Source organism: Hylobates moloch, unplaced genomic scaffold (genome assembly GCF_009828535.3).
Source record: "Hylobates moloch isolate HMO894 unplaced genomic scaffold, HMol_V3 SCAFFOLD_10, whole genome shotgun sequence".
NCBI lineage: Eukaryota > Metazoa > Chordata > Mammalia > Primates > Hylobatidae > Hylobates > Hylobates moloch.
Window position 1 is genome coordinate 28,677,353 of NW_026652285.1, and position 133,912 is coordinate 28,811,264.

General features: G+C 51.5%; 5 protein-coding genes and 1 long non-coding RNA gene across 19 annotated transcripts; 4 read left to right on the forward strand and 2 right to left on the reverse strand.

Moving 5' to 3' along the window:
- Positions 1–8,961: 8,961 nt before the first annotated feature.
- Positions 8,962–53,105, forward strand: NMT1 (N-myristoyltransferase 1). Of its 2 annotated transcripts, XM_032163898.2 has the most exons (13): positions 8,965–9,060; positions 9,283–9,460; positions 29,740–29,848; positions 34,298–34,442; positions 41,454–41,572; positions 43,671–43,762; positions 44,607–44,723; positions 45,856–46,026; positions 46,871–46,979; positions 50,093–50,263; positions 50,854–51,021; positions 52,002–52,139; positions 52,748–53,105. In XM_032163898.2, exons 1-13 carry the CDS (start codon positions 9,033–9,035, stop codon positions 52,766–52,768), a joined length of 1,566 nt encoding a protein of 521 aa, XP_032019789.2. In that variant the 5' UTR covers positions 8,965–9,032; the 3' UTR covers positions 52,769–53,105. The 2 variants fall into 2 exon arrangements, with proteins under 2 accessions (XP_032019788.2, XP_032019789.2); XM_032163897.2 differs by lacking the exons at positions 52,002–52,139; positions 52,748–53,105 and having other exon boundaries at positions 8,962–9,060; positions 50,854–51,975.
- A 5,638-nt stretch (positions 53,106–58,743) lies between these two features.
- Positions 58,744–79,272, reverse strand: PLCD3 (phospholipase C delta 3). 3 transcript variants are annotated; one of them, XM_058444690.1, is made up of 16 exons: positions 78,978–79,054; positions 75,942–76,036; positions 68,287–68,448; positions 67,978–68,206; positions 67,419–67,548; positions 65,905–66,133; positions 65,382–65,583; positions 65,084–65,228; positions 63,717–63,869; positions 62,429–62,575; positions 62,180–62,330; positions 61,336–61,452; positions 60,524–60,690; positions 60,205–60,340; positions 59,946–60,095; positions 58,744–59,787 (listed from the first exon to the last, which is right to left on the reverse strand). In XM_058444690.1, exons 3-16 carry the CDS (start codon positions 68,417–68,419, stop codon positions 59,699–59,701), a joined length of 2,178 nt encoding a protein of 725 aa, XP_058300673.1. In that variant the 5' UTR covers positions 68,420–68,448; positions 75,942–76,036; positions 78,978–79,054; the 3' UTR covers positions 58,744–59,698. The 3 variants fall into 3 exon arrangements, with proteins under 3 accessions (XP_058300673.1, XP_032019785.1, XP_032019786.1); XM_032163894.2 differs by lacking the exon at positions 75,942–76,036 and having other exon boundaries at positions 78,978–79,272; XM_032163895.2 differs by lacking the exons at positions 59,946–60,095; positions 75,942–76,036 and having other exon boundaries at positions 78,978–79,272.
- Positions 79,273–79,455: 183 nt separating this feature from the next.
- On the forward strand, positions 79,456–90,909 carry ACBD4 (acyl-CoA binding domain containing 4). 3 transcript variants are annotated; one of them, XM_032163901.2, is made up of 11 exons: positions 79,456–79,969; positions 81,771–82,394; positions 82,549–82,673; positions 82,939–83,059; positions 83,131–83,215; positions 83,458–83,578; positions 83,807–83,893; positions 84,199–84,269; positions 84,352–84,427; positions 85,466–85,605; positions 90,175–90,909. In XM_032163901.2, exons 3-11 carry the CDS (start codon positions 82,586–82,588, stop codon positions 90,301–90,303), a joined length of 918 nt encoding a protein of 305 aa, XP_032019792.1. In that variant the 5' UTR covers positions 79,456–79,969; positions 81,771–82,394; positions 82,549–82,585; the 3' UTR covers positions 90,304–90,909. The 3 variants fall into 3 exon arrangements, with proteins under 3 accessions (XP_032019792.1, XP_058300675.1, XP_058300674.1); XM_058444692.1 differs by lacking the exon at positions 82,549–82,673 and having other exon boundaries at positions 81,771–82,022; positions 82,269–82,394; positions 84,349–84,427; XM_058444691.1 differs by having other exon boundaries at positions 81,771–82,673; positions 84,349–84,427.
- A 4,226-nt stretch (positions 90,910–95,135) lies between these two features.
- On the forward strand, positions 95,136–97,605 carry HEXIM1 (HEXIM P-TEFb complex subunit 1). Its single transcript, XM_032163911.2, has one exon. The coding sequence runs from the start codon at positions 95,849–95,851 to the stop codon at positions 96,926–96,928; it is 1,080 nt and encodes a 359-aa protein (XP_032019802.1). The 5' UTR covers positions 95,136–95,848; the 3' UTR covers positions 96,929–97,605.
- A 10,119-nt stretch (positions 97,606–107,724) lies between these two features.
- On the forward strand, positions 107,725–116,316 carry HEXIM2 (HEXIM P-TEFb complex subunit 2). Of its 9 annotated transcripts, none has more exons than XM_032163912.2 (3): positions 107,725–108,059; positions 109,864–109,975; positions 115,296–116,316. In XM_032163912.2, the coding sequence occupies exons 2-3, from the start codon at positions 109,910–109,912 to the stop codon at positions 116,088–116,090; spliced, it is 861 nt and encodes a 286-aa protein (XP_032019803.1). In that variant the 5' UTR covers positions 107,725–108,059; positions 109,864–109,909; the 3' UTR covers positions 116,091–116,316. The 9 variants fall into 9 exon arrangements, with proteins under 9 accessions (XP_032019803.1, XP_058302135.1, XP_058302136.1 ...); XM_058446152.1 differs by lacking the exon at positions 107,725–108,059 and adding an exon at positions 108,190–108,364 and having other exon boundaries at positions 109,861–109,975; XM_058446153.1 differs by lacking the exon at positions 107,725–108,059 and adding an exon at positions 108,191–108,364.
- Positions 115,483–119,428, reverse strand: LOC116474975 (uncharacterized). Its single transcript, XR_004249783.2, has 3 exons — positions 119,178–119,428; positions 117,268–117,395; positions 115,483–116,611 (listed from the first exon to the last, which is right to left on the reverse strand). It is a non-coding gene; the product is annotated as an uncharacterized LOC116474975 (long non-coding RNA).
- Positions 119,429–133,912: the final 14,484 nt, after the last annotated feature.

The following is a 133,912-nucleotide window of genomic DNA, read 5'->3' on the forward strand; positions in this document are numbered from 1 at the left end:
CCAGGTCCTAAGAACACTTTGTGTGATTATCTCAGCCCGCACAGTCCTCAGGGTGGATCCTATCATCATCCCCATTTTACACAACAGGAAACTATGTTTAGCGGTTAATCCATTTGCCCTCTCATACAAAGTCATGTGATTGCAGAGCCCGCATCCTGTCCATACAAGCCTAGCAAGCCACTCAGCCTCTCATCCTATCTCCTCTCAAAGTGGGGATAATCGCAGCCGTGCAGCGTTGTTGAAAGAATACGTAAAAGCCGGGCACGGTGGCTCACACCTGTAATCTCAGCACTTTGGGATGCCTAAGTGGGAGCATCACTTGAGCCCAGGAGTTTGAGACCAGCCTAAACAAGAGTGAGACTAATCCCGGATCTCTACAAAAACAAACAAACAAATAAACAAACTAGCCAGGCATGGTGACAGTCAGCTACTCGGGAGGCTGAAGCAGGAGGATGGCTTGAGCCCAGGAGGTCAAGGCTGCAGTGAGCCATGATGGTGCCACTGCACTCCAGCCTGGGCAACAAAATGAGACCTTGCTTCAAAAAAAATAAAGCATCTAGGCCGGGTGCTGTGGCTGACGCCTGTAATCCCAGCACTTTGGGAGGTCAAGGCGGGGGGATCACCTGAGGTCAGGAGTTTGAGACCACCTGGCCAACATGGCGAAATCCCATCTTTACTAAAAATACAAAAATTAGCTGGCCATGGTGGCAGGCGCCTGTAATCCCAGCTACACGGGAGGCTGAGGCAGGAGAATTGCTTGAACCCGGGAGGTGGAGGTTGCAGTGAGCCCAAGATCTGGTCACTGCACTCCAGCCTGGGAGACTAGAGCAAGACTCCGTCTCCAGTTAAAAAAAAAAAAAATCAATCTAGTTATCTAGTTATGCCTCACATATAGCAGGAAGTTCTTTTTGTTTTTTTTTTGTTTGGTTGGTTTTGTTTTGTTTTGTTTTTTTGAGACAGAGTTTCGCTCTATTGCCCAGGCTGGGGTGCAGTGGCAGGATCTTGGCTCACTGCAGCCTCTGCCTCCCAGGTTCAGGCGATTCTCCTGCCACAGCTTCCCAAGTATCTGGGACTAGAGGTGTGCGCCACCACACCCAGCTAATTTTTTTTGCATTTGAGATGGAGTTTTGCTCTTGTTGCCCAGGCTGGAGTGCAGTGGCACGATCTCGGCTCACCGCAACCTCTACCTCCCGGGTTCAAGCGATTCTCCTGCCTCAGCCTCCCAAGTAGCTAGGATTACAGGCATGTACCACCACACTCAGCTAATTTTGTATTTTTAGTAGAGATGGGGTTTCACCACGTTGGCCAGGCTGGTCTGGAACTCCTGACCTAGGTGATCCACCCACCTCGGCCTCCCAAAGTGCTAGGATTACAGGTGTCAGCCAGCATGCCCAGCACATCGGGCTAATTTTTGTATTTTTAGTAGAGATGGGGTTTCACCATGTTAGCCAGGCTGGTCTTGAACTCCTGACCTCAGGTGATCCGCCCACCTCGGCCTCCCAAAGTGCTGGGATTACAGACATGAGCCACCGTGCCTCGCCAAGCAGGAAGTTTTTAATTAACACCTACCCTGTCTCCCTTCCCTCTCCTTAAACTGTATTTCTGTTCTCTACTTCCTTTAAGGTAGGAATCTTGTCTATCTACCACTACAATACCCAGTGCCCTGCACAGTAGGGATTCAGTATATTGAGGAATTAAGTAATTTAACATCTTTCTTAGATCACCTGAGTCCCTGAAAGCTTTCTTCCTGACTTCAACAGTCAAGGAGACCTACTACCATCACCCAATACATAGGACTCCACCTTGTGTCCAAAAGGGCCATTTGTTCCAAATACCCTGCCAGTATTTGAATCTCTTCCACTATCTCTGCCATCTATACATGTACATGTCTCATGTTGGGAAACTCACTGCCACTCAAGACAGTTTTTTTTTTTTTTTCGAGACAGAGTCCGGCTCTGTTGCCCAGGCTGGAGTGCAATGGCGGGGTCTCAGCTCGCTGCAATCTCCGCCTCCCGGGTTCAAGCGATTCTCCTGCCTCAGCTTCCCTAGTAGCTGGGATTACAGGTGCCTGCCACCATGCCCGGCTAATTTTTATATTTTTAGTAGAGATGGGGTTTCACCATGCTGGCCATGCTGGTCTCAAACTCCCAACCTCAGGCGATCTGCCTGCCTCAGCCTCCCAAAGTGCTGGGATTACAGGTGTGAGCCACCACACCTGGCCGACAGTTGTTATTGTTTTAAGTCCAGTCTTGGCAGTTAGAAAGTTCTTTCTTAGGCAGTATCTCTCCTAGTTTTAAACCGTGGGGCCATACAGAACAAATCTAATTCTATTTTATAGAGCCAGATTTAATGGCTCAATTCCCTTCCTTGATCAAACAATGTATAGCTAACCTAATCCTGTAGTTCTCACCCTTTTCCCTACTCCTGACACATCCAAGGGATACCCAGACTCCCACCAGTAATCATGGCTGGCCAAGACAGGGATAGGAACAAGCCTGGTCCGTCCCCCCAAATTATCTGGATCTTCCTGGGACACTGTTAGGAAACCCTCCAGATGACCCTACTTTTCTCAGATACTGCCTTACAGTATTATAACTATTCATGTACAAGTGAGAGCCTTGTCTTCCAAGGAGGTATCCTTGTGGTCCAATCTGCCAAAAGTAGCTGCACCTCTGCCCCAGGAAGATCCCATAGGAAAGGGTGAAGGGCTGCTACAGGGCCTTCAACCCAGGTACCTCCTCCAAAATGAAACTTGGGCTTTGGAGTTTCCATGTGATGCCATCAAGGGCTTTTTCTGCTCAAATATATGTCTTTCATGATTCAGGATGGCAATAAGAAACTTTGAGCTGGCTGTAGCTACTTACACAATCTCATTTCATCCTGATAGTGGCCTGCATCTCAGTCACCTCTGTGTCCTTAGCATTTAGCATGATGCCTGGAATACAGTTCTGCTTCTCATTTTGTTTGATGAACAACCCTGAGTCCATTAAAGATGACTCCTTTGGCTCCTAGTTTTAAATTTATTTTCTGTACGTTTATTTATTTATTTTTGAGACAGGGTCTCACTCTGTTACCCAGGTTAGTGCAGTGGCGTGATCTTGGCTCACTGCAACCTCTGCCTCCCAGCCTCAAGTGATCCTCCCATCTCAGCCTCCCACTGAGTAGCTGGAACCACAGGCACACACTCCTCACTTTCGAAGCTCCAGTCCTAAGTCATATCATTCTCATTGCCATACCTCTAAAGCACCCAAGTCTCAGGCACCTGGACTTTCTACCTAGAACATCCACCCCAGTTTGTTTACTGTCCTGATGAACATTCAGCTAAGCCATCATGTCCCCCCAGGATCTCCTGCCCCAGGTTAAGGCTCCTGCCTCTGGACAGCCTGTGCTGTCTTAGGCACTGTGCTAGAACTGTTCTACCCCTGACTCTCCAGTTCCTGCCATAGAGGCTGACAAGTCATCAGTGTTCCCGAGGTTGGAATAAATGAATCACAACCTATCTCATGGCTTCCTAGGTCCACCAGAAGAAAGGTTATCTCTGGCCGGGCACAGTGGCTCACACCTGTACTCCCAGCACTTTGGGAGGCCAAGGTGGGGGATCACCTGAGGTCAGGAGTTTGAGACTAGCCTGGCCAACATGGTGAAACCCCTTCTCTGCTAAAAATACAAAAGATTAGCCAGGCATGGTGGCTCACACCTGTAATCCCAGCTACTCGGGAGGCTGAGGCAGGAGAATCGCTTGAACTCAGGAGGCAGAGGTTGCAGTGAGGAGGGATCGCACCATTGCACTCCAGCCTAGGCAACAAGAGCAAAGCTCCATCTCAAAAAAAAAAAAAAGAAGGTTATCTCTGACATGCTGGAAGTACAGTAAGGGCCTAGATCTGTGATGGACATCACGAAGAAAGTTTTTCTTTGGTTATCATAGTAGTAATGCTGACTTCCTGGGAAGGGAAATAATAATTAAGTGGGTATTAATTCTGTCCTAGACACTTTTAGGGCTCTCTATGCAAGTCTTATTTTACAGATAATGACATTGACGCTCAGAGGTTAAGTGACTTGCCTAAGTTCATTCATTAAGTCAGAGGCAGAGCCAGGATTTAGAACCCAGGGAGTCACACTCTGCCTGCACTCTTTTATATATATATATATATATATATATTTTTTTTTTTTTTTTTGAGACGGAGTCTTTCTCTGTCCCCCAGGCTGGAGTGCAGTGGCGCAATCTCGGCTCACTGCAAGCTCCGCCTCCCGGGTTCACGCCATTCTCCTGCCTCAGCCTCCCGAGTAGCTGGGACTACAGGCGCCCGCCACCATGCCCGGCTAATTTTTTGCATTTTTAGTAGAGACGGGGTTTCACCGTGTTAGCTAGGATGGTCTCGATCTCCTGACCTCGTGATCCACCCGCCTCGGCCTCCCGAAGTGCTGGGATTACAGGCGTGAGCCACCGTGCCCAGCTATATATATTTTTTTCCCAAGACAGAGTCTTGCTCTGTCGCCCAGGTTGGAGTGCAATGGTGCGATCTCAGCTCACTAAAACCTCCGCCTCCCGGGTTCAAGCAATTCTCCCTGCCTCAGCCTCCCGAGTAGCTGGGATTACAGGCGTCCGTACTGTGCCCAGCTAAATCTTGTATTTTTAGTAGAGATGGGGTTTCACCATGTTGGCCAGGCTGGTCTTGAACTCCTGACCTCAGGTGATCTGCCTGCCTTGGCCTCCCAAAGTGCTGGGATTATAGGCATGAGACACCGTGCCTGGCCTTTTTTCCTTTTTTTGAGACTGAGCCTCGCTCTGTCGCCCAGGCTGGAGTGCGGTGGCACGATCTCCGCTCACTGCAAGCTCTGCCTCCCTGGTTTACACCATTCTCCTGCCGCAGCCTCCCAAGTAGCTGGGACTACAGGTGCCCGCCACAATGCCTGGCTAATTTTTTGCATTTTTAGTAGAGACAGGGTTTCACTGTGTTAGCTAGGATGGTCTCGATCTCCTGACCTCATGATCTGCCTGTCTCGGCCTCCCAAAGTGCTGGGATTACAGGCATGAGCCACTGCGCCTGGCCCTTTTTTCCTTTTTATATAGAGACAGGGCCTTGCCATGTTGTCCGGGCTGGAGTGCAGTGGCATGATCCTGGGTTCCAGCGATCCTCCCACCTCAGCCTCCCAAGTAGCTAGGACCACAGGTGCGTGCCACAATGCCACGCTAATTTTTGTCTTTTTGTTTTTTTAGAGACAGGGTCTCTCTCTCTGTTGCCCAGGCGGGTCTCATACTCCTGGGCTCAAGTGATCCACCCATCTCAGCCTCCCCAAGTGTTGGGATTACAGGCATGAGCCACCTCACCCAGCTATATTTCTGCATAACTCCATAAGGCAGAACCGGGCCAGCTTTTCACAAACTAAAATTGTTTCAAAGTGGAAAGCTCTCGGCCGGGCGCAGTGGCTCATGTCTGTAATCCTAGCACTTTGGGAGGCCAAGGCAGGCGGATTGCCTGAGCTCAGGAGTTGGAGACCAGCCTGGGCAACATGGTGAAACCCCGTCTCTACTAAAATACAAAAAATTAGCTGGGCATGGCAGTGTGTGCCTGTAATCCCAGCTACTCGGGAGGTTGAGGCAGGAGAACTGCTTGAATCCGGGAGGCGGAAGTTGCAGTGAGCCGAGATAGTGCCACTGCACTCCAGCCTGGGCGACAGAGTGCGACTCCATCTCAAAAAAAAAAAAAAAGTATTTCAGGCCGGGTGCGGTGTCTCACACCTGTAATCTCAGCACTTTGGGAGGGCAAGGCGGGCGGATCACCTGAGGTCAGGAGTTCGAGACCAGCCTGGCCAACGTGGTGAAACCCTGTCTCTACTAAAAGTACAAAAATTAGCTGGGCGTGGTGGCAGGCACCTGTAATCCCAGCTACTCGGGAGGCTGAGGCAGGATACTCGCTTAAACCTGGAAGGCAGAGGTTGCAGTGAGTCGAGATTGTGCCACTGCACTCCAACCTGGGTGGCAGTGAGATTCTGTCTCACAAAAAAAAAAAAAAAAGCCAGGCATGGTGGCTCACACCTGTAATTCCAGCACTTTGGGAGGCCGAGGTGGGTGGATTACCTGAGGTCAGGAGTTTAAGACCAGCCTGGCCAACATGGTGAAACCCCATCTCTACTATAAGTACAAAAATTAGCCGGGCATGGGGGTGCGCACCTGTAGTCCCAGCTACCGGGGAGGCTGAGGCGGGATGATTGCTTGAATGCAGAAGGCAGAGGTTGCAGCAAGCCGAGACTGCACCACTGCACTCCAGCGTGGGTGACAGAGCGAGACTCAGTCTCAAAAATAATAATAATAAATAAAAATAGCATACACAATACCTTTTTATCTTTTATTATTGTAATCCCAAAGTGCTGGGATTACAGGCATGAGCCACCACGCCCAGGCTACTTTTTATTTTTTTGAGACAGAGTCCCACTTTGTCAATCAGGCTAGAGTGCAGTGGCAGAATCTTGGCTTACTGCAACCTCTGCCTCCCAGGTTCAAAAGATTCGCGCGTCTCAGCCTCCCAAGTAGCTGGGATTACAGGCGCCCACCACTAAGCCCAGCTAATTTTTTTGTATTTTCAGTAGAGACGGGGTTTTGCCACGTTGGCCAGGTTGGTCTCGAACTCCTGACCTCAGGTGATCCACCCACCTCGGCCTCCCAAAGTGCTGGGATTACTGGCGTGAGCCCCGGCACCTGGCCTGGCTTTATTATTATTATTCTTATCTCTGACCCCCGCTTCCCTGCAGCTGCAAATAGGGCAATCGCGTTGAACAGCAGTCTTGGACCCCGGAGAGTTGAGTGTGGTGACAGCTCTCAGACTGAGTGGGCATCTTTGACTGCCTTCCAAAGTCAAATATAAATGACTGGGGATTATCTGCTGCTTTGGATCATAATTACTTATGCTTATGCCATGGATATAAAAACAGAGTTGAGTTGGCTGGGCGCGGTGGCTCATGCCATGGATATAAAAACAGAGTTGAGTTGGCTGGGCGTGGTGGCTCATGCCTGGGTAATCCCAGCACTTTGGGAGGCTGACGCGGGCGGATCACGAGGTCAGGAGATCGAGACCATCCTGGCTAACATGGTGAAACCCCGTCTCTACTAAAAATACAAAAAATTAGCCGGGCGAGGTGGCAGGCGCCTGTAGTCCCAGCTACTTGGGAGGCTGAGGTAGGAGAATGGCGTGAACCCGGGAGGCAGAGCTTGCAGTGAGCTGAGATTGCGCCACTGCACTCCAGCCTGGGCGACAGAGCGAGACTCCGCCTCAAAAAAAAAAAAAAAAGAAAGAAAGAAACAGAGTTGACTATATTTACTTCTGTGTTTTAATTGTGTTTTCTTTCCCTGAGTCACATGGGAACTGTTTCTTCCCGCCCTGCCATTCTTCCCATGTTGAGATCCTTCCCAAAGGCAAAGATCATTTCCCTTTTTGGCCATGGAGTGCTCTGATGGTAAGAATTAGTCCTCTCATCACCCACCACACTCAACCCGAATAGGAAATTTCCACAAATGGGAACCATGTCTTTGGGCACTCAGGTGAGATTACTCAGTCACAAGAGTGAGACTCAGGGACTGAAACATTCAATCAAGGTTAAAAACAGATTAAAATGTGGCAGTTACCTTTTTTCCCCTGACATAGAATACACACATAGAGTCACAGTTACCTTTTAGTAACTGATTTCCTTGAGTGAACAGTGTATCAGAAAATGGGACTTCTATGGTGGCAAAGAATTCAGAGGGCCTAGGGGCACACAGATCCAGATTTGTATACCGAGTTGCCACTTAACTAGCTATGTGACTGTGCAATTTACCAACCTCTCAGGGCCACATTTTTTCATCTGTCAAAAAGGTCAATATGGCCGGGTACGGTGGCTCACACCTCTAATCCCAGCACTTTGGGAGGCCGAAGTAGGCAGATCACGAGGTCTGGAGTTTGAGATTGAAACCCCATCTCTACTAAAAATACAAAAATTAGCCAGGTGTGGTGGCATGCGCCTTTAATCCCAGCTACCCAGGAGGCTGAGGCAAGAGAATCACTTGAACCTGGGAGGCGGAGGTTGCAGTGAGCCGAGACTGCACCACTGCACTCCAGCCTGGGCGTCAGAGCGAGACTCCGCCTCAAAACAAAACAAAACAAAAAGATGAATAATAATAATAGGACCTATATTGTAGACTTGTATTGTAGACTTGTTGAGAGGATTAAATGAGATAATGTACGAAAGGCCTTACTACAGAGTCTGGCACTTATTAAAGAAAGAGTCGATGTGGGCTGGGTGCCGTGGCTCACGTCTGTAATCCCAGCACTTTGTGGGGTTGGGGTAGGAAGATCCCTAGAGGCCAGGAGTTCGAGACCAGCCTGGGCAACAAGGCGAGACCCTCGTCTCTACAAAAAATATAAAAATTAGCCCGGTGTGGTGGCTCACGTCTGTAGTCCTAGGTACTTGGGAGGCTGAGGTGGGAGGATAGCTTGATTGCAGTGAGCCGTGATCTTGAGCCATTGCGCTCTAGCCTGGGCGACAGAGGGCGGCCGTATTTAAAAAAAAAAAAAAAAAGAGTCGTTGTGGAAGATTCTTGTGGGGAATTAAAGGGACCATGTGTGCGCGAAAGAGCTTGGCGAAGATCAGCACCTGGAGGCCAAGATGAGGCGGCGAGCCCTGCCTCCCTAGCAGTGTGGTCTCCTGGCTTAGGGTCAGCGCTTCGCACAAAAAAATCCACTGCCTCTCATGAGACCTCGAACTGCCAATGACCGCCGCGTTGCCCAGACTCCCGAGTGAGGAAGGCGGCCAGGAATCAACTCGGCTTCTTGCAGAAAAGCCCACTCCAAGAAGGCTTGGGGCATTCCGGCTCCAGGCTGGTCGCACACGCGGGCCTCAGGCCCTTTCACTTACTCGGGAAAGGTAACGGTCCTTAACGGCAGCCAATAACGGCTCCCAGCGGCCCAGGCACTGGCAAGGGCAGGCTGAAATCAAACCTTGGATTTGGAACCTCCACGCCTGAAACCCTAAACCAGCATCGAACTACAACTCCCAGCATGCCAGGCGGCCGCCCGGTTCCCAAGGGTCGGTCCCACCAATCTTGCGCCCCTTCTTTCCTCAAAGCGTGGCCGAATGCCTAGACTTCCGGGTATTAGTGGCCCCGCCCCTTAATCCGACTGGAGCCGTCCTCGTGATTCCTGGGTATTGTAGTCAGTTTCCTGGGAAAGAGTCTCTCCTAGTGGCAGCTCCCTTCGCCAGAAAAACTACAAAACCCAGAATGCAGCGCAAATTCCCCTTGTCCAATAGGAACCCCCCATGTAGCGGGGCGCGGAGCCCTGCTCTCGCAACTCAAGATGGCGGACGAGAGTGAGACAGCAGTGAAGCCGCCGGCACCTCCGCTGCCGCAGATGATGGAAGGGAACGGGAACGGCCATGAGCACTGCAGCGATTGCGAGAATGAGGAGGACAACAGCTACAACCGGGGGTAACGAAATCCTCGGAGTCCAATTCCTGTCCAGCCTCCCACAACCTGGGTCTCTGGGGTGCGGGGAAGTCACCGGGAGCTTAGTCTAGCCCCACCCTCATGTTCTTATTGGCGAAGTCACTAGGCTCCTGCCTGGCGATTGGTTACTGCCTTTGTCATTTACCAAGGGTGGGTGCTCTGGATATTAAGGGCTGGAGACGTTCAGTACTTTTATTATATAAAAGTTCTATGCAATGTTCCACTCGTGTGCTTCAGGCCATTCCTGGGAAAAGAGCATGTTGGACGATGGTTTTCGATGGTACAACACAGGACAGTCTAGTAACAGTACAGTTCAAAGGGAACGTTACTTATAGACGTGTTGTTTGAACAACGTGACTAGCAATAAACGAATAATAAAACATTTCGCAGCAGTTCACCCTCAGTGAGGAAACTCATCAGACTATACAAACTGTATATATAATTATATTGTAAAATATCACTGCCAGAGAATCCCAAAATATAAACTCACCTTATAAACCTATGTAATTAACGATATGGTAATGCTTTGATTTACATAGTTTCCATTGCTCCAAATAATCCATAAGTATCCTGAACAATATATTAATATAATTAAGTCTTCGAACATCTTTGCCTTGTTACCTTTGCAGAGCAGCCCCAGGCTTCAAGAAATGAGCGATGTTGTTTCTTGGAGAGTATTTGGAGTCCTCGGGCTCCATACTGCCTATCCTGTACTTTAGGGTCTTGCCATTAGTTACTATTTGTTCCTATGGATGAAGAAACGCACCAGGCATTTGAATGTTGAATTCTTTTTCCAAATTAGTTTTTACTGCTGTAAGCCACAGCTTATTCATCTTTCTTCACATGGTTGGTGCCTGGCACTGGCACTCGCGCTGTCTCTCCCCATCTTCCTGTCTATATTTGTAGATATATTTTTAAACTGAAAGTCGTGAGAGATTTTTGGGTGTATAACTTGCCGAGTCTGAGGCAGTCTGATTCTCATAGCCACCTTGTTATTCGCAGTATTGGTGGTAGTCCAGATATAAAGGTATAAAGACCAAAGGCTGCATAGAAGAGATGGTCCCACAAAATTATAGTACATATTTTTATTGTATCCTTTCTATGTTTAGGTATGCTTAGATACACAAATACTTACCATTGTGTTATAGTTGCCTGCAGTACTCAGTAACATGCAGTAGCCTATTGCTCCTAGGCTACAAACCTGTATAGCATGTTACTGTAATGTACACCATATAGCCTAGGCATTTAGTAGGCTATACCATCTAGGTTTGTGTAAGTACACCCTATGATGTCTGCAAGACAAAAATCAGCTAACCATGCATTTCCCAGCACATACCCCTGACGTTCAGTGAAGCATGACTGTATTTAAGTGGTTTATAATCTGCTTGTGGTAAATCTTAGGTTAAAAGATCTAGCTTTTTTGTTCTTCAGCCAGCATTAAAAATCACAGGAAGGGCCGGGCACGGTGGCTCACGCCTGTAAACCCAGTACTTTGGGAGGCAGATCACGAGGTCAGGAGATCGAGACCATCCTGGCTAACACTGTGAAATCCCGTCTCTACTAAAAATACAAAAAATTTAGCCGGGCGTGGTGGCGGGCGCCTGTAGTCCCAACTACTCCGGAGGCTGAGGCAGGAGAATGGCGTGAACCCAGGAGGCAGAGCTTGCAGTGAGCTGAGATCACGCCACTGCACTCCAGCCTGGGCGACAGAGCGAGACTCCTTCTCAAAAAAAAAAAAAAAAAAAAATCACAGGAAGAATGTAGAGGAATAGGAAGCTTGCCAAATTTAGTTTTTATGACTGTTCTGTTGCTATAACCCACAACAGATCTAATGTAATAAAAGCCTTGTTTTGAAGTTTGATATTCCTAAAAATGGAAGAGCTGAGAAAGAGGAAGTAGGAACCGGAAGAAGGGAAAGTGAAGCTCTCCTGAGTAGAGATCTGAATCACAGATGAGAGTTGGTGAATGTGAAAGTCATTCCAGAAGTGAAAGTGTGGCATTTTCTTTGCTCTTTTTGTAGTTGCTTTTATTTTTGTCTTCTTAACTGTTGTCCTGACCAGTGTCCTTAGGTTTGTGCGCTATAATCTGTGAATCACTTTTCAAAACTGTGTGCCAGAAAGTTATTTTATTGGCCTAGCGTGGTAGCTCACACCTGTAATCCCAGCACTTTGGGAGGCCGAGGCAGGCGGATCACTTGAGGTCAGGAGTTTGAGAACAGCCTGACCAACATGGTGAAACCCCGTCTCCACTAAAAATACAAAATTTAGCTGGGCATGGTGGCGTACGCCTATAGTCCCAGCTACTGCGGAGACTGAGGCAGGAGAATCTCTTGAACCTGGGAGGTGGAGGCTGCAGTGAGTTGAGATTGCGCCACTGCACTCCAACCTGGGCAACAGAGCAAAACCCTGTCTCAATTAGAGGCGAGGTGGGTGGTCCTGCCTGTATTCCATTTGGGCCAAGGAGGCCAGACTGGGGCAGAGATCTGGACCAAATAACAAAAAAAAGCACACAATGGCTCATGCCTGTAATCCCATCACTTTGGGAGGCCGAGTCAGGTGGATCACAAGGTCAAGAGATTGAGACCATCCTGGCCAACATGGTGAAACCCTGTCTCTATTAAAAATAGAAAAATTAGCTGGGCATGGTGGCGCATATCTGTAGTCCCAGCTACTCGGGAGGCTGAGGCAGGAGAATCACTCGAACCCGGGAGGTGGAGGTTGCAGTGAGCTGAGATCGCGCCACTGCACACCAGCTTGGCAACAGAGCGAGACTCCATCTCAAAAAAAAAAAATAAATAAAATTATTTTATTTGTAGTAGAAGTAAGTAATAACCGGCCGGGCGTGGTGGCTCACGCTTGTAGTCCCAGCACTCTGGGAGGCCGAGGCGGGCGGATCACGAGGTCAGGAGATCGAGGCCACGGTGAAACCCCGTCTCTACTAAAAATACAAAAAATTAGCCGGGCATGGTGACGAGTGCCTGTAGTCCCAGCTACTCGGAGAGGCTGAGGCAGGAGAATGGCGTGAACCCGGGAGGCGGAGCTTGCAGTGAGCCGAGATTGCGCCACTGCACTCCAGCCTGGGCGACAGAGCGAGACTCCGTCTCAAAAAAAAAAAAAGAAGTAAGTAATAACCTTAAAAACTTTGACAGTTTGCGGTGGTGTTTCTGTGCATGGTTATGGTCTGGGTGAAAAAATTATGTTTATTAGCATCCCAAATCTAAAGATCTGTGAAAATGAGTTTGGAGGTAGCAGGTGAAAAACTAAGGGCCTAGTCTGGAGGAGAGAGTCTAATTCTGGCACTAAGAATCTGGGGTAGAGTCAACATTTTTCCATGAATTTTAAGAGGAAATGGTTTTGGAGAGAAGCAGCAATGTGGGAAAATGCAGCACGGCATAGTGGAAAAGCATGGACTTTGGAATCATTTAAATCTGATCTCAGGCCAGGCGCGGTGGCTCACGCCTGTAATCCCAGCACTTTGGGAGGCTGAGGTGGGCAGATCGCTTGTGGTCAGGAGTTTGAGACCAGCCTGGCCAGCATAGCGAAACCTCATCTCTACTAAAAATACAAAAATTAGCTGGGTGTGATGGCAGGCGCCTGTAATCTCAGCTACTCGGGAGGCTGAGGGCAGGAGAATCACTTGAAAACAGGAGGCAGAGGTTGCAGTGAGCTGAGATCTCTCCACTGCACTCCAGCCTGGGCAACAGAGCAAGCCTCTGATCTCAAAATCTCATCTCAAAGCTTGGCTCTGACACTTAACAGTCCTGTGACCTTGGGAAAGGTACTTAACTCAGAGTTGTAGGGATTAATGAGATAACATCTGGAATGCACTCCTCTTCCTCCCTCCTCCTTTTTCTTCAGATTGTCCCTAACCTCCCAGATTGCCCCTCTGCTCTTATCACATACTGTATTGTAGCTTTTATTGTAACAGTAGTTATAATAACAATAAATATAACTACATGTTTAGTAATTTTTCTTAATGTGTCAGGTACCTGTCTCATCTGACAGTAAGGTGCATGTAAACAGGATTGTGTCTTCGAAATGCCTAGCACTTAATGGGCATTAATGAGTATTTGCTGTATGAATGAATGGCAGATATTAAAGTGCCTAGCCCAATATTAGTGGAGTTTCATCTCCCCTCACCAAGTGAGAGGATGTCAGATTTTTCTTACATACACATTTTCTCTCCCCGAATAATTCTCATTGTAACCCTTACTACAATTTTTATGAAATACCTACAGAGGCCGGGCGCAGTGGCTCACGCCTGTAATCCCAGCACTTTGGGAGGCCAAGGCAGGCAGGATCACGAGGTCAGGAGATCGAGACCATCCTGGCTGACACAATGAAACCCCATCTCTAATAAAAATACAAAAAATTAGCCGGGCGTGGTGGCACGTGTCTGTAGTCCCAGCTACTCGGGAGGCTGAGGCAGGAGAATGGTGTGACCCTGTGAGGCAGAGCTTGCAGTGAGCCGAGATCACACTACTGGGCACTCCAGCCTGGGCGACAGAGCCAGACTCCGTCTCAAAAAAAAAAAAAGAAATACCTACAGAAACCAGGAAGCTCCAATTTGCTGTGGAGCTTTCCACTGTTGTGTGCTTTCCACTGTGTTTTGCTTGTTGAAATGTTTTTTGTCTTTACTTAGTATTATTTAAAATGTTCTCAAAAATCATGTAAAAATTGACAGAAGTTTTCCTTTCAATGCTAGAGAGTCTAAAATGTGTAATATATAATAAAGGTTAATGTTAGTTCAAGTTAACCCTTATTCTCTTAGGCCTTTTTTTTTTTTTTTTTTTTTTTTTTTTTTTTTTTTTTTTAAAGAGACTGTGTCTCGCTGTGTTGCCCAGGCTAGTCTCAAACTCCTGGGTTCAAGTGATCCTCCTGCCTTAGCCTCCCAAAGTGCTGGGATTGTAAGCATGAGCCACCACACCCAGCCTCCTGGCCCTTTTTTTCAGGAACTAAAGTCATAGTGCTCTGTGCCAATAAAATGAGCTAAATTCATGTACTGGATTCTGTTGCCCAGGCTGGAGTGCTGTGGCACGATCTTGGCTCACTGCAGCCTCTGCCTCCCAGGTTCAAGAATTCTCCTGCCTCAGCCTCCTAAGTAGCTGGGACTACAGGAGCACACTGCCACGCCCAGCTAATTTTTCATATTTTAGTAGAGACGGGGTTTCACCGTGTTGCCCAGGCTGGTCTCGAACTCCTGAGCTCAGGCAATCTGCCTGCCTTGGCCTTCGAAAGTGCTAGGATTACAGGCGTGAGCCACCATGCCCGGCCAGTTGTATTAGTTTCTTATGTCTCTTTGTATATGAGTTTAGTTCTTGACTTTTCTAGTCTTCTGTTTCCTCCGTAATTAAATCAGCATAAACATTTGGTGAATATAAAACTTCATGTGGTTGTGTGTAGTGGCTCATGCCTGTAATCTCAGCACTTTGGGAGGCTGAGGCAGAAAAATCACTTGAGCCCAGGAGTTCGAGACCAGCCTGGGCAACATGGTGAGACCCCATCTCTATAAATACAAAAAACCCCAAACCCTTCATGTATACATATAGGTATACATGCATACCTATGCAATGTGTATGGGTGCATCTCTTCAGTTTTTCTATTTTAAAAATGTTTAATTTAATTTTTAAATTATTATTATTACTTTGGAAACAGGGCCTCGCTCTGTCGTCCAGGCTGTAGTACAGTGGTGTGATCATGGCTTACTGCAGCCTTTGACCTGGGCTCAAGCGATCCTCCCACCTCAGCCTCCCAAGTAGCTAGGACTGTAGACAGGCACCATCATCCCTGGCTAATTTTCTTTTTAAAAAGTTTCTGTAGAGATGGGGATCTCACTATTTAGCCCAGGCTGGTCTCAAACTGCTGGCCTCAAGTGATGCTCCCACCTTGGCCTCCCAAACTGCTGGGATTGTGGGCATAAGCTCCTGCCTCCAGCCAGTTTTGTTTGTTTTTTTACTGCACTGAATTTCCCCCAGTTACGTGCCTAGCATAATTATCTTAAACAATTGAGAGGAGAGTCAGACTAAGATAATCTTTATGCAGCATCCACCTGTAGTTCATGATTCATCTACATGGTTTAATTTGATTTTTTTTTTTTTTTAATGAGAGTCTTTCCAAGAAGTATTGTCAAAGAATAAATCTCATCAGTTGGCAGATTTTAATTTGGGGGTAATAAGTGAAGTTTGTCTGAGTGTTTTGGAATAAAAAAGAACTTTTAGACTATTGTGTTCTAGGAGCCTCGGAATTTATTTTGCAGTGTCTTCAGTATCATTGAGATCCTGGTAAGCATGGGTCAAGAGCCCTCTGACAAGAGGTGTCTCATCTCCATCCTGCTCTCTTACTCCTTGGGACAGGTTAACATGGATTCTTTATAAGTTCACCTCATTTCCTGGTTGTGAGATATTATCCCTTATGAAAACTTAGGAGGAAAGAACAGTCTTTCTGAAAATAAATTCCATAAAGCTAGCCTTACTTGTTTTTGTTTTTCTCTTCAGCTTCTCCAAGAGTCGTTCTTTCCCTGTTTATTTGTTGGCTTATAGCTGCAGCTAGCTCTTGGAAATAAGAAATCTTTTTAGTTCCTTTTTAATTTCTCCCTTCAACTTTTGGTTTTTCAAAACTAGATCAAAGCAGAATGGAAAGAGAAACCTCATCACTGATATCAAATAAGTGTTCTAATTTTATTTCCCAATTAAGTGGCAATTAAAAAGAAACTAATCAAGAGCTGCTTCAAAGAGAAGAGACTGGAAAGCAGAAGAAATGGAAAGTAAATGAGAGCCTATTTCAGGGACTCGCTGCTCATGGCAAAGCAGTTTTGCTGATTTTTCACATTGTTCAACTAATATGCTCACGCTAAAATTCCCCAGCTTTACTAAGTTGGCAGTTAACCATTTCCCTATAGAGCCCATAGATTTATGAGCCATACATTTAGTAACTTCAGGAGGATGCTTCTTTAACTCTTTCTCTTTAGCTTTTTATCTGAAATCTCCACCCTTCAGGCCTCTCTTCCAGTTCCTCAGAGAAGATGTCCTTGTGATTGTTACATTTAAGGGACAAAAATATGGTGTTCTCTATTGAGAGCGCCAAAAATACTAAACTGGAATTCCTCCATAGGCTCAGTATTTGCCTCAAAAATGTCCCAGCACTTTAAGAGGCTGAGGTGGGCAGATCACTTGAGGTCAGGAGTTCAAGACCAGCCGGGCCAACATGGCAAAACCCCATCTCTACTAAAAACACAAAAATTAGCTGGGCGTGCTGGCATGCACCTGTAGTCCTAGCTATATGGGAAGCTGAGACAGGAGAATCACTTGAACCTGGGAGGCAGAGGTTGCAGTGAGCCCAGATGGCGCCGCTGCACTTCATTCTGGGCGACGGAGAGAGCCTCCATCTCAAAAAAATAAACAAAAAAAACAACAACTTTCTAGAGCTGCTCTCTGAGAGACAACTGAGGAGTCACTATGGTTAAGTGTTTAGTAAATGTTACTATTATTACTACGTAGTGGGCATTGTGCTAAGCCCTTTACGTGGATTATATCCTCCATGATTTCACTTACGAAGACTTTAGGGATTTTTTGTTTGTTTCTTTCTTTTTTTGAGACAGAATCTCACTCTGTCGCCCAGGCTAGAGTACAGTGGCACAATGTTAGCTCACTGCAACCTCTGCCTTCCACGTTCAAGCAATTCTTGTGTCTCAACCTCCCAAGTAGCTGGGATCACAGGTGTACACCACCATACCTGGCTAATTTTTGTATTTTTAATAGAGACATGGTTTTGCCATGTTGGTCAGGCTGGTCTCGAACTCCTGGCCTCAAGCAATCCACCTGCCTTGGCCTCCCAAAGTGCTGGGATTATTACAGGCGTGAGCCACCATGCCTGGACTTTAGTTTCTTGTTTTTTGGGGTTTTTTTGAGACAGTCTCACTCTGTCGCCCAGGTTGGAGTGCAGTGGCGTGATCTCAGCTCACTGCAACCTCTGCCACCCAGATTCAAGCGACTCTCCTGCGTCAGCCTCCTAAGTAGCTGGGATTACAGGTGCCTGCCACCGTGCCTAGCTAACGTTTGTAGTTTTAGTAGAGACGGGGTTTCACCCTCTTGGCCAGGCTGGTCTTGAACTCCTGACCTCGTGATCCATCTGCCTTGTCCTCCCAAAGTGCTGGGATTACAGGCGTGAGCCACCATGCCTGGCCAGACTTTATTTTTTATTTTTTATATTTATTTATTTATTTATTTATTTTTGAGACAGAGTCTTGCTCTGTTCCCCAGGCTGGAGTGCAGTGGCGTGATCTCGGCTCACCACAATCTCCACCTCCTAGGTTCCAGTGATTCTCCTGCCTCAGCCTCCTAGATAGCTGGGACTACAGGCGCATGCCACCACGCCCAGCTAATTTTTGTATTTTTAGTAGAGACGGGGTTTCACCATCTTGGCCAGGCTGGTCTTGGAACTCCTAATCTCGTGATCTGCCCACCTCAGCCTCCCAAAGTGCTGGGATTACAGGTGTGAGCCACCACCGCGCCCAGCCAGACTTTAGTTTTTATAGTGAGGCTTAAGATTTGCATCTCCACTGGTCTCTTTGACATCTCAGAGGATCCATTCTGAACTTGCTGGATTTCTTTCTCCTGCTGAATTGACTTCTGCATCTTGAATCTGCAGCAGTGTGAATCCTATCTTTGGATCCACTTGACAGCCTACGGACGTTCCCAAACTTGGGAGCCAGTTTGTCTCTCCATGATAGACAAGTATTTTTTTCAGAAGTCATTCTAATCGCACCACTGCACTCCAGCCTGGGCAACAGTGAGACTCCATCTCAAAAAAAAAAAAAGTCATTCTAGTGGGTGAGATTTCTGCCAGCATTGAGCCACTGCTCAACATATTCTTGATAATAGTCTCTGAACAGCATTTGATTTTACCTTGGAGTTGCAAAGTCAAAGTCTAACTCGCCAAAAAAACTCAATGTGGAATTTACACGTTTGTCTCATTCCAGTTTTAAGGAGTTTAGTATACCAGAGCTTTTGTGACCTCTAAAAAGCAGTTATCGTCCATGACAAGAATTGGCTTGTTCACCCTCAGTACTCTGGCTTATTATCCCAGGGAGGGCCGAGGGTGGCAGCAAAAGTGGTCTTTTGTAATCCCTTCTTATAACCTGCTATTCTCTTCACAGACCTCCCAGGGTACCTTTTTTTTTTTTTTTTTTGGTGAGATGGAGTCTCACTCTGTCACCCAGGCTGGAGTGCAATGGCGTAATCTCGGCTCACTGCAACCTCTGCCTCCTGGGTTCAAACGATTCTCCTGCCTCAGCCTCTCGAGTAGCTGGGATTACAGGCACCCGCCACCATGCCCAGCTAATTTTTTTTTTTTTTTTTGAGACGGAGTCTCGGTCTGTCGCCCAGGCTGGAGTGCAGTGGCGCGATCTTGGCTCACTGCAAGCTCCGTCTCCCGGGTTCACGCCATTCTCCTGCCTCAGCCTCCTGAGGCCCACCACCTCGCCTGGCTAATTTTTTATATTTTTAGTAGAGACAGGGTTTCACTGTATTAGCCAGGATGGTCTCGATCTCCTGACCTCGTGATCCGACCGCCTTGGCCTCCCTAAGAGCTGGGATTACAGGCGTGAGCCACCGCACCCGGCCAATTTTTGTATTTTTTAGTAAAGAAGGGTTTCGCTATGTTGGCCGGGCTTGTCTCGAGCTCCAGACCTTAGGTGATCTGCCCGCCTTAGCCTCCCAAAGTGCTGGGATTACAGGCATGAGCCACTGTGCCCAGCCCCAGGGTACTTTGATGGCAGTACTAAAGTGTTTTTATTTTTCCCATCATTTGGGATTCACAAGCAGTTTTTGATATAACTAATTGGTGGGAATGTGCAGGGTTGGGGGTATTGCACTGAGTGATCCTTAGCCGCAGAAGTACAGACACTAGACAGCTGATACTGATTCATGCCATGTCGTTTCCTTCTGGGCATCTTTGCCATTTCATTCACCTCTCTTTTGTCTTTCTGAGTGCTAATAGGATTATTAGTGAACTTACCATACTTCAAGAGTTAATTGATTTGCAAAAGGATTTCCTGATGTCTAAAAGTAGAATCAAAAGGATATTAGAGGTTTGAGTTTAATAAGTTTCTCCGGAAAATTTGATTTTCAACCCAAAAAATTCATTTTTTTTTTTTGAGACAAGGTTTCACTCTGTCACCCAGATCGTAGTGCCGTGGTGCAGTCCTCCTACTTCAGCCTCCCGAGTGACTGGGACTACAGGCTAATTTTTTTGTCTGTGTATGTAGAGACAAGATCTCACTATGTTGCTGGGGCTGGTCTCTAACTCCTGTCTTTTTTTTTTCAGAGGTAGAAAACAAGTGGCGGCTAGTCCAAGTGCAGTGGTGTTTACGACTAATTTGTCATAACCAGTTATAGATCTCTTTGTTCCATTTCCACTCCCACTGCTTCACTTGACTAGCCTTTAAAAAATAAAAGTGAAAAACAAGTGGCCATGAGATCTGAGAGCTACAGTGAAAAAAAAAGTGGCCAAATTTGTGAATTTTATTTCCTGAACTTTTTTTTCTTATGTTGTAAACCTGTGGTCTGTGTTTAAGACATTGAAACCATTAGAAATAGTTACAGTAGAGCTTTTTTGTTTGCGTTTTATTTACTTATTAGAGATGGGGTCTCACTTTGTCACCCAGGATGGAGTACAGTGGCTATTCACAAGCGTGGTCGTGGTGCACTACATCATCAGACTCCTGGGCTCAAGAGATCCTCTCGCCTCAGCTTCCTGAGTAGCTGGGACTACAAATTCACACCACCACACCTGGCTGGACCTGTTTTAACTTTTCAAGGAGTAGGACAGAGCCTAAGGAGAGAGAAGACAATGAATAAGAAAATTAGGGCTGGATGTGGTAGCTCACATCTGTGATCCCAGCATTTTGGGAAGCTGAGGCAGGTGGATAGCTTGAGTCCAGGAATTCAAGACCAGTCTGGGCAACATATAGAAACTCTGTCTCTACAAAGCATATAAAAATTAGCCAGGTATGGTGGTGTACGCCTGTAGTCCCAGCTACTCAGGAGGCTGAGGTGAGATGATCACTTGAACCTGGGAGGTTGAGGCTGCAGTGAGCCATGATTGTGCCACTGCACTCCAGCCTGGGTAACAGAGTAAGAACCTGTCTTAAAAAAAAAAAACTCAGTATTTTTTTATTTGAGATGGAGTCTCACTCAGGCTGGAGTGCAGTGGCGCAATCTCGGCCCACCGCAACCTCTGCCTCCCAGGTTCAAGTGATTCTCCTGCCTCAGCCTCCCAAGTAGCTGGGATTACAGGCATGTACCACCACCACACCTGGCTAATTTTTCTATTTTTTTAGTAGAGATGGGGTTTTGCCATGTTGACCAGGCTGATCTCAAACTCCTGACCTCAGGTGATCCACCCACTTTGGCCTCCCAAAGTGCTGGGATTACAGGTGTGAGCCACCGCACTCGGCCTATCTTTTTTTTTTTTTTTTTTTTTGAGACGGAGTCTCGCTCTGTTGCCCAGGCTGGAGTGCAGTGGCGCGATCTCGGCTAACTGCAAGCTCCGCCTCCTGGGTTCACGCCGTTCTCCTGCCTCAGCCTCCCGAGTAGCTGGGACTACAGGCGCCCGCCATGACGCCTGGCTAATTTTTTGTATTTTCAGTACAGACGGGGTTTCACTGTGTTAGCCAGGATGGTCTCGATCTCCTGACCTCATGATCCACCCACCTCGGCCTCCCAAAGTGCTGGGATTACAGGCGTGAGCCACTGCGCCCGGCCTATTTTTTTTAATAAAAAAAAAAGAAAGTTGATAATTTCAAATCCCAATCAGTAGCTCAAGAGCACAGCATTTCCATTGCTCTCATAGAATATTAACACAGCTGTCCTGTGCAAACAGTACTGAAGATGTTTTGCTGACCCTCTTTTGGGCTCTAGCTTTTCAAGATCTTATTTTAGTCTATTATGCCTGTAAAGCATCAGTCAAGCATATAATTGTTGAACTGTTAACTGTGTGCTCAGCACAACTAGAGGTGCTGTGAGAAACAGCTGTATAAGATGTAGTCTGGCCGGGCGCGGTGGCTCACGCCTGTAATCCCAACACTGTAGGAGGCTGAGGCGGATCACTTGAGGCCAGGAGTTCGAGACCAGCCTGGCCAACATGGTGAAACCCTGTCTCTACTAAAAATACAAAAATTAGCCGGATATGGTGGCACATGCCTGAAATCCCAGCTTCTCAGGAATCTGAGGAAGAGACTCGCTTGAACCCAGGAGGCGGAGGTTGCAGTGAGCCAAGATCACGCCACTGCACTCCAGCCTGGGCAACAGAGCAAGACTCTGTCTCAAAAAAAAAAAAAAAAAAAAAAGATGTAGTCCCTATTCTTAGGAAATTTTTAATGTCATTGGCAAGCCAAGAAAGCAATATATTATTATATATAAAGTGTTTTAGGAGATTATAGTTTTAAAACAGGCAGACATCACAGAACTAGAATAGTCAGAGCTGACTTTCTGGATAAAACATGACTCACTTTCCTCATTACCTCTAATGCTTGCTCCTCTCAAACACTAAAGCTGTGTTCTATAGCCCAGTGTGAGGAAACAATATTCTCTTGGCTTTGGAGGATTCTCAAATCAATTCTTATAGGGAACGAAGCCATAGCCTTTGGGAGGAAATGGCCCCAAGCCAAGTCTTTAGAGATTGATGGCTCCTCCCTAGATGCTAGTTGGTTGGTTGATAACCAGTTTGCCTCACATCTCTGGGCCTTAGTTTCCTCATCTGTAAACAACAAGTTAAGCCAGATGGTTCTGAGATTCCAGTGTTGGAGGCTCAGCTTCCCCTCCCCTATGATAGAGCTTTTTCTTCCCAGGCATGCAGTTTTGAGCGGATTGCATCATCCAGTAAGACTGAGAGGAGGCCTACATATGGACCCTCGCTGCTCCTGTTGTCTAGAAGTTCCTCTTCTCCTGCCGTTCATCTGCCAGCTTGCCCTTACCTCCCACCCGCTCACAGACCCAGCACTGCGTTCTATTTCTAGAAATAAGTACTGAAGTTCGTTTTCCATCTCCTCCCCGAGGTCTGAATTTATAGAAGAGCATCCTTAGGATGTCTTACATCTTTGAACTTGGAACATTTTGGTCTTCGTTAAAAGATGACATTTCTTTTTTTTTTTTTTTTGAGACAGAGTCTCGCTCAGTCGCCCAGGCTGGAGTGCAGTGGCTGGATCTCTGCTCACTGTAAGCTCCGCCTCCTGTGTTCACGCCATTCTCCTGCCTCAGCCTCCTGAGTAGCTGGGACTACAGGCGCCCACCACCACATCCAGCTAATTTTTTTGTATTGTTTTTTAGTAGAGACGGGGTTTCACCGTGTTAGCCAGGATGGTCGCGATCTCCTGACCTCGTGATCCACCCACCTCGGCCTCCCAAAGTGCTGGTATTACAGGCCTGAGCCACCGCGCCCAGCCAAGATGACGTTTCTTGATTGCTTTTCTGCTCTGTTCCTGGATCTTTTATTCTAATTCACCCTGTATTTGCTAGGTTGGTCATTGATGACTTGAGTTGATCAACTTTAGAATGTAAGTCTCACAATTTTTGTATGAACTGCCATCTCCCTTCTCAGGGAGGAGGCACTTCTGTCGCTGCACCAAGGCAAACTTTACTTAATTCTCTACTTTTTATTTTGGAACCAAGTGAAACAAGTTGGACTTTGGTTTGCTGTATTCTAAGATTCTGGTTCTGGCCAATCTCAGTTTGAAATAAGGTGACTGGCAGCTTAGATCTCTGAGAGATTTCTGTTTCAGTGTGCCGAATCACAGCATGCCCTAGGATTCCCACCCAGTGGGTGTGGACTTCAAATCCCTTTAAAAAGGATGCCAGCCAGGCACGGTGGCTCATTCCCGTAATCTCAGCACTTTGGGAGGCCAAGGCAGGAGGATTGCTTGAGCCCAGGAGTTTGACCCCAGCCTGAAATTCGCCAGGCATGGTGGTGCACACCTGTAGCCCCAATTACTCAGGATGCTGAAGTAGGAGGATTGCTTGAGCCAGGAGTTGGAGGCAGGAGTTGGAGGCTGCAGTGAGCCATGATCGTGCCACTGCACTCCTGCCTGGGTGACAGAGCAAGACCCTGTCTCAAAAATGAACAAACAGCCAGGTGCGGTGGCTCATGCCTGTAATCCTAGCACGTTGGGAGGCTGAGGTGAGTGGATCACTTGGGGTCAGGAGTCCAAGACCAGACTGGCCAACATGGTGAAACCCCGTCTCTACTAAAAATATAAAAATTAGCTGGGCCTGATGGTGGGTGCCTATAATCCCAGCTACTCAGGAGGCCGAGGTGTGAGAATTTGCTTGAACCTGGGAGGCGGAGGTTGCAGTGAGCTGAGATCACACCACTGCACTAGAGCCTGGGCAACAGAGCGAGACTCTGCCTTAAAAAAAAAAAAAAAAAGGCTGGGCACGGTGGCTCACGCCTGTAATCCCAGCACTTTGGGAGGCCGAGGCTGGCAGATCATGAAGTCAGGAGTTCGAGACCAGCCTGGCCAACATGGTGAAACCCCGTCTCTACTAAAAGTATGAAAAATTAGCTGGGCATGGTGGTGCGTGCCTGTAGTCCCAGCTACTCGGGAGGCTGAGGCAGGAGAATCGCTGAACCCAGGAGGCGGAGGTTGCAGTGAGCTGAGAACACGCCACTGCACTCCAGGCTGGCAACAGAGCAAGACTCCGTCTCAAAAAAAAAAAAAAAAGCCAGGCGCAGCGGCTCACGCCTGTAATTCTAGCACTTTGGGCGGCCGAGGCAGGCAGATCACCTGAAGTCAGGAGTTCAAGACCAGCCTGACCAACATGGTGAGACCCCCATCTCTACTAAAAATACAAAAATTAGCTGGGCATGGTGGTATGTGCCTGTATTCCCAGCTACCCAGGAGGCTGAGGCAGAAGGATCACTGGAACCTGCGATGAGGAGGCTGCAGTGAGCCGAGATTGTGCCATTGCCCTCCAGCCTGGGCAACAGAGCGAGACTCCATCTCAAAAACAAAAAACATGAATCAAGAAACAAACAAAAAATGATGCCAGATTCCTGGAGAAGGATTAGCGTGGCTTCTGTGGGGTCCTCTGGTTTTGTTTTCCCTTAGTCCAAATTGAGGCCGTTCTTCTGTGAAGTGGCGTTAGCTTGCTAGGATGCTTTTTGAAGTTCTATTCTCAAGGCCTCTGAGCTTGGTTCCCTGTGAATAATTAAAATTATTATAATTACCATGAAAGCTAACTGTAGTGGGCTCCTTGGAAGTCTGGTTTTGCTGAATTGGTTGTCTTCTGTTTGGGGGTGTTGACTGTAAGACTGTGTACTCATAATGTGTCCTCACGGATGGGGCTCAATACTTGGTAGCTCAGTGAAAATGACTCATTAAAGAAAAAAAAAAAAAAAGCAGCCGGGCATGGTGGCTCATGCCTGTAATCCTAGCACTTTGGGAGGCTGAGGCAGGTGAATCACCTGAGGTCAGGAGTTTGAGACCAGACTGACCAACATGGTGAAACCCTGTCTCTACTAAAAATACAAAAATTAGCTGGGCGTGGTGGCACATGGTTGTAATCCCAACTACTTGGGAGGCTGAGGCAGGGGAATCCCTTGAACCTGGGAGGCGGAGGCTGCAGTGAGCTGAGATTGTGCCATTGCATTCCAGCAAAAAAAAGTGCACTCCAGCAAAAAAAAGTGCCATTGCACTCCAAAAAAAATAAATAAATAACTTCTCTGTGTTATTCAGCCATGTGCTTGATGTACAAGTTGAAACAGGATTTTTGCTCAGTAACTGGCTGCTTGTACAAATTCAAGCCAATATAAAGAAAATGAAATTTGCTCTCTGATTTTAGTTTCGGTCTTGGAGATTTCTAGACACTTGTATTGGCAATGCATAAAGCAGAACAAGAGTTCAGCCCAAGATCCTTCCACAAAAATTGGGTTCATGAGGTGATAGCTACATGGAAGTATCTCCACTAAATAGCAAGAACAAAGGCAGGAAGGTAGTTTTTACAGTGATTTTGCATATTTGTAAAGACTTAAAGTTGGAAGAAGTAATTATTTTCCCCATGTGAAATTATGTTTAGTAAGTATCCAGTTGGTTAATCTACAGCAGTTCTTCACCTTACCTTTTTGATTCTTTCTTTTGTAGAATTATAAAAAGTTATTCTTACGGTAATTTATATTCTAGGACCAGATAATTTGTTCCATAAGCTGTTATGAATAAGAACTTATATTATAAATTGTATCCAACAATGAAACACTGCTTTGTCTCCTAATATCAGCCAGGTTTTGTTTGTTTGTTTTTTGAGATGGAGTTTTACTCTTTTTGCCCATGCTGTAGTACAGTGGTGCAATCTTGGCTCACCACAATCTTCACCTCCCAGGTTCAAGTGATTCTCCTGCCTCAGCCTCCCGAGTAGCTGGGATTACAGGCATGTGCCACCACGCCCGGCTAATTTTGTATTTTTAGTAGAGACGGGGTTTCTCCTTGTTGGTCAGGCTGGTCTCGAACTGCCGACCTGAGGTGATCCGCCTGCCTCAGCCTCCCAAAGTGCTGGGATTACAAGCGTGAGCCACCGCACCCGGCCTATGAGCCAGTTTTTAAATCTTATAATGCTTCACATAATCCTGAGACTGAAGTGAAAATATCTGGAGTAGGAAAACCACAGAGTTGTCCTAGGCTGCAGATGGTCCTGTGTGTAATAACAAAATTGAGTTATTAAGAAGAAGAAGTTATCTTTAGGCCATAAATGACTTTATGGTTTCTGTTCTTTGCCATGGCCTTGGGGGTTTTGCTGAGCATCTGGTTTTAAGGAAGTTACCTTATTTCCCCTTTGAATGTTCTCGGTCTTCCCTCCATGTTAATGCCTTCTGGGTCTCATTAATGTCATACCAAGTAGGTGTACTTGCATATAGACTTCATGACCTTATGCTTGGACTAAAGGAAGTTCCAGACTTAACTGGATCTCTCCCTGTCACAGTCTTTCTGCATCAGGGGCATTGAGAGGCCCGGCCAGATAGAAGCTGTGGGAGGCAAGAGTGGACAGCGTAAGTGGGAACTGAGGGTGATGGGCCTAGGGAAAAATTGGGCTTGATACCTTCCAAGTTAAGAAGCTGCTGTCACTCCAGGATTTCAAGCATGGGGGGGACACATGGAAAGCCATTTTCACAGAGGTGAGTCCCACAGCTATATAGAGTTCAGGTGATGGAGAAAGATTGTGAAGGCAGAGAGATCCAGAAAAGGCTGGAGGTAACTTAAGTCCAAGGGTAAGTTCATGAAGTCTGGATGTGAGCATTCCTCCCAGGAACAGGAAGAGATAGGAGAATCTGAAGACATTCTATGAAGAGAATTGGCAGCATGTGATTTCAGATCACTTTCTCCCTGTGTGTGTATATATATATATATATACACACACACACACAGTATCTGTCTGTGAGATAATAGTAATATTCATAATAACTCCAAGGCATTTTGAGACCCTGAAGTCTTTCTGAATTATAAATTGTATTTAACATAATGTTAATGGAAAATTGTATTTTATATTGTTTTAATTCTTGGGGTTTTTGGTGTTTTTTTTTTGTTTTTTTTTTTTTTTGAGACAGTGTCTGGTTGTATTGCCCAGGCTGGAGTATAGTTGTGCGATTTTAGCTCACTCCAGCCTCCTCCTCCCAGGCTTCAAGCCAGCCTCTCAACTCAGCCTCCCAAGTAGTTGGGACTACAAGTGTGCACCACCACACCTGGCTAATTTTTGGAATTGTGGTAGAGACGGGGTTTTGCCATGTTGCCCAGGCTGGTCTCAAACTCCTGAGCATATTTTTAGTAGAGGCAAGGTTTCGCCATGTTGCCCAGGCTGGTCTCAAACTCCTGAGCTCAAGTGATCCACCTGCCTCAGCCTCCCAAAGTATTGGGATTACAGGCATGACCCACCATGCCGGACCTTACAGTTATTTGAAAATCGGTTATCTAGAATATACAGTTAAAATTATCCCTGCGTTTAGCTGATCCTACAGATTAGGATTCACTGTACTCAGGTTGGACTCCTAATTTTGACTTTTCTTTTTTTCTTTTCTTTTTTTTTTCCCCAAGATGGAGTCTTGCTCTGTCGCCCAGAGCTGGAGTGCAATGGCACAATATTGGCTCACTGCAACCACCGCCTCCCAGGTTCAAGCAATTCTCCTGCCTCAGCCTCCCAAGTAGCTGGGATTACAGGCGCGTGCCTCCACGCCTGGCTAATTTTGTATTTTTAGTAGAGACGGGGTTTCACCATGTGGGTCAGGCTGGTCTTGAACTCCTGACCTCATGATCTGCCCACCGCGGCTTCCCAAAGTGCTGGGATTACAGGAATAAGCCACCGCGCCCAGCCAATTTTGACTTTTCAATGTGGCTAAGAGGCCGAGCATGGTGGCTCACCCCTGTAATCCCAGCACTTTGGGAGTTCAAGGCAGGAGGATCACTCAAACCTAGAGAGTTTACCAGCCTGGGTAACAAAGGGAGACCCCTGTCTCTATTTTTTAATTTAATAAAACATTAATGAGGCTAAGAAACTTTTTGCTTCATTCATTGGGTGTGTCATGTAGGGTAAAGCAGCACAAGGAAGTCCCTTGATCACGTGCACACATGCACACGTGCATACACACAGAAATGTTTCTTTTTTTTTTGATACCGAGTCTCGCTCTGTCGCCCAGGCTGGAGTGCAGTGATGCGATCTCGGCTCACTGCAAGCTCCGCCTCCTGGGTTCACACCATTCTCCTGCCTCAGCCTCCCAATTAGCTGGGACTACAGGCGCCCGCCACCACGCCTGGCTAATTTTTTAATAGAGACGGGGTTTCACCATTTTAGCCAGAATGGTCTCAATCTCCTGACCTCGTGATCTGCCCACCTTGGCCTCCCAAAGTGCTGGGATTACAGGTGTGAGCCACTGCGCCCGGCCACATGTTTCTTGTAATCTCTCCATGGCAGGAGTAACTGGGTGCTATTGTTGTTTTAATTTCCCAAGATTCCTAATGCTGGGTTTTGCCAGTGGTGATCCCTCAGTCTGAGCTTGCCAACAGTTGTCCTCAATACTGCAGACCTGATTTAGGCATTTCTTTTTTTTCCTTTTTTTTTGAGACGGAATTTCGCTCTTGTTTCCCAGGCTGGAGTGCAGTGGCGTGATCTCAGCTCACAGCAACCTCCGCTTTCCGGGTTCAAGTGATTCTCCTGCCTTAGCCTCCCGAGTAGCTGGGATTACAGGCATGTGCCACCATGCCTGGCTTATTTTGTACTTTTAATAGAGACAGGCTTTCTCCATGTTGGTCAGGCTGGTCTCGAACTCTGGACCTTAGGTGATCTGCCTGCCTCGGCCTCCCAAAGTGCTGAGATTACAGGTGTGAGCCACCGCGCCCAGCCTTTTCCTGTTTTTTTTTTTTTTTTTTTGGAGACAGAGTCTTGCTCTGTCACCCAGGCTGAAGTGCAGTGGCACGATCTTGGCTCACTGCAAGCTCCACCTCCCGGGTTCACACAATGCTCCTGCCTCAGCCTCCCGAGTAGCTGGGACTACAGGCGCCTGCCACCATGCCCGGCTAATTTTTTGTATTTTTAGTAGAGACAGGGTTTCACCATGTTAGCCAGGATGGTCTTGATCTGCTGACCTCGTGATCCGCCCACCTCGGCCTCCCAAAGTGCTGGGATTACAGGTGTGAGCTACCGCGCCTGGCCGATTTAGGCATTTCTCGTGATTGACCATTTTGGACACAGATTGCGGCAATGTTAATGTGCCTTTTTCCTCATCCCTCACTCCCTTTTCGTACTGTCTTGTGCTCCAGATCCAGCTGGGGAAAATCATGAAACCTAATACATTTGGGAGGTGAAGGAAGGAAGGGCAAAGCATTCCAGAAAGCCCACCACTGCCTTTTGGCTGTCATCCTTTTACATTCAGAGTTCAAGGAAGTATTGTGGTATGAATGCCTTGTTTACAATTATCATTCGTGTTTGGTGCCATTACCCTGGCAGTCTAAAGAAAATAAGCAACATAAAAGCAAGAACGGAAAAGGCCCTTTCACACAAATAGGACGTCCCTTGCCCAGCACTCCCTCCCTGAAAGCTGAGGGGGCGCGAGTCAGGAGGAGTGCTGGTGTCCTCCAAATGCCCTTTCTGGACCTGGGTTCTTCAGCCTGATTCTGAAGCCAACAGGCTTGATTAAGAAAGGTCTGGCTCCACAGAAAGTTCTTTGTCAGGGGTAGCACAAAACAGATTTTTTTTTAAACCTTGCATTAGTATTTACTTTTTGTTACAGTGGTTTGAGTCCAGCCAATGACACTGGAGCCAAAAAGAAGAAAAAGAAACAAAAGAAGAAGAAAGAAAAAGGCAGTGAGACAGATTCAGCCCAGGATCAGCCTGTGAAGGTAACAAGGAGGTTCTGTTTTTTGTGACTGAGTCACTTTTTCACGAGAGAGTTTTGAGGTGAATGTATAGGAGCAACTTGGATTGACGTTCTCCACTGGTATTACTTCAAGATGGAAGAGTTGGATCCCAGTGCTGTCCTCTGCTGCCCTAGACCTAGGTGATGAAACTGCTCTCAGTACCCTAAAAGATACAGCAGGTCAGACACTGACTCCCAAGCATGGTGCCCATCAGAATGGACAGGTGCATACTGCATGTGCTGCTGTGCCAGTGCCCTGGGGAGCTACGTGTGACAGCCCCTGGCGCCTAGAGCAGTGGTTCTCTGTCTTAAGTCCCCACTGCTCTGACAATGAAAGGCCTCCCCCTTTCTTTTTGAGACAGAGTCTTACTCTGTTGCCCAGGCTAGAGTGCAGTACATGATTATAGCTCACTGCAGCCTCCACTCCTGGGCTCAAGTGATCCTCCCGCCTCAGCCTCCCAAGTAGCTGGGATTGCAGGTGCATGCCACCACACCTGTCCAATTTTTTTTTTTTTTAAATTTTTTGTAAAGATGGAGTCTCACTATGTTACCCAAGCTGGGTCTTGAACTCCTGGGCTCAAGCAATCCTCCTGCCCTAGCCTCCCAAAGTGCTGGGATTACAAGCGTGAGCCACTGCGTTCAGCCAAAGACCTCTTCTTAAGACCTTTACATATTTGCAAACATTCTCTTAAGGCCATAGTCATTATAATGAAAGCCATGAGTCCCACAGAGTCTTTCTGAGTTCTACTCCATGAGAACCACTGGCCTAAGGCTTACAACCCGAGAGTGATGCACTGGCATGAAACCCAGAGATATGGGTAAGGATTGTTTTGTTTCTTAAATAAAACAACATTACAAAATAAAACAATTGCAGGTAAATGTTGTCTTCTTCAAAGTAGGCTGACAGGGGCAGGGGGACAACTCAAACATATTCATAATTCACCTTTTAAAACTGCCTCTGAGACCAGGCGCGGTGGCTCATGCCTGTAATCCCAGCACTTTGGGAGGCCAAGGTGGGTGGATCACCTGAGGTCAGGAGTTCAAGACCACCCTGGCCAACATGGTAAAACCCTGTCTCTACTAAAAATATAAAAATTTAGCTGGGCATGGTGGCAGGCGCCTGTAATCCCAGCTACTCGGGAGGCCAAGGCAGGAGAATCGCTTGAACCCAGGAGGCAGAGGTTGAAGTGAGCTGAGATCACGCCACTGCACTCCAGCCTGGGCAACAGAGTGAGACTCTGTCTCAAAAAATAAAAATTAAGCGGCCAGGCATGGTGGCTCACGCTTGTAATCTCAGCACTTTGGGAGGCCAAGGCGGGTGGATCACGAGGTCAGGAATTTGAGACAAACCTGGCCAACGTGGTGAAACCCCGCCTCTACTAAAGATACAAAAAAAAAATTAGCTGGGCGTGGTGGCAAGCACCTATAATCTCAGCTACTCAGGAGGCTGAGACAGGAGAATCACTTGAACCCAGGAGGCGGAGGTTGCAGTGAGCTGAGATCGCGCCATTGCACTTCAGCCTGGGCGACAGGGCAAGACTCTGTCTCAAAAAAAAAAAATTTGTTTTTAAATTTTAAAAAAAAGAACAGCCTCTGAAACAGTTTATAAGCCTTGCAAAAATCCATACTCATTCCAATATACCCACACTTTGCTTTATGCCTCAAATGTTATGCCTCAACTTGAATCTACTACCTTATTGAGATATGACTTCAACTAATTTTTTAGTATTTCCAATATAAAACCCACTATGAAAAAAATACCATTATTATTTAATACCATGTTGCACTTCATTTAAATTAGCTCCAAACCATCACCATCCCTACAAGGTAGGTGGGAGTCTTCCCTTTTTATTTATTTAATTTATTTTTGAGACTCTGTCATTCAGGTTGGAGTGCAGAAGTACGAACATGGCTGACCGCAGCCTCAACCTCCTGGGCTCAAGCAATCTTCCTACCTCAGCCTCCTGAGTAGCCAGGACTACAGGTGTGCACCACAACACCCGGCTAATTTTTTTATTATCTGTAAACACGGGGTCTCCCTACATTACTCAGGTTGATCTCTAACTCAGGCTCAAGAGATCTGCCTGCCATGGCCTCCTAAATTGCTGAGATTACAGGAGTGAGCCATCACACGTGGCCGAGAATTTATTTAATAAACTGCAAGGGGAAGAAAATTAAAATGCCACCTCCGAGGCCTAAGCAATATGGACATATTGGTTCATATTCTTTCTTTCCTTTATAATCTAAGTGAAAAATAGAAAATATTAGAAGAAAAATATTAGAAGAAAATGTATGTATTTTTATTAACCTAAGTCTGACATAGGACCAAGAAGCCATAAAACAGAAATTGACAAATTTAAAACTTTGTAGAAGTCGAAAGATAAACAACAATCTGGGAAAATATTTGCAACATATGTATTAGTTTAAAATAATTGAATGAATAGGCAGTTCAGAAAGAAAAAATGTTTAATCAGTGAATAATGAGATAGTTAAAGTCATAATGGAAGAAATGACCATTAAAGCGGTAATTTTTTCTCTTAGATTGGCATAGATTAAGGCTTGGTAAATTTTTTTTTTTTTTTTTTTGTGAGACGGAGTCTCGCTCTGTAGCCCAGGCTAGAGTGCAGTGGCACAATCTCGGCTCACTGCCAGCTCCACCTCCCGGGTTCGTGCCATTCTCCTGCCTCAGCCTCCCGAGTAGCTCGGTCTACAGGTGCCCGAGACCATGCCAGCTAATTTTTTGTGTTTTTAGTAAAGACAGGGTTTCACCGTGTTAATCAGGATGGTCTCGATCTCCTGACCTTGTGATCCACCCACCTCTACCTCCCAAAGTGCTGGGATTACAGGCGTGAGCCACCGTGCCTGGCCACTTTTTTTTTCTTTTTAAATAGGAACAGGGGTCTCACCATGTTTCCCAGGCTGGACTTGAACTCCTGGGCTTAAGCAGTCCTCCCACCTCAGCCTCCCAAAGTGCTGGGATTACAGGTGTGAGCCACCAAGCTCAGCTGAGGCTTGGTAAATCTAATGGTGAGGGTCTGGAGCTACTCTCATACACTGTTCATTGGATTACTGATAGTCTCTTTTTAGAGAGCAAATTGATGATAAATAATTTCAAAAGTGCATACCTTTTGACCTAGCAAGCCTCTTTCTTAACTTCATCCTACAGAAATATATATCCCAGTGGGTAAAAATAGATGTATAAGAAAATTTATGCTGGGTGTGGTGGCCTGTAATCCCAGCATTTTGGGAGGCCGAGGTGGGCAGTTGGCTTGAGCCCAGGAGTTCGAGGCCAGCCCAGGCAACATAGTGAGACCCCGTCTCAACAAAAAAACAAACAAAAAAATTATCTGGGCCTGGTGGCACATGCCTATAGTCCCAGCTACTCAAGAGGCTGAGGTGGGAGAATCCCTTCAGCCCATGAGGTTGAAGCCGCAGTGAGCCATGATTGTGCCACTGCACTCCAGCCTGGGCAACAGAGCGAGAACCTGTCTCAAAAAAAAAAAAAAAAGAAATTCACTGCAACATTGTTGTATTACTGAAGAACAAAATCACCAAAATGCCCATGAGTATGGTCCATACATACAGTGGACTTAGTTGGTAGAATGGGTAGGTCCATGTGTTTTCACCTGGAAAGGTCTCTAAGACAGTCTTTAAAGAGCAGTTTGTACGATAATATTATATGATCGAATTTTAGTTTTTGAAAAGTGTGTGTGTGCATTTGGAACTTGCATGCAAAAAAGTCTGGAATTACGTTTGCCTCTTCTCACCTTCCCAAGTGAAGACTATTGATGACAAGGATTATACTTGGGGGATGGGATTGTTGGGTGTTTACTTTCTATGTGTCCTACACATTTCTGCATTGTTTGAAATTTACATTGAGCATGTATTACTTTTGCCATCAAACAACATAAGACTAATAAGGGGAGAAACCCTGCGGGCAGCACCCGCCCATCATATAGCTCATTGTCAACCACTTTTTCTCCGGTTGTAATGACCTCTGGCATTACGACAGAGGAACCAAACCCCTTCTTTGAGTTGTACCCCTTAACTCTTTTTTTTTTTTTTTGAGACGGAGTCTAGCTTTGTTGCCCAGGCTGGAGTGCAATGGCGCCATCTCGGTTCACTGCATCCTCCGCCTCCCAGGTTCAAGTGATTCTCCTGCCTCAGCCTCCCAAAATAGCTGGGATTACAGGTGCCCACCACCACGCCTGGCTAATTTTTGTATTTTTAATAAAGACAGGGTTTCACCATGTTGGTCAGGTGGGTCTCGAACTCCTAACCTCAAGTGATCCGCCCACCTTGGCCTCCCAAAGTGCTGGGATTACAGGCATGAGCCACTGCACCCAGCTCCCCTTAACTCTTGAACTCATAATTAATCAAAAGTCTTACTAACATAATGGGCCTTTTCTCTCCCCAACTTTGTCTTGTCCAGATGAACTCTTTGCCAGCAGAGAGGATCCAGGAAATACAGAAGGCCATTGAGCTGTTCTCAGTGGGTCAGGGACCTGCCAAAACCATGGAGGAGGCTAGCAAGCGAAGCTACCAGTTCTGGGATACGCAGCCCGTCCCCAAGCTGGGTATGTATATGCTTGCTTTCTTTGCCAGGTCAGGGGCGAGGGATCTGCCTCAGCTGTGCCTTCATGAGGGTTTCATGCTGAATTACTGTAGGGAGGACAGTAGAGTCCTGGAGTTCCTTGGTAGTTGTTTTCAGAGGGTGGTTTTTAAAAATGCGGCATAAAGACTATCATTCAGAGACCTTACCATTTTATAGCAGCACACCTTGAGAACAAATAATGATTCTTGCCAACAGCAGTGGCTCACACCTATAATCTCAGCACTTTGGGAGGCCGAGGCGGGAGGATTGTTTGAGCCCAAAAGTTTGAGACCAGCCTGGGCAACATAGTGAGACCTTGTTTCCACAAAAACTAAAAAAAAAAAATAATAAATTAAAAAAAAAAAAAATAACCAGGCATAGTGACATGCACCTGTAGTCCCAGCTACTCAGGAGGCTGAGGTGGGAAGATCACCTGAACCTGGGAGGTCAAGGCGGCAATGAGCTGAGATCACGCCACTGCACTCCAGCCTGTGCGACAGGAGTGAGACCCCCAACTCAGAAAACAAACCAAAAAATCAAAAAAAAAACAAAACCAAAACTATTGGCACATGAAGAGTGGGAATGTCTGCCCAGAGGTCTTTTTTCCACTTAGGTTTATAGAGAGTTTGTCTTGTTTGTCTGGGCACATGTTTATTCCTGGAATGGGCAAAGTCCCCAGCCTCTTCCCCTTTGTCTCCTAGCCAATGCATGCTTACTAAATGCAAAGTGGTTTGAGATTTTGCTTAGCAGTGATGGTTCAACAACAGGAATACCATATATAGATTTCATTAGCACCCCTTAAAAAAGCTATAATGAACTGCTAAAGGGGTGGAATAGGCAGAATGTCTAAAAGGATTCTGGAAGGGACTGGATCCTGTTAGACGTGCCTGCCAAGACTGAGCCAAGCCAACCTTGATGGCTAACTTCAGGACTCAGCTGACAAAGTTTCTGAAGTGGTTGTATCATGATTGTGGACCCACTGGTGGCCTAGTTCCTGTTTTCTTTGTGACTGGGAAAGTAAGTATGTTGAATGACTTTCAGCTTGTCCACATTACTGCTCCCCTCCCGAAACACAATGAGACTTCACTAGTATGTTCAGTGCAGAGGAGGAGGGTGGGGCAGGGCCAGACAGGGTAGGGCCAAAGACTGGTGAGGGGAGGAAGGCAGCTGTGCCCAAGGAGATTTGTCTGCTGCAGAGGTTGGGAGCAGCTACTCCATGAAGCCTGCAGACCTGCACGATGGGCATTGCCTAATTGCTAGTAGAAATGCAGTTTGTCAGGCCCCACCCCGAAGCTGCAGAATCAGAACTGCCAGAGGATTGCTGTCCACTTTGAAAGTCTGAGAAGCTCTGCTCTAGAGTGGATGCAGTTCTTAGAGCTTGGTCACAATAGAAGCAAGCTGAGGAGGTGCATCCCCGCAGGTGAGGGAGAGCAGAGCACTGCCCAGGTGGACAAGAGGGGTGCTGATTCCCCCATCACCGTGTGTGTTTGGCTGCCCTCATCGGCCAGGTCCCAGGCCCACTGGCTAAGCCCTCCAGCAAGGCTTTGGGCCACAGGCTGGGGTCCCAGTGACCAGTTTCTCGCTGAGGAGCAGGAAGGATGCAGAGAGCCACACATCTCACTTCTGAATGAAATCCCTGATGAGGTGTTGTGTGGTGGCTGCCATATATCTTGGCTCTGTTTTCAGATGGCATTTTGGAGTTTTGGTTTGATTTTATTTTTCCTGAGGAATTTGCAAATGAGTAACCTTGCTACATTCTTCACAAATAGCAAAGAGGCAGATTGAGGCCAGGCGTGGTAGCTCACGCCTGTAATCGCAGCACTTTGGGAGGCCGAGGCGGGCGGATCACCTGAGGTCAGGAGTTCGAGACCAGCCTGGCCAACATGGTAAAACCTCGTCTCTACTAAAAATACAAAAACTAACTGGGTGTGGTGGCACGGGCCTGTGATCCCAGCTACTTGAGAGTCTGAGGTGGGAGAATCGCTTGAACCTGGGAGACGGAGGTTGCAGTGAGCTGAGCTCGCACCACTGCACTCCAGCCTGGGCAGCAGAGCAAGAATGCGTCTCAAAAATAAATTAAAAAAAAAAAAAAAAAGAGGCAGCTGGGATTAATTTGCTTCTGTTCCTCTTCAGCCCAGCAATACTTTGTTTTCCTTTCACCTGTAAATGTAGAAAGTGCTTCAGTTTAGTTCTCATAAAGCTCAAGAGAAAACCACACAGTTGCTCATACGGGCCCTGACACTTTGAGGAAGGAGGAACAAGGTCTGGTTTTATTTCTTCTGGCTTTGCCTTCTGTGCAGTGCATGGTGTTGGACTCTATGGAAGAGCGGTCACCCTGAGCATCTGACTAGTCTGCCTTTGAGGTCCAGGGTCAGTCAAGCCCCAGTTACATTCCTTTGTTTGTGTCAGCCTGTAGAAAGTGCCACCTTGGCAGGCGTGTTAGCCTGCATGGCTGAGGCGTCACCCTAGTTCTGAGTTTTCTCAGGGGTGGTGGTACCTACAGCTTCTTGCCCTAATTTTTTTTCCACTTAATTGGAGGACTAATGATTATAAATCTCGTGCATATTAGCTGCACTGTGTTTTTACAGTACCCTCCACCTTCTTGGGAGAGTTTTAATTAGATGGTATTCCACTAAAGAAACCTACAAGTCTCTCTTATTCATTTATTCATTTATTTATTTATTTATTTATGAGATAGAGTCTCACTCTGTCACCCAGGCTGGAGTGCAGTGGCGTGATCTCGGCTCACTGCAACCTCTGCAGGTTCAAGCAATTCTCTGCCTCAGCCTCCCGAGTAGCTGGGATTACAGGCGCCCGCCACCACGCCCGGCTAATTTTTGTATTTTTAGTAGAGATGGGGTTTCACCATCTTGGCCAGGCTGGTCTTGAACTCCTGACCTCGTGATCCACCTGCCTCGGCCTCCCAAAATGCTAAGATTACAGGCATGAGCCACCACGCCTGGCCCTCTCTTTTATTTTCATGAGACAGGATCTCGCTCTGTTGCCCAGGCTGGAGTGCAGTGGCATGATCATGGCTCACTGCAGCCTTGATCTCCTGAGCTCAAGCAATCCTCCCACCTTAGCCTCCTGAGTAGCTGGGACTACAGGTGCCTGCCACCATGCCTGGCTAATTTTTAAATTTTTTGTGGAGACATGGTTTCACTATGTTGCCCAGGCTGGTCTCAAACTCCTAAGCTCAAGCTGTCCTCCTGTCTTAGCCTCCCAAAGTGCTGGTATTATAGGCGTGAGCCACTGCACCTGACTGAGACCTGCAATTCTTTAGAAGCTTAAAATTATCCTAGGTTTACCATGGAAAGGCCTTCTTAGGCCAGGTGTGGTGGCTCAATGCCTGTAATCCCAGCACTTTGGGAGGCCAAGGCAGGAGGATTGCTTGAGCCCAGCAGCTGAAGACCAGCCTGGACAACAGGGAAAGACCTCGTCTCTACAAAAAAATTTAAAAATTAGCCAAACATGGTAGCACATGCCTGCGGTCCCAGTTTCTCAGGAGACTGAGGTGGGAGGATCGTTTGAGTCCTGGAGGTCGAGGCTGTAGTGAGCCATGATCATGCCACTGCACTCTAGCCTGGGTGACAGAGCGAGTCCCTGTCTCAAAGATTAAAAAAAAAATAAATAAAAATGAAAGGCCTTCTTAGCAGAAGCGTTTTAGTCTGTATATACTGTAAGAGCCACAGATGAACTTTTGATCCCCCACTTCAGATCATGTCATTCTTCTTTTTAAAGTCACCCCTTTCCCACTCATGTCAATGGAAGCAGTATCCTTTTCTGTCTTTGGTCAGTGGAATGCAGTGTGGCCACTCTGTTTTAAAAAGTAACTATCAAAGGGAGGATGTGCACTCACCTGGTTTCCATGGGTCCCAGAGAGAAGCTTCCCCTCTCTTTCCTCTCCCTGGCCTTTGTTTGGTTTAATGTTTCCCACATCTCAGACATTCCCATTTCCCCGAAGTCCTTCACAGTTGCACCGCATTGCTTAGTTTTGGGTCTTTGATGTTTGATGTCACGGAAAGAATTTTGAGGGAAGAGTGTGCAGAAAGAAACCCATTGAAAGCTCAGGGTTTTCTTTAAACTTCCAGATTCTTTTAAAGCAAGTTCGAAGTGTCATCCTTAGTCATTTATTGGTTCATGTTGGCCTTGAGAGAATCGGCTGCATTCTTGCTGTGCTCTGCAGAGCAGCCTTCCACCCCTGCTCAGCAGGAGGTACTCAAAGGCCATTGTAAGGGAGAAGGCAGGCTGCTCCCCACAGAGCAGGACAAGCAGAGGCCATGATGCTGGCACCAGATCGAGGACAGCACAGGAGCCTTGGGCTGCTTCTTGGCATTGAGGGCACTCCACAGTGGGAGTCTAGTAAAAGTGGCTGCTCCCTTCTCAGTGTTTCCTGTAGCTCTACTTTTTCACACCCACCCTGCCCCATATAGTCCACCTGCAGCCTGGCTGATTCCTAATTATCCTTGAGGTCTTGTCTTTAGATATTTCCTCTGAGAGGTCTTTCCTCACACACACACACACACACACACACACACACACACACGCGCACACACACACGTCCCATAGCACCCTGTACTTCATTCTTACTGGCCCTCGCCATGCCGGGTGGCACATGCCTCCTTGCTCGTCTCTTTGGTGTCCATGATGGTAGGGACCTGTGTCTGTTTCATTCGCCAGCCCCTGCCACAGAACTGGCACATTCTAGTATTCAGTGAACACTTGGTGAAGGAGTGAGTGAATGGAAGTGCCTGTTGCATGTAGGACCTAGTAGCCAGCCTAAATGAGAAGATTTAGCCTTGAGGTTATTTTAGTACAGTAGGGAAGACCATCAGTATTCTTGGCCATGGAAATAATTTAGGGGGAAAAAAAGAAGGTTCTGAAGTGTATAGGAAAAGGTATAAATTCAATACAAGTTGGGAAATTAGCACCTAGATAAGACTAGAGGGTCTGGCCCTCAGCTTTGTAGGCTCAAAAATGTTTTTTTAATATACATAGCTGTCAGCTGGAAGCGGATTGACTTAAACAAATTCACAAGAGCTACTTAATGAATAATCAAATGGTGGGTTTTGGCTGGGCGCCGTGGCTCATGCTATAATCCCAGCATTTTGGGAGGCCAAGGCAGGAGGATCACTTGAGTCTAGGAGCTCGAGACTAGCCTGGGCAACAGTGAGACCTCAACTCTACGAAAAATAAAATTAGCCAGGCGTAGTGGCACATGCTTGTAGTCCCAACCACTCAAGAGGCTGAGATGGGAGGATCGTTTGGGCCTAGGAGGTTGAGGCTGTAGTGAACCAAGGTTACGCCACTGCATTCCAGTCTGGGCAACAGAGCAAGACCCCATCTCACCAGTCATGAGTTTCCTAACTAGGGAAGAAAAATATGACCTCTCTCCTAAGCAAACCTGTTGGGAAGCCTGATTACCAACAGAGCAGGCTGCTTCCCTGCTGTGTGTCCCTGCACTTTCCGGATCCTGACCCACAGCACGTGGATAATGACTCATTTATTTACTATTTCCTCAGAAGATGGTATGTTTCATGAGGACAGGGACTTGGTCCTTTTTCCTGCTGTACACTAGGGGCTGGCATGGTCACTGAGTCACTGGTACATAGTTGGTGCTCAGTAATGTGTCTGATGGAAGAGGGTGAGATGATCAGTGCCAGCGGTGGTGTCGTGTGCTGCAGCCTGATGCAGCCCTTTCCACCACACTTGCCCCACAGATTATCATTCTGGGAAGGTCTAGAGCTTCCTGTTACATGTTAGAATGAAATGTTTGGACTTTGGGAGGCCGAGGCAGGTGGATCACTTGAGGCCAGGGGTTTGAAACCAGCCTGGCCAACATGGTGAAACTCCATCTCTACTAAAAAAAAAAAAAACACCAAAATTAACCGGTGTGATGGCAGACACCTGTAATTCCAGCCACTTGGGAGGCTGAGGCAGGAGAATCGCTTGAACTGGAGAGGTGAAGCTTGCAGTGAGCCAAGATCGCACCACTGTACTCCAACCTGGGTGACAGAATGAGACTCTGTCTCAAAAGAAAAGAAAAAGAAAATATTTGGGATCAGGAGTCTGAAAGTCAGTAAAAGCATGAATTGAGTGTCTAGTCTATACAGAGCCCTTTGCTAGGAACACTGTTACTGGGTTGGTCCCTTTTGAAGACTCCATTTTCCAAAATGCACTAAACATTGCATTCTTCCCAATGTAAACATGAGTGAGCCCGTTGTAGAACTGAAATCATCCCAAGGGCCAGAATTCAGTGGTGAATCTCTCAGCATTTATGAGTCCGATTGAGCTCTGGATAGGAATGAGGGCTGTGTCTTTGGAGCACTCCCCACACGCTCCCACAGAGGAGGGGCCTATCCTGCTCAGGGAGGGGATGTTGTGTCAGGGTGACTTCCCGGCAGCACTGTGTAGAGTTGGTGATTCAGCCCAAAGGCACTTGCAGGACTCTAAACACTGAGGGCCTGAGTTGGCAGTAGCAGTTAACTGGCTCACGCTGCTGAAAGCCAAGGCTGGCAGGGCCACGATTGAGCCTGGCGCCTAGAAGCCATCATCTGGTTCAGAAATGGGCCCAGTACATTGTTGTTGCTGTTGACACAAAAGCAGGCTTGTTGTGACTCCTTACAAACCCATCCAGACTGACGGGCCTGGGCCAGGGCCCTGACAGCACTCTTTACACCAACCAGGAGGCAGGAAGCCAAATTACTAAAGATAAATGTTTGTCATTCAGTGACCCAAGGGAGATTTAAATGGATTTCCAAAACACGAACCACCTTGGATCCCAGTGATTGTCCTGAGGTTTTGCCATGAATTGGCCCTCAGTTAGGGGCTAAGGGTAGCTGGAAAGATGGTTTGCAGTTGCCAAGCACAGAAAGTTCTTCAGATGGAGGGCTCCTAGGGACAGGAGGAATTTGCTCTGGTTGAGTTTTGAGCTGAGCCCTTTACTGCCCCGAGGGGGCAAAGGGTGAGGCTCACAGCTGTGCTCTTCTTTCAGGCGAAGTGGTGAACACCCATGGCCCCGTGGAGCCTGACAAGGACAATATCCGCCAGGAGCCCTACACCCTGCCCCAGGGCTTCACCTGGGATGCTTTGGACCTGGGCGATCGTGGTGTGGTGAGTGGGCCCTCAGAAGGTTACACCTGCGGGTAGGAGCCACTTTCACAGTAAGCCCTGCAGTCTCACCGAGACCACGGCTACTCGAGCCCTAGAGAGCTGAGCCAAGGAGGTCTGAACAAACTCCCGTCTGTAACTTCCTGGGGCATGGCCAAGACTCCACATAAATAGCTCTTAGCTTTTCTGGCAGGTTGAAAGTTAACGTCTATAGCTCCCCAACGTGGATACCTGTTTTTCATTTATTCTTTTTTGTTCATTCATTTATTTCCTTATTTTCTTTCTAGTCTGTCTCCTGACTGGAGCAGCTGGGGCTGCTAAATGAGGCCCTGTCCTCTGCTTTCCACCCCGGCCACCCAGAGCCCCTTGTTTGGACCTGAGGGATTTATTTCCCTTATAAAGGATGATGAAAATGTCGCTGGGCGCGGTGGCTCACGCCTGTAATCCCACCATTTTGGGAGGCCGAGGCAGGCGGATCATGAGGTCAGGAGTTCGAGACCAGTCTGACCAACATAATAAAACCCCATCTCTACTAAAAATACAAAAAATTAGCCAGGTGTGGTGGTGTACGCCTGTATCCCAGCTGCTCGGGAAGCTGAGGCAGGAGAATCTCGTGAACCTGGGAGGAGGATGTTGCAGTGAACTGAGATCGCACCATTGCACTCCAGCCCAGGTGACAGTGCGAGACTCTTTGTCTCAAAAAAAAAAAAAATGTCAACAGAATTTTTTTTTTTTTTTTTTTTTTTGAGACGGAGTCTGGTTCTGTTGCCCAGGCTGGAGTGCAGTGGCGCCATCTTGGCTCACCCCAACCTCCACCTTCCAGGTTCAAGCGATTCTCCTGCCACAGGCTCCCGAGTAGCTGAGATTACAACTATCTGTCACCACGCATGGATAATTTTTGTGTTTTTAGTAGAGATGGGGTTTCACTATGTTGGCCAGTCTGGTCTCGAACTCCTGACCTCGTGATCCACCCGTCTCGGCCTCCCAAAGTGCTGGTATTACAGGCATGAGCCACTGCACCCACCCTTTTTTTTTTTGAGATGGAGTCTTTCTGTCGCTCAGGCTGGAGTGCAATGGCACGATCTTGGCTCACTGCAACCTCCACCTCCTGTGTTCAAGCAATTCTCCTGTCTTAGCCTCCCCAGTGGCTGGGATTACAGGCGTCTGCCACCACGCCCGGCTAATTTTTTTATTTTTTAGTAGAGATGGGGTTTAACCACATTGGCCAGGCTGGTCTTGAACTTCTGACCTCAGGTGATCCGCCCACCTCAGCCTCCCAAAGTGCTGGGATTGCAGGCTTGAGCCACCACACCTGGCCAACAGAATTTTTTAATACCAAAGTTGGGCCAGCAGATGGAGATAGCTGAGAAGGCAGAAAAAGGCCTTTGTGGCTGGGTGTGGTGGCTCACACCTGTAATCCCAACAATTTGGGAGTCTAAGGTGGGAAGATCGCTTGAGCCCAGGAGTTCAAAATCAGTCAGCCTGGTCAATATAGTGAGACTGTCCCGCTACAAAAGAAAAAAATTTAATAATTAGCCGGACATGGTAGTATGCCCCAGTAGTCTCAGCTACCTGGGAGGCTGAAGTAGGAGGATCGCTTGAACCCAAGGAGTTGGAGACTGCAGCGAGCCATGATCACACCAGTGCACTCCAGCCTGGGTAACAGAGTGAGATTCTATCTTGAAAAGAAAGGGAAAAAGGCCTTTGTTTGGGCCAGATGGTAAAAAATCAGACAAGGTGGGAAATAGCAGTGACTCTCCGTGGAGTAATTCCTTGACTAGCTTCGAGAGTCATCCCTCCACAGCACTTCACAGAAGTTGAGACCAGTGGCTCTCCATTGTTGATGGCGCAGAATGATGAAGTGGTTGGTTAGTTAGGTGGCATTCTCGGTCTGCCACTCTACCACGTGATGGCTCCGTTTTCTACTGTAACTAGGGTGTTTGCTCCAAGAGTCCATGCCAGGGGGCAGAAGGATTTGTGAGGCTCCACGTCATTTTTGGTAGTTTGCTTCATCCTTCTGAAAAGCCTAGAGCCCCAGGGTATTGGAGTTGGTCTCCTACCTGGCAGAATACCTCCAAGTAAGCTGCTTATTTCTTTACAGCTAAAAGAACTATACACCCTCCTGAATGAGAACTATGTGGAAGATGATGACAACATGTTCCGATTTGATTATTCCCCAGAGTTTCTTTTGTGGTAAGTTGTAGGGGCTTTCTTGAGGTTCTTGAGGGCAAGCCGTAGAGCAGAACCACCAGAGGGCACCAGAGTTTTCATCCCTGCCAGGGGCCAACCTTTGAATGGCAAATTAGTGTGTCATTTTTGAGTTCCTGCATCTGAAGGAGACTTGCTTTCATTGGCGCTTAGCATTGCAACCTTGTTTAAGACAATTGACTAGGTGAGGGAGACCTTCGTAGAGCTGGTACCTAGGGAAGAGGTATTCATTGTCTGGTGACTTTATATAAGAAAGGAAGGGGCATGAGACCTACTAAGATTGAAAGAAAAGAAGGCACATTTTCTATCTAGTTCCTGAGCATGCTCAATTGTATAGCCTTGCCTGGCTGAGCCATGCACCTGCCAAGGCCAGGTTTAATATCCAGGAAGAGAGAGGCATGGGCCGAAATGGAGAGGGACTACCTGAAAGGGAAGGAAGAATTTGTACCAGAAGGAGGGAGACGGGAGACCAGAGCTCCAGGGTTGCCACAATCAGCTCTCAACCGTGGGACCCACTGGCCTCCGAACCAAAGATGCCAGTCCCTTGGTTCAAGCTGTCAAAATGAACACAGAGAAATTAGATCAGGCATGAAATCCTCAGTATGATAACCTTGGGTTGGATGAGTAACTAGGCCAAGTGGGATGAGCAGCCAGAAATGGTGATGGCTCGATTCTGTGTGTCCAGGAGGGCTTGGCCCTAAAGAGAATTCAGCTGTTAACCCCCAGGGAGGTGGTAGCACCAGGTCCGAACCAAATTGGGCTGCGGAGCCCAAACAGCTTGTCTAGCCTGCCGGCAAGCAGCACAACTACCCCAGCCTCTCTTTTCCAGGGCTCTCCGGCCACCCGGCTGGCTCCCCCAGTGGCACTGCGGGGTTCGAGTGGTCTCAAGTCGGAAATTGGTTGGGTTCATTAGCGCCATCCCAGCAAACATCCATATCTATGACACGTAAGCACCTGCACCTACCCCCACCCCCAACAACACCGCCATCCTGCTTGGTCTGGGAGGGAGGAGAAAAAGGCTGCACAACGTGCCCCATGAAAGGAAGAGGGAAGGTCTCAGGAAGGGAGGATGCCCAGGTGCGGGGACTGCAAGTTCATCCTAGGAACCACCTGTTCTGCTCAGAGTCCCAGCTGGCTCCCTTGTCTGTGGCCCGGGTTGGAAGGAGCCCACCCTGAGGCCTGGTGTGCCTGCTCAGCAGAGGCTTGTTTTTGTTTTTGCTTATTATTTTTTAAATTTTATAGAGGCAAGGTCTTGCTGTGTTGCCCACGCTGGTCTCAAACTCCTGAGCTCAAGTGATCCACTCACTTCTGCCTCCCAAGAGTGTTGGGATTATAGGCGTGAGCCACTGTGCCTGGCCAGAGGCCTTTTTTAGTCTCACTCTGTTGCCCAGGCTGGAGTGCAGTGGTGTGATCTTGGTTCACTGCAAGCTCCACCTCCAGGGTTCAAATGATTCTCCTGCCTCAGCCTCCCAAGTAGCTGGGATTACAGGCACACGCCACCACACCCGCTAATCAGAGGCTCATTTTTGAACGCTGTACCAGTCACACATGGAAGCACTTGAACAGCAGCAGAAATGGGCCAGAGCCAGTGTGACCCAGATTCAGATAGTCCTTGGGGCCTGTGATCTCTGCTCTTCATTTTCCCTGGAAGTGTTCAAACTATCTGCCTGCCACAGTCTTCAGGGCTTATCAGCTGTGTTCTTGAGGGAATCAGAATGCTTGAAACCCTAGAATTGCCTTGACCTGCCCCGTGGGTTCCCTGTGCTGCTTCCCTGCATGCTGAAGGTGGGATTCCCCAGTCGACTCCTAGGGACTCATCAGGGAGATGCTGGTGGTACCTTCGAATAAAGGCGTTTGCTTGAGTCCCACCTTCCTTTGGAAATAGATTCTGTTGAAGTGAGGCAGGCTCCTGGCCTGGTGGAGTGTGGTGGGGAGTCCCAGTACTGAGTGCAGGTGGCAGCTAAAAGTACACCTGTGCTGCAGACCTGGTCCTTCTAGATGTGGCTGCACGTACTTGATGGGATCACCATTCCCTTCCCTGTTAAAAACCTTGTCACCTGGATTTTTCCCCCTCTTAGAGAGAAGAAGATGGTAGAGATCAACTTCCTGTGTGTCCACAAGAAGTTGCGTTCCAAGAGGGTAGCTCCAGTCCTGATCCGAGAGATCACCAGGCGGGTTCACCTGGAGGGCATCTTCCAAGCAGTTTACACTGCCGGGGTGGTACTACCAAAGCCCGTTGGCACCTGCAGGTAAAACTGTCTTCCTGTAAGTCCCCAAAAATACGGGTGTCTGCACTGTAGTTGAGGAGCATGTGCCACTGTGAGTCACAGCTCTGCCCTTAGCATCCCACCTCTGGAGTATCTGGTAAGGCGGGCACTTGGTGCCTGCAGAAGCCAGATGGGGAGCATGGAGAGGGTGGGAGGGTTGTAGGGATGGCAGACTGGCAAGTCCCTGCCTTGTCAGGAGGGCTCTTGGTGTCTGCTGGCTGCTGCCATTTGGAGATAGTGGGGGGCGGTACTGGTGGTTTGTTTTTGTTTTTAGGGATGAGCCCAAATCTGGATTTTTATGGGAAATGTCCTGAAGTTTTAAATGGTTGGCTCAAATTGTTTTGAATATTGTGTGCACCAAATAGAGCAAGTCAGCTATGTGATCTAAGGGCAGCCTCTGCCTTAGAAAGTTGTTTAAAACAATTGAATAATCTCTCCCTAGAGAACTTTAAAAGTAAAAACACCAGGTGTGAAAGCAAAAGAGGAGGAGGGAGGAGGGTGAGTGCCTCTGCCATCATCTTCTGGGCTTGACTACAGTCCTTTTCCGTTGACTTGAGTGAGGATTGCTCTCCCCAGACAACCGCTGTAGCAAAGGAATAGTTTTTGAAATTGAGCAAGAAAAATAGGGAGAAAGAAAATCCGGGAGGAGCTTTGGCAGCACTCACTAGGGGAAGGGGGAGGCTGGAGAGCAGGGTGACAACACTGACTCTGGAGGCACCTGATGTGTCTCTCACGCCACCTGCTGGCCAGCTGGGGTCTCCCTGCCATTGTCCTTGTAATAGGGATTGGCCAGAACCCTGAGGACAGGACATTTGTGTCCCCACAGGTATTGGCATCGGTCCCTAAACCCACGGAAGCTGATTGAAGTGAAGTTCTCCCACCTGAGCAGAAATATGACCATGCAGCGCACCATGAAGCTCTACCGACTGCCAGAGGCCAGTGGTGCCCCGGGTGGTGGGCAGGGGGCAGAGAGAGGGCAAGGAGAGCCTGGCTATCAGCAGGAGAGAAGGGCTCTGGGTGGAGAGGGAGCTTTCTCCTACCGGAAAAGTGAACTAGCCCATAGTCTTCAGATTTCCTGGACTTTCTATTTCTGTTATCTGAAGCAGGATTTTATTTTAGTTTAACTTTCTCAGTTCCTCTGAGTCTGTGCCTGGACTAGCTTCTCTGCCATCTGTTGAAAGGCTCAGAGAACACCTATTCTCTGTAATTTTAGCCTAAGTAAAGCATAAATAGAATGATGAATCCACTTAGTGAACCTTCATACATATGGCAGCGCGTTCCAAAGCCCAGTGCAGATGCACTAGAGGGTCTGTGACGCCCCTCTGCTGGGTCAGGTAAAGGGTGACCTGAGCTTGTGAGGGAAGCCCCGATTTCTTTTTTTTTTTTTTTTTTTTTTTTTTTTTTTTTTTTTTTTTTTTGAGACGGAGTCTCGCTCTGTCGCCCAGGCTGGAGCGCAGTGGCGCGATCTCGGCTCACTGCAAGCTCCGCCTTCCGGGTTCACGCCATTCTCCTGCCTCAGCCTCTCCGAGTAGCTGGGACTACAGGCGCCCGCCACCACGCCCGGCTAATTTTTTTGTATTTTTAGTAGAGACGGGGTTTCACCGTGGTCTCAATCTCCCCTCGTGATCCGCCTGCTTCGGCCTCCCAAAGTGCTGGGATTACAAGCGTGAGCCACCGCGCCCGGCCGGAAGCCCCGATTTCTAATCCCAATTTCCCCACCCGGATTTGGCTGAAGGACTGGGCAACCTTAAAGCGAGCTGCTTTTCTGTTCTGGGTCTCAGTTTTCCTAGTTTCCCAAAGAAACAAATGCTCCAACTGTGGCTGGCTTCAGGTAGGGATTCTTTTTTTTTTTTTTTGAGACAGGATCTCATTCTGTTGCCCAGGCTGGAGTGCAGTGGCACAGTCACAGCTCACTGCAGCCTCGACCTCCCAGACTCAAGTGATTCTCCCACCTCAGCCTCCCAAGTAGCTGGGACTACAGGCATGTGCGGCCATGCCCGGCCAATTTTTGTTTTTATAGAAACGGGGTTTTGCTGCCAGGCACAGTGGCTCGCACCTGTAATCTCAGCACTTTGGGAGGCCGAGGCGGGCGGATCACGAGGTCAGGAGATCGAGACCATCCTGGCTAACATGGTGAAACCCCGTCTCTACTAAAATTAGCTGGGCATGGTGGTGGGCGCTTGTAGTCCCAGCTACTTGGGAGGCTGAGGCAGGAGAATGGCGTGAACCTGGGAGGCGGAGCTTGCAGTGAGCTGAGATTGCGCCACTGCACTCCAGCCTAGGCGACAGAGCGAGACTCCATCTCAAAAAAAAAAAGAAACAGGATTTTGCCATGTTGCCCAGGCTCGTCTGAATTCCTGGGCTCAAGTGATCCACACACCTCAGCCCCTCAAAATGCTGGGATTATAGGTGTGAACCACCGCGCCCATCCCAGTAGGGATTCTTAAAATCCCTTCTCAGGCCTGGCGGTGGCTCACGCCTGTAATCCCAGCACTTTGGCAGGCCTAGGCGGGCGGATCACAAGGTCAAGAGACTGAGACCATCTTGCCAACACGGTGAAACCTCGTCTACTAAAAACACACAAACTAGCTGGGCGTGGTACGTGCCTGTAATCCCAGCTAGTTGGGAAGCTGAGGCAGGAGAATCGCTTGAACCTGGGAGGCAGAGGTTGCAGTGAGCCGAGATCGCGCCATTGGACTCCAGCCTGGCGACAGAGCAAGACTCCATCTCAAAAAAAAAAAAAAGGAAAGAAAAAATCTCTTCTCTTTCCTCGGAGTGCTTCCTGTTGGCCATCAGTCCACACAGTTACTGCGTTCCCGCTGACATGAGGCTGCCTGCCTGGACTCCTCAGCCTCTAAACAGGATTGATCACTCTAAAATCAGGCTAATCCACCAAGTGATTGGGGTCATTAGTGTCCCATCTTGAGAGACTGCTGCAGTACCGTTAGACACTGCCAAAAGCACAGGCTTGGGGGACTGTGGTATGTGTCTTCTCCCTTCTGTTCTCATGACAGATCTGCCCTGCATTCTAGACCGGTGGGCAGGCAGGCAGAGAGCATTCTTACAGTGCTGCAGCAGCCAGAAGAATGTCTCACCCATGTCTGGGTGGAAACCCCTGCATGGCTGTTTGCAGTCCAGGATTTGAGGTATCATTGTGGGAGCTGCCATGTAGAATGAGGTCATTGAGCATTCCCCTAGAGAGACGAGGATTTAGCAAGGAATTTTAGAGGCTGGAGGGTCTAGAACTGAAGTTTTAAAAGCAATTCCTGCACTGGGAAGCATTGTGTCAGGCACTGACTGAGGCCTGTAAACTGTGACACCACCTTGTTTGCAGATTGCCCCAAGCCCACCTTTGTGTATCTGAGCCTCTGGGGATGTTCTACCAGCCCCGGTATTTGCTCCACAGGATCACATGGTTTCATTCCACTGAAGCATTTTTCTAGCAAAAAGCAGCTGCCGGGTGGGACGCTGACTGGGGATAAAATCCTGGGAGTATGCTGCTTTTCTTCTGAATTTAACCCGCAGCCGTGTCTCTCTGGGAAGTAATGGTGTAATGGTGTCTGGGTGGGCAGACCCTGGCTGGGCCCTGGGGTCTGTCTGTGAAGTGCTCTAAGTCTAGCAGAGAAAGAGCAGTGAGTGTGGGATGGCATCAGTCACAGTTCAGTGAGAAGCCTGTGAGGACTGCTGGGCTGCGCGGGCAGAAGGCACAGCTAGAAAGGCCAACCTGGCCCAAGGGTAGAAAGTCTTGTGCTCTGGGGTGGGGAGTTTGAAACACGGGTGGAGCATGAAGGGTTGTGTTTTCTTAGGGAGTTAGCCTGGGGCCCTGTGGATGCTTGATTGATGTAGCAGCCTGAGTCCGCCTGGACTAGGAGGGAAAGGGCCAGAAGACATGGAAGAGGCAGGCCCTGTGCCAGAGGAGATATGCATGGGGGTGCAGGGAGCCGCCGAATGACCAGGGATTCTCTCTTGAGGGCCTGATCTATCCTTGCCATGGATAGATCCAGGGTGACCAGCTCATCTCACTCCATCTCTTCTGTCTTGCTTCCAGACTCCCAAGACAGCTGGGCTGCGACCGATGGAAACAAAGGACATTCCAGTAGTGCACCAGCTCCTCAGCAGGTACTTGAAGCAATTTCACCTTACGCCCGTCATGAGCCAGGAGGAGGTGGAGCACTGGTTTTACCCCCAGGAGAATATCATCGACACTTTCGTGGTGGAGGTGAGTCGGGGAGTGGTGTTCCAGGCCTCTAACGCGTTCCCAGAGAGGCACCCCCCTGAGTGGCCGGGTTCCCAGGGCTCGAGTGTTGGCACCCTAGACTTCCTTGACCGTCTGTGTTTGGTTCTCCCTAAAAACAGGGAGTTGGTGCTTGAATTTGCTGAAAAGATACCTCTGGATCTGGCTTGAGCCCTTCTCCCCCTCTGCCCCACTTTGATAACACAAAATAGAGAGAACTGAGCCCCGCTTAATCCTTCAGGAAAGCCTGCAATTCCCTGCCTGTCCCAGCTTAACCCAGTGCTGACCAGACATAGGAGACACAGTCTGGGGGGATGTGAGCTGCAAGAAGAGGTCCCTGGCGGTGCCCATGCTGGGAAAGAGGTCTGGCAGGTTCAGCCCACGATCACAGCTCTGTCCTCAAGTGCCCTGAGCCAATGTCCCTCCTCCTCCCCACGTGTCCTGTTGCAGTTTCCACCCGTTTATCTAGAGGGGCAGAGCTGCCTGAAGGCGGAGTGAGAGAAAACATTTCGTTCGCGGGCCGCAGTGCCACTGTGCATGCTTGACACTGCCTCTTTTTATTGCCTTCCCTTCAGAACGCAAACGGAGAGGTAACAGATTTCCTGAGCTTTTATACGCTGCCCTCCACCATCATGAACCATCCAACCCACAAGAGTCTCAAAGCTGCTTATTCTTTCTACAATGTTCACACCCAGACCCCTCTTCTAGACCTCATGAGTGACGCCCTTGTCCTCGCCAAAATGGTGAGGAGCAGACCAGGGGGTCTCTGGGGATGTGCGGGGAAGGGGCAGTGGAGCCATGGTGAGCACAGCTCCCGGGACACAGCCTCCCATGGGCTGGAGTCTCTGAGTCCTCCTCACCTCCTGTTCTGCTTAGGTAGGGTTCCCACAGTTTTTAGCCAGAAACTCAAAACTCGGAGGGAGCAAGGAGCATCCGAAGTAAAGGCATTGAACTCCTCCTGATTCATTTCAGTGAGTTTCGTTCTCACAGGAGGCACCACCAAGGAGCCTGAATAGCCAGGCCTTCCCTGGGAGGACAGGGGTTCTCCTCACAGCTTTCCCAGCGTGGGAAAGGGGTGATTGCTGTCAGTCGTGGTGAGTCATTGGAGTGTCCAACTGCCAGCAGCGGGTGGCGAGCCCGTCCATCAATGCTTTGCTGTGGGTTCTGGTGACCTGTGCCCAGCCCAGCCTGCTATGGGCAATCTGGTCCCTGCCCTGTGAGAGCTTCTGCTCCAGTTGGTGAGGTTTAGGAAGCATCTTCATAGTCTCCAAGCGACACAGCAGGTGTCATACAACGTGAGGTGCACTGAGGGCCTGAGAGTTGGGGCATCCATGGAGTAAGGAAGCAACACAAACCCCACGCAGCTGACCAGAGCCAGCTTCTCAGAGGAAGGGGCTCAGGGTTTGGACTCCAGAGAGGACTGTGGAAATTACTAGAGTTTCAGGGAGGCATAACCAGGAATAGCAAGAGCCCCGGCCTGGACACTGAGTACATATGTGTACACTCAGAGGGACACTGGGCAGAGGCCAGGCTGGAGGGGGCACTCAGAGTGTCCTGAGAACCACCCGGAGAGCGGGGATTAACGTGGAAGCAGCAGAGCTTCTGAGGGAACCTTGTTCTTGTGGCTGCCCACAGGACAGCTTTGAAATGGCAGCAAAGGGATAGGAAGGAGGCTATCCCCACCTGTCCTCACCTGCTCTTGTTTCTCCCTGCTGCTTTGCAGAAAGGGTTTGATGTGTTCAATGCACTGGATCTCATGGAGAACAAAACCTTCCTGGAGAAGCTTAAGTTTGGCATAGGGGACGGCAACCTGCAGTATTACCTTTACAATTGGAAATGCCCCAGCATGGGGGCAGAGAAGGTAGGCGACGCACAGCCAGAGTCCAGGCCACCCGGCCCAGGGAGTCCATGTCTCCAGCAGAAACCGGGCCATGGGTTGGGGAGACAGCCGCAGTCTGGGTCCTTGTTACCTCGAGTTGAACCTTTGAAAGTGCCCTCCCTCTGCTGGCCAGACCAGCAACTGGTCAGCAACTGGTGTGAGGATGGCACGGGACAGAGCCACACAGGAGCACAAGGTCATCTCCAGTGAGGCCTTCCCACTTGAGGGAACCGTGGAAGTTGAGTTGCCCATGGTTTGCCAGGAGGGTAGGGCTGGGGGAACTCTGAGGAGGTTTCCTCTCCCGAGCTGCTGCCCTCTTCTGGCATGACACTTTCTTAGCCCTTCCTCCCCCAGTGCCACAGGGGACATGGGGGTGAGCTGGAGCGTGGGCCAGTTTTCCCTGGGAGGTCTGATGGACGTGTGAACCCTGGTGTGGAGATTGAGTGTGGGGCCGGCTGGGTGTGAGTCTGCTCCCACAGCACAGGCGGTGGACCCGGGCCCAGTCACTCGGAACTTCGGGGATAGGGGGTGTGGGAGAGTCTTTGGGCCACTGTGGACTCAGCTCTGCCTCTCCCTGTTGGCTCTCCTAGGTTGGACTGGTGCTACAATAACCAGTCACCAGTACAATTCTGGATAAAGCCACTGAAAATTCGAACCAGGAAATGGAACCCCACCACTGTTGGTCCAATTTTCACACACGTGAGAATCCCTGGCAAAGGGAGCAGAACTGAACCGGCTTTACCAAACCGCCAGCGAACTTGACAATGGTATTGCGATGGCGTGGGCTGCGTGACCTCACCTCCGGTCGTGTCTCTGGTCTCCGTGTTTTCCAGTTAATTACATCCTCATGCAGCCATGATCAAGGGAATGTAACTGCTGAAAACTAGCTCGTGATTGGCATATAATGGAGTTAACGGGTGAATAATAAAAGTATATATATATATTATATATATATAAATATTTTAAATATCTTTCATGTTCCAAATGTACAAGGATGTTTGGTCTTTAATGAAAAGCTGAATCCAGATCATTCCTCAGAATAAGGACCCGAGGACAGTGGCAGACAGACACGTTGGCACAGTTCATGGTTTCCTCCAGAGGAGACATTGGCTTATCTTGGGGAAAAAGAGGATCTGGAGAACTTCATCCAGCTCCCCTTCTGAATCAGCTGGGATGACTGGCTTTGAGCAGGAAGGGAAGATGGAACAGGCTCAGATCTCACGGGATGGCACATGGAGCTCTGGGCTGGGGCTGACCCTGGGCAGGGACTTTCCTGCAGGGCCAGACCTGCCTGCATTCTGAGACACAGCAATGGGACGGTCCGCAGAAGCAGACCTCATTGATTGAGTCCCTTCTTCCATCCCCTTGGCCTGCTCCCTGTAGGAAGTCATACTGCCAACTGATTTAAAAGGGCTCCTTAGCCAGTTATTGCCAACCTTATAGGGATGAGTCCCCTGTGAGATTTTGTTTTTCCACTGCCTGGGATGACGCAGTTTGAAGAGGCCATTGGACCTCCTTGTAGCATCAGGGACCTTTGGAGACCATATCAGTGTAAGCCCTGCTTAGCTCATCTTAGAGCAAAGAGCCAGCACTCTGATGTCCCCGGGGTGACTAGGCAGGAGTGGCGTGGGGCCAATACCCAGACACCTTCAGCCACCAGCCCCTGGCCTGTGCCTTCCAACCCATTAGCCATTTCTTGTTTTGCCCCTTTCCAAGATACAGCCTGCAAGTGGTAGCAAGAAGTGATTAGAGGCAGATCTGGACTTGGCAACAGAAGTGGTTTCCCATCTCCATTGTCTGAGTCTGATTTTCGCTGATGCTGTTTTGTGGATTTTTGTGGTAGTGATGGTTGTCAGTGCTGCCAGTTTCCCAAAACGTAATGAAGCCTCTGGTCACATGGCTGTCGATGTAGGCATTCTGGAGTGGTGTTCAGCCAAGTGACCGGGCAAAATTGGGCTGTGGAATTGTCAGGAACTCCCTTCCAGGCTTGGATGTAATTTTTGCTCTAGAGAAGCAAGTGGTGGGGAGGAGGTAGCATGACATGTGGCGTGCGGGGTTTCCTTGCTGCCGTCACCTCTCCGCTCATACAGGAGTGAAGCCTTAGCCAGGAGGCCAGGCTCAGCCCTGTGCCACTCACCGAAGCCACTCTCTGCAGGCCAGCAGGGGCTTGTTGCAGGCTGTGGGTTTTGGTGTGGTTTGTTGGAGGCTAATTCTGCAGAGTTTCCAAAACCAGAAGACATCGTATGCTTGGGATGGGGGCCGTGCCACTCGTGGGAATGCTGCCCGCTCTGCAGACTGCTGCTAGAGCCAGCAACTCCACTAAGGTGGATTTTCATCAGAGGCCTGCAGGGGCCTCCCTTTTCCCGTTGTTCCTGTGCTGCAAATTGCAGGCCCCAGCAATCGTGACTGACGTTTGACTCCTTGACTCCAAGAAACCGAGACCAAAGAAGCTGCTGTTCTTAGCAAGATGTGCACTGCATTCCACAGGTGGGAGGAGTTGGAGAGGCAGGGGCTTGCTTTGCAGCCCCACAGACAACAGTTGCACAGTGCCTCAAGCCCCAGAGTGGCTCACCCTGTCCAGACCTTTGAGGATATCAAAGAACAAAGTGCCCAAGTCTTTCCTACCTTGGGGGAACCTGGAACTTGGAAAGGCTCCCTGTCCTAGTCTTGATCTGTTCTGGGCCAGGTCCCAGCTTGAGCTGCCTCTGAGATTTGGGCTGTGCGGATCTCTGGAGTGAGCTCTGTTTCGGTTGACCCAGGTCATGGAATGGAAACGGTGAGGCCCCAGTGGCTGTTCTGGAAGAAACAGATCTCCTGGCAAAGGCCCCAGCATCTCCCTCACTGAAACCGGGTGCCTGCCTCCTCGGACTCTGCTTTATCTCGCAGTGAGAACCCTGCCCAGGTGTGCAGGGTTTGGCTTGGGGGCTGCTTGCTGCTCGTCTGATTTTTGTTCCAGTAGTCCCTGTGTTCTTCATTCAACCCCTTCTGGGACTTCAGGTCAGAGAGCTCAGAGAGCACCAGCCCGGGGGTCAGGGCCTCCCCACAGGAGCCCTGCAGTGTGGTGGCGCCATGGCTGGCTCAAACCAAGCAAAGGAAGGACCCCGAGGCCTTCACGCTAACCCTCCTCGAGCAACCACTGTTGGAAGGCCTCCCTGGGCCTGGCCCCCACCCGCTGCCACCCAGTCCTCCCAGCTGCCATGTTTCAAAGACGACCTTTACCTCCTGCCTTTGGATTGACTCTGCATTTGACCACGGACTCCAGTCTGTGTGTAGGGAGAGAGCTGAGTAGGAGGCCTCCACTCCGGATCAAGGCCTGTATAGGGCTCGTTTCCCCACACATGCCTATTTCTGAAGAGGCTTCTTATTTGAAGGCCAGCCCACACCCAGCTACTTTAACACCAGGTTTATGGAAAATGTCAGGCCTTCCCCACAACTCCCGTCTAACTGCCGTCGCCCCCCTACTTGCTGGCTCTCAGAAGCCTAGGGGAGTCCCTGTGGTCCTGAATTCTTTCCCCAAAGATGACCAGCATTTAACCAACCTAAGGGCCCAAAGGCCTTGGACAGCTGCATGAAGCTGCGCTCTAGGAGAGGGAGGGGAACCAGATGTTAGGGGAGGGAGCAGGAGTGTCCCTCCCGTCAGTGCCTACCCACCTGTGAGGCAGCCTTCTGACGGCCTGGCCCACCTTCCCCAGAACCAGGGGAGGCCTGAGGCTTGTTTTGCTCTGCTGCAAATGAAGGCAGGCCCGGAAGCCGACTGCACCTAGGGAGGCTGTTTAGGACAATTTCATTCCATTAAATTAAAAAATACTGACTGGCTGGCAGGCAGGTGCCACGTCTGGGAACAGGGACGGGGGAGCTTCACCTTTTTGTCTTGGCTTTTCTTTGGGCTATGGGGGGGCATCCATTTCCAGGGTCAGGGAGGAAATACCAAATGCATTGTTGTTCTGCTCAATACATCTCACTTGTTTCTAATAAAGAAAGCAGCTGAACAAGACCTTCTGTCCTGGTATTCCTGGTCAGCAGGTGGCAGTGGAAGAAATGGAGTGCTGGGGCCTAAGCTGGAGCCAGGACGACAGGGCTCGGCCACAAAGGCCCTCAAGCCCACAGCACCAGGCCAGCTTCCAAAGGCCTTCCTTTAAGGCTGCCCTTCTTCCAGGGCAAACTTGGTGTTGTCAGACCCTTCCCACCTGCCAGAGACATGCTGCTATTGACCCAGGTTTACTCCAAGTTAGAGCAGCAGCTGGGCTCTCAGCCAGCACCTGAGCACCTCAGCACAGGAGCCGGCCCAGGCTTCCCTAGCTGGGCACCGAGCAGCCCCCTTGGTCCAGGTCAGCAGTGGCTCTTCTGGTGGAGGTGCAGGCCCCGTGCCTTTCCACTGTGCCCAGGTGCCACGTCTCTCCTTCTGCACCACTGGCCGGGTGGTTCTTTGAGTCACTAGGGGTGCATTTTAACATGGCAAGTTGCTGGGCCCCAGTAGCTGTGTTAAGACTTCCCATTTCGCCTGTTCTCATCCTCTGGAACTTACCCATTCCCTGACCCCCTGATCCTTTCAGGTCCATAGCTGGTGCCTCCAAGCCCTTTTCCAGGGAAGCTGAGAGGACACAGGACCTGCCTGACCCCTCTAAAGCCCCCCAACCTTCCTGTCCCAAACCAAGTCACTCAGGCTCCTATGGCCCATGCCTTTTTTCCTGCCCTTAGCTTTGGGCTGAGAGAACACAGCCCTATGTGTTGTTTCTACCCATGGGCCTCCGGGGTAAAAGGCTGTGATTTCAGGCTGGGCACAGTGGCTCACGCCTGTAATCCCAGCACTTTGGGAGGCTAAGGCGGGTGGATCACGAGGTCAGGAGATCGAGACCATCCTGGCTAACACGGTGAAACCCCGTCTCTACTAAAAATATAAAAAATTAGCTGGGCATGGTGGTGGGCGCCTGTAGTCCCAGCTACTTGGGAGGCTGAGGCAGGAGAATGGCGTGAACCCGGGAGGCGGAGCTTGCAGTGAGCCAAGGTCTTGCCACTGCACTCCAGCCTAGGCGACAGAGGGAGACTCCGTCTCAAAAAAAAAACCTGTGATTTCTCCCTTGCTTCCGCTTCCCAGTTCACTTCCTTAAAGACTCTTGCCCTTTTGGCTGGGTGCAGTGGCTCACGCCTGTAATCCCAGCACTTTGGGAGGCCAAGGCGGGTGGATCACCTGAGGTCAGGAGTTCGAGACCAGCCTGGCCAACATGGTGAAACCCCGTCTCTACTAAAAATACAAAAATTAGCTGGGTGTGGTGGCAGGCGCCTGTAATCCCAGCTACTCCAGAGGCTGAGGCAAGAGAATCGCTTGAACCCGGGAGGCAGAGGTTGCAGTGAGTCGAGATCACGCCATTGCACTCCATCCTGGGGGACGAGCAAGACTTTGTCTCAAATAAAAAAAAAGACTCTTGCCCTTTCAAGGCATCCTTCTCAGTGTTGGGCCCTCATCCTAGCCTTCACCCCTTCCTCTTGGTACCAGATACGAAACCAGAGAAGCCAAGCAGGATGGGCACTCAGCCCTGGGTCTGGTGCTCACCTGACCCAGACCCCCCAGCCAGCCTCTGGCCAGACCTGGCTCTGCAGGGGCTGGCCAGTGCTAATAGCTCTTCATTTGCTAAAGCTGGACTTAGCCTCACCGTGCCTCCCATCCTGAGGCTGCAGTTTGGCAGCCTGACCCTCTGACAGCCCTGAGTGCCAGACGCCTGGGCTGCCTGGCCCGGCCCATTCCTTCTGGGGCCTTTTGATTCTGATGATCCTCTTTCAGACACACAAATTCACCTGAGCCAAACACCACTCCCAGCATGAAGGAGCGGGGGACACTGCCACTTTCTGCATCAGTTCTTGGAGTTGCTAGAAGGTGGAGTCTGCCCCAGCCCTGTGTTTTGGTTTCTGCAGGGCTTGGGGCCAGTTCAAGGCCTATCCCAGCCCAGTTCCAGGCCACCCTCTGGGGACTAATGTCAAGTTCTGCCCTTGTCCAGTGCCGGCACTGTTGCCTGGCAGAACCTAAAACACCAGGCCTCCACATTTCACCCTGCTGGCAGGGGCGGGTGCAGGATTTTCTCCAGATTCTGTCGCCTAGTGTCCAGTGCGCTCTCCCAGCATTTCTATAGAGGCGGCCCAAGCAGCGTTTCCAGCCTTTGTGTAAAAGGCTGGCTGGCTGGAGGAAGGGAAGCCCATGTCCTTGGGATTTGCCCTACTGAGCAGACAGGGGCCTTGAGCCCAGCCAAGCCTGGAGAGTGGCAGTCCGAGGGTCCCTCAGACTCCTGTCCCCTCCTCATTCAAGGCCCCTCTGTGTGTGTGTGTGTGTGTGTGTGTGTGTGTGTGTTGTGGGGAGGTGCTGACCTTGTGAATTGGCATCCTCAGACAGTCTTGTGATACTCGCAGCAGCTTTAAGCCAGGAGCAGGGGGTCGGGCTATTTAGAGCTGTGGCATCTCCTGCTGCCACCCCCTGGCTGTCTTAGACAAGTCCATGCCCTGTTGAGGGGAGAGGCCCAAGGAACTCATCCAGCCCTGTCCCTCCTCATAGGCCTGTGGGGGTGGCAGCATAGAGGTGCTCAGGGAGTGGCGGTGGTGAAATAAACGTGCTTCTTTATTTTTTAAACTAGATAGGCTCATTCTACTGTCTTCTCCAGGGCTCTTCTATGAAACAGTTACAAACCTACGGCCAGGCCGGGCAGTGGCTCACACCTGTAATCCCAGCACTTTGGAATGCTGGGGCAGGAGGATCACTTGAGGTCAGGAGCTCGAGACCAGCCTGGGCAACATAGGGAGACCCCCCATCTCTACATTAAATTTAAAAATTAGCCAGGTTTGGTGGCCTGTGCCTGTAGTCCCAGCTACTCAGGAGGCTGGGATGGGAGGATCGCTTGAGCCTGGGAGTTCAAAGCTGCAGTGAGCCGTGATTGCAACATTGCACTCCAGCCTGGGCGACAGAGCGAGACCCTGTCTCAAAAATAAAAACCAAAACCTACTGTCAGTTTCCCCAGGGCTTCATGCCTCAGCGCTCCCTTCTTGCTTTGAGAAGGGAAGGGGAGCTCAGGTTCTGGAGCTGGAGGGAGGAGTCCAGGAAGGCCTGGGGTAAAAGAGGGCTTAGGGGCTAAGCCCTGGGTGGGGGCCAAGTGGAGTGACTACGCTCCTCTAGGGGAAGGAGGCTGGGATGGCCCATGGGAGGACAGAGGGGAACTGAGGGCCCACAAGTGTCCTGCTCCCCAAGTCTCCTGGCAGCAACAGGCTTGGCTCCTCATAAGTCACAATGAGGGGTGGGCTGAGGACAAGAGGAGCTGGGGCCATCTCAGGGCCCCAGGGTTGGAGCTCACTGAAGTCACATGAACAGCTTTCTATTCTTCAGGAGGGGCCCAGGCAGCCCTCAGCACCCAGGTGAGACCAGCGCCTGGTGAATGGGCTGAGTGGGCCAAGTGGGTGGGCTGGGGGGCTGGTACTCCCACCACCTGGCTCCAGAGGAGGAGAGGGCTCTGCAGGGGATGTGGACTGGCACTCACAAACCCCAGGGCAAGTGAGCTGGGCCCTCAGGAGCGCTGCATGCGGATTTGGATGAAGAGCGTGGCTGGTGACAGTGACGCCCCGTCCTTGGAAAGCAGGTGTATGTGGCGGTACCCTGTAGGGAGGACAGCCAGGCCTCAGGTCCTCTGTGCACCCTGGGGGTCTGGCCCAGCCCGGGCCTGCTTCAGGGCAGGAAATTCGAGGCACAAAGGTGAACAGGGTCTGCAGGGCCTGGACCCACATCCCTCTCCATCCCCACCAGCCTCCACCAACCTTGCTTTAGGCTGCTAAGAGGCAGTGTAAACTGGCCCACAAAGTCATTGGGGGAGGTGGCATCATAATCTTCCACCACAAACCGGACCAGTGCCAGCTCTGGAGCCCGCAGCTGGAACTGCAGGGTCTGCCCCCAGCGGGGGTTGAAGCCTAGGGCACAGGGGTGGCAGTCAGAGCCCAGGGGCCCCAGGACCCACCCTGCACCACCCTTAGCTCTCTGCCGTCTCCCCCCACCCCACTTCTGCCAGCAGCCGCCCACCATTGTTGAGCACGTAGTCAGTCTCCTGCCGGGCACAGTCTGCGGGCACCCCATGGATCTCAACGCGCACTAGGGGGTCCACAATGGAGTGTGGCTTCTCGGCATTCAGCTTGGGCAGCTGCTGTGCCGTCAGCACCTGTGGGGTGAGGGAGGGAGTGGCTGGGGCCCACACCCACCTTGGCCATCCCCTCATGGGCCTCAAGCTTACCCCACCCTCACTTCCAGCATGTCCCCAGCCTCCCTTGCCTTCCTCCACCTCACAAAGAGCCTCTCCAGAACCAGTCTGACCCCAGGTTGGGGCCCGTTCCAGCCTGCTGACCTGGATGCTGAGAGTGGTTCTGGGAGGTCCCGGGTACTCAGGGTCAAAGGTCGAGTCAGGTTGCCGCAGGCAGGCAGGTTTCAGGACATAGCCACACTGCCCATTGACCAGGAAGCGCCCGGCATTGAGGTCCATCTCGTAGCCTGGCGTCTGGAAGTTCAAGGCCACTGTGGACACAGCAGGGTCAGAGCAGGGGCTCTTAGCGGCCCTGTTCTCACTACTCAGTTTCAGGGGACTGCATTCCTCTCTACAAAGGGCCTGGGGTCCCACTGTCTGCTTAGTGCTGCTCTGCCCCCACCATGACTTTAGGGGAGGGGGTCATGGACCCAGCCCCCACTGTCACCTGTACTTCTGCCCTGGGATCCCTCAAAGCTGGGGTGGGAGGTGCTGAAAAAGCCCCCACCCTCAGGGCCAGGCTTGCGTCAGAGCCAGTGGTCTGAGGAAGCCTGGGGTTTCCATCCTTACCCCAAGGAGACAATACAGCCCTCCTTTGGTGGGGCTCAGCGTCCCCCAGAGGACACCCTTGTCAGTGTTGACTTAGTGGGACTGCCAGGTGTGTGGGGGTTGTGTGTGTCCGGGGGACATGGGAGTGGAGGTTTTAATTTCTACCATCATAAAAATGCGAGACCTGTACACTGACAAGAACAAACGAGCCTGATTTGATTTTCCCACCTACATTGCTGGCAACTTTAAAAATAATCAACAAAATGCGTGTTTCCACCGTCTGGAAGGCTGTGTGGGCCCCTCACTGCTGAGGCCTCCCCCACACTGTGGCACCCCGCCTGCTCCCGTTCCTGTGGCCCCCCACTTACCCAGCTGACAGCCTGAGTTCCACATCTCCTGGGGACTGTAGTTGGCTGAGTTCATCCGCAGCCCCAGCGGGTACACGCGGGTCAGCTGGCGGGCATTGTGCCTGACGAAGCTGTTCCCTGGGGCAGAGTTGGGGTGAGACTGTGACAGACTCCGGGGGTCCCTCACCCAAAGCCCCGGCCTGTAACCTCCAGGGAACAGAGCCCAAGCCTGTCCCCAGCTCGCCCTGCCCCCGCTCCTCACTCTCTTGTGACCTAGGGTGAGAGGGGAGCTCACTGAGGAGGCTGCAGGGACCCCCTCCAGCCACACAGCCTGGCCCCGAATCCCCAGCCCCCAATTCCCTGCTCCTGACAAAGTTCCAACCAAGTGCATTGAATGCCCACAGCCCTCCAGCTCCACCACGGTTCCTGGAACTCTTCTCCAGGCCAAGCCCCCAGGCCTTCAACAACCTGTCCCTCTTGTCTGGAAAGTGCTCCCCCCTCTTCACCTGGCTGCTTCCTAGTCCTCCAGGTGATGTGTCCTCTCAGCATCACCTGCCCCAGGAATTCCTCCCCAGTGTCACAGCAGCTGCTGGGCTCCCCCAGCCCCCAGCCCAGCCTGACCCATCACCCTCTATGGCCGGCCCCACCACAAGGCTCTGAAGGCAGACAGCAGGCAGCCCTCAGCGTGCCTCTCCCCTCCATCCACCCTGGCATGTGCAGGGCCCTCATTCCCTCAGCCCAGCCCCTCTTTAGGGTCCTCTTGACCTCTTTACCGACCCCCAAAGCCCCCTCAACTCCTTTCCAGACTCCCTTCAGGAGGTCTGTCAACCTCTCGCCCCCAGACACCCAGTGCCCCAGCTCCTACCTGCCTCCCGAATGAGTTTCTTGGCTTTGCGCTCGCTGAGGGAGCTGACCTGGCAGGGCTGCGGGGCGTTGGGGGCAGGGTGCAGGGTCCGCAGGCGGGTGGCGTGGCAGTACACGGCCAAGGCTGACAGCTCTGGGGAGATCTGCTTGGCCTAGGAGACCAGCCTCAGCGGGGCTCAGCTGGCCCCCGCTTCCCACACCCATCCTCCCACTTCCCCCCCTTCCCCACCCCACCCATCCGAGCTCTCACCAGCCGCCTCTGCGCTGCAGCCTCCACCTCCTCTTCTTCCTCCTCGTCATCCTCCTCCTCCTCCTCCCGATCTGACAGAGCCCGGCCATCCTCGCTCCGAGCAGCAGGCAGCTTCTTTCCCTTCACCAGGACCCGGCCCTTTAGCTGCTGTGGGGGCCAACGTGGAGGATGAAGGGTTAGGCCTTCTCGCCCCTGTGGCAGCTGGTCAGTCAGTTATTCAACCACCACCATGTGAGGGGCTGGCTAGGGGTGGGAGGCAGGAAAGGAAACACAGAGATGAGTGATGTTTCTAATAGGAAAGAGTGGAGAATGGCCTAGGAGGCCATCAGGAAGGGATGCTTAATAAGATCCCTCAACATCAGAATATACACACCAGCCACTACAATGCACGTGACAGCTCAGGACTGAAAGGGAAGGGGCCCTCTTCAAAAAAGATCTTATGTGGAAGAAGTGAGGCTACAACCTGGAATCACACGATCCTTTTTTGGTACCATTTAAAAGAGAAGACAGTACACATATGTACACAGGTAATGTGTGTGAGGAAACTCTCGAAGGACACGCAAGAAAGTTGGAGATGGTTACTTCTTGTGAAAGAGGACAGGTCAGTGGAGGGAGGGGAGCACCGTTCATCGCATCCCTTAGTACAGCTCAGTTTTCTTTTACCATATGGGTGTGATTTTCATACTAATAACAAAAATCACGTCTCACACACACACGAGGGTGAGTCAACCCTGCCTGCATGTTGGGGATTGGAAGTAGGAGGAGAGTTTTCTCACGGAGCCCGACAGGATAAATGTCTGGAGAGGGCCGAGGACGCGCTCTGGTGTGTGGGGGAGAGCAGGAGGCCACTTCGGGCCCGAGAGTTGGAGAAGTGGATAAGGCCACAGGAAGAGGCGGCTGAAGTCGAGCTGAATTCTAAGCAGGTGACGCTTGGCAAGTGTGGAAGGCCGAGAAGGGACTTTCAGGTGGAGAAAGTGTCAAGCGGGGCCTTGCAGGTGGGAATGGCAGAGCCTGCAGGACTCTACCGGCAGGGACACAGGGCCAGCAGGGCAAAGCCAGGTTACAGAAGAGGGTGTGTGCGTGGGGGGGTCTAGTCAAGAATGGGGAGCCAGAGGGCAGCAGAAGGACAAGACCAGGGGATGGCAGACCTCAAATGAACAGAGGAACAGAGAAAAGTTAAGGCAGCGAGAGGTGAGGGGTCCTGAGCCAAGAGGTGGCACGACCAGTGCGGGGAGGCGGACTCCCACCAGACCTCCCTTCACCCAGGCTAGAAGCTGGGGGGCATCACCTCTGGGGATGGCAGCTCCTCGGGATTTGGGGAGTCCAGCGCCTGTGTCACCAGCATGTCCCCCAGGATGGTGCGGAGGTGGCGGGCCATGGCAGCCTGCTGCTCCAGCCCGCAGTGGTTCTCCAGGGATAGGATGACAGGGTAGGGGGACAGCTGTGGGGGGAAGGGCAGCGGCTCAGAGCCACGCCCCTCCCTCTGCCAGTATCTCCCAACATCTGGCTCCCAGACCCTTCAGGACAGGCAGGCAAAGGCAGGGCTCTGGAGAACCCAGGGAAGCGGCAGACTGTCCGGGAGGCTGAGGGCAGCTGCAGGAATGATTTTCTTTTTTCTTTGAGATGGAGTGTTGCTCTGTCGCCTATGCTGGAGTACAGTGGTGCAATCTCAGCTCACTACAACTCCATCTCCCGGGTTCAGGCGATTCTCCTGCCTCAGCCTCCTGAGTAGCTGGGATTACAGGTGCCCGCCACCATGCTCGGCTAATTTTTGTATTTTTAGTAGAGATGGGGGTTTCACCATGTTGGTCAGGCTGGTCTCAAACTCCCAACCTCAGGTGATCTGCCCACCTCAGCCTCCCAAAGTGCTGGGATGACAGGTGTGAGCCAACAAGCCCGGCCGATTTGTTGTTGTTGTTGTTGTTTATGCTTTGGTCTCTCTCCATCACCCAGGCTGAAGTGCAGTGGCACAGTCAGTCTCCCTGTGTTCTCCAGTCCTGGGCTCAAGTGATCCTTCCACCTCAGCCTCCTGAGTAACTCAGCCTACAGGCACATGCCCCCATGCTCAGCTAATTTTTATTTTTGTTGAGACAGGATGTAGCTATTTGCTCAGGCTGGTCTGGAATTCCTGGCCTCAAGTGATCCTCATGTCAGCCTCCCAGAGTGCTGGGAATACAGGTGTGAGCAACCACACCTGGTCCCATAAATGCTTTTTACATGTGAATGACATTGACCATGTCAGTGATGTGGAAAACTCTCCTCCCATCATTTGCTGATGGGAAGATTTGCACACTGTGACTGAAGTTGCAGTGTTTATGCAGATGCCACTGGTGAGCTTCTCTTACGGCTTATTTATTCTTTGGAAGTCATGATTAAAATGTCCCTCCCTCCCCCAAAGGTTTTCTTCTGGAAACTCTGTGACTTTTAGGACATTTCCCAAATATGAGAGAGGGAATATATTTCCCAAATATGAGGGTGGCATCTCGTCCAGCTTTATGCCACCCCATTGGCCACTTATCCCAGCAGCACTTGGTGAATGAATGATTCTCTGGGCAAGGGTTTCCTCTGGAAGGACGGAGGGCAGCTGGCATGTGAGTGCAGATGGAGGTCATTGGGAAGGCTGTGGGGCTGGGGCTGGGCATCCCATGGGCTCACCGTGAAGGCATGGTCGCGCACGGCTTGGACCACGTCCCGGAAGAGAATCTTGGAGGTGAGGGTATGGCCGTGATAGATGACAGGTTCCCCTCCTGGCCCCTCCCAGCAGTCCAGCTCTACGCAGCGGCATCCCTGGGCAAAGGCCCTGTGGGTGGACAGATGGGTGGACGGGCAAGGTGTTGTGAGAGTGCCACAGAGCAGGGCAGCAGGCAGGCTGGGCCAGGAAGGCCCCAGGAAGCCAGCCCCATGTCTCTCCCCAGGTGGGGCTCCCGGAAACATTCACCCCCTGCTACAGTACCTAACGTAGGCCTCGGTGCTGCTGGGCCCCCCGATCTGGGAGTCGGTCAGATAGGTGTTGTGGGAGGAAGAGATGAAGTAGTGGGCGAGGGGCTGGTTCATGTCCTGGAACACACACGTGTGGGTGTTGTCCAAGGCAGCCCCCTCCGGCGACAACAGGTACATCATGAAGCCATCCAGTGTCATCAGCTCATGCTGCTTGGCTGCAGGGGTGGCAGGAGAGGGCATCAGGCCACATGGGGATCCCCCATGTCCAGCTTCCAATGCCCCCAAGGCCCACTCAACTTAGGAATAATGGCTAGACAATCTACTGACTAGACTCCACGTAAGTCATGCCACTTAACCTTCCACCAGCCCCTGGGAGGAAGATGCACTGTTGTGCCATTTTACACACGTGGAAGCTGAGTCTGGAGGAGGCGAGGTAACCTGCCCGAGATGGTGCCCGTGCCAGCCCGCAGCAGAACCCGCTTAGCTGGGAACACAGCTCTGTCAGGTGCCATGACCTGGCCGTGCCACCCCCCCACCTGTCTCGTTGAGCTCGTAGGTCTGAATGAGCTGCTGGGCGCGGGCCAGTGTGGCGCCCTCCTCGCCCTGGTCCTCCAGGAACTCCAGCAGCTCGGGGGCACTCAGCACGCGGTCCTCGCCCGAGTACTGATGGAAGATCTCCTCCAGCTCCGGCCGCTTCAGCAGCCGCCGCAGGAACTCCTCGATCTCAGCCCCCTCTAGACGGTCATTGTTGGAGTGGTCACACTCCTGGGGAGCAACAGGAGAAGCTCAGAGGAGGCGGACGCTCCAGGAAACCTGGCCCCTTTGACCCATCTGTCATCTACCACATCTGAGAAGGCAATGTTCCCCATTTCACAGGTGGAAAAACAGAGTAAGACTTGTGACTCTAGCTCACACAGCTGGTAATTGCAGGGCAGGATTTTTTGGTTTGTTTTTAGGTTTTTTGTTTGTTTGTTTGGTCTTGCTCTGTTACCCAGGCTGGAGCGCAGTGGCATGATCATAGCTCACTGCAGCTTCCAAGGCGTGATCTCAAGTGATCCTCCCACCTCAGCCTTCCAAATAGCTGGACAGCTGGGACCACTGGTGTGCACCACTGCACCTGGCTAATTTTTGTATTTTTTGTAGAGATGGGGTCTTGCTATGTTGCCCAAGCTGATCTCAAACTCCTGGCTTCAAGCAATCCTCCCGCCTAGGACTACCAAGGTGCTGGGATGACAGGGGTGAGCCACTGAGCCTGGCCAGCAGGGCTGGACTTTAAAGAAGGTGTGTCTGGTTCAGTGTCTGCCCCTCTGCACCATAACCTACCCCAAGAATTAAGATGTGGAAGGAAAAATGGTGACCCTGGGCCAAGACAGGGCCCTTGGGCCCTCACACTCCCCTAAGTGGACACGTTACTATCCTGACACGCACATATTCACACCCAGGGTCATTGAACAAGTCAATGAGAATTCATGGAGCATCCCTGTGAAGCTGTGGCCCAGGGGTCCAGCAGCCATGGGCTCTCCTGTCTTTCGGGGTCACAGGTGGGTCCCACCGTCCACATGCACACAGAGGTCTGCCATGGGCTCCAGCTGGGCCATAGCTGCAGAGCCCACTCCTGTGTGTCCCTGTGCTCCCATGCATGAGGTGCCAACACGTGCCACAGTGGAGGGTCTGCGTGGAGAAGGGTGCACACGTGTATCTGTGCACATGCACGCCTGTAGGCTGGCTCCTGCCTGTGCCCCCACGTGCAAAAGGTGCCCTGCAGACTCAGGGAAATGAAAACAGCTTTGCTGCTCACTTTGGAGGGGTAGGAACTGAGGGTGAGGAAAGTTCTGGGCCCTGGCACCCCACTCCCTTCCTGGCCCAGTGGCCTCAGGGGAGGCAAAAGGCTAACTAAACCCAGATGTTGCCTTTGTGCAGGGAAAGGCTGCTCGCTCCAAAAAAGCTGCAGGTGGAGAGGGCAGGGGAGCTGATGACTCAGATGGCTGGGGGCAGGCAGAGGTCAGAGTGATGGCAGAGCCAGGGGCCGGGGTTCAGGGCGGAAGCCCACCTTGAAGAGGAGGTAGGCGTACATGTCGTTCATGTCCACGTTGACCATTCTCAGCAGGCTCTTGATCTCCTTGAAGCTCATCTTGCTGTCCTGGTTGGAGTCAGCCCGGTGCAGATAGGAGTGGATCCAGGTGTGGGTGCTCAGGAAATAACAGCAACACGCCAGGCTGCCCCCAGCCCCCAGGTAACTGGCCGGTAAGTCACCCCCACCTGGGTCTAGGGGCTCCCCAGTTTAGGGGCTATACTTTCCCCTTGGCTTGTGGACTCCCCGAGCACGGTAGCAGCGTCTCCTCCGCAGGACTGGGGCTTACCAAAGTCCTCCGCAGGCCTGGGGCTTACCTGTCTCCACCCTCAGAAGGCCTCAGGCCTCCCTGAAGGAGGGGCCGCGCCACCCCTCCTGGTGGGAGCTTGGGCCTAGCCAGGGCGCGTGTCCCCACCCTCAGTTTCGAAGACCAAGGGCTCCGACCCAGACTGTGCGCCCTCAGGACAGGGGCCCTGCCTCCCCTGGGCGTGGGGGCTCTCCAAAGATGGGGCCCTCCGTCCCAGCCCCGGCAGGATATTGGTCTAGCCGCTCGCGCTGGCTCATGGCGTCTAGGCGCGCGCGGAGCTTGGTCAGACCGCGCACCCAGCGCTGCGCTTCCTCAGCCGTGGGCGCCGCCAGGTCCAGGTTCTTGCGGCGGCCCTTGAAGGCGATGGTGAGGCAGCGCGCCGGCGCGAAGGCACCCCCGAAGCGCCGCAGGCCCTCGGACTGGTGGCCCTCGCGGACCGCCTCGATGTGCTGCACGAAGACTGAGAGGAGGGCCGGGTCAGGGCGGAGGACCGGGCCTGTCCCCACCTCCCTGCCCGCCCGGCGCTCCCCGGCCGCTCACAGATGTGCTGCGATGGCGCGCGCGGGATGCGCCGCTGGAACCACACGCTCAGGCCGTCCTCCTGCAGCCGGTACAGTCGCTCCTTGTGCCACGTGCGCGAGCGGATCTTGCGGAGCCGGGAGCCCCGCAGCATGGCGCGCACGTCCTCGTCCTCCGTCAAGCCTGCCGGGGCGGGAGGACCTGGGGCGTCAGGCCGTCCCTGCCCAGAGGCTCCCCTGCCCTACCCCGCTAGGACCTGCTGCCCCTTCCTCCAGCCTCTCCAAACCCAGGCCTTCGCCCCACAGTAAGCTTCCCTGCCTCTCGCAGGACTCCCCTCCTCCCCGATTGTAAGAAGCCTCCTGCACTGGGTTTGGCTTTAAGCTTTGGAGCCCTAAGCGCCCCCTAACCCCTGCCCGTACCCCATCTCCCTCCTTCCTTCCAAGCAGCGGCCTCTGCAGTCCCTCAGTGTGGAACTGCCCTCGGACAATGCCTGGGACTCAGGCCTCACTAAAGGTTGCCCTTTCTGGCCGGGCGCAGTGGCTCACGCCTGTAATCTCAGCACTTGGGAGGCCCAGGTGGGTGGATCACTCGAGGTCGCGAGTTCGAGACCAGCCTGGCCAACATGGTGAAACCCCACCTCTACTAAAAATACAAAATTAGCTAGGTGTGGTGGCACATGCCTGTAATCCCAGCTACTCGGGAGGCTGAGGCAGGAGAATTGCTTGAACGCAGGAGGCGGAGGTTGCCATGAGCCAAGATGGTGCCACTGCACTGCAGCCTAAGCAACAGAGTGAGACTGCGTCTTAACAAAAAAAAAAAAAAAAAAAGAAGTTGCCCTTTCTGCCACTATCTCCTACCACACGGCTTCCAGCCTTCAAGTCCAGAATTTGCCACCAATAGCCTTTTTCCCTTGATGTGAAACCATAGCCATCAGGAAGGTCTCACCATCTAACCTAGATCTCTCTTGCTGTAACCCAAGCACCTTGCCTCTGCTTTCCCAAAGACAAGGAGGACAGCAGAGGCCACCCTGGCTCCAGGGTCACAGGCCAAGGACTCCAGGATCAGCCCTGCCCAGTTGATCTCCAGGCATGGGAGGCTGAGGCATGAGAATCAATTGAATCTGGGAGGCGGAGGTTGCAGTGAGCCAAGATTGCGCCAGCCACTGCACTCCAGCTTGGGCAACAGAGTGAGACTCTGTCTCTAAAAAATAAATAAATAAAAGCATCTCCTGTGTGCAGGCCCTGCTCATGTACTAACAGACAAGGAAACTGAGGCTCAGGGAAGCTTAAGGAAGTTGTCAGAATTCCATATTGGTAGAAGCCACTTTGGGCTCTGGAGGTCGGGGTCCAGCGCCTCTGTCCTTGGGCCCTGCACTGCACGGCTCTTCTAGTGCTCCTAAATTCAGAAGTCTGGGGAGTAAGTCTCAACTCTGTCACTTCCCAGTTATTTAATACATGGCCCCAGTGGTACTAACCTGGCACTAAGCCTCATGTTCTCCATCCATAAAATGGAGACCACAATCATACCTGCTGCAAAATCCAAAATTCAGAGGTTTCTGCAGCGTGACCGAACTGTGCCCCGGAGAGGTTTGGCCCTTTCCTGGCTCTGGCCCCCTGGAACACGTGATGCCCAGTCCAGATAGTGCCACGCCCTGCTCTACAATGCCTCAACGAGAGTCACAACCAAAGATTTTTGAGCCAGAGGACAATAGAGGAGGTGGGAACTGGGTAAACGGAGAGTCCATGGCCTTTGGAGGTGGCGCACAGCCTGGAGTGAATGAGGGCCCAGAGTTTCCAGAGAACCAGAGTATAGATGCGTGTGTGAAGCCTCCACATATTCTAATGTTGGCAACGAAATCAAATTGAAAAAAACAAAAACCAATAACCCCTGTGTGGGCCAAAAGAAGTATGACAGTGGGCCTCTCTTCCTCCCTTTATTTCGACAAGCCCCTAATACTGGGTTTGGCTTTGCGACCCCAAGGCCCTGGCTTGCCCAATTGCAAATTCTGACCTAGGGAATTGAGTCTATATCTCTGGACCATCACCTCTCACCCTCTCTTGGACCCTTTTGTAGGATCCTTCTCCCTTCTCTTCCTCCTGAGTCCTTGAAGGACCAGTTCAGATATCACCTCCTCCAGGAAGCCTTCCTTGATTTGTCCTCAAGTGGGCATTCTCCCTCTCTGACCACTAACAGCACTTTTTGCTTTAATTAAAATAAAACACAAAACCCGCCTATATACTTTAAAACACAAAACCCGCCTGTATACTAAATCTGAGGGCAGAATGAGGTCTTATCTCCTCACCGCAGTGCTCATCCCAGAGCCAGGCTACCAGCTAGTGTTGACTGAAGGGGCAGACAGGTAGACGGGCAGATGGGGGGACTAAGCGAATTCTACCCCCAGCTCTGCCCCATCTGTCTGGAGTTCAGGGCAGAGGCCTCGCAGGTCAGGGTTTGTCAACCTTAGCTGTGCATCGGAATTACCCAGGGGAGGCTGCAGACACCACAGCCCAGGGCATCTCACCCAGCTGGTATGGGATGGGGCCTGGGCATCTGTATTTTTAAAACCCACTTTAACCATGGCTGAAAATCAGGGTCTCAGAGGCAAGAGGAGAAATCCACCTCCTTAAGAGGCCATAACCCCTCTGGGGCCAGCCTGTGGCCCTTACAACTCCAGAGGGTCCCTCAGGGTCTAGACTGTGGCCCTCTGAGTGAATGCCCACTCGGTGCCCCCTGGTCAGGAAGGGGAAAGTGGAACCCTCCTCTTTCCAGACAAAAAGCTGGGCGTACATGGCACGTGCCAGGCCGAGGGGCTCACCAGACCCCCCCCACCCACCAGGTCCAGGTAGCCTCTAAATGGTCCCATCCTGAGCAATGACAGGGTGAGGGCAGAACGGTCAGGGGGAGCCTGCAGTGCCACCACTTAGGCACACCCTCCTACACCACCTTGGCCATGGGAAAGGGGACTGCTCGTTGCCATGACAAGCAGGATCTGCAGCCACGGCCGCCTCCCCTACCTAGGCCGGCCCTCTGATGCCAAGCCCATGGGTGTGGGGGAGGTGAGTGACTAAGGCCGGAAATGGGGGTGAGTCACCGGGGCCTGCTCTGTCCAGAGCCTTCTGCAAACAGGCCATCAACACAGGCAGCCTGAATGCCTGACTGGGCCCCCACTTGGGCAGGCTCCCAGTGGAGGGGGCCCCTACTCCTGGCCCCTTACCCTCAGCTCCCCAGGAACCTGTTGGGGGAAGGGGTGACATTCCAGGCTGCCCCGCAAACTGGCACTGCCCCCCAACCACACACCCAATGGAAAAGCCAAACAGAAGGAGGGTGCAGTCCAGGGGGGCCAGGTGCTGAGTCCCTGGGTGGGTGCTTCTGTTTCCCCACTGCTCGTGCTTCTGAACCCTGGGGCAGTGAGAGGACTGGGGTGTCCAGCAGGAAGGGCAGGACCAACAGGTCAGAGGGAGGGCTCAGGGCCGGGGCAGTGATGCTGCAAGGACCGTGGCTCTCCGTCTAGCCACCCAGTAGACATTTATAGGTCCTGCCAGGCCCAAACCCACAGGTGTCGCCTTGACCTTGTTCCTACCTGCTCTGAACAGGTGCACAAGCCGCCCACCTCCTACTGTTCCCGTGGGGTTTGTATCTACTTGAACCATCTCTGCCTTGATCCTGCAGCTGCTGGGCCAGTGACTGAGTGGGTGGAGACAATCACAAAATAATAGCAGTGAAAATGAGGGCAAACGAGAGCCAAAAGGTAGAAACAACCTGAGTGCTCATCAACAGATAAGCCTGTAATCCCAGCACCTTTGGAGGCCAAGGCAGGCAGATCATTTGAGGTCAGGAGTTCGAGACCAGCCTGACCAACATGGTGAAACCCTGTCTCTACAAAAAATACAAAACATTAGCCTAGCATGGTGGCCCACGCCTGTAATCTCAGCTACTAGGGTGGCTAAGGCAGGAGAATGCTTGAACCCGGAAGGCAGAGGTTGCAGCGAGCTGAGATTGTGCCACTATACTCCAGCCTGGGTGACAGGGCAAGACTCTGTCTCAAAAAACAAAACAAAACAAAACAAAACAAACAAAAAACAGACGAGACAGATGAATGCATAAGCAAAATATGGTTTATCAATACAATGGAATAGTATTTAGCCATGTAAAGGAGTGAAATCTGATGCACGCTACAATATGGATGAACCTTGAAAACATCATGCTAAGTGAAAGCAGCTAGACCCCAAACGACAAATACCATGTGATTCCACCCATGTGAGGTACCCAGAGCGGCAAGTTCATAGAGACAGAAAGTAGCTGGGAGGGTACCAGGGGCTGGAATGGGGAGGTAATGGAGAGTTACTGCTTGATGGTTAGTTTCTGTTTGGATGATGAAAAAGTTTTGGAAATAGGCAACAGTAATGGTTGCACAACAGTGTGAATGTACTTAATGCCAGTGAATTAACCACTTAAAAATGGTTGCAATGGCCAATTTCATTATATATATTTTACCATATATATATATATTTTTTTGAGATGGAGTCTCGCTCTGTCGCCCAGGCTGGAGTGCAGTAGCACGAACTCGGCTCACTGCAAGCTCCGCCTCCTGGGTTCACGCCATTCTCCTGCCTCAGCCTCCTGAGTAGCTAGGACTACAGGCACCCGCCACCACGCCTGGCTAATTTTTTTTGTATTTTTTAGTAGAGACGGGGTTTCACCGTGTTAGCCAGGATGGACTCAATCTCCTGACCTCATGATTCACCCGCCTCAGCCTCCCAAAGTGCTGGGATTACAGGCATGAGCCACTGCGCCCAGCCTTTTTTTTTTTTAGACAGAGTCTCGTTCTGTTGCCCAGGCTGGAGTGCAGTGGCACGATCTCAGCTCACTGCAACCCCCACCTCCCGGGTTCAAGTGATTTCCAGCGAATTGTTGTATTTTTAGTAGAGATGGGATTTCACCATGTTGGCCAGGCTGGTCTCGAACTCCTGACCTCAAGTGATCCACTCACCTCAGCTTCCCAAAGTGCTAGGATTACAGGCATGAGCCACAGCACCTGGCCTATTTTACCATAATTTTTAAAGTTTAATGATATAATATGCTGGAAACCATTGTATACTTTTTTTTTTTTCTGAGATAGGGTCTTGCTCTGTAGCCAGGCTGGGGTGCAGTGGCACAATAATGGCTCACTGCAGCAGCCTCAAACTCTTGGGCTCAAACAATCCACCTACCTCAGCCTCCCGAGGAGCTGGGACTACAGACTTGCACTACCAGGCCTGAATAATTTTTAAACTTTTTTGTAGAGTTGGGGTCTCACTATGATGCCCAGGCTGGTCTCAAATTCCTGGCCTCAAGTGATTCAATAGCCTCTGCCTCCCAAAGTGCTCCGCACTGTGTACTTTCAATGGATAAATTATAAGGTATGTGAATTAATATCTCAAAAATGCTGTTAAAGAGGCAGACAGCCAGGTCAGCACCCGGTGGGGCTGAAACGTGGTGGAAGTTGGGGGAGTCTGACCCCAAACGGCTGTGTGTGGCCACAACAGGCACAAGCACATGGAGCCTGGTTTAGGCCTGGCCCATAGTGCGTGCTCAGCAAATGATCACAAAGAAGGAAACTGAGGCAGGGCTCTGGGAAAGTGAGTCAGTGCCCTGGGTGGGAAGAGGCACCCATGCGTTCTGATCCATCTGTCCCCTTAGTCTCATGGCCTCCAGCTGGTACCTTCCCCAGACCAGGACAGCGGCATCTCCCGCCCAATTCGGCGTTGTCAGCTGGGGCTCAGACACCTTCCCAAGCTGCCCGCTTATCTCAGCCTCCAGAGAGGGGTCAGGCGTGGTGAGGAAAGGGCAGGCCCAGTTTCTCAACTTCCACCTGCAGCCCGGGTGGTTTGGGGCGTGGATGGTCTGGGGCCTGAGCAGTTCTGTAAGGGTAGCCAAGACCAGGGACCAGAAACTACCTCATGTCAGCGCTGGAAGGGGCCCCAAATCCCACCCTTTTCACAGGTGCACCACTGAGCTCAGAGAGGACAAGCCCTGTGTGCTGAAGACAGTGCAGGTCGCCCCCAGGCAGGGATGGATACAGAGGCTGTGCGGTGGAGACAGGCGCCAGGGCTGCTGGCGGGGAGGGTGGGAGTTCTGTCCAGGTGTGTCCCGGAGGGGTGGCATGCAGGGCAGGGTGTGTGCGGGGTGTGTGCATAGGCGGGGAGTGTGTGTGTGTGTGTGAGAGACAGTGTGTGTGTATGAGTGTGAGTGAACATGTGTGTGTGCGTGTGAGAGAGACAGTGTGTGTGTGTATGAGTGTGAGTGAATGTGTGTGAGTGTGTGCGTGTGTGTGTGTGTGTGCAGGGTTCATGGGTGGAGAGGGTGGAAGGTGGGCCAGCCAGGGGGAAACAGGCGGCTCGCACTCGGGAGGTGCACACAGGGCTCCACAGGAATGCGAGTCATGCAGGGAACTGCTACAGCCAGCAGCCATGGCCAAGGCCCAGCAGGGAGTAGAGAAAGAGTGTTTCCAGGTGGCCGGGGCTGTGAGATTCTAGGAGAGGACACACAATGGCGAGGGGGCCCAGAGACCCTCCCACCCTAATCCTTTAGCCAGCAGGCAGCCTCCACACCTCAGGCACCAAGCCTGTCCCCCGTGACCCAGCTGGCTGCCACACCCAGGGCCGGAGCCTGGCGGGGGCTCGGCGCCAGAGTCCATAACATTCCTTGGAGAATCAACAAAGTCAGGAAAGGCAGGCGGTGCGTCCCTTGGCCCTGGGCCGGACACAGCAAGGGGGGATGGCAGCACCCTTTTCTGTGGGGTCAGAACAGGCATGAAGTCTGGTTGGGTGCAGAAGTCAGGGTAGGGGACAGGGAAAGATGTGACGGGGACCACAGGGCCTGGCAGAGCCAGCCCCCTAGTCCCACCTAGCATGCCCCTGCTTAGACTGGAGGGCCGCCCAGCTTACCCACCACCCAGGCCAGGCACCTGCCAGGGCTGGGGGTTGTTCTGAAGACCCTCACCTGCCAAGTCACCCACGGCAGTGCCACTTACCCTGCGGAAGACATCCCAGGCAGGCCATGGGCCAAGCCCTCTCGCTCAGGAGCACTTGGTAGTGTGTGTAGGCTGGGGAGGCAAGGGGGCAGGATTCTGCCCACTCAGGCCTCTGCCCATGGGGAGGATGGGGGCAGGGGCGGAGCATCAGGGCACAGGCACACACAGGGCTCTGGGGACACAGGGCTGCCAGATAAAATCCAGGACACCCGTTATGAAATTCAGATAAAAAATAATTTTTTAGTATAAATACATTCCAAATTCCGCATTTAGCAGAATTCCAAACGTAACCAGGTGTTCTGTATTTTATTTGGCAGCCCTGTGAGGACGCTCCTGGGGGGCTGGCAGGGCCCCCATGGGAGAGGAGCGGCCAGCAGGCACCCTGCAGGTATCAGCTTCTCTATCAGTCGCTGTGTGACAAGCACGGACTCTGGGCCACACTGCTTGGGTTCAAATTTTCTCTCAGCTACTTCCCAGCTTTGAACCCTAGGCAAGTTACCAAACCTCTCTGAGTCTCAGTTTCCTCATCTGTAAGAGAAGGCTACTGGTACCACCTACCTCATATTAGTGTGAGCATTAAATGAGATAATATGCGAAAAGTGCCTGGGACAGTGACAAAATTGTTCATTAGTATTCACCAGGCTAGCCCAGAATGGTAGCTTACACCTGTAATCCCGGCACTTTGGGAATCCAAGGCAGGAGGATCCTTTTAGCCCAGGAGTTCAAGACCAGCCTGGACAACACAGTGAGACCCCAACTCTACAAAAAATAGAAACAAAATTAGCTGGATGTGGTGGTACCCAGTCTCCCAGTCTCCTGAGTCCCAGCTACTCGGGAGACTGAGGTGGGAGGATCACTTGAGCTCAGGAATTTGAGGTTGCAGTGAGCTGTGACTGTGCCACTGCACTCCAGCCTGGGTGACAGAATGAGACCCTGTCTCATAAACAACTAACAACAACAGCAACAACAAAAAGTATTCACTGGGAGCCATCATGGAAAACTAGGCTCTGGCAGCAGGCAGGCATGTGGCCTTGGGCAGTGATTTCACCCCTCTGCCTTGAGCTTCCTGTCTATAATGTGACATGAGGACAGCACCTCCCGCACAGGGATGCCTGAGGATTAAGCAGGATCAGGTCTGATGCAAGCTCAGCACAGTGCCTCGCGCGTGGCGGGTGCTCACTGGGCTCTAGCGCTCCTCTCTCTTCAATGATTCCCTGCAAGTCAGCACAGCCCAGCCCAGGAGCGGGGGACGGGAGGGGGGACAAAGGACTCCCACTCACTGTGGGGGTGTTTTCTTCCTCCTTCCCCACTCATCTGGGTCTCCCTAGTGTGGCCCTAGAAGGTTTTTCCTTCCTCAGGCCCCTCTGAGCCACTCCCTGCCCTAGTCCCTTGACCTGATTTGATATAAAATCTATTCTCTGTTAGGCTAAGGGGTGTGGTGATGGCAGGGGCAGAGCGAGGCGGGGGAGGCTACCTGGGTGATGGCCCAAGGGGCTGGGCCCCAAGACTGGGTTTCCTTCTCCACCCTGTCCCTGGGCTCCCTATGGCCTGGGGAAGGGACATTCCCAACAGACTCGGACTCAACATTCTTCTCTCTGCAGTCACTCAGCAGGACAGGGCAGTGGTGAGGAATGAGGGTGGCCTAGATGACATTCTGATATCTATGTAGTTCCCAAGAGTGTCACCTTGATGAGGTGCCCAGAGCTCCCGTGCAGCCTTACTCAGCTGTTGAGTACCGAGGCCCGGGCTCAGCTGTAGTTATTTGTCTGCATGTGACTCTGCCCACTAAACTGTGCACTCCCTGAGGGCAAAGCTCTGTGCTACTCATCTCTGTAGCCCCAGCCCCTGGCACAGCACTCTGGCCCACTAATGGCGCTCAGCAAACGTGTGGGATGAAGAAGCCAACGGACACGGGGCCTCCCCTCAGCCCTTCCGCAGCACCCATGACCCTGCCGGGGCTGACTCCCAGGGCTACGCTCAGTCATCCCCAAACCACACCATTTCTTAGCCCAGAGAATGACACCCGTCAATCACAGAATCCAGCCCAGTCTATCTCCTGGGAGTTCTGGGGTCCATCCTGGGTGTCCCCCAAGTCTGGTCCCCACCCCTTGCCCAACTAACTCCTCAGCCTCCCTCCTTGGGTCTCCCTGTTTCTCCCCTGCCTTCGTCCAACCTGCCCCCCACTCTCCACACTCACTCCTGCCCAAGCCCTTTCTGGGGCTCCTGATGCCCTCCAGATAAAGTCCATGACTCTCCAGCGAGGGCCTGGAGGAGCTCCTCCCCCCCCCAGCCTCTCCCCTTTGCCACTCCCGTCTTCCTCAGCTGGGGCCAGCCAGGGCCTGCTGGCTCCCCAGCCCCTCGTGTGCTGCCCCCTGTTCCCCCACCCCCAAGGTCCTGTTCTTTTGTTTCACTGTCTGATCTCCCTGCTGGAACCTCAGCTCTCTAACACAAGAGCCCCAGGGCGGAGCATACCATAGGCACTCCACAAGTGCTTGTACCATAGTACCATACCATGCGCACTGCATAAGTGCTTGTCCAATGCATGCACAGTTGAATGGATGGCAGGGTAGAGTCGGTGTCCTATGTCTCAGTAACCAGAGTGCCAGGCACAGTGCCCAGACGTAGTCAGCGCTCAGGTGGAATGAGTGAAGGTAACAAGAAGGCAAAACTGGCAATCAGGACCCCTGAATTCTGCCCCAAGTTTTACACGGGGTCCCTGGCAGCCTTGTCCTTCTGTTCCGGAGTTCCACACCTAGCCTCTCCATCACTGACTATTCTACCAGTGGCAGGCCCAACGCAGCACTTCAGTGGCACGGTCCTTTTCACGTCAGACAACACTCTCGCACACACCCTCTCATTCAAGCCCTCCACTACTCCGAGGGTCCCACTTTTCCCAGACTCTGAGAGGGTACCAGGGCCCACGTGGTGGGGCACCACCGGGGTGCCAGTCACACTTTGCCCTTTGTTGGCTGTGTGGTCACAGGCAAATTCCTTGTCGTCTCTGAGTCCGTTTCCTCCCCTGTGAAATGAGGATTCACCTCCTACCTAGGAAGTCGAGGAAGATTGCAAGACACCACCTGTGTAACCCACCCAGTGCCAGCTGCCTCTGTGATGTTCCAATGAGCCACAGTTACATTCCTTTTCCACGACTGACTTCCCCAAATCTGAGAGGAGAGCCTTGGCTTTCGGACGTAGGCTGTTAGACCAGTCCTGCCACAGCAGTGTGGCTGTGGCCGCCTCTGTGGGGCCGCGGGTTGGAGGGCTGCTGTGGAGGCCAGCCTCTTCTGCGGAGGCCAGCCGTAAACTCGCATCCTTCCTAAGGGCCGCCAAGACCCCGAGACACCCTGGCAGACCCTAGATACCGCTGGGGAGCCGGACGAGGGACACCCCAAGCCTCCCTCTCCCGCTCCACTCTCCCTGGGGACCCCACCAGCGCCCCGTGCCCGAATTCGCGCTCCAGACGCCCCGCGAGCGCCCCCTGGTGGGAAGCAAAGAACATCCTGGGCGCCTGGCTCGCCCCGGGACCCTCGGATGACCCCAGGTGCGACCCCCGGCTAGACGGAGCTGGCCCTCCGCCCCTAGCCATAGCCTCCCAGCCCCGTGCAGCCTGGGGAGTCCACGAACTGCTCCCTGGAGCGCCCCAGACTGGGCCCCTGGGAACGGTCCGCGCCCACCCCACCGCCCCCTGCCCGTCACTGACCCATCTTCTTCAGCGCCCGCAGCCCGGGCCTCTTGGTGCCGCCATCGGAGGGAGTCGGCGGGGACGGGAGAGCGACCGGCGCCGCGACTTGGGCTGCGACCTGGGCGGCCACCGGAGGCTCCTCGGGCGGGCGGCGGCAGCGCCTCCAGCGGCCGCACAGCATGGCTTGGCGGGGGGCCGGGGCCGGGCCCGGGGTCTGCACGCGGGGACAGGGCAGCGAGGCGCCGCTCTGGCCCGGCCCCGGCTCTGAGCGAGGCAGCGAGCGAAGAAACTTAGCGGCGCGGGAGGGAGTCGGAGGAGGCAGCAGGAGGCGAGGCGGGGCGGGGCCAGGGCGGGAAGGGGGCGGGGCCAGGGCGGGAAGGGGGCGGGGTCAGGCGGTGGCCTGGAACCCCGGAGACTCAGCGCTCGCCCCTGCTCGTGAGTCCATCTCCCCTTCGTCCGGGCGAGCCTCTGATCTTGGCCGCGACGGTGACTAGAGCCCCCATGCTGCGGGGCTGGGGGTGGGAGCTGGCACTGGGGACGAGGACCGCCCTCTGGCACAGACACCTTCTCCTTCCCGGGGGCCCTGACTCGAGGCTGACGCAGGACCCCCTCCTCCTTCCCTTCCGCGTCCCCGTCGCGCCACAGGCCTCAACAGGGAACCAGAACCGGGACGGGACGCAGGGCTGGGAGCGACGGCAGAGCCCCGGGAGCTGAGCCGCGCGAGGCAGCGCGAACCCGAAGGGATGGGCATGGGGGTGGGGAGGTTGGCAGTGACGTCATAGGATTAACCTTCCTGTGCCAGGCCAGGTGCTGCCCCCTCGGAGAGCCACAGTCTCGGAGCGGACGGACCTGGGGAGCATGAGGCGGAGCCGAGCCTGGAGTCCCCAGCAACTGGTTCTGGGTTCGAGGCTTGGACAGGCCGGCACCCTAGCCCGGCACTCGCGGTGTAGTTGTCTGCGACGTCAACCCGTGGGTGGGCATCCGCGTGCAGGTTCTGGTGGCCGAGTCGGGTGTGCACTTACTATTTATATGCAAGCACCAGAGTGCGTGCGCGAAGTGGGGGACGTCCAGGTGGCAGCGTTTCTGCAGCCGGTGGCCTGGGTCCGGCAGAGAGATGGGCGCACACCGCCACTCTGCGGCGGCCAGCGGCGTGGCATCCTACAGAGAGGCTAGTGCTCAGGGCCTGGATTTGCCACCTACTTGCCCTGCTCTACCCCATCCTCAGATCTCCCGGGACCAGAGATTCTGCACACTGGCCTGGGTCCCTACGCCACTCTGGGGTCCTGAATTTTCTTCCTGATTATCGTCTTCGCCTTTGTGCTTTTGATCCTGCCGTTCCTTCCTCCAGAAACAACCTTCCTTATTCTCCTGGTTTACCCTTCTGTTATTGTTGTTGTTGGATAGGCTAAATCTACATTTCTTTTAATTGTTACGGATACTTAATAGTTGCAGAGAATTGTGGAGATGCATGTAATGTTTTGATACAGGTATAAAATGTGTAATGATCAAATCAAGGTAATTGAGGTATCCATGACCTCAAGCATTTATCATTCCTTTGTATTAGGAACATTCCAATTCCACTTTTAGTTATTTGTATTTTTATTTTATTTATTTGTTTGTTAGAGACAAGGTCTCACTACTTGGTTGCCAAGGGTGGAGTGCAGTGGCATGATCATAGCTCACTGCAGCCTCAAAGCAATTCTCTTGCCTTGGCCTCCCAAAGTGTTGGGACTACAGGCCTGAGCCACCACGTCTCGCCCAGTTATTTTGAAATATACAATAAATTGGCCGGATGCGGTGGCTCACGCCTGTAATCCCAGCACTTCGGGAGGCAGAGGTGGGATGATCACTTGAGGCCAGGTATTGAAGATCAGCCTGGGCAACATGAGACTTCTGCCTCTACAAAAATTGTTTTTAAAATAATTAATTTTAAAAGATACAATAGGCCGGGCGCGGTGGCTCACGCCTGTAATCCCAGCACTTTGGGAGGCCGAGGCGGGTGGATCACGAGGTCAGGAGATCGAGACCATCCTGGCTAATACGGTGAAACCCCGTCTCTACTAAAAAATACAAAAAATTAGCTGGGCGTGGTGGCGGGCGCCTGTAATCCCAGTTGCTTGGGAGGCTGAGGCAGGAGAATGGCGTGAACCCGGGAGGCGGAGCTTGCAGTGAGCCGAGATCGCACCACTGCCCTCCAGCCTGGGAGAGAGCGAGACTCCGTCTCAAAAATAAATAAATAAATAAATAAATTAAATAAACAAAATAAAAAGATACAATAAATTATTGGTAACTATAATCGTTGTATTGTGCTACCAAATACTGGATCTCATTCATTCTAACTGTATTTTTGTACCCATTTCCCCCGCTCCCCAGTACCCTTCCCAGCCTCTGGTAACCATCATTCTGCGATCTCCATTTTGCTTACTCTTTTTTTTTTTTTTTTTTTTTTTTTTTTTTAGATGGAGTCTCACTCTCGCCCAGGCTGGAGTGCAGTGGGGCAATCTCAGCTCACTGCAATCTCCACCGCCCGGGTTCAAGCGATTCTCCTGCCTCAGCCTCTCGTGTAGCTGGGAATACAGGCGCGCGCCACCACTCCCGGCTAGTTTGTGTATTTTTAGTAGAGAGGGGGTTTCACTATGTTGGCCCGGCTGGTCTCGAACTCCTGACCTCGGGTGATCCGCCCGCCTTGGCCTCCCAAAGTTCTGGGATTACAGGCATGAGCCACCGTGCCCGACCGTCTTCCAAAACTGAGCTGTGATGTCCCTCCTCCAGAACACCTGGCCACAGGACATGACTTTTTTTAATCCCCAGTGCCTAAGTGTCTAGAGAGCTGAGTGAGTTGCCTCGGATCGGCCAGGCCTGGATATCAGCGAACAGATGCGGATTTCCACCAGGGGGCGCTAGGACGCCACGACCTTTCACTATGTGCACCAGGGGGCGCTGCCGCCCGCCTTGGCCATCCCGGGCTGGGAAGTCCGACCCTTGGATTAAGCCCCGCCTGATTGGGAAAGGCTCTGAGAAACTATTTGCATGATCTTGAAAGGGCCGTGCTGAATGGTTGAGGTAGGTAAGCCGAATGTGAAACAGGCTCTCTCATTGGCCTAAATTTCCCCCCTCGCTCTGCGTCGCCATCCCGGCCCTGCTGGACCCCGGGGTCAGTAGGAAGCCGCGGGGTGGTGGTGAGAGAGGACCCAGGTGTCCTGGCAGTGGGCGCCGCGGGGCACAGGCTGGGCCAAGGTGCAGGCGGCCAGGCTGGAAGACTGTTCGCCCCGCCCTGACTCCTCCTCTCTTGCTTCTCCACCTGTCCAGGAGTTGGAGATGTGCACCTAAAGGAGGCTCATTTGGGGACGCACACATCTGGCACTGAGGCCCTCGCCACTTGCCTCTCCACCTACCGAGGCCCTGGCGACCCTGACCCCACCACGCTGCCTTGAGGTAGGAAAAGGAGGCTCCTCAACCACAACTTCTGACCTCCCAGGGTGTCTGGGGCCTCTAAAGAGCTTAGTTTGCCCCTCTGGGAAGTGAATCCTTGGCTTATGGTGCCGGGGGGACCCTGGAGGCCCCCTCACACGAAGGCTGCTTCTTGCAGAGTCGCTCAAAAGTAGGGCCCCAGGGCTCGCAGCAGCATGGGCACGGGGAAAGAAAGCCCAGAGCCCGACTGCCAGAAACAGTTCCAGGCTGCAGTGAGCGTCATCCAGAACCTGCCTAAGAACGGTGAGGCTGCAGGGACTCGCATTTGGACTCACATTCAGGACGCCTGGGGTCTGACTGAAGAAAGACTGGTCCTGATCACTGCAGTTTTTGCAGACAAGCCCCTGCCTGGGCTGTCCTGGGGGTTCCCTCCACTTCCTACCCCAGTCCAGATGCCCTGGGTGGGACCCATCCCCACCTCTGCCCTTTCCAAGCGGGGTTCTCCCGCCCCTCCGCCCCTTGGAGCTGGGAGTGATGCTCTGCCCTGGCTTTCCAACTCTCTGCCCAGGTACTTACCGCCCCTCCTATGAAGAGATGCTGCGATTCTACAGTTACTACAAGCAGGCCACTATGGGGCCCTGCCTGGTCCCCCGGCCCGGGTTCTGGGACCCCATTGGACGATATAAGTGGTGAGCTCCCTGCTGGCTGGGCAAACAAGCCTCAGCTGTCAAGCAGCCCTCTCACAGCCCTGTGCCCCCAGGGACGCCTGGAACAGTCTGGGCAAGATGAGCAGGGAGGAGGCCATGTCTGCCTACATCACTGAAATGAAACTGGTGGCACAGAAGGTAGGGGCTCCAGGTTCTCTGTCCCCAGGCTCCTGGCCAGGTGGCCTCACCCTTCCAGTTCTGACCCCCACCAAGTTTCCTACACATGGACCCCCTCATGGGAATCACCACCTTCATGTTACCCCCAGCCCTGCCTATCTTTGGCCCCTGACTGGGCACAGGGTGGAGGTGTGTGACAGGGCAGGAGCAGGGTGGAAGGGACAGGAGGCCACTCCATCCCCAACAGACCCCCTCCCCTACAGGTGATCGACACAGTGCCCCTGGGTGAGGTGGCAGAGGACATGTTTGGTTACTTCGAGCCCCTGTACCAGGTGATCCCTGACATGCCGAGGCCCCCAGAGACCTTCCTGAGAAGGGTCACAGGTCAGACTCTCCGGCTGGGAGTTCCAAAAGTGCTGAGTGAACTGTCTTAGGTCTAGCCTGAGGTGGGCTGGGGGCAGAGGGCTCCAGGCGACATCCCTGTTAGGACCCCCATGCCCCTGAGAGGTGGATCTCAGGCAGCATCCACGGCTCATCCCGAGTAGGGGCTTGATCACCCTGGGAGGTGCCAGCCTCTCCCCAGCCCCGCCTCTGGGTGCTGTGTCTTGGCAGGTTGGAAAGAGCAGGTTGTGAATGGAGATGTCGGGGCTGTTTCAGAGCCTCCCTGCCTCCCCAAGGAACCGGCACCCCCAAGCCCAGGTTAGTGCTTGAGCAGGAGGGGTGGGCCAAACTCAGGCTGGGGGAGGGCTGGAGGGGAGAAGGCTGGATGCCACGCTGTGCCCTCCACAGACACTGAGACTTCCTGTGTTCCCAAAGGTGGGGACTGGGGTCTAGGATTCCTGTTCCAGGGCCTTGCTTCTGGCGCCCATCTGTGCTGCAGGTGTTGTTATCTCTAGTGCCTCGTATCTCTAGTGACTCCTAAACAGGTGCTTCTGCCCAGTGCGCAGCCCTGCTCTCCCTCCACAGCTTCCCTCTGGGCAGTAACTCTACCAACCCCTCCACAGAGTCCCATTCACCCAGGGACCTGGACTCCGAGGTTTTCTGTGATTCCCTGGAGCAGCTGGAGCCTGAGCTGGTGAGACCAGTCCCCATTCCCCCCTTTTCCCACCCCACTGTGCTCCCACTCCCACCCTCAGCCCTCTGACTCATCTCAGCAGGTTTTGACAGAGCAGCGGGCAGCATCTGGAGGACAGCGTGACCCCAGGAAGAGCCCCGTGCCCCCCGCAGAGAAAGGTGAGCTCCTGCCCAACCCCTCACCCGCTTCTGCTCTTTCCCGTGGTCCTGGCACCCTAGGCCTTCTCTTGGCTGCCTTCCTAGGGCAGAGTTGAAAGTCCATTGCTGGGCGCTGAGCGAGAAGCCTCTGTCCAGGAAGGGGGCTGCCAACCAGCCAGATACCTGCCTGGATGGGCAAAGTCTCCGCCCTCCCTCCTCTCCCCGAAGGGCACCCAGGAGTCTGCACCCTCTGCAGGTGCTGAGTAAGGCCAGCAGGATGGGGGTCCGAGCCCAGCTCTCCCACCTACAGCTGCGCAACCTCGGGAGGTCATCCATACTCTCTGGACTCCCCCGTTTGGAAATCTCAGAAGACAATGAGTTCTGCCCTCTTCCCTTCTAGAACTCCTGTTGTGTGTCAGGTCCTGTATGGACATTTTCAAAAGTTATCTCCTTTATTCCTCTGAGCAAGCAGCCCTGTGAGGGAAATGACATCTTCTCCTAATTTTTAGATGACAAAATGATGCCCAGAGAAGTTAATGACTTTGGCCGGGCACGATGGCTCACGCCTGTAATCCCAGCACTTTGGGAGGCCAAGGCAGGCAGATCACCTGAGGTCAGGAGTTCGAGACCAGCCTGGCCAACATGGTGAAACTCTGTCTCTATTAAAAATACAAATATTAGCCGGGTGTGGTGGGCACCCATAATCCCAGCTATTCAGGAGGCTGAGGCAGGAGAATTGCTTGAATCCAGGAGGCGGAGGTTGCAGTGAGCCGAGATCATTGTGCCACTGCACTCCAGCCTGGGCGACAGAGCAAGACTGTCTCAGAAAAAAAAAAAAAAAAAAGTTAATGACTTGATCTATGTCATAAGCGGCCATGCTGGGATTAAACCCACAGCAGCCCATTACTCAGCTACATAGATGGACTTTGCAAGAATTACACTTGGTACAGGGATTGGGTCCACTCCTACACTTTCCTGGGCTTGCCCCAGCCTGCCCCCACCCTGCCCGGAGCTGAATTGCCTCCTGAGCCCCCTTCCCTGTGTGTCTGTGCTCCGCAGAGGGGTTGCGGGGCAGCCCGCCAGGGCCCCAGGAGTTGGACGTGTGGCTGCTGGGGACAGTTCGAGCACTACAGGAGAGCATGCAGGAGGTGCAGGCGAGGGTGCACAGCCTGGAGAGCATGCCCCGGCCCCCTGAGCAGGTAGAGTCCCCCACCCCATAGGACAAGATGATGGCAGAATCTGGTCTTTATTCTGGGCTCCTCTTCCAGCCACTTTTGTTTTTGTCCTCACACCTCCACCTGCCCACATCTCTCTCCAGAGAATGGCATGGCTCCTGCTGCAGGCAGGAGGTGGGGGTGAGGGTGGAGGGGGCTGACATGCTTCCACTCAGAAGGCAGAGTGGGTGGGGCCCTTTGCCGTTCTCCCCTCCCTCTGCCTGGAGAGAAGCTAAGCCTCAGGACTAATCCCGTGTGGGAAGGGCCATGATGTGTCTGCTCTGGGCATTGAGGATGCGGGTCCCTATTGCCCCTCAGTCAGGACTTCCATTCCCAGAATTAGGATTTGCCCCAAATGGTTCAGCCCTTGCATCCCTCTCCTCAACTCCTAGCTCTGCTTGCCTCTGACACTTGGGATCCTGGGCTCCTGCAAACTAAATAACAGCTGCCATTGCTGGAGCCCCACTGGGTGCCAGACACTCATGGGCATCTTCCCACTGAATCCACACAACAGCCCTATGAGAGAGTTTCTTTTCACCTCCCTTTTAGAGAGGGAAACTAAGGCTCCAAGGGCCTAATTTGCCTGAGGGCACACAGCCTGAGAGAGCCTCTCTGAGCTGCTGTGAGGATTCAACCACGCATGTTGGTGCTTCCGTGGTGCCCACCACACAGAAAGCCTTCTCCAGTCGGTTCTGTTGCTACTATTGCTGTTAATATTAACATTAAGCGATGGAGTTGGCAGTGGCCCCTAGTCTGTCTCTCTGCGAAGCTGGTGCCCACCATTAACTCTGAGTGGCTCTGCTCTTGAAAAGCCTGAGGTGGTGGGGCAGAGAGGCTGGGTTCCCAGATGTGAGGCATCTCCGGGGTGACCCCTAACCCACTCAGCACAGCAGGTGTGAGCCCACAGCGGCAGGGTTTCCTCAGATCCCCAATGGCTAACTTTTCAACACTGCCCCTCCCCCTCAACAGGGCTTTCTTTCTTTTCTTTTTTTCTGTTTTCTTTTCTTTTTTTTTTTTTTTTTTTTTTCGCTTTTTGTTTTTTGTTTTTGAGACGGAGTCTTGCTCTGTCGCCCAGGCTGAAGTACAGTGGCATGATCTCGGCTCACTGCAACCTCTGCCTCCCGGGTTCAAGTGATTCTCTTGCCTCAGCCTCCGGAGTAGCTGGGACTATAGGCAGCACCACCATGCCCAGATAGTTTTTGTATTTTTAGTAGAGATGGGGTTTCACCATGGTCCCCAGGATGGTATCAATCTCTTGACTTTGTGATCCACCTGCCTCAGCCTCCCAAAGTGCTGGGATTACAGGTGTGAGCCACCACGCCTGGCCCCCTTCTCTTTTTTTCCTACCATTTACTACTTCTAAATGTTGAAGATTTTAAAGTAGATTACAGGCCAGCGTGGTGGCTCACACCTGTAATCTCAGCACTTTGGGAGGCTGAGGAGGGAGGATCTCTTGAGCCTGGGAGTTGGAGACCAGCCTAGGCAACATAGCAAGATCCTGTCTCAAAAACAAAAACAAAAGCAAAAGATTCTAAACATCATGATGTTCCACCCCGAAAGAGTTGGGTTCATATTCTCAAAATAGGCTGGGCGTGGTGGCTCACGCCTGTAATCCTAGCACTTTGGGAGGCTAAGGCAGGCGGATCACCTGAGGTCAGGAGTTCCAGACCAGCCTGGCCAACATGGCAAAACCCCGTCTCTACTAAAAGTACAAAACTTAGCTGGGCGAGGTGGCAGGCACCTGTAATCCCAGCTACTCAGGAGGCTGAGGCAGGAGAATCACTTGAAACTGGCAGGCAGAGGTTGCAGTGAGCTGAGATGGTGCCATTGCACTCCAGCCTGAGCTACAGAGCAAGACTCCATCTCAAAAACAAACAAACAAAAAACCATATCTCTCAAAATAAGAACATTCTACCTAGCCTAAACAACATTTTATTACACACAATTATTAATTTCTGAATATCATCAAATATCCAATCTAAATGCCAGTTTCTCCAGTTATCCTGAAACCGCCTTTTCCAGCTGCTCTGTTTTTCCAGTCTAGGACCGCACATTGCATCTGTTCTCCTTTCAATTCTCTTTTAATCTAGCCCAGTCCTTCTCCTTGCTATTGACTCGCTGACCCGTCTGGGCTGGTGTCCTATAGAATGTTCCACCTTTTGGGTCTAATTACATCCTTATGGGTGGTTCCTCGATACACATTTCCTGCGAACTGCAGGTTAGATCTAAACACTAGATTAGAGTGACATTAAACATTTGGCTGGGCATGGTGGCTCACGCCTGTAATCCCAGCACTTTGGGAGGCTGAGGCAGGCAGATCGCTTGAGCCCAAGAGCTTGAGACCAACCTGGGTAACATAGTGAGACCCTGTCTCCACAAAATATATGTTTAAAAATTAGCTGGGCGTGGACTGAAGCAGGAGGATCGCTTGAGCCCAGGAGATTGAGGCTGCAGTGAACTATGATGGTGTCACTGCACTCCAGCTTGGGCGACAGAGTGAGACCTTGTCTCAAAAAAACACAAAGCATGGCCGGGCGCGGTGGCTCACGCTTGTAATCCCAGCACTTTGGGAGGCCGAGGCGGGCGAATCACGAGGTCAGCAGATCGAGACCACGGTGAAACCCCGTCTCTACTAAAAAATATAAAAAATTAGCCGGGCGTGGTGGCGGGCGCCTGTAGTCCCAGCTACTCGGAGAGGCTGAGGCAGGAGAATGGCGTGAACCCGGGAGGCGGAGCTTGCAGTGAGCCGAGATCGCGCCACTGCACTCCAGCCTGGGCGACAGAGCAAGACTCCGTCTCAAAAAAAAAAACACAAAGCACAAAAACACACAACATTTTGGACCAGACTACATCAGAGGTGATGTTTTTTCATGGCAGAGGACACATACTATCTGGATGCCCCATCATTAGTAACTCTGGCATGGACCACTGGCATGGTTGAAGGGGGTCTGATCCCACCATCGTAAAGTCATGTTTTCCTCCTGCAGTTGGAGAATATCCGGTCCCCCATCAACTCCATTTGCTAGTTTTTGACAATTGCTAATCCATGCCTGAGTCAATAATTTAGTGATTGCCAAAAAAAAAGCTGACTTTTAAATGCTATGATTCCTTTAACATCTATTAACTATCATTTGTGTACTGTTTCCCTCATCATCTTGGGTTTCCCTGAAATACAGTGGAAAGGCAAGATAAATACTTCATTCTTTCTCTTTAGTTATCTATTTTTAAAGTAAGAAATTAATTTAGGCTGGGTACGGTGGCTCACGCCTGTAATCCCAGCACTTTGGGAGGCTGAGGTGGGTGGATCACCTGAGGTCAGGAGTTCGAGACCAGCCTGACCAATATGGTGAAACCCCGTGTCTTCTAAAAATACAAAAATTAGCTGGGCATGGTGGCAGGTGTCTGTAATCCCAGCTACTCAGGAGGATGTGGCAGGAGAATCGCTTGAAGCCAGGAGGCGGAGGTTGCAGTGAGCCGAGATCACGCCATTGCACTCTAGCCTGGGAGACAGAGCAAGACTCCTCAAAAAAAAAAAAAGAAAGAAAAGAAAAAGAAAAAGAAAGAAATTAATTTAAAAGCCACCTAAATGGTGACAAAATTCCAGTTTTCTCTTGAGTATCACTGCGGGCTCATGGATTTCACAGATTCAGTATTCCCAGGAGCCACAGTAATTCTTTTTTTTTTTTGAGATGTAGTCTCATTCTGTTGGTCAGACTGGAGTGTAGTGGCGCGATCTCGGCTCACTGCAACCTCCGCCTCCCCGGGTTCAAGCAATTCTCTGCCTCAGCCTCCCGAGTAGCTGGGATTACAGGTGCCCACCACCATGCCCGGCTAATTTTTTTTGTATTTTTAGTAGAGACGGGGTTTCACCATCTTGGCCAGGCTGGTCTTGAACTCCTGACCTCGTGACCGCCTGCCTCGGCCTCCCAAAGTGCTGGATGACAGGCGTGAGCCACCCCACCCGGTCTGCCACAGTCATTCTTTGTGATGCTCAGACAGTCACAACTTTGGCCATTCAAGACCCTTTCATACCAGATCTTATGTTCTTATAACACGACCTGATGAATCTTTAAAAGCGACCTTGCTTTCCTGGTACAAGGCGCCCCACATTCACTCCCACCTTCCCTGCCCCAGGCCTGGAATCAGCCACTTCTCCAAGGAGCCTTGGCTCCTTTTTAGTGGAGAATGATACTCGGAAACTAAAATCTGGGTACCCAGGGTCCTCATTTGACATATGTGGCACATCCTTAACAACACAGGTCTTCAGGTCATACCAACGGTCATTGCTTTGTGGCCCAGAGAAGATGGCATGGAAGCTGCTCCCTCTACCCGCAGCCCCTCCAGCCTCTCTTGACACTGGGATTGCCCTGGGGAGGAAGATGTGGGAGGGAGTTGGCATTCAACCTGTCAGAACCACCTGGGGGCCACTTCCCTTCTAGTGGTGCAGACTTAGGGGCAAGGTCTTTCCAATCTTCCACTGAATTGGAAGCAGGTTCCTAGGGAGGCTGTGCTGAGGCCTAGACTGGCCTCTCACTCCCTGCCTCTTGGCTGCAGAGGCCGCAGTCCAGGCCCAGTGCTCGGCCATGGCCCCTTGGGCTCCCGGGGCGCGCGCTGCTCTTCTTCCTCCTGTGGCCCTTCGTCGTCCAGTGGCTCTTCCGAATGTTTCGGACCCAAAAGAGGTGACTGTCAGTGGAGGGGTCTCTGCAGCCAACTGACACTATCTTGCTGTGCCCTGAGCCTTCCTAGGGTTTAGAAGAACAGCATTCAAAATGTCCCCTCCTGTCAGTGTTTGCCTTCGCACCTCCTCCCCTAAAGCAGCGCGGGGGGCAAATAAGACCCCACCCCTCCCTGCAGCTTCGCAGGGACGCTTCCTTCCCTCCCCGCAACCACCCCAGGCTCCCCGGGAGGCTGCAGTTGTGGTACACGTCCCCGGTGCTGGGTTGGCCGTGACTCGGGGGCGGGGCTGTCGGGTCTCAGCCCCTGCCCTCCCCACTCTCTGGGTCACCTGACTCTTCCCAGCCCTGCTTCTCCCCGAGGAGGTTCAGCTCTTGAGCAAGTTGGGACTTGGGCCGGGGCCTGGAAGAATGATTGGCTGGGAGGCTGCGGGAGGGTGGCCAGGAGGCCCGGACCAGTTGGGAGGAGTGAGCAGGCCCCGGGGGAGGGGGATGAGCGCAGTTTGCTCGCTTTCCTCCCCTGCCGGCCCCCTCGGCCCCCACACACACTCAGGACGTCTTCATTGAAGATTGACTTACAAACGAATGTTTCACTAAATAAAAGAAAACCATAATCTTCTGCTGTCTGGTCCCCTACGGGGGGAGCGGGGAGCGGGGCCCGGAGCGAGCGAGGCACAAGTCCCTTTCCTGCTCCCCACCCAATGCCCTCTTGATGGCCCTGAAGCCAGCGGTTGGTGTTTCTGAATGGGGAATATTTTCCCTCCTCCCCGGGCAAGCGAAGGGAAAACAGGCCTCTGTGTGGAGGGGAGAGGGAGGGGAACCAAGGGTGGCCCGGGCCGGGAGCGTGGCGCCCTTGGGAGGGCGGGGCCAATGCGGAGGGCCGAGGGCGCGGCCCTGCCCGCCGCGCCGTCGGGGACGCGGGGTCCGAGCGAGCTGGGGATGGCGGGGAGGAGCGGAGCACGGCTGGGCGGGGACGGCGGCTGCTCCAGCTCCGCGCCCCGGGCGTAGAGATGAGGTTCCGAGACCCCGGCCCCAGAAATGTCCGCTGCCCCCTCCTCAGCTGCCTGTTCCCGGTGCCCTACCTTGACCTCCGGGCCTAGGCCTTTCCAGGGAATTTTCTGGAAGGCCAAGGCCCAGCGAGAGACTCGTCCTCGCCCCGCCCTGAGTAGGGAGCAGGGCCCTGCGCGCCTGGAAGCCCCCGTCGGGGTGGGCCGAGCGCCCGCGTGCAATCGCCTTCCCGGGGGTGCAGGCCAGAAGCCTTGGCCTCCCTCTGTCAGCACAAGCCCTGTCGTCCATGGGTCGCCTTGGCTCAAGCCTCGGCCCGGCCTGTATTCAATGGCGAAACTGGCCGCTCTGAGCGCCGCCTGGTGCCAGCGCCTCCAGGTCCACTGGCCAGGGTTCCTACCGGAGTCCCCCGCCGCTGCCACCACCTGGCCCCTAGGACCTTCCTACCCCTGGGTAAGGAAGAGGCAGTTCTGAAGGCCCCTGGCTGAGATCCTTAAACTCCTGAGTTCCCTGTCAGCCTCTAGTCTCGACCACCGCCCCAGGCTTGGCCATCATTGGCCCCACTGGAAGCCACAGTCACTCTTTAGTCGTCAGTCCTCTCAAAGCCCGGGAAGGCATCCCTGAGGCTAGACGGTGCGCTCTGCACCTGCACGGCTCAGCCCAGGGTCACAAGCACAGGCCGAATAGCCCCTGTGATAAGACTGGACTGCAGCAAGCAGGACAGACAACAACAGGGCCACCTTGGTGGGGGATGCAGGTCTGGAGCTGAAGCCAGCTCCACCACTTGCACAGTAGCTGTGGAACTTGGGCAAGATTTTTTTTTTTTTTTTTTTGAGACCGAATCTCGCTTTGGTCAGGCTGGAGTGCAGTGGCGCGATCTCGGCTCATTGCAACCTCCGCCTCCCAGGTTCAAGCGATTCTCCTGCCTCAGCCTCCCGGAAGTAGCTGGGACTACAGGCGGGCGCCACCACGCCTGGCTAATTTTTTGTATTTTTAGTAGAGACGGGGTTTCACCATGTTAGCCAGGATGGTCTCGATCTCCTGACCTCGTGATCCGCCCGCCTCGGCCTCCCAAAGTGCTGGTATTACAGGCGTGAGCCACCGCGCCTGGCCCCCTTGGGGAAGATTCTTCACTGCTCTGGGCTTGGGTGGCCTTGTTTGTGAAATAGGGTTGATCTCTTCATCATAAGGCAGTCCTGGGGTTTACCAGTGATGGGGCATGTTAAATGCCTGGCAAAGGGTTAGAACCCAGCTAACAGTAAGGTTGCCTGGCCCCTTGACAGAATTCTAGAATTCCACAACCTATTCGTCAGTCCATCTCTCCCCCAGTATAACACATGAGACCATACAATGGAGCCCAGCCCAGGACACTGAGGCTGGGCTCAGCAGTGCCTTCCAAATGTCCTGACTGGGGGTACCCCAGAATCCTCTGGAGTCTGAAGATGGGGTAACAATTTGGAGGTCTCTGTGATAACCAAGTTCTCTGCAAAATGCCTTTTTCCTCCAGGAGCGCTCTGAGGGGCAGTTCTTGCTCTCAGGAAGCCTCCTGAGGGATGAAGCCACACGGAGCGGGGAACTTTTCAGGTGGACCCGAATTCTTGGAAGCCCAGAGAAAACAAACGAAGGTGCCCAGAGGCCCGCGTGCTTGCGGCTCCCCTTAGAGGCATCTACATTGGCCATGCCCATCACCACTGGCCCCCACCCCCGATATCTCACACTGCCCAGAGCCACCGAGGTCCCAGACTGGCCCTTTCCTGGCACATGATGCTTGGTCATCCTAAAATGCCCCTCTTCGTGCCACTTTGCCTGAAAGCTCTTCATCCTTCAGAGCCAGCCAGGAAGTCACTTGCTCCTGACACTTGTCCATAATTCCCAGCTCCCACGCACTCAGCTCATCAGCTCCCACCGGGATTTCCCTCACTTGCCATTTAGGCTGGCTGTGGTCTGACGGCCTCTCCACAGTCCATGAGCAACTTGAAGGCAAGGATGGCATCCCATCCCTCTTTGTACCCTCCTGTTTGCCAAATGATATAGGGGCTGAATAAGGTTGAAGTTGTTGGGAATGAAAAGAACGAAATCCAGAGTTTTCCCCGATTTTAAGAAAAAACGGGGTTTTGTGTTTGTGACAGAAAGAAAAATGGCATGGGGAGTCACAAAGACCCGCGCTGTAGCCAGAACTGCCCCATGGTTGTCATGTGACCTTGGACAAGTCACTTATTTTCCAGTGTCTTAGAGATGCCTTATCTGTAAAATGGAGACACTCATTCCTATCGTGTCTAACTTGCCAGGCTGTGGTGAGGTCACATGGTTCTGTGCGTAAAAGGTGCACAGTGCAAACGTGCTGGAATGTCAGGGATGCTATTAAGGAAGCAATAAGAAGAAAGGGTCACTGGGTGTGTGGCGAGGGAGAAGTGGAAAGAGCGCCAAGATTTTAGGCCTCAGTGACTGGTATGGAGGTTCTCTGGGTCCTCTCAGTCCCTGTTTATGGAGGGCTGGGGGCTTGGGTCTGGAGAATTTCTCTCTGAGAAACTACGCCCCCGGGGGGAATCGGCCCCCCAGCCCTGCGCCAGAATCCCCTGCCGCAAGTTTCGGGGCAAGGCCTCCTCCATGCTTCCCTCCCAGTCTTATCCAGAGCCCACTGATGAGGAAGGGCCTCTGCGGGTGAGACCTGCTTCCCTCTCGGATAGCCAGGGCTGATGATTTCAACTCATTAATCATTCCGAACTCTTCCCAACAAACAGCCTCATGGCTGGCCCGGACCTCCTCTGTCCCGGCTCAGGAAATGATCTCGGTCGGAAGTGAAAAGACCAAATCGGCCCCAGGAAGCCATTTTCTTCGACAGAAGCTGAGGCGTGGGGGCGAGGCCTTCCCCCGCTTCCCCCTCCCCCCCCCCCCCGCCCCCGCCGCCCGCCCTCGGCCCCGGCTTTCCGATCTCGGCCCAGGGAAGAGCCTTGGCCGCGAATCACCAGTTTGCATTGGCCCCTGGGGTGGGGGCGGCCTTCTGAGACCAGGCTGGGGCTGGGACTCCCCCACCTTCAGCTAAGGGTACCGAGGTCAGTCCGGGAGTCGGCGTCACCGGGACTCGAACCCGCCTTTTCGTCTTCCGAGGCCTAGTGCGAGCCTGCGGCGCTAAAGGCAGTCACACTGTCCCTTTAAGGCGGCACTTTTTATTCTTCATTTGTTTACTTCTTCATGCGCTTTTCGTTCTTTACAAAATGTGCTCGCGATATCCTTCCGCAAGCGTCAGTCTCAGGCGCTCACTACCCGCCTTGAAGCCGTTTCTGTAATCTTAAGAATCGCGAGTTAGCAGCCGTGGGCCGACGTCTCTCTTTATAGGATTTAATTATTTTACATTTTAGGGACTACTTTTTAGGAATAAACCATTCTTGCGTTAGTTAATAAAGGTTCATAACCTTCGGAACCCTTCCGCTGAGAACAGAATACGATAATAGCCTTTATAACGCACCTTTCCGTGAAAATATTCTGGGTGGACTCTCATAGGCCATCGAATCTTCTCGTATTCCTGAAACAGAATGGTACGGTCCAGAACCCGCCCCATCTCCTCTGCGATTGGCCCTCCTTCCTCAGCGAGTCGTGTGATTTTTCACCAATGGCCGGTCGCGTTTCTTTAGCGAGGGCTAAGCGATGGAAGGTGGTGGCCAGGGAGACGCCCCCTACGCGTTCTGGGATTGGCTACGTCGCACGGCGCGCGAGGACGGCGGGCCCAAAAGATAAGAACTACGACTCCCGGCGCCCCGCAAAGGGAACTCCGTTACGCATGCGCATGGGCGGGGCGAACAAGCTTCTATATAAAAGGGGCGCAGAGGGCTGGGAGACAGCAGTTGGAAGTTGGCAGGTGGAGAGGCAGGTTGGGAGGGAAAGTCGGGGGAGGAGGCGGAAGAGGAGCTGTGGGAAGGGGGAGGAGGGAGGGAGAAAAAGAGGAGGAGGCGGAGGAGAACTGAGCAGAGCAGAGCATCGAGCCAAAGGGGAGATGAGTTTGTCTGTCCTCTGCTGAGGCTTCGGCCGGGCCTAGGGAACTGGGAGCTTGGGTGGAAGCGACACCCGTGGAAGTGGGAGGAGGTGGCGCCGGGACTTTAACCCCTTGTGGGCTCTGCGGCAGGGGATTTAACCCTTTGTGGATCTGGCCCCTCGGAGGCAGCGTCATCGGTAGTTTTAACCCCTTCGGGGCTGGGTTTCACGCACTGGACTTACCCTCATCACCTTGCTCACCAACTCCTTTATTGGGGTGCTCCGCTTGGAGGTTTGAGGCCCACCTCCGCACATTACGTACTGTTCCTGCCGCTGCACCCCCTTGGACCCGCTAGCTGGCCGCACTGTGGGCGCTTAACCCTTTACTGACTTGAGCTCCCCAGATTGCAATTGGAGTTTGCTGATAGGACTAGCTAAAGGCGTCACTGCAGGAATTACAAACTGAAGAGGACTCTGTTGGACTGTGTTTTTCTTTTCTTTTTTTTTTTTAAGAAAAACCCATTTTTTTCCTTAAGGACTTACTAGCCAAAATTTCTTAAACTTCGAGGACTCTACTAGCCATGGCCGAGCCATTCTTGTCAGAATATCAACACCAGCCTCAAACTAGCAACTGTACAGGTGCTGCTGCTGTCCAGGAAGAGCTGAACCCTGAGCGCCCCCCAGGCGCGGAGGAGCGGGTGCCCGAGGAGGACAGTAGGTGGCAATCGAGAGCGTTCCCCCAGTTGGGTGGCCGTCCAGGGCCGGAGGGGGAAGGGAGCCTGGAGTCCCAACCACCTCCCTTGCAGACCCAGGCCTGTCCAGAATCTAGCTGCCTGAGAGAGGGCGAGAAGGGCCAGAATGGGGACGACTCGTCCGCTGGCGGCGACTTCCCGCCGCCGGCAGAAGTGGAACCGACGCCCGAGGCCGAGCTGCTCGCCCAGCCTTGTCATGACTCCGAGGCCAGTAAGTTGGGGGCTCCTGCCGCAGGGGGAGAAGAGGAGTGGGGACAGCAGCAGAGACAGCTGGGGAAGAAAAAACATAGGAGACGCCCGTCCAAGAAGAAGCGGCATTGGAAACCGTACTACAAGCTGAGCTGGGAGGAGAAGAAAAAGTTCGACGAGAAACAGAGCCTTCGAGCTTCAAGGATCCGAGCCGAGATGTTCGCCAAGGGCCAGCCGGTCGCGCCCTATAACACCACGCAGTTCCTCATGGATGATCACGACCAGGAGGAGCCGGATCTCAAAACCGGCCTGTACTCCAAGCGGGCCGCCGCCAAATCCGACGACACCAGCGATGACGACTTCATGGAAGAAGGGGGTGAGGAGGATGGGGGCAGCGATGGGATGGGAGGGGACGGCAGCGAGTTTCTGCAGCGGGACTTCTCGGAGACGTACGAGCGGTACCACACGGAGAGCCTGCAGAACATGAGCAAGCAGGAGCTCATCAAGGAGTACCTGGAACTGGAGAAGTGCCTCTCGCGCATGGAGGACGAGAACAACCGGCTGCGGCTGGAGAGCAAGCGGCTGGGTGGCGACGACGCGCGTGTGCGGGAGCTAGAGCTGGAGCTGGACCGGCTGCGCGCAGAGAACCTCCAGCTGCTGACCGAGAACGAACTGCACCGGCAGCAGGAGCGAGCGCCGCTTTCCAAGTTTGGAGACTAGACTGAAACTTTTTGGGGGAGGGGGCAAAGGGGACTTTTTACAGTGATGGAATGTAACATTATATACATGTGTATATAAGACAGTGGACCTTTTTATGACACATAATCAGAAGAGAAATCCCCCTGGCTTTGGTTTCGTAAATTTAGCTATATGTAGCTTGCGTGCTTTCTCCTGTTCTTTTAATTATGTGAAACTGAAGAGTTGCTTTTCCTGTTTTCCTTTCTAGAAGTTTTTTTCTTTAATGTGAAAGTAATTTGACCAAGTTACAATGCATTTTTGTTTTTAACAAATCCCCTCCTTAAACGGAGCTATAAGGTGGCCAAATCTGAGGACAATTAAATTCATTTTAGTTATAATAAATTTAATATTTGTAAATGTAACATAGTTTCAGTGTGATTTCTAGAGCTAATTCAAAATAGTATTGATTTATTTTATGTGATTGCATTTTTGGGGAGGAGTACCGAAATCAAATTTGTCAGTTTGCAAAAATATCTATCTTTAGTGGGAGAATTTTCAATTTGCCAATTTTTTCCTTGAATGGGTTTAAGTATGCTACAATATACAGTTCAGGCAAAATTTAAGATGTAATTATCTTCAATACTTAAGTGTGCTTGCTTTCTAGTGCCTTGGTTTTCTTTCTTGATGCTGGAAAAATAAACAAACCGGTATTGAGTGTTTAGGCGAGTGGAAAGTGGCTACGATCCAAAATTTTAAATTTAACTCTGCCTCGGCCATTCAAAAGTCTAATAACAAAAAATGTAAACCTAATTTGGCAGTTTGTTAGGTTAGACAATTGACAGCCTCATTTCATTCCTACAAGTTGGTTTTCAGTAATCTCTTCCTTCCCCCCAATAAGGCTGGAAGAAGTTCCTGGATGCCTGGAAGAGGCTCTTGGCAAACTTCTTAGTGCAAGCAATGGTTAGATTAATTTGTGAGGCAGCTCTTTAAGACATTCAGAGGTAAGAAATACTGGATTTATAAAGGAAATGGCTGTTTGGGGGATTCCAAGGACTTACCCTAATTGTCCAATTCTACGTGCTCTCTATACAAAAAAAAAAAAAAAAAAAAGCTATCCACCTTTCCATGTGGGTCAAACTAAAATTAGAAATGGCCCCTCACTGCAGATCAAATGTAAAGCTTCCAGTTAAGGAGCTAAATGAGGTCCTCAGCTGAATGAGGAACCCTGTACATTCTCTTGCACAGCCCTATTCTAAATCGCTTAAACTATGCTGATAGCTGCTTAGGTTCTTGAGTAGTTCTGCTCTTAAATGTAGGGAGGCCCTGAGAACTAAATTTTGCCCCAAAATAAAAATAGAAATTATGAGATTATTCCCTCCTGTCACTTTGGTTAACCCAGTCCTTCACCTGCCCTGTCAGTGTTTTCTGAGGGCAATTGCGTTGCTCAAATCACTAGCACAGAGGTTCCTTAATTTGGGGCCTTAGAAACCATTGTGGGCCTTGGGGTCCATGAACCCCATGAAATTATTTGTAGACTTGTATGTACATTTTTCTGGGGAGAAGGTTCAAGAGATTCATAAGATTGTCAAACTCCTTGAAGGTTCAGAACTTCTGCGGGGAAGGGGGAAGAAAACCCATCAGGAAGCATGCTTTTGCAGTTAAATGGCAATGGTGGAAGTGATAGGGACTTCAAGAGTAAAATGCACCTTGTATTGCATAAAAAGCATACATAAATCAATAAATCAAGGGAGATTACACCAGTAGGACTGAATCAGGGCCTTCAAAGCTGGACTGAGTTGGTCCTGTTCTGGCACATATGGTCCACTGGAGACAATGTATGATTGAGTTTTTCTTTGGTCTAAAAATTAAACATTTATTTTGCAATAGTTTTCTTCGTGTTTTTTTCTTCTGCTATGACGTCATGCAGCAGCCCCAGAAAAACAGCTGCTTGGAAAGGCAGCAACAGTGCCCTCTGGCTTTACAGTGCAGAGCTGAAGCCTCATTTTGACTGAACTGTAGGATGCAGCAGTGATTATCTCTGACATTAGACCCTTTTTTCTTTTTTTTTTTTGAGACGGAGTTTCGCTCTTGTTGCCCAGGCTGGAGTGCAATGGCGCAGTCTTGGCTCACTGCAACCTCCGCCTCCCAGGTTCAAGCGATTCTCCTGCCTTAGCCTCCCTAGTAGCTGGGATTACAGGCATGTGCCACCACGCCTGGCTAATTTTGTATTCTTAGTAGAGACGTGGTTTCTCCATGTTGGTCAGGGTGGTCTGGAACTCCTGACCTCAGGTGATCTGCCCGCCTCGGCCTCCCAAAGTGCTGGGATTACAGGCATGAGCCACCGTGCCCGGCCGAGACCCTCTTTCATAGATTTTCACCTATGAAAATCTCATTTCTCCTACTATTAGAAAAAGGATATTTACAAAATGAATCTTGGAAAGACTATAAATGCATTTATCATCAGAAAAAGCATGTTTTAGAAGACAAATTCAGTCCAGTCTTCAAATATACAAATATCTAGTCTGGGCACAGTGGCTCATGCCTGTAATCCCAGCACTTTGGGAGGCTGAGGTGGGCAGATCACCTGAGGTCGGGAGTTAGAGACCAGCCTGACCAACATACAGAAACCCCGTCTCTACTAAAAATACAAAAATTAGACGGGTGTGGTGGCGAATGCCTGTAATCCTAGCTACTTGGGAGGCTGAGGCAGGAGGATCGTTTGAACCCGGGAGGTGGAGGTTGCAGTGAGAGGAGATCGTGCCACTGCACTCCAGCCTAGGCAAGAAGAGCGAAACTGTCTCAAAAAAAAAATATATATATATATATATATATACACAAATATCTAATTATAAGTAACTCTCATACATCAATTTACTTCAAGCTATGCAAGTATGTCTGAATTTTACTTTCAAAGGCACTAGCATTTTACCTTTTTTTTGCATTTATATCTCACAATGATGAGGTTTATTCAAAATTTCAGTTTTGTATTAACACTTTCTATACTTTTTTTTTTTTTTGAGACGGAGTCTCACTCTGTCGCCAGGCTGGAATGCAGTAGCGTGATTTCGGCTCACTGCAAACTCAGCCTCCTGGGTTCAAGCGACTCTCCTGCCTCAGCCTCCCAAGTAGCCGGGATTACAGGTGCACGCCACTGCGCCTGGCTAATTTTTATATTTTTAGTAGAGAGGGGGTCTCGCCATGGTTGCCAGGCTGGTCTCAAACTCCTGACCTCAAGTAATCTGCCCGTCTCAGCCTCCCAAAGTGTTGGGAATATAGGCATAAGCCACCGCGCCGGCTTTTTTTTTTTTTTTTTTTTTTTGAGATGGGTCTTGCTCTGTTGCCTATGCTGGAATGCAGTGTCGTGATCTGGACTTACTGCAACCTCCACTTGCCAGGCTAAAGCGATCCTCCCACCGCAGCCTCCTGAGTAGCTGGTACTTGCCACCACGCCTGGCTATTTTTTTTTCCTTTTTTTTTTTGGAGAGACAGGGTTTCACCCTGTTGCACAGGCTGGTCTCAAACTCTTGGGCTCAAGCAATGTGCCCTCCTCGGCCTCCCAAAATTACAGTTGTGAGCCACCAAGCCCAGCCTATTCCTACACTTTCTTTTCTTTTTTGGTGGGGGGGGGATGGAGTCTTGCTCTGTCGCCCAGGCTGGAGTGCGGTGGTGTGATCTCGGCTCACTGCAAGCTCTGCCTCCCGGGTTCACGCCATTCTCCTGCCTCAGCCTCCCAAGTAGCTGGGACTACAGGCGCCCGCCACCACGCCCGGCTAATTTTTTTGTATTTTTAGTACAGACAGGGTTTCACAGTGTTAGCCAGGATGATCTCAATCTCCTGACCTCGTGATCCACCTGCCTCGGCCTCCCAAAGTGCTGGGATGATGGGCGTGAGCCACCATCCCTGGCCTCCTATTTCTACACTTTCTATTGAAACATTTAACTAGCATATTGCTCTCATGGCAGAGAGAAGAATTAGTTACCTATATTTTAATTTAAAAAAAAAAGCTTAGGCTGGGCGTGGTGGTTCATGCCTATAATCCTAGCACTTTGGGAGGCTGGGGTGGGTGGATCTCCTGAGGTCGGGAGTTGAGACCAGCCTGACCAATATGCAGAAACCTCATCTCTACTAAAAATACAAAATACAAATTAGCCGGGCATGATGGCGCATGCCTGTAATCCCAGCTACTCAGGAGGCTGAGTCAGGAGAATCACTTGAACCCGGGATGCGGAGTTTGCAGTGAGCCGAGATCACCCCATTGCGCTCCAGCCTGGGCAACAAGAGTGAAACTCAGCCTCAAAAAAAAAAAAAAAAAAAAAAGGCCGGGCGCAGTAGCTCACGCCTGTAATCCCAGCACTCTGGGAGGCCAAGGCAGGCAGATCACCTGAGGTCAGGAGTTCCAGACCAGCCTGGCCAACATGGTGAAACCCTGTCTCTACTAAAAATACAAAAATTGGCCAGGTGCGGTGGCTCACGCCTATAATCCCAGCACTTTGGGAGGCCAAGGCGGGAGGATCACGAGGTCAGGAGATCGAGACCATCCTGGCTAACATGGTGAAACCCCGTCTCTACTAAAAATATAAAAAATTAGCTGGGCGTGGTGGTGGGCGCCTTTAGTCCCAGCTACTCGGGAGGCTGAGGTAGGAGAATGGCGTGAACCCGAAAGACAGAACTTGCAGTGAGCCGAGATCACACCACTGCACTCCAGCCTGGGCAACAGAGCGAGACTCCGTCTCAAAAACAACAACAACAACAAAAAACAAAAATTAGCTGGGCATGGTGGTGGGTGCCTGTAATCCCAGCTACTTGGGAGGCTGAGGCAGGAGAATCACTTGAATCTGGGAGGCAAAGGTTGCAGTGAGCCAACATCACGCCACACTGCACTCCAGCCTAGGCGGCATAATAAGGCTCTGTCTCAAGAAAAAAAAAAGTTTTGTTTTTGGTTTTTTTTTTTAAGAATTGGGGTTTCAGCAGGCCCGGTGACTCAAACCTGTAACCCTAGCACTTTGGAAAGCCGAGGTGGGCAGAATGCTTGAGCTCAGTAGTTTGAGATCAGCCTGGGTTAACATGGTGAAACCCTGTCTCAAAAAAAAAAAAAAAAAAAAAAGTTGGGAAAAAAAAAAAGAAAAAAAAGCTGGGGTCTCCCAAAGTTGCCCAAGCTAGACTGCAGTGGCACTATCATATCTCACTGCAGGCCGGGCGCGGTGGCTCACCCTTGTAATCCCAGCACTGGAGGCCGAGGCGGGCGGATCACGAGCTCAGGAGATCGAGACCACGGTGAAACCCCGTCTCTACTAAAAATACAAAAAATTAGCCGGGCGTGGTGGCGGGCGCCTGTAATCCCAGCTACTCGGAGAGGCTGAGGCAGGAGAATGGCGTGAACCCGGGAGGCGGAGCTTGCAGTGAGCTGAGATTGTGCCACTGCACTCCAGCCTGGGCGACAGAGCGAGACTTTGTCTCAAAAAAAAAAAATCTCACTGCAGCCTCAAATTCCTGGGCTTGAGCGATCCTCCCACCTCAGGTTCCTGAGTAGCTGGGACTAAAGGTGGATACCAACACACCCCGCTGATTTACCTATATTAAACAGGGGGCTTTGATGATAAATGATCCCCAAGCCCACTCTAGCCTTTCACTTAAGTCCTCTGTCAAGCATTTTAACTGAGCTGCTTAAAAGACCAAGCTTACAAATTAGCAATTTCAGTTTGTTCCCTTTTTCCTACTGAGGCCTAGGTATTCAACCAGGAAAAACTGCTTCTCAAACTGACACAGCTAGCTGGACAGCTTTTCTTAGAGCCCTCAGGAGACAGGGTCCTTTAGACTTCAGAGTTTTAGGAGAGCGAGCCAGGGACTTCCAGACTGGTTTAGTTCTGAAAAATAGACTAAGTATTTCTAAAAAGGGGAAGCATAATAAAGATTAGACAGGGCAGGCGCAGTGGCTTCATGCCTGTAATCCTAACACTTTGGGAAGCCAAGGCAGGAGGGTCACTTGAGCTCAGGCACTTGAGACCAGCCTAGGCAACACAGTTACCAACACAGGCAACATAACCAGCCTCGTCTCTATTAAAAAGTAAATTTAGGCCAGGCACGGTGGCTCATGCCTGTAATCCCAGCACTTTGGGAGGCCGAGGCAGATGGATCACTTGAGGTCAAAAGTTCGAAACCAGCCTGGCCAACATGGCAAAATCCTGTCTCTGTTAAAAATACAAAAATTAGCCAGGCATGGTGGCAGGTATCTGTAATCCCAGCTACTCGGAAGGCCGAGGCAGGACAATTGCTTGAACCTGGGAGGCAGAGGTTGCAGTAAGCCGAGATCCCGCCACCGTATTCTAGCCTGGGCAACAGAGCAAGACTTTGCTTGGAGAAATGTAAATAAATACACTCTGCCCTAATGACTGCAAAAGTTAGAGAAACCAAAGAGGGACTCCACAGACTTAAACAACAAAACCCACAACCAAATAGTCTACCTACTTAAGGGCTGGCTATATTTAGTCAAGCATTAGGTAATGCATCAGTTCTTCCCTTGATCACTTATACCCATAACAGCTAGCAACAAATATTCACAACAGTGTGGTGGAAAAGTTGGTTATAGTTAAATAGTACTTGAACATTAAGTACTTAAGTACACTTGAGTTTGTGGGGTTTCAAGGTTTGTTTTTTTGGGGGAAGTACTATTTCTCACATTTGCACATCACTGGAATAACAATTCCACTTTATTATTCTTTCTCACACAAAGTGTAAATGGTTGAGGCTAGAAATAAAAAGTTATTTTTTTAAAAAAAGAGAATGTTGCCAGGCACGGTGGCTCACGCCTGTAATCCCAGCACTTTGGGAGGCCGAGGTGGGCAGATCACCTGAGGTCAGGAGTTGGAGACCAGCCTGGCCAACATGGTGAAATCCCGTCTCTACTAAAACTACAAAAATTGGCCGGGCACAGTGGCTCACGCCTGTAATCCCAGCACTTTGGGAGGCCAAGGCGGGCGGTTCACAAGGTGAAGAGATTGAGACCATCCTGGCCAATATGGTAAAACTCCGTCTCTACTAAAAATACATTAAAAAATTAGCTAGGCATGGTGGCACCCACCTGTAGTCCCAGCTACTCGGGAGGCTGAGGCAGGAGAATCGCTTGAACCCAGGAGGCGGAGGTTGCAGTGAGTCGAGACTGCGCCATTGCACTCCAGTCTGGTGACAGAGTGAGACTCTGTCTCAAAAACAAACAAACAAACAAATACTACAAAAATTAGCCAGGCACGGTGGTGGGCACCTGTAATCCCAGCTACTTGGGAGGCTGAGGCAGGGAGAATTGCTTGAACCCGGGAGGCAGAGGTTGCAGCAAGCCAAGATCATGCCACTGCACTCCAGCCTGGGCAACAGAGCTAGACTCTATCTCAAAAAGAAAAAAAAAAAAAAAGAATGTCAAATTCAGGCCCTAAACACCATGGGAACTGCTGACCAAAGGATAAAAGTCATACTTTGCAACTGGAACAAAACATATGGTCCAGGAGGCAAAGTTTCAATCTTTGGCCAAATTTCTGCCAAAAAAGATCAAGAACAGGATGTTGGGGTCTAAACACAGGAGCATAAAAAATTAACTGGCCAGGCATGGTGGCTCACGCCTGCAATCCTAGCACACTGGGAGGCCGAGGCGGGCAGATCACCTGAGGTCAGGAGTTGGAGACCAGACTGGCCAACATGGTAAAACCCCGTCTCTACTGAAAATACAAATACAGGCCGGGCACAGTGGCTCATTGACTGTAATCCCAGCACTTTGGAGGGCCAAGGCGGGAGGATCACCTGAGGTTGGGAGTTCAAGACCAGCCTGACCAACATGGAGAAACCCCGTCTCTACTAAAAATACAAAACTAGCCGTGCATGGTGGCACATGCCTATAGTCCCAGCTCCTCGGGAGGCTGAGGCAGAAGAATAGCTCGAACCCAGGAGGCGGAGGTTGTGGTGAGCCGAGATCATGCCATTGCGCTCCAGCCTTGGCAACCAGACGAAACTCCATCTCAAAAAACAATAATAATAAAATACAAATACAAAAATTAGCCAGGCATGGTGGCAAGTGCCTGTAATCCCAGCTACCAGGAGGCTGAGGCAGGAGAATCGCTTGAACCTGGGAGGTGGAGGTTGCAGCGGGCCGAAATCGCGCCACTGCACTCCAGCCTGGGCGACAGAGCAAGATTCCATCTCAAAAGAAAAGAAAAAAAATTGATTAACTGTGGAAACCAAACAGAAACAAGCATCTTCATCCCGAAGAGGGGGAATTACTATAAAGAATCACTCCTTTTCTGCAATTATACAGGCAGTAGGAAAAAAAAAAAAAAAAAAAAAACTCCTATCTCTGTCAACGAATCCTACTCACACATAGTCACTGGTCCCTAGGATTTGGCCATCAGGCAAAATGAGTGTCCAGGACTTCACAGCCACAACCAGTGGGCACCCTGAGACTGATCCTCATTCAGCCTACTTAGATGGCTCTTTTGTGATGCTATGGACAACTAAGGCCACACTTTGGTAAGGCAGGCTTTCCAACTGCCCCAATGATCTTTGAAGCATTCGTTGTGAAGTTCTCATATAACAAAGTTACAGGGAGTAGGTGTTTACATAGCGACTTAAGACTAGTTACTCCTCTAGGCATTTATGAGGGAGACAGCACTGATACCATTTTCAAATGAACATAGAGTTTGTAGAATTTGTCATAAAAGCATAATGCAACTCATCCGAGAGGGGAGAGCTGAAGAGGAAGTTGAAAGTCTGGTTGAACAGTAGATGAACAATAGACTAAGCAACAAAATGACCAGTTTGGCCTCATCATCAGTATTTGGCCTCTGGCCAAGTCAACCAAGTCAAGGGCAGCACACACAGAAACAGAACTTGGAGTTCCTAATTTTCAGTCCTTCAGTCCTGTGTTTTCCTTAGATAACCAGGAGGCCATTAATAAGCCGGTTTTATTCCCAATTTTTCTTTTCTTTTTTTTTGAGACAGAGTCTCGCTCTGTCACCCAGGCTGGAGTGCAGTGGCGTGATCTCGGCTCACTGCAACCTCCACCCCCGGGGTTCAAGCAATTCTCCTGCCTCAGCCTCCCAAGTAGCTGGGACTACAGGCACACACCACCACACTCAGCTAATTTTTGTATTTTTAGTAGAGATGGGGTTTCACCATGTCTGCCAGGACGGTCTCAATCTCTTGACCTTGTGATCTGACCGCCTTGGCCTCCCAAAGTGCTGCGATTACAGATGTGAGCCACTGTGCCCGGCCTATTCCCAATTTTTCTTAGCAAAGAATGGAAAAGCCTGTGGGTCAATCTTAAGGATAGTAAGTTTCATTTACAAAGGAGTAACAAATTTCTGCTGCTGGTACAGTATTTGCCACTCAGTAGCATCCAAAAGTTTCACTAGATTACTTCATAATGGAGGATGAATCCCAGGTGTCTAGGATCCTCCCCCATTAAATTCTTGACAGAAGACCCCCAAAGATCATCTTCAAAAGCCTTTTCTGCTCCTATGACTATTTAAGTCCTACCAAGTTAGTTAGCTTTTTAAACTCACATCTCTTGATCAGTGTAGAGCCAACATGTCATATGCAGGCAAAAAATCAACCCACAGTAGGGATCAAGTGTACTGAAGCTTCAGTTAGGAGTAAGTGGTTCCAGTTTTGGATTGAGGACCCTAGTCAATGCATTATGATTCTATTTTGTAATCCAGTTGTAAGACATCTGGGGAGCAGAGGGAAAAAAGTTAATGCTATGGAGTTGTCACTTCAACTGAAGAAAAGTTATTAATAGAAGGAGCAGAACTTCAGTTCTGGAAAACCTTTTTTTTTCCTTTTTTTATTTGAGACGGAGTCTTACTCTGTCACCCAGGCTGGAGTGCAACGGTGAGAGGCTCATGGCAAACTCTGCCCCCCCGGGTTCAAGCGATTCTCCTGCCTCAGCCTCCTGAGTAGCTGGGATTACAGGCACGCACCACCACACCCGGCTGATTTTGTATTTTTAGTAGAGAAAGAGCTTCACCATGTTGGCCAGGTTGGTCTCAAACTCCTGACCTCAGGTGATCCACCCGCCTCCACCTCCCAAAGGGCTGGGATTACAGGCGTGAGCCACCGCGCCAGGCCAAGTTCTGGAAAACTTTTAGTAAGGCTGAAGGCTTAGGCATGTTTTGACCATTTGTAACTGATAATGAGACTCATCACAAGGTACCCACAAAATTCACTGCCAGTCACCCTGCTACGTCAAAGCCTCTCCTACTTCAGCGCCTACCTAGGCATAATTTTAACTGACATTTTAGCAATAGAACTTTTATTTGAAGATATCCTTGAGCCACAAATCTCTCTGGATTTAGATTTCAAGCAGTAGGAAATAAGATGGTTTAACCTGCAATTCAATAAAAGAACTTCACATCAAACTTAATCTTTAAGAAGCTGCTACAGCTATAATGTAAGGTTAAGAGTTTATTCTTTCAAAGCAGGTCTCCTCATCTCTTAAACGCTACACATATGAAGTAGATAAAAACTCCAATTTCTATTTTGGTAGCATTTAGGATCTACAAAAGTGATCCTTCAATTACTTGGAATTTCAAAAAATAGAGGTTACCTAGTAACAATACACCACTAGAACACAAAATACTCTGATTTTGTTTAGTCTGTGGGAAGAGAAAAATCTTTAAACTGGAAAGATTTTGTAGTCTTACAAAGATTACAATGGAATTGGAATTACTGTAGTTGTTTTTCCCTCTAGGAGGGCAGCCATTTCTCTAAAAGTTTTGTAAAAGTTAAGACTCGGATTTCAAAATGCAAGCAGATGTTGATGAAGCATACGAAATGGGCAACTCCATTTCTATTTCGGAGTCGCAGCGACTCCGACTTTGTGCCCCAACCCTATAAAGGGCAAAACCTCATCCCTTCGGTGTAAACTTTCAAGAGAAGTGGGGCAGCACACTTTAGGCCTTTCACCAAGAGGCTGGCGACATGCTAGGTCAGGTTGTCCGGAGAATCGGGGCTGAATGGGAGAGATCTTGAGGGCAAGAGCCTCAGAGACCTTCAGGCACCGGGCTCGTGAAGGTTTCCACGTGCCCCTCTCTAGCTGGTCCCGGGGGAATTAGTGGTTGCTACAGTAGTTTAAGAGGGCCGTGGTTTTTCGCACCCCGGGCGGCGAGATGGCGCTTTGGTGTAAGCGAGGTAAGGTGGGTGCACTGGGATCTCCGCTCTCGGAGCCTCCAGCTGACTGCCACGCCGACTTGTGGCCAGACCTGCGACCTCCGCCCTCCCCCGCGGCGCCAGCCTCTGGAATCTGGCGTCGCCCCCACCTCTTCAGTCGAAGTGGGAGTCCCTCTGTGCGGGGCCTCGCCGCCATACCCAGGCCGAATGGGGGTGGGGAGGGAAGTTGGCAGAGCTCGGCCTCAGGATCCGCGCCCCTGTGGAAGGACGGCAGAGGGGAGCCGTTTCACCAGCCTCTCCCCTGCTGGGGTCTCGGGAAACACGCGGTAATTACCGAAGAACCCCGCACTCTGTGAGAGGCGAGGCTGCGGGGCTGCCGGGACGGTTTGAGGACCGGGATCGGCCGGGGAGACTCCCTTCACCCTCCCTGGCTCCCGGTCCCACTTCCCGCCGTCTCCCGGCGCCGCCACTTCAGGCAGCCCACTCGGCCCGGCCTCTCCCCGCGCCCGGACCACCCCCCACGGGGTGCTCTCACTGCGCAGCGAGTCCCTCCGCTGCCTCCTCCCAGCCCAAAATGGCGGCGATGGCCACCGATCTTCTCGTCGCCTTCCTCAAAGGCCAAGGATCCCTCCGCGCCTACTGCCCCGCCCATCTTAGCCGGATCTATTTTCTGCCCCGTAAAGATTAACGCCATCAATGAACTCTTTAATTGAGTTCGGAGAAGGCGGGTCCAGTTGTGCCTCCTCACAGCTAATCGTTGCCAAAAGCGAGAATATTGGCAGAAGGCTTGACCAATCGAAGAAGGCAGCGATGCGCGGCGGCCGTCTGCCCCCGCGCAAGGGTAGATGGGTTTTGGAGTCTCGGTTGTGGCTGTTGACGTTACAGGCGCTTGGATCGCTTTCCAGGCTAGAAGAACTACAATCCCCAACAGGCACCACGCGTTCAGGCTATCTCCTCCCCCCATCTTAGTGGCCTGAGCGGCTTGACCAGAGCTGCTGCAACTGCAGCAAGAGGTAGGGCTCAGGCGTTGGGAATTGCACCGACAGGCAGTCGCACAGAAAGACACACAGATGTAGTGGTGTGCATAGCCCTTGACAGCGAATAGGTCAGTTCCACCTTTGCAAAACCTCTTTCCATGACTATCTCCCCTCTTCCAAGAAATCCATCCTTATCCCAGTTGGGTTTCCCTCCCAGCTGCATGTAGCACAAAGACCTCTTTCCCCTTTCCCGTGTTTCCCTTTCTGAGAGGAAGGAGGGAGGCAGGCCAGGACCTTAGAGGAAAAGGCCTCAGCACTAGGCTGGCCCAGGTCCCAGCTGTGCTTCTGGCCTTTGGAGCCCAGCTTGGGGAGAAGGTTGGAGGTGCAGGGCTGCATCAAGATTGGGGCCCCTGGAGACAGTGGGGAAGGACTCCTGAGCTTGCTCCATGTTCTCCCGTGGTGGCAGGAGCCCCGCTGCACTCCCAGCCTCCCCAGGCAGTCCTCCTTTTCCCCTTTGGTGGTTGGGGAAACAAAACTTACACCTGGCTTCCTGGCTGCCAGCCTGGGTCTCGGTGACTTCCAGGAGGACAGTACAGGACATGAGTCCTGGTGAGGGAACCGAGGAGCAGGACAGGGAAGACGGCCCCTGAATCCCATTTGGCCCCTTGCTGGCCGGAGGTGTGAAAACCAGCGGTGGAGGCAGCCTTCGGGGCCTGCATTTGAGAATAAGGGTATGAAGGGCTGGGGTACAAAATGGCTGCCACCGCCTGGGCAAACAATACTGGGCAGCCAGATTATTCCTGAGAACGTTCCTTCAGAATTTAGGTTTCTGTTGTTGTTCAAAGCAGGTGTGTCACTAGTTCCAGGCGTCTGCTGAAAGATTTGGAACGGAAGATGATGGCCACTCCGAACCAGACCGCCTGTAATGCAGAGTCACCAGTGGCCCTGGAGGAGGCCAAGGTAAGTCCCTGCCCTCCTGCCCACCCGAGTACCCCGAGCATGGGTCCCACAGCTGAGATCCAAACTTCTTGTCTCAGATGTGTTGGCAGATTTGGAAAACCAGTATTTTGACGAGTCCGTACTATGTACTAGGCAATAGGCCGGAATCCCAGTCTGTGCTAGCTTATGAAATCTTAGTAACTGGCCGGGTGTGGTGGCTCACACCTGTAATCCCAGCACTTTAGGAGGCCTAGGTGGGTGGATCACCTGAGGTCAGGAGTTCGAGACCAGCCTGACCAACATGGCAAAACCCTGTCTGTACTGAAAATGCAAAATTAGCCTAGCGTAGTGGTGGCGCATGCCTGTAATCCCAGCTACTTCGGAGGTTGAGGCAGGAGAATCGCTTGAACCCAGGGAGTGGAGGTTGCAGTGAGCCAAGATCTCACAGTTGCACTCCAGCCTGGGCATCAGAGCGAGACTCCGTCTCAAAAAAAAAAAAACAAAAACAAACAAACAAACAAAAAATCTTAGTAACACTTTCAGGTAGGAATTATTTCCAATTCCTAGAAGCTAAGGTTCTGAGACCTGAAATACCTGTTCCAGAATCATGCTGTCTACAAGCAACAGACCCAGGGTTTAAACCTAGGGCCTTCTGACAACAGAACATTGCCTTGACCTCAAGTCCAAAGACGGCATGGAGGGACTGGGTTGAACGTTTACATTTTGTCCAGGCTAAGAACCAAGTCTGAAGCAGGAAGAAGAGTTTTTGGGTCATAATTTGGAATGGACCCAGGCAGGCAATTCACTTGAGACCAGGAGTTCAAGACCAGCCTGGTCAACATGGTGAAACCTCATCTCTACTAAAAATACAAAAATTAGCTGGGCATGGTGGCACATGCCTGTAATACCAGCTACTCAAGAGGCTGATGCACGAGAATCACTTGAACCCAGGATGCAGAGGTTGCAGTGAGCTGAGATCACACCACTGCACTTTAGCTTGGGCGACAGAGTGACATTCCATCTCAAAAAAGATACAAAAACAAAAACAGGCCAGGCGCAGTGGCTCACACCTGTAATCCTAGCACTTTTGGAGGCTGAGGTGGGTGGATCACTTGAGGTCAAGAGTTCAAGACCAGCCTGGCCAACATGGTGAAACTCTGTCTCTACTAAAAATACAAAAATTAGATGGGCGTAATGACAGGCGGCTGTAATCCCAGCTACTCAGGAGGCTGAAGCAGGAGAATCACTTGAACCCATGAGGCAGAGGTTGCAGTGAGCTGAGATTGCGCCATTGCACTCCAGCGTGGGCAACAAGAGCAAAACTCTCTCAAAAAAAAAAAAAAAAAGGCTAGAAGCCGGGCGCAGTGGCTCACGCCTTAATCCCAGCACTTTGGGAGGCTGAGGTGGGCAGATCACCCGAGGTCAGGAGTTCGAGACCAGCCTGACCAACATGGAGAAACCCTATCTCTACTAAAAATACAAAATTAGCCAGGCGTGGTGGCACATTTCTATAATCCCAGCTAGTTGGGAGGCTGAGGCAGGAGAATCGCTTGAAACTGGGAGGCGCAGGTTGCAGTGAGCTGAGCTCATGCCCCTGCACTCCAGCCTGGGCAACAGAGGGAGACTCCGTCTCAAAAAAAAAAAAAAAAAAAACCTGAAATTAGCCCGGCGTGGTGGTGCATGCCTGTAATCCCAGCTGCTTGGGAGGCTGAGGCATGATAATCACTTGAACCCAGGAGGCAGAGGTTGCACTGAGCTGAGATCATGCCACTGCACTCCAGCCTGGGTGACAAAGTCAGACTTTCTCAAAAATAATAATAATTTGGAATGGAGGTAGGGGGTAGGATATAACCCACGAAAGAGGAGAGAGAAAGATCATATCAGGCCCTCAGAGGATGGCACTTCCCAACCCGGCAACAAGAACCCATGCTTGTTCAGCCCGTGTTCTCTCACTACCTGCCCTTACCCATTCTTCCTTAGTCCATGACTCCCTATAGATAAGCAGGGGGCTTAGGACAGGGGTTAGAGAGCTTCTGACCCACCCTGCCTAGCCTATTCCATGTTTTCTGGCTTGACTGAATTCGGAATTCATGACGTGTCAGGGCTACAATGTTCAGCCAGGTCACACAACTTATCTACAGTAGTGGTCATGGTGGTAGAGGGCCAAGTCTTCAGGAGGGAGGCAGCAGGTAGGGCTAGGGGGCTAGGCTCGCTTGGGTGAGGGTGGAGGATCAACAGGGCACTTCTACTGAGGGCTGGGAGCATGTGACTGTGCACACCAACAAGCCACCATGCCTTGGCGTCCCAGTGGCCTTGCCTGTCCCAGGTGGGGCAACAGCTCTGTCTCATTTGGCCCAAGCCACTGGTGGAGACAAGGGCTATTGCTTATATTTGGTGATTTCCCTGCAGGTGAAGTATCACAACAAACTCCACATATATACACATCCCACACACATACACACCCTGACATACCTCCTTTTCCCTGAAATTCTCTTCAGGGTCTGCAAAACATACATGACATATGCCTGGCTCTTAAGGGCCGCGCATACACCACATTCCTCAGTACACACCCTGTGTGCATGGACCATGCTCACATGTCTCTGGACTGCGTTGCATATTATTCAACAACATACCAGTGGTAGTGGTTATTATTAGAAATTGCCCAAACCACAAACTTAGAGCAATTCATTTCCCATCTCCCACACCCAGTACTCCCACCCTTCCCACAACAGAGATAAACAGATGCCCCGAACACACTCTTTTGACAGCCTTTCTACCTCTTAGATAAGTTCTGGAACTCTCTCACTGCAGACTGGAGGCTGACCCTCCCTCTCCTTGGAGAGGATCTCTTTCCTGCCATTCATATTGGAGAGTGATACCAACTACCAACTTCTGCCTGGAATAAATATGTTCCATCATTTTATTTTATTTTATTGTTTAATTTAATTTTTTTATTTTATTTTTTGAGACAGAGTCTCACTCTGTTACCCAGGCTGGAGTGCAGTGGCGTGATCTCGCCTCACTGCAACCTCCGCCTCCCAGGTTCAAGCGATTGTCCTACCTCAGCCTCCCGAGTGGCTGAGATTACAGGTGCGGGCCACCATGCCCGGCCAATTTTTTTGTATTTTTAGTAGAGACCAGCCAGGCTGGTCTCAAACTCCTAAACTCAGGTGATATACCAGCCTTGGCCTCCCAAAGTGCTGGGATTACAGGCATGAGCCACTGTGCCCGGCCCGCTGCCTCTTCTTTATGCCAGAAGGATAGAGAAGGGGAGTCTTTTTTTTTTTTTTTTGAGACTCCAGCTCTGTCACTCAGGCTGCAGTGCAGTGGCACGATCACAGCTCACTGCAGCCTCAACCTTCTGGGCTCAAGTGATCCTCCCACTTCAGCCTCCCAAGTAGCTGGGATTTCAGGTGCTCACCACCATGCCTGGCTAATTTTTTGTAATTTTTGATAGAGATAGGGTTTTGCCATGTTGCCCAGGCTGGTCTTGAACTCCTGGGCTTGAGCAATCCACCCTCCTTGGCCTCCCAAAGTGCTGGGATTACTAGCATGAACCACTACACCCGGCCGTAAGTCTTATTTCCCAATATCTTTTGGATCTCCCGATCCTATAAGCTTTAGTCCACTTAACAGATACTTACTGAGCACTGCCCTTGTGCTGTGCATAGGAATATAGTGGTGACTTGGACAGACAGACAAGATGCGTTCTCACATGAGGAAGACAGATGTTAAATGGCCATATGCTAAATGCTATGTGCTAACTGTGTGACGTGATAGAATCACTAGGGAGGGGAGATGGGGGAGTCTACTTTAGGTAGGGTGGTCAAGGAGGGGCTCCCTGAGGAAGTGACATTGGAACTAAGCTCTAAAAGATGAAAAAAGGTGGCTGGCGGTAGTGGCTCACGCCTGTAATCCCAGTACTTTGGGAGGCCGAGGCGGGTGGATCACTTGATGTCAGGAGTTTGAGACCAGCCTGGCCAACATGGTGAAACCCCATCTCTACTAAAAACACAAAAAATTAGCTGGGCATGGTAGTGGGCGCCTGTGATCCCAGCTACTCCGGAGGCTGAGGCAGGAGAATCGCTTGAACCTGGGAGGTGGAGGTTGCAGTGAGCCGAGGTCAGGCCACTGCACTCCAGCCTGGGCGAAAGAGCGAGACTCCACCTCAAAAAAAAAAAAAAAAAAAAAAAGCCCAGGTGCAGTGGCTCATGCCTATAATCCCAGCACTTTGGGAGGCCGAGGTGGGCAGATTACTTGAGGTCAGGAGTTCCAGACCAGCCTGGCCAACACGGTGAAACCCCATCTGTACTAAAAATACAAAAATTAGCCTGGCATGGTGGTGCACGCCTGTAGTCCCAGCTACTCAAGAGGCTGAGGCAGGAGAATCGCTTGAACCCGGGAGGCAGAGGTTGCAGTGAGGTCTCAAACTCCTGACCTCAGGTGATCCGCCTACCTCGGCCTCCCAAAGTGCTGGCTTTACAGGCCTGAGCCACCATGCTGAGCCTAAAAAAACTTATTGTAGGCCTTGCGCGGTGGCTCACACCTATAATCTCAGCACTTTGGGAGGCTGAGGCGGGTGGATCACCTGAGGTCAGGAGTTTGAGACTAGGCTGGCCAACATGGTGAAACCCTGTCTCTACTAAAAATGCAAAAAATTAGCCAAGCGTGGTGGCACGTGCCTGTGATCCCAGCTACCCAGGAGGCTGAGGCTGGAGAATTCCGGAGGCAGAGGTTACAGTGAGCCAAGATTGCGCCACTGCACTCCAGCCTGGGTGACAGAGCAAGACTCCGTCTCAAAAAATGAAATAAAATAAAAATAAGGGTTTTTTTTTGAATAATATGTTTAAGACAAGGACAGCATGAAGCCAGGCGTGGGGCCTCTGTGGGACTTCACAGGTCACCTGCCCATGAAGCCAGCTGTGTTTGAAAGTCAGGTTTTCTGGGAAGAGGGGAGAGCCGGTGCCATTTGGGCTTCTGATCAAGCAAATGCATCAAGATCCATCTTCTATCCCAGTTTTCTTCTTCTCCTACTTTACTCATTTGGACAGTATTTATGGAACTCCTACTCAGTGCCAGGTATTATTCTAGGCATTGAAATTACAGAGTGAAACATACAGGCAAAATTCCTGCTCTCACCATGAGTTTACTTGGGGAAGGTTGGGGGACAGAGAGTAGACAGGTCGCTTTGTAAACAAATGGTTGAAACAGGTTGAGGGGCTAAGAGTGACCAAGTTAGCTGAGTGTGGGAAGGTTGGCTTCAGGCTGGGTAGAGAGGGAAGGGTCCCACCTCCAAGGACAGGCTGTCTGATCCATCCTTCTTCCTCCTCCCTCTCTTTAGACCTCTGGTGCCCCGGGGAGCCCCCAAACACCCCCTGAGCCTCATGACTCTGGTGGTTCCCTGCCCCTGACACCGCGGATGGAGAGCCACTCAGAGGATGAAGATCTTGCTGGGGCTGTCGGTGGCCTGGGCTGGAACAGTAGGAGTCCCCGGACCCAGAGCCCAGGGGGCTGCTCAGCGGAGGCTGTGCTGGCCCGGAAGAAACACCGTCGGCGGCCGTCGAAGCGCAAAAGGCACTGGCGACCCTACCTGGAGCTGAGCTGGGCTGAGAAACAACAGCGGGATGAGAGGCAGAGCCAGAGGGCCTCCCGGGTCCGCGAGGAGATGTTCGCCAAAGGTCAGCCCGTGGCCCCCTACAACACCACCCAGTTCCTGATGAATGACAGAGACCCGGAGGAGCCCAACTTGGATGTGCCCCATGGGATCTCCCACCCAGGTTCCAGTGGGGAGAGTGAGGCCGGGGACGGTGATGGGCGGGGCCGAGCGCACGGTGAGTTCCAGCGGAAGGACTTCTCTGAGATTTACGAGCGCTTCCACACCGAGAGCCTGCAGGGCCGCAGCAAGCAGGAGCTGGTGCGAGACTACCTGGAGCTGGAGAAGCGGCTGTCGCAGGCCGAGGAGGAGACTAGGAGGCTGCAGCAGCTGCAGGCGTGCACCGGCCAGCAGTCCTGCCGCCAGGTGGAGGAGCTGGCTGCCGAGGTCGAGAGGCTCCGGACCGAAAACCAGCGGCTTCGTCAGGAGAACCAGATGTGGAACCGAGAGGGCTGCCGCTGTGATGAGGGGCCGGGTACCTAGGGGTGCCTCCCAGCCTGGTGGACCCAAGGAGAAGGTCCCATTTCGTGCACACTCAGGCCAGCTGGGTCTCAAGGAGGCAGGTGGCAGATGAAAACCACCGTCAACACCCTGTGCCACCTGAGAACAGCTAAATCGGTTCAGACTCCCACCTCACTGTTTCCATAGTTGGCTCCTTTGTGTCATCTTACCCTTTACAGAGAAATTAAATGGCCTTGGTGGGACCAAATGGGAGTGTCTAGGATTGATTTCACTAGGGCTGTTGTGAGAACCAAAACATTTGCCCCAGAGAGGTCTGAGTGGGGTCCCAGTCCCTGCTGCCCCAAGCCTGGCAGGACAGCAGACCTCTGGATGGGGACCTCCCAAGGTGTCCGGGATACCTGAATCCTGCTCTGTGGGTGTTGGAGCAATCAGACTGCACAGAAGGTTTTCTAGGTGGGAGGGAGTTCAGTCAGGAGCCCCCAGTTTCGGCCAGAAACTGACGCTCAAGATACCAGATCGCTGTGAGGAGCTGTGAGCTTTCCCTGAAGGAGAGAACAGGGGTTTTCGGAGAAGACCCAGGCCCAGGGGTTCCTTCAGAGTTTGCTCCTGAGCTCCCTGTATTCTCCCCACAGTTTAAAGGCTGGACTAGACGGGTTCTGGGTGCCTTGTGCCTCCTTGTTCTTGACAGCCCCCAACCCTGACCCTCTCTGCAGGGGGTTGGGCCTGAGGTTAGTCATCACGTGTTTGTGTTTGTCCCTTACCTCCCAAGGGTACTAAGGGAGGCGCTCTCCTGGTAGAAAATAAAGTCAAGAGACAGAGGGGAACAGCACATGGATCCCCAGCAGAGCAGAGCAGAGCAGCCTGGCTGTCCTGGTGCCTGCCATGTGTCTGTGCGTCCTGCTTCTCTCAGCCTCATCATGTGGGTGTGAATTCTCTCTCAAGTGTGTGAGGCCCTCGCCTGTCTGCATCAGAGAGAGCTGGGTCAGCCTGGGTAACGCAGATACCACCAGCCAGCAGATACCACCAGCCAGCGTCAGGCTCTGAGACAAGCTCACCCACCCCCTCACACTCAGAGCCACCCTTCCCCAGACACCCTGTCTCTTCCATCCCCTCCTGGTGCCCTTGCAGGCTGGTGTTGGGTGTCAGGCAGCAATGAACATGGACAACTAGTGGTGGCGGAGGAAATTAGTCAACTCACCAGTGAGCCAGTGCTGGCTGTGCCACCAGGCAAGGGGAGGGGCAGAGGCCTGGCTGCCCAGTCTGGCTTCTCTTCCAGGCCCTCATCTTGACAGGCCACGTTGGGCAAGATGAGGCTCGGCCCAGGAGCTGTTGGGGATGGAAATGTTGATGAAATCTTGTGTGTTGCCAGGACAATTTTCATTTCTATACTGCCACACCCAGGCCTGGCCAGAGCCTCCTACAATGAAACAGGGAACAGATTCTAGGAACGCATGGGTTTCAAGAGAAAGCAAAATCCCATCTGGGAGACCTGCCTCTGGAACCCTGGGTCCTCAGACGGCTCAGTCAAGAAGGGCAGCAGGAATGACCATCCCCACTTTGCAGACGGGAAACCAGAGGCTTAGCGAGGAAGTGGCTTTTTGGATTCCAGGAGAGCCTCTGGAGGCCTGCCTGCCCCTGTGGGGTGCGGTGGGGTGCTAGCCTGGGACCCAGAGGCCCCTTGGCATTTGCTGGCAGCCTCCCAGCTGCATTCCTCAGCATGGAGCCCGAGGGAGAGACGAGGCCCGGGACAAAGGTGGACAAAGGTTGTTTACCCGGAGGTGCCTCTGTGTGTGTGTGTGTGTCTAGGAGGTGAGAGAAGATTCCAGAGGGCTGCTGGAGTGTCAGGGGAGGGGTGTGGGTGAGAGTACTGGGGGTGCATTGTGGGCTGGTCATGCCAGGGAGGGGCAGGTGAAGAGTTTGGCCCTTCTGGGCCCAGAAGCTGAGGAGCCTGGAGGCAGGAAAGCTGCTAGCTGCTCCTCCAACATCCCCCTTACACATAAAAGGCTGAAGGGCGCAAATAGGGCAGCACCTCGGTGGGTTAATTCCTGTACCCCCACCTCACTCCGCTGGAGGGTGGGTGGGGCAAGAAGAGAACAAAGGAGAGGATGCTAGCAGGGAGTGTGGGAGGGCCTGAACCCAAATGGGAGGGGTCCATGAAAAGGCTCCCTGTCCGCCCCTCCCCCCGTCTGGCTCCCTTATTCCTGGGTAAGGGGTGTTCAGGGAGGAGATCGTCCTGGGGCCAGAGCTGGGGCTTAGCACTGGAGAGAACCGGCTCAGCTGTGGGTGGGAGCCGGGCCTGGGTCCCTCGGTGCCCCGCCCCCTTTGCTGCTTCCAGTTGTTCCCACACCTGCTGCTTGGTCTTGAAGCCTGGGCCTCCACTCCGCCTACTGCAATGGTGGAAGCTCCAATTTACAAGACACCCCCACCCCCCCCATCACACGCCCTAGCTGGGGAAGTTGGGCTTGGACACAGCCTCCCTGGGCCTTTCCAGAGTTGCCCTCACACCCTGTGCTTTCTGGGACCCTCTTGGTCAACTGGGCCGGGGGAGGGAAGCACAGAGAACATATGTTTCACCGGAGTGATTGTTGAAGCCTCCCACCACCCCTGCCCAGCCTGTCTTAGGATCCCTCTTTCTTCCCCGGCAGGAACTGCCCGACCCCAGGTGGAAACTTCTGTGCCCAGTGGACAGACCCTGCCTGCAATAGGGTCAGGGAATGAGGGAGAGGGGTGGGCAGAGATTGGTGGGGTGGGGCAGGAGGAAGCTGCCAGGGAGTGGGGGAGGGGGTCCAAAAGGAAGTAACGGTATTGGGGGGAAAGGTGGCCAGGTCCCATTGCCCTTGTTGGGAACAGGCAAGTGTGGCACTGGCCCTTTAAGTGGGGGTGCCAGTCAGTGCCCTCCCCCAACCAACCCAATTCATGGGCACACTGAGCATGTGCAGGGGCTGTGCATGTGGGGAGGGGAGGAGAGGGGAGGAGAGGGGAGGGGAGGGGAGGAGAGGGGAGGGGAGATGGGGGCATACATTCCGGAGGGAGCTTCTCATCCCCCTACTTCCGGTAGCTGCCCCCACTCTCCTTCCTGGGTCTGACAAAGGAGCCCATGGTACTCACCCAATCCCTTCCCCCACCCCCAGGCCCCAGGGGGTGCTGCCCTCTGCAAGTGCTGAAGCTGCCATGGGTGCTGGGCAGGCCCTCTCTGCCCTGGGGAGTCTCCTGGCTGCCTGGAGGTGGCACACATGCAGCCCAGTGCCAGCCTCACTTCCCTGGTGTGGGTGGCGGCGAATCTTCCTGCTGCCTACGTGTTCCATTTCATTCCATTGGTGCCAGGGTTTTTAAAAGAACCATCCACCTGTGATGCCACTTTGAAAGTGAAACAGCTCAAAGGATGCAGGCCCTACCCCCTAACCAGGACCTTCCAGTCAGAGAGGAAGCAAACAGCCCAGAGGCTGCAAGGGCCTTCCCTGAATCCCGCTCCTTCTGCTTCTCCCCTGCTGGCCAAGGGATCAAAGTCAGCTTCCTCCAGACTACCTTCACCTGCAGCCTGGGACCTTCCCTCAAACCTTTCCACCACCTCAACCTTACCTGTTTCTGCCAAGTCTTCCCCTCTCCCAGCCCTCAGCCCCTCCTGTTACCTCCCCTACCTCTTTAGCACTTGTCCACTCTTAGCTACTGGTACCATTCTTTTTATTTTTTCTTTCTTTATTTTTTTTGAGACAGAGTCTCACTGTTGCTCAGGCTGGAGTGCAGTGGTGCGATCTCAGCTCACTGCAACCTCTGCGCCCTCAGGTTCAAGCAATTCTCCTGCCTCAGCCTCCCGAGTAGCTGGGATTACGGGCGCCTGCCACGACACCCAGCTTATTTTTGTATTTTTAGTAGAGACGGGTTTACACCCTGTTGGCCAGGCTGGTCTCAAAAACTCCTGACCTCAGGTGATCTGCTCATCTCAGCCTCCCAAAGTGCCGGAATTATAGGCATGAGCCACCGCACCCAGCCTATTTTTCATTCTTTTTTTGTTTGTTGTTTTGGTTTTTGAGATGCAGTTTCACTCTTGTTGCCCAGGCTGGAGTGCAATGGCCCAATCTCAGCTCACTGCAACCTCCACTTCCCAGGTTCAAGGAAGTCTCCTGCCTCAGCCTCCCAAGTAGCTGGGATTACAGGTGCCCACCACCATGCCCAGCTAATTTTTGTATTTTTAGTAGAGACAGAGTTTCACCCTGTTGGCCAGGCTGGTCTCAAAAACTCCTGGCCTGGCGCGGTGGCTCACGCCTGTAATCCCAGCACTTTGGGAGGCAGAGGCGGGCGGATCACAAGGTCAGGAGATCGAGACCATCCTGGCTAACACTGTGAAACACTGTCTCTACTAAAAATACAAAAAAAAAAAAAAAAACGGGTGTGCTGGCGGGCGCCTGTAGTCCCAGCTACACGGGAGGCTGAGGCAGGAGAATGGCATGAACCCGGGAGGCGGAGCTTGCAGTGAGCCGAGATCGCGCCACTGCACTCCAGCCTGGGCGACAGAGCCAGACTCCGTCTCAAACAAACAAACAAACAAACAAAAAACTCCTGATCTCAGGTGATCTGTCCATCTTGGCCTCCCAAAGTGCCAGGATTACAGGTGTGAGCCACCACACCCGGCCTATTTTTCATTCTTGAAGTGAAATTTACATGCCACAAAATCACCCCTTTAAAAGTGAACAAAGGCTGGGCGTGGGTGGCTCATGCCTGTAATCCCAGCACTTTGGGAGGCTGAGGTGGGCAGATTACCTGAGGTCAGGAGTTCGAGACCAGCCTGGCCAACAGGGTGAAACCCCATCTCTACTAAAAAATATAAAAGTTAAGTCGGGCACGCTGGCTCATGCCTGTAATCCCAGCACTTTGAGAGGCCAAAGTGAGCAGATCATGAGGTCAGTAGTTTGAGACCAGCCTGATGAACATGGTGAAACCCCGTCTCTACTAAAAATACAAAAATTAGCCGGGCGTGGTGGCGTGCGCCTGTAATCCCAGCTACTCAGGAGGCTGAGGCAGGAGAATCACTTGAACCCAGGAGGCGGAGGTTGCAGTGAGCCGAGATCGCACCATTGTACTCTAGCCTGGGCGACAGAGCGAGACTCCTTTTCAAAAAAAAAAAGAAAAGAAAAAAAATGAACAAGGCCAGGGCATGGTGGCTCACACCTGTAATCCCAGTACTTTGAGAGGCCCAGGTGGGAAGATTGCTTGAGCCCGAGTTCGAGACCAGCCTGCGCAACATGGTGAGACCCTGTCTCTACCAAAAAAAAAACAACCAAACAAAACATTCAGGTGTGTTGGTGCACATCTGTAGTCCCAGCTACTCAGGAAGCTGAGGTGGAAGGATTGCTTAAACCCAGAAGGCCAAGGATGCAGTGAGCCATGATTGCGTCACTGCACTCCATCCTGGGTGACAGCGAGACCTTGACTCAAAAAAAAAAAAAAAAAAAAAAAATGCTGGGCTCAGTGGCTCAGGTCTGTAATCCCAGCACTTTGGGAGGCAGACGCGGGTGGACCGCGAGGTCGGGGGATGGAGATCATCCTGGCCAATGTGGTGAAACCCTGTCTCTACTAAAAATACAAAAAATTAGCCAGGTGTGGTGGCGTGCGCCTGTAGTCCCAGCTACTCAGGAGGCTGAGGCAGGAGAATTACTTGAACCCAGGCGGCAGAGGTTGCAGTGAGCCAAGATTGTGCCACTGCACTCCAGCCTGGTGACAGAGCAAGACTCTGTCTCAAAAAAACAAACAAACAAACAAAAAACAAAAAAAGTGAACAACTCAGTGGCATTTAGTACGTATTCACGATGTGTGCAACTGCCACTTCTAGTTTCAAACATTATCACTCCGAAAGGAAACCCTGTACCCATTAAGCATTTACTTCCCATTCCCTCCTTCCCTAGCCTGGCAGCCACCAATCTCCTTTCTGTTTCTATGGGTTTACTCATTCTGGATATTCTGGTGGTAGAGCCACGAGGGGAAAACTCTCTGGTCTCCTGGTGTCTGTACCTGAAACACACAGACTCCCTGAGGGTGCTGCTGTAGAGGGAGCACTGGACCAGGAGTCCTGAGCCCTGTGATCCATCCCAGTTCTGCTTCTCACTCAGGGGCTCTTTTTCTTCATTTGTTCAAGGGGTTGGGAGGTGGCCTCAGGCCAGTCTAGAATCCTGCATCCTCCAGGACCCATCCCTGGCCAGGGGGCTTCTACCTGGAACAATGCTGCCTGGCCAACCACCCCGTTGACCTCCTGCCTCCTCCCTGTGAGTCCAGGCAGTGAAGGTGGAGCCAGGGGACAGTGTGATTAATACTGTGGGGTTTAGGGTAAGAACAGGAGATGAAGAAACTTGAGCTCAGAGAGGCCGAGAAACTTGCCCAAGGCCGCACAATTCCTGCCATACTGGAGCCTTAGCCGGTTCTCTGACTGTAGTTTGAGCCCTTGACCACCTTAGTCTCCTATCTTCAAAGAGAAAAAGTAAATTAAAGGCTTAGCCAAGTGCCAGCTGTGTGGGAGGTGTGCTCAGATGGAAGCAGCCATACATTTTACGACTTTCAGGACATTGTGTAATCATGAGTAGCTCCATTACAAGGTAGTTCTTGGGAGTTCTCACTGTCTCCCTCCCTTTTATTTTTTTTTTGAGATGGAGTCTCGCTTCATTGCCAGGCTGGAGTGCAGTGGTGCGATCTCGGCTAACTGCAACCTCCTACTCCCTGCTACTCCCTGGTTCAAGCAATTCTCCTGCCTCGGCCTCCCGAGTAGCTGAGATTACAGGCACAGGCCACCACGCCCAGCTAATTTTTGTATTTTTAGTAGAGACGGGGTTTCACCATGTTGGCCAGGATGATCTCGATCATGAGCCACTGCACCTGGCCCTCCCTCCCTTAACTGTGGGAGCAGGTTTCCTCTCTGCCCTCTCTACCAGCCTCTCTAGGAGGACAGCTTTTTCTTTCTTTCTTTTTTCTTTCTTTTTTTTTTTTTTTTGAGATGGAGTCTCGCTCTGTCGCCCAGGCTGGAATGCAGTGGCGCAATCTCAGCTCACTGCAACCTCCGCCTCCCAGGTTCACGCCATTCTCCTGCCTCAGCCTCCTAAGTAGCTGGGACCACAGGCACCCGCCACCATGCCTGGCTAATTTTTTGTATTTTTAGTAGAGATGGGGTTTTACCATGTTAGCCAGGATGGTCTCAATCTCCAGACCTCGTGATCCACCCGCCTCAGCCTCCCAAAGTGCTGGGATTACAGGCATGAGCCATCACGCCTGGCCTTTTTTTTTTTTTTTTTTTTTAATTGAGACAGAGTCTTGCTCTGTTGCCCAGGCTGGAGTGCAGTGGTGTGATCTCGACTCACTGCAATTTCTGCCTCCTAGGTTCAAGCAATTCTCCAGTCTCAGCCTCCTGAGTAGCTGGGACTACAGGTGGCCGCCACCACGCCCGGCTGATTTTTGTATTTTTAATAGAAACGAGGTTTTACCCTGTTGGTCAGGCTGGTCTCGAACTCCTGACCTCAGGTAATCCACCCGTCTCCGCCTCCCGAAGTGCTGAGATTACAGGTGTGAGCCACTGCACCAGGCTGAGGACAGCCTTCGTGGGGGCTGGGAGGGGGCCTTGGACCCTGAGCCCTTCAGGCAAGTGGATGTGTGGAAAGCACTGTTTTTCTTCCCCCTCAAATAAGGAGATTTTATTGTTCCTCCCTGCGTCCCTTCAAACTGTATTTATCCATATTTTCATGGCTGAACCTCCACCCTTGCCCCTCAAACAGGAAGTCTTTTGTGGAGCCAGAGAAAGGAGGGGACTGCTCAGGCCTGGCCTGTCAGGTAGACAGGCTGCACAGCTGACACCCAGTTGGCCACTGTGTCCCGGCGGCTTGTGAACATGGTCATTGCAGAGACCACCTGCCCCAGAGGCCCCCTATAGACCCCGTTTAAGATGGAAAACCCCAGACGAGCCCTCTGACCCACATGAGCCTCAGTCAGCCATATGGTGACTACTTTGCCACAGTTTGAGGACCTGGACAGGCTCCCTCGTGGCCCGTACCTTGAGCTGAGCCCTGTGGCTGCCGGGCTGGCAAGTTCCCAGCCTGAGGACCACGGAGTCCCCAGGCCCCGCATCCTTATGGGCTTGACCTCCATGCCTTTGCTTCTCAGCGCCAGCCAGCTGTTTCCCTCTTGAGCCTCTGAGAAAGAGGATCTTTTTTCTCTGGGCCCCTGGTCCCACTGTCCTCACTTGTAATTCACATTAGTTGAGTTTGTTGCCACAGGTCTACACCCCTCCTCCCAGGCTCCCTCCTGAACAACCCTGGCTTCTCTGGCCTCCCTGGGCAGCAATCCCCTGCTCCCTCTCCTCCCCTCTTTCCCTGAGCTCCAGATTCTAGTGGATTTTAAAAATTATTGTTGTAGGCCGGGTGCGGTGGCTCATGCCTATAATCCCAGCACTTTGGGAGGCTGAGGCGGGCGGATCATGATGTCAGGAGATCGAGACCATTCTGGCTAACACGGTGAAACCCGTCTCCACTAAAAATACAAAAAAAAAATTAGCCAGGAGTGGTGGCAGGCGCCTGTAGTCCCAGCTACTCAGGAGGCTGAGGCAGGAGAGTGGCGTGAACCCAGGTGGTGGAGGATGCAGTGAGCCGAGATCGCACCACTGCATTTCAGCCTGGGCAACAGAGTGGGACTCCATCTCAAAAAAAAAAAAAAATTATTGTTGTAGGCTGGGCATGGTGGCTCATGCCTGTAATCTCAGCACTTTGGGAGGCAGAAGCAGGTGGATCACGAGGTCAGGAGTTCGAGACCAGCCTGGCCAAGACGGTGAAACCCCATCTCTACTAAAAATACAAGAATTAGCTGGGCGTGGTGGCGGGCGCCTGTAATTCCAGCTACTCAGGAGGCTGAGGCAGGAGGCTTGAACCCAGGAGTTGGAGGTTGCAGTGAGTTGAGATGGCGCCACTGCACTCAAGACTGGGCAACAGAGCGAGACTCCGTCTCTCTCTCTCTCTCTCTCTCTCACACACACACACACACAATTATTGTTGTAGTCTTAATTTTTCCAAATGACTATACAGGCCGGGCATGGTGGCTCACACCTGTAATTCCAGCAATTTGAGAGGCCGAGGCAGAGGGATCACTTGAGGTCAGGAGTTCTAGACTAGCTTGGGCAACAAAGGGAGATCCCATCTCTACTAAAAGTAAAAAACAAACAAAAACAAATGGACTGGGCACAGTGGCTCACACCTATAAGCCCAGCACTTTGGGAGGACGAGGCAGCTGGATCACTTGAGGTCAGGAGTTTGAGACCAGCCTGGCCAACATGGTGAAAGCCCATCTCTACTAAAAATACAAAAATTATCCGGGTGTGGTGGTGTACACCTGGAGGCTGAGGTGGGAGGATCACTTGAGCCCAGGAGGTTGAGGCTGCAGTGAGCTGTGATCGCGGCACTGCACTCTAGCCTGGGCGACAGAGTGAGACCCTGTCTCAAAAAAAAAAAAAAAAAGATTAGTTGGATGGACAGACATACGTGCAGATATAGACACAGATATAGATGTGTTGGAAAGAGACATGCAAGATACTCCTAGATGTTAGCTGATTCAACATCCTATCTTTAGGCTGGATTAAATGTCTGCTTAAATCTATGACTCTCTCTTATATTTTTCTTTTATTGTTGGAAATATACATTATATATACATTACATAAAATTGCCATTTTAACCATTTTATTAATTTTTTTTTTTGAGACAGAGTCTTGCTCTATCACCCAGGCTGGAGTGCAATGGCACGATCTTGGCTCACTGCAACCTCCACCTCCCTGGTTCAAGCAATTCTCTCACCTCCGCCTCCCAAATAGGTGGGACTACAGGCATGTACCACCATGCCCGGCTAATGTTTCACCATGTTGGCCAGGCTGGTCTCAAACTCCTGACCTCAAGTGATCCGCCCACCTTGGCCTTCCAGACTGTTAGGATTGCAGGCGTGAGCCACTGCTCCCAGCCCATTTTAATCCTTTTTTTTTTTTTTTTGACACAGCGTCTCACTCTGTCGCCCAGGCTGGAGTGCAGTGGCATGATCTCGGCTCACTGCAACCTTCACCCCCTGGGTTCAAGCCATTCTCCTGTCTCAGCCTCCCGAGTAGCTGGGACTACAGGTGCCCGCCACCACGCCCGGCTAATTTTTTGTGTTTTTAGTAGAGACAGGGTTTCACCGTTGTAGCCAGGATGGTCTCGATCTCCTGATCTCGTGATCCACCCGCCTTGGCCTCCCAAAATGCTGGGATTACAGGCGTGAGCCATCGCGCCCAGCCAGTCATTTTCAAGTGTACAATTCACCCGGGCACGGTGGCTCACGCCTGTAATCCCAGCACTTTGGAAGGCCAAGGCGGGTGGATCACGAAGTCAGGAGATTGAGACCATCCTGGCTAACACAGTGAAATCCCGTCTCTACTAAAAATACAAAAAATTAGCTGGGCGTGGTGGCGGGCACCTGTAGTCCCAGCTACTCGGGAGGCTGAGGCAGGAGAATGGCCTGAAACCAGGAGGCCGAGCTTGCAGTGAGCAGAGATAGTGCCACTGTACTCCAACCTGGGTGACAGAGCGAGACTCCATCTCAAAAAAAAAAAAAAAAATGAAGTGTACAATTCAGTGGCTTTAAATACATTCAAATTGTTCTGTAACCTCGCCATCATCTATCACTCTTCATCTTCTCAACTAAGACTCTATACACATTAAACAATAACTCATCATTTCCCACATTCTCCTAGCCCCTGAACACCACCATTCTACTTTTCCATTTTTAAAAATTATTTATTATTATTATTATTATTTGAGATGGAGTCTCGCTCTGTCACCGAGGCTGGAGTGCAGTGGCATGATCTCAGCTCACTGCAACCTCTGCCTCCTGGGTTCAAGCAATTTTCCTGCTTCTCAGCCTCCTGAGTAGCTGGGGCTAGATGCTCGTGCCACTACGCCTGGCTAATTTTTGTATTTTTAGTAGAGACGGGCTTTCACCATGCTGACCAGGCTGGTCTTGAACTCTTGACCTCAGGTGATCTACCCACCTCAGCCTCCCACAGTGTTGGGATTACAGGCATGAGCCACTGCATCCAGCCTATTTATTTTTTTAAACCCCTATCTGTACCAGACCTTCTACTTTTTTGGAAGCCTTTCCCTATGACTGCCTTCCTGCTGCTTTCCATCTTGCCAGAGTCCAGCTTCCCTCCCTTTGTAGAACGCCTATGTTCAAGAAATCATTGCTTCTCAATGTTACTTCCCACTGGAATTACCTGAGAAAGTTTTCACAGTTCCAGTGCCTGGGTTCCATGCCCAGAATTTCTTTTTTTTTTTTTGAGACGGAGTCTTGCTCTGTCTCCCAGGCTGGAGTGCAGTGGCGCGATCTCGGCTCACTGCAAGCTCCGCCTCCCGGGTTCACGCCATTCTCCTCCTCAGCCTCCTGAATAGCTGGGACTACAGGCACCTGCCACCATGCCTGGATAATTTTTTATATTTTTAGTAGAGGTGGGGTTTCACCATGTTGGCCAGGCTGGTTTCCAACTCCTGACCTCAAGTGATCTGCCCACCTCAGCCTCCCAAAGTGTTGGGATTACAGGTATGAGCCACCGCACCCGGCCCAGAATTTCTGATTTAATTGTTCTGGGATTTTTGAGGCTCCCTGGGGGATGCCCAGGTACACCCAGGGCTGAGAACCAGAGTTCAGAGAGCTGCAGAGGTTTTTCTCTGCCCGGCTTGCCCTGACCAGGAGTCCCAAGTGTGGGGTGCCTTGCACCTGCCCACATCCCTAGGAGGATTCCAAGATGGCACGACCTCCAGGGTTTAGATACTAGGCAGGGGAGCTTTAGAGGGCCGACCAGGAAATGGGCAGAGCTCAAGTCAAAGGGAAGGAGGAATTTCCACCACTCAGCTAGGGGTCAGGCTGTCTCCAGAGACTCCTGGCTCCCATCAGTGGATGTGCCAGGGTGCCTGTGAAAGGGCAGGAGGTCAGACCAGAAAACATGCCAAGTGCTCCTCCAGCAATCAGATTCTGAAATTCTGCCTAGCAAGGAACTGTTGCTTTTTTGCTACAACAGCACAACGCCCTGCCCCAGGGTGTGTGTGTGCGTGTGTGTGGGTGTGTGCGTGTGTGTGTGTGTGTGTGTGTGTGTGTGAGATGACTTCTGCCCTATCCAGGCAAGGGGGCCTCTGCACCGGGGTTAGTCCAGGCCTCCTGCTGGTGGCATACATGGGGGCAAGTGCTGTGTATGAGCTCCCCGGAAGTTTCAGAATCAAATGCTATCCTTGCTTCCTCTTTAGTATCTTCTTGATTATCCCAGCCCCATTTCTTCTGCTTCACTCAGAGCAGAGGTGGGGAGGAAGGAGGCCACTTGGAGGTCAGGACAAGGAGGGTTCTCTAGAGCTAGCTGAGTTACTCTGAGGTCTTGGCAAGTGTAGAGATTGAGAGCACAGATTGGTGTTGGACAGCCCAGGTTCAAATCCTGACTTTGGCCAGGTGCAGTGGCTCATGACTGTAATTCCAGCACATTGGGAGGCTGAGGCAGGTGGGTCAGTTGAGATCAGGAGTTTGAGATCAGCCTGGCCAATATGATGAAACCTCGTCTCTACTAAAAATACAAAAATTGGCCAGGCATGGTGATGCACACCTGTAATCTCAGCTACTTGAGAGGCTGAGGCAGGAGAATCACTTGAACCTGGGAGGTGGAGTTTGCAGTGAGCTGAGATCATGCCATTGCACTCCAGCCTGGACGACAGAGCGAGACTCCGTCTCCAAAAAAAAAGTCCTGGCCGGGCATGGTGGCTCATGCCTGTAATCCCAGCACTTTGGGAGGCCGAGGCGGGCGTATCACAAGGTCAGGAGATCAAGACCATCCTCGCTAACATGGTGAAACCCCGTCTCTACTAAAAATACAAAAAAATTAGCCGGGCGTGGTGGTGGGTGCCTGTAGTCCCAGCTACTCAGGAGGCTGAGGCAGGAGAATGGTGTGAACCCGGGAGGCAGAGCTTGCAGTAAGCTGAGATTGCGCCACTGCACTCCAGCCTGGGCCACAGAGCGAGACTCCATCTCAAAAAAAAAAAGTCCTGCCTTGCCTGGCTCACTGCCGCTCCCTACCCTCTGCAGAGCAGGCCAGGCACCTTTCCATTTTCCTGCCTGGACACACACATCCCTCTCTCCTGGTGAAAAGATGCCATGACTCATCAGGAACACAAGCAGCACCATTTGTTCATTCAACAGATATTGAATGGGTGTATTTGTTTCTTAAGTTGCTATGATAAAGTACCCCCGAGTGGTTTAGAACAATGGAAATGTATTGTTTCAGTTCTGGAGGACAGAAGTCTGAAATCAAGGTGTTGGTAGGGCCACACTTTCTTTAAAACCAGTAGGAGAAAGATCCTTCCTTGCCTCTTTATTTACTTTTATGTATAGAGACAGGATATTGCTATAATGCCCAGGCTGGTCTCGAACTTCTGGCCCCAACTAATCCTCCCACCTTGGCCTGTCAAAGAGCTGGGATTACAGGCATGAGCCACCACACCTGGCCTTCCTTGCCTATTTTTAGCTTCTAGTGGTTTGCTGGCAATCTTTGGCATTCCTTGACTTGTAAATGCATGGCTTCAATTCCTTGTTTTCATATGTCCATCTTCCCTCTATGCATGTGTGTCTCTGTGTCCAAATTTTCCCTTTTTTTTTTTTTTTGAGATGGAGTTTCGCTCTTGTCGCTCAGGATGGAGTGCAATGGCACAATCTCAGCTCATCGCAACCTCTGACTCCCAGGTTCAAGCGATTCTCCTACTCAGCCTCCTGAGTAGCTGGAATTACAGGCATGCGCCACCACGCCCGGCTAATTCTTTGTATTTTTAGTAGAGATAGGGTTTCTCCATGTTGGTCAGGCTGATCTTGAACTCCCAACCTCAGGTGATTAGCCCACCTCAGCCTCCCAAATTGCTGGGATTACAGGCGTGAGCCACCGCACCCGGACTAAATTTCTCCTTTTTATAAAGACACCAGTCATTAGGGCCCACCCTAATAACCTCACATTAACTTGATTACCTCTGTAAAGACTGTTTCCCTATAAGGTTGCATTCAAAGATACTAGGAGTTGGGACTTTAACATATCTTTTTTTGTCTGGGGTGCGTAATTCAATTCATAGCACTGGGTGTCCACGCTGTGCATGCTGGGGATATCCCAGTGAGCTTGATGGACACAGTCACTACCCTTATGGAGCTTACAGTCTCTTCTGATCTTTTCATATAAAGTTTTCTTTTTTGAGACAGGGTCTCACTCTGTCACCTAGGCTGGAGTGCAGTGGTGCGATCAGCTCACTTTAGCCTCGATTTTCTGGGCTCCAGTAATCATCCCCCATCTCAGCCTCCTGAGTAGCTGGGACCACAGGCACGCACCATGACACCTGGCTCATTTTTGTATTTTTGGTAGAGGCAGGGTTTCACCACGTTGCCCAGGCTGGTAGTTTTATTTTATTTATTTATTTGTTTTATTTTAATTAATTAATTAATTAATTAATTTTTTTTTTTTGAGACGGTGTTTCACTCTTGTCTCCCAGGCTGGAGTGCAATGGCATGATCTCAGCTCACTGCAACCTCTACCTCCTGGGTTCAAGTGATTCTCCTGCCTCAGCCTCCCCAGTAGGTAGGATTACAGGCACACACCATCACACCCAGCCAATTTTTGTATTTTTAGTAGAGACAGGGTTTCACCATGTTGGCCAGGCTGGTCTCAAACTCCTGACCTCAGGTGATCCTCCCGCCTTGGCCTCCCAAAGTGCTTTACAGACGTGAGCCACCATGCCCGGCCAGTAGTTTTATTTTTAAACAATAACTCTCATTTATGAAGCACTTTGGAATATTCAAAGTGCTTTCATTAATATGAGTTTATTTTTTATTTATTATTATTAGTTTTTGAGACAGAGTCTCATTCTGTCTCCCAGGCGAGTGCAGTGGCACGATCTCGGCTCACTACAACCTTCACCTCCCGGGTTCAAGGGATTCTCCTGCCTCAGCCTCCCAAGTAGCTGGGAATACAGGCGCGTGCCACCACGCCCAGCTAATTTTTTGTATTTTTAGTAGAGACGGGGTTTCACCGTGTTAGCCAGGCTGGTCTTGATCTCCTGACCTCATGATCGCCCACCTTGGCCTCCCAAAGTGCTGGGATTAGAGGCATCAGCCACCACGCCCAGGCCATATGAGTTTATTTGGGTGATATGGTGAGATCCATTTCACGAGTGGGAAGACTGTCTTTTGGAGATCTGAAATTACTTGTTTAGGGTCACGTGACTTATAAGTAATAACACAAGCAATAACAATATCCAGCACTTGCTCAATGCCACCATTGTGGTATGGCTTGAATGTCCCCTCCAAAACTAGTGTTAGGATTTAATAACCATTGTGACAATTTTTTTTTTTTTTTTTAGATAGAATTTTGCTCTTGTCACCCAGGCTGGAGTGCAATGCCACAGTCTCGTCTCACGGCAACCTCCGCCTCCCAGGTTCAAGCAATTCTCCTACCTCAGCCTTCCAAGTAGCTGGGATTACAGGTATGTACCAACACACGCAGCTAATTTTTGTATTTTTAGTGGAGAAATTAGTGGAGACGGGGTTTCACCACGTTGGTCAGGCTGGTCTGGAACTCCTGACCTCAGGTGATCTGCCGCCTTGGCCTCCCAAAGTGCTGGGATTACAGGCGTGAGCCACCGTGCCTGGCCCATTGTGACAACATTAAGAAGTGAGACATTTGGCCAGGCGTGGTGGCTGTTGCCTGTAATCCCAGCACTTTGGAAGGCCAGGCGGGCGGATCATGAGGTCTGGAGTTGGAGACCATCCTGGCCAACATGGTGAAACCCCGTCTCTACTAAAAATACAAAAAATGAGCCTGGCGTGGTGGCACGTGCCTGTAGTCCCAGCTACTCAGGAGGCTGAGGCAGGAGAATTGCTTGAACCTGGGAGGCGGAGATTGCAGTGAGCGCAGATTGCACCGCTGCACTCCAGCCTGGCGCCAGAGAGACTGTCTCAAAAAGAAGTGAGACGTTTAAGAAGGGATTAGGTCATGAGGGCTCTGCCCTCATGAATGGATCAATGCCGTTATCGAGGAACTGTGTTAGTTGTGGGACTGGGTCCTGATAAAAGGATAAGTTTGGCAGATTTCCTCTTTCTGTCTTGCATACTTCCACCATTTGATGCCTTCTGTCATGTCATGATGCAGCAAGGAGGCCCTCATCAGACAGGGCCCCTTGATCTTGGACTTCTCGCCCTCCAGAACCATAAGCCAAATAAATCTCTTTTTTTTAAATAAATTACCCAGTCAGTAGTTCATCTTATTTGATCCCCATAAGCATTTTGCAGGATAAAGTAATTGAAGTAAGGTGTCCAAAGTCACATCATTAATAAGAAGTCACATCCGGGCTGGGTGTGGCGGCTCATACTTGTAATCTTAGCACTTTGGAGGCTGAGATGGGAGAATCACTTGAGTTCTGGAGTTGGAGACCAGCCTGAGCAACATAGTGAGACCTCGTCTCTTAAAAAAAAAAAAAAAAAAGGTCACATCAGGAGTTGAGCCCAGGCAGCCCAGGGGCAGCATCCAGCTCAGCCACCCCACGTTGCTCATTACATCAAGATACAGCCTCAGCTGGGCGCGGTGGCTCACGCCTGTAATCCCAGCACTTTGGGAGGCCGAGGCAGGCGGATCACAAGGTCAGGAGTTTGAGACTAGCCTGGCCAATATGGTGAAACCCCGTCTCTACTAAAAATACAAAAATTAGCCAGGCATGGTAGTGGGAGCCTGTAGTCCCAGCTACTTGGGAGGCTGAGGCAGGAGAATTGCTGGAACCGGGGAGGTGGAGGTTGCAGTGAGCCGAGTTTGCGCCACTGCACTCCAGCCTGGGTGACAGAGCGAGACTACGTCTCAAAAAAAAAAAAAAAAAAGACAGCCTCACGTCTCTGTTGCTGCCCTTTGCTCTACACCAGCACGTCAAACTTTAATGTTCCCTCCATGCCTAGCAGAGAGCCACCTCTTTGCCCTTCCTTATCAAGTGCATTAACTGCTACCTTCCATCTTCCTTTTTTCTTCTACCTTCCCTTTATTTTTTTGTAGAGATGGGGTCTTCCTATGTTGCCCAGGCTGATCTCAAACTTCTGGCCTCAATCGATTCTCCTGCCTTGGCTTCCCAAAGTGCTGAGATTACAGGTGTGAGCCGCTGTGCCCAACCCCTTCTCCCTTTCTCCCTTCCTTCTTCCCTCCTCTTCCCCTCTTTTTCTTTCTTTTTTTTTTTTTAGATGGAGTTTTGCTCTGTCACCCAGGCTGGAGTTCAGTGGCACTATCTTGGCTCACTGCAAGCTCCGCCTCCCAGGTTCAAACAATTTTCCTGCTTCAGCCTCTCAAGTAGCTCGGATTACAGGCCTGCACTACAACACCTGGCTAGTTTTTGTATTTGTATTTTTATTTTTTAATTTTTTGAGATGGAGTCTAGCTCTGTCGCCCAGGCTGGAGTGCAGTGGTGGGATCTTGCAACCTCTGTCTCCCGGGTTCAAGTGATTCTCCTGCCTCAGCCTCCCCAGTATCTGGGACTACAGGCATACGCCACCACACCCAGCTAATTTTTTATATTTTTGGTAGAGACGGGGTTTCACCATGTTGGCCAGGCTGATCTTGAACTCCTGACCTCAAGTGATCTGCCTGCCTTGGCCTCCCAAAGTGCTGAGATTACAGGCGTGAACCACCCCTCCCGGCCCAGAGTTACTTTTCAAATGTTTAATTTATTATATGATATTTTAGCCATAAAATATACAATATTTTAGGCTGGGTGTGGTGGCTCAAGCCTGTAATCCCCACACTTTGGGAGGCC

Excerpts from the sequence above, each read along its gene's own strand:
- ACBD4 (XM_058444691.1), top strand. The coding sequence starts at position 82,586 with ATGGGCACGGGGAAAGAAAGCCCAGAGCCCGACTGCCAGAAACAGTTC. Across the intron at positions 83,216-83,457 it reads TGAAACTGGTGGCACAGAAG|GTGATCGACACAGTGCCCCT; the intron begins GTAGGGGCTCCA and ends CCTCCCCTACAG. Across the intron at positions 83,894-84,198 it reads ACCGGCACCCCCAAGCCCAG|AGTCCCATTCACCCAGGGAC; the intron begins GTTAGTGCTTGA and ends ACCCCTCCACAG.
- HEXIM2 (XM_058446152.1), top strand. The coding sequence starts at position 108,246 with ATGGGGGTGGGGAGGGAAGTTGGCAGAGCTCGGCCTCAGGATCCGCGC. Across the intron at positions 108,365-109,860 it reads GGGGTCTCGGGAAACACGCG|CAGGTGTGTCACTAGTTCCA; the intron begins GTAATTACCGAA and ends TGTTGTTCAAAG. Across the intron at positions 109,976-115,295 it reads TGGCCCTGGAGGAGGCCAAG|ACCTCTGGTGCCCCGGGGAG; the intron begins GTAAGTCCCTGC and ends CCCTCTCTTTAG.
- PLCD3 (XM_032163894.2), bottom strand. The coding sequence starts at position 79,140 with ATGCTGTGCGGCCGCTGGAGGCGCTGCCGCCGCCCGCCCGAGGAGCCT. Across the intron at positions 62,576-63,716 it reads AGGAGCTGCCATCCCCAGAG|CAGCTAAAGGGCCGGGTCCT; the intron begins GTGATGCCCCCC and ends TGGCCCCCACAG. Across the intron at positions 62,331-62,428 it reads CTGCAGCGCAGAGGCGGCTG|GCCAAGCAGATCTCCCCAGA; the intron begins GTGAGAGCTCGG and ends CTGGTCTCCTAG.
- NMT1 (XM_032163897.2), top strand. The coding sequence starts at position 9,033 with ATGCCAGGCGGCCGCCCGGTTCCCAAGG. Across the intron at positions 9,461-29,739 it reads GACAACAGCTACAACCGGGG|TGGTTTGAGTCCAGCCAATG; the intron begins GTAACGAAATCC and ends TTTTTGTTACAG. Across the intron at positions 43,763-44,606 it reads TCCCCAGAGTTTCTTTTGTG|GGCTCTCCGGCCACCCGGCT; the intron begins GTAAGTTGTAGG and ends TCTCTTTTCCAG.
- HEXIM1 (XM_032163911.2), top strand. The coding sequence starts at position 95,849 with ATGGCCGAGCCATTCTTGTCAGAATATCAACACCAGCCTCAAACTAGC.